Source organism: Oreochromis niloticus, linkage group LG4 (assembly GCF_001858045.2).
Source record: "Oreochromis niloticus isolate F11D_XX linkage group LG4, O_niloticus_UMD_NMBU, whole genome shotgun sequence".
Taxonomy (NCBI): domain Eukaryota; kingdom Metazoa; phylum Chordata; class Actinopteri; order Cichliformes; family Cichlidae; genus Oreochromis; species Oreochromis niloticus.
Window position 1 is genome coordinate 23,533,800 of NC_031969.2, and position 131,516 is coordinate 23,665,315.

Consider the following 131,516-nt stretch of genomic DNA (forward strand, 5'->3'; position numbering starts at 1 on the left):
CATTGCTTAAAATCTGAAGACAGTGGGATGAGTAAATAATAACATCTCAGTAATTTCAAATGTCACAGTTTAACTAAAAAGATATGTGTTAGACTAGGTATTTAATCTTGACTAATAAATACCCAACGTGTCATCCAAAAAAGCTAGATTTAGCATTTGAATTAGCTTGAAATACAAAACTTAATCAAGGAATATACATCAAAGAAAAACCTTGACAAAACTAAATCTAACTGGTTGCTGGACTACAAAGCTGGAAAAATTCAAAAGTTTAAAGTTACCTGTTAGCCTCTCCACACCAGTTCACAGCCAAGCGTCAATACTCCTCAACTCGAAGTCACGAAGTGAGGGGGGAGGGGTGAAAACTGAAGCTCATTGGCTAAAAGTGGTCAGGTGACGAGAGTGCTTACCCTTTCTTTTAAATGGAATTTAAGTGAAATATTTACAGTGAGGAAGGACTGGGTTTTTATTGCATTTGTCATTTTGTTGTTTTTGTTTAATAGGACATTCCTTTAAAAAAAGTATTAGTTATTTATTTGAAGCAAAGGTACATTACAATGGAATACATGTTTCCTCACATACCACCAGCCAAGGGCCACCATTAAAGCAATGGTTTCACACTTAATTTATATTGGCATATGTTTAAAAAATCTGAGATTCAACCAACAACATAGTGGGACATATTTTAGCTTCTTATATTAAACCAGCATGTATCAAGATGTGGCTTTCTTCTGAAAAATGTATTTATTCATATATTTTTGTTCAGATTTTTTGTATGAAGATACAGAAGGTGTATTTACAAACCGATGCATTTATTACTAGCAATTATAGATAGTTTGAGAAACCAAACTTTGTTTTGTTTAGCAGTAGGAACATCAAATAAGTCAGATCATATGATATGACTAAAGAAATCTGAAACTTCTAAATCCTATGGAAACTCTACAGTGTAAAACTGGCTTTGTTTACAATATAGAACTGTACAAAATTATGGCAGCTGGTATATGAAGGCATTAATAGCTCCTCACCTAGTTATTCCCAGAGACTCCCATCTTAATCTCATCTTCAGAAGCATAGTCCACGGTTACAAGCATTACGAACACACAGAAGAATACCTTAAAGAAACTTGCCATTTTCCTACAGTAGTTGTTAGCTATAACAACACACTTGATAGACTAAATGCTAACCAGTGTGGAAATGATAATCCAGTCTTTCTGGGGGCTGGGAGAATTTGTATTGTTGATTGTTAAGGAGAGAATTAGGTAAGTAAATACAGATTGCAGAACTTGACAGCTAAATGCATTTTTAGTAATGGATGAATATGTTATTTGTATTCCAGGATATACTTCTGTCCATATGTTATCAATTATATGAGTTACTATGGGTGGCACAGTGGTATAGTGGTTAGCACTGTTGTCTCACAGCCAGAAGGTTCCTAGTATAAAGACTTGGCTGAGTTTGCATTTTTAACTGTGCATGTGTGTGTTTTCTTCAGGTACTCCAGCTTCCTCCCACAGACCTAAAACATGTATGTTAGGTAGACATGATAATTTGATAGTAGTTATTGAGTGAGTGGTTGTTTGTCTGTGTGTTATAGACAGGGGTGTACATAACTGGTAAGCAGGTACGCATTCGTGACAAAAATTAGGAATGCCTAGTGACACTTGCTTTACCAAGTGCCTTTGCATACATGACGTGTCATTTAACCTTCCATGTGTTTCTTGTCACCAGCTAAATGTCCCCCCCAAAAAACCCAGACATTAAGCAGCTTCTTTGGTGTGCCGCCACCAGCTAAGAAATGCCAACCGGAGCCAGAGCCGAAGAAAATACTTTTTTTCAGAAAAGTGGCTCCAAGATGTGCCATGGCTTGAAGCTAACAATGAGCGCACTGAAATGTGGTGCAAGATTTGCCGCTTTCATCCACATCTAGCAGAAAAATCAGGTGCATTTTTTTAAGGCTAAAAGAATTTTAACCATTCTCCAAAAGTTGAATCTGTTCATCTGGACGTAGCGTTTTGTGGGAGAAACGTTTCGTCACTCATCCAAGTGACTTCTTCAGTCTCAGCTGACTGCAGGTTTCCCCAAACCTTATAAACAGTACAACTTTTGGAGATTTACTTTCCTGGATGATTGAGAATGCATCAAGAAATTTTAACCATTCTTTATTTGACAAACATGAAAAAGTAAGGAGCACATGAATGTGGCACAAGTCATTGCTAATAAACAAGCTAGCCAAAATGAAATGTCCAATCACCCACTTAACATACGGCAAGACAAGCAAAATGAAGAACAGCGGCAAGCACTGTTAAATAATACCACGGTCAGAGGGCTGCCTGATGAGGCTGCTGGTTGACGCTGCAGCCACCTTGCTGTTGAGGTGCCTGTGCAGGCATATGGCCAGGGTAGGGGGGCCCAGAGGTTCTGGGTCTCGCCCTGCCCCAAGACTCCAACTTGGGGCCCTGGAGATCTCCGGCCCCAGTTTGAGTCCTTCGCAGACGGCCATATACAGGTGAGATGCGGAGGACTTGGAGCTAAGACTCAGCTGTCCTCTAGCCGCCCTCCTCCCCCCTGACATCCTTTGAGTTGGGCCTAGTGGCCAGCTCCTGCTGCAGGCTATGTTCCCCTGGCAAATTGCCCGCGGTTCACAGTCGGGCCACGCTGCGTTGACACCTCAGGCAGTGGTTGACAGTTCACCACCCTTTCGGCGATGGCACTCTGTCTAGGAAATTGCCCACATGTCGCGGGTTTACATGGCCGGCAGGGGCCCACTCAGTGAGCTGACACCCCCTGGTGAGTCATGTCCCTGACTCTGCCCTCCACTTCAGCTGCAGGCTGTGTTCCCCTGGCGTGTTGGCCACATTTCTCTGGCTTACGCGCCAGTTGGACCTCGCTGTGGCGAGTGAGCGTTCTCTAGCCTATTTTAGCCAGGTTTCTCTCTGGCATATAGCTGCTGCAGCTGCAGGCTGTGTTCCCCTGTCGTATTGCCTGCATTCACCAGTTTACACGCCAGCTGGCCCTCGCTGTGTCTGATTCCTCAGCCGGCGAGTATGTGTTCTCCAGCCTGCAGCACCGGCTGTGCACAAGTGTCGCTTTCTCTACTTCACTCTTGCTGCTCCCCTTTCTGCGGACAGTGCTAGTGGCCACTCGGCCCTGGGGCAGACCTTCGTGTTAAGTTCTCACTTCGCCTTTCAGCGGGCTAGACCTCCAGCCCCCCCTTCGGGTCGCATCCCTACACATTAGCAGCTGTGCTGCTGCTGCAGGCGGTGCACAGGTTTATGCGCCATTTGGACCTTGCTGGGTCTGATACATCAGCCAGCGAGTCAGTGTTACCGAGCCCACAGCGCTGGCTCTCTGTCTAGTGCATTGCCAATGTGTTGAGCTGAAACTTCCTGACTGTCCACACGTGTCTCGTTGGATCCACTCTTACTAGTCCCCTGTCTGCGGACAGCGCAGAGTGGCTACTATGCCCTGGTGATGGACCTTGGGTCGCCTCCCCACTTGGGCCGCCTCCCCACTTTGGCCCTCCACTCTCCATGGACTAAGCCACCAGCCCCTCCCCTTGTGGGACGGTGCAGGTTGGATGCTCGGCTCCTAGGACAGGCCTTGCGTCACATCCTGCTCGGCCATCCACTGTGCGTCATGGCATTAGCTAGCTGCCGTGCTTGAGTGGCTTAATAGGCTGTGCTCCCCTGGCTTATTGCTCTCATTTGTCAGTTTAAGGGCCAGCTGGACGTTACCTAGTCTGATTCTTCAGCCGGCGAGTGAGTGTTCTCCAGCCTGCAGCGCCGCCTGTGCACGAGTGTCTCTTATGGAGTTCACTCTTGCTGCTCCCCTCTCTGCGGACAGTGCTTAGCGGCCACTCTGCCATGGGGTAAACCTTCGGGTTTAGTCCCCATGTGGCCTTTTGGTGGGATAGGACGCCAGCTCCCCCCGTCCAGACGGGCGTATTGCCCACGGCTCACTGGTTTACACACCAGTTGGACCTCAGCTGTGTGTGATACATCAGCCAGTGAGAGAGTGTTCCTCAGCCTGCAGCGATGGCTCCCTGTCTGGCGTTTTGCCCGCATGTTGAAGGTTTGCACGGCCAGCGGGATTCCCAATCGTCAGCTCAGTGAGCTGTGCTTCTTTCCTCAGTCTGCTCCTGGAATTCCAGGTTCTGGCCCTATGATTCTCAAGCCCCAGCTGGAGATCTTTTGCAGAGTGTGCACACGGGGCTCGTCAGCCAGTGAATGTGAGTCCTCCAGTCTGCATCTCTGGCTCTCTGTCTGTTGCACGCCTGCCTGTCACAGCTTACGCAGCCTCTGTGGGCTGTAACTGAATGTCTTGTTTGCGAGTTTGCTCTTGTTGCTCATCTGCCTGCGGGCAGCACATAGTGGCTGCTCTGTGCTGGGAGTGGACCTTCGGGTCCTCCCAATGCTTAGCCCTCCACTTCTGCAGGCTAGGCTGCCGGCCCCCCTTCCCTGTCTGTCGATGGCACAGGGCGGCTTTGACTCTGGGGATGGACAGGTCACATGCATTCCCCTGGCGTGTTGCCTGCGGTTCGCCGGTTTACGCACCAGTCAGACCTCGCTGTGGCGTGTGTGTTCTCCAGCCTGTGGTGCTGACTCTCTGTCTGACATATTGCCCGCATGTTGTAGATTCGCAGCCAGCAGGTTCCAAACTGGTGCTGCGCTTCCTGCCGTTTGGCCTGGTGGTTCACGGGCTGACTTTGAGTGGCCAAACAATTGCGGTCCTTGCGGTCCTTGCATTTGCAGGGTCATTTCAGGCCAATCTTGCGTCTACTGAAAGATGCCGAAGGCTTGGCCTTCGCGTCTGGTGAAGCTCTAACCAGGGTGGTCTGCTTATGTGTATATTTGTCAGTGGTTCATTGGCACATTCACTCTTGGTTCAGTTACACCGTCTTCTCGCGGGGTGTCTTACAGACTTACCCCGTACATATGGAATATGTAATGGAGTGGAGAGATAGCCTCAATATAATAGAGAACGTACGGTTACGGTGTAACCTTGGTTCTGTGAGTATCTCTCCACCTTAAGGCCGCTCGGAGGCGCGTTCCGATCAAACTATCGCTGGTACAGCTGTTTATACATAAGCTGTGAGGTGTGGCCGGGTGAGCCGGAGTGCCTTAAAGAAGTATCCACATGCCACTATCAATGGGGGGTCGTACCCCATACATATGGAATATGTAACGAACCAAGGTTACACCGTAACCGTACGTTGTTTAGATGCTGTTCTGGCTGTTTTCTTGTGACCTCCTGAATGAGTCGTCAGTGCCCTCTTAGAGTAATTTTAGTAGGCAGGCTGCTCGTGGGAAGGTTCAGCACTGTTTTAAGTATTCTCCATTTTTGGATAATGACTCTCTGCTGTCCCAAAGCCTTGGAAATGTCTCTGTAATGCTTCCCAGACTGATAGATGTCAATGACTTTGTTTCTCATATTTTTTCTTTAGATTGTGAAGTGATGTGTTGCTTTTTGAGATCTTTTAGCCTATCTCAATTTGTCAGACAGGTTCTGTTTTAGTGATTTCTTCATTCAGCAGGTCTGCAATAATCAGGTCTGGGTCTGGCTAGTGAAACTGAACTGAGCTTGAAAAAAACTGTGTTTAATCACAGCTAATTGATGATTTAACAAGAGAGGGCAGTTACTATTTCACACAGGACTGGGTAGGTGTGGATAGCTTATTTCCCTTAATAAATTTTGTATTTACTCAGATTATCTTTGTGTAATATTAAAATTAGTTTGATGATCTGAAACATATGAGTGTGACAAATATGCAAAAAACAAAACAACAACAACAAAAAAAACTAAGAAATTAAGAATGGGGCAAATACTTTTTCACACCACTGCATGTGTTTTTTTACGATCCAGGTGGGAGGGGGCAGTATGCAGAGCTAATGCTATTGCATGATCTGTGAATCTTTTTGGCCCTTCATGTAAACTGAAACGGGTCAAGCAGGCATCAAAGACGTGATGTGAACTTTGACTATATGCTCAAAGCACTTCATAACGATGGAAGTAAGTGCTCTTAGGTGACAGTCGTTGAGACAGCTCACATTAGGTTTCTTCAGGACGGTGGTCCTCTTGAAGCACGAGGGGACTATAAACAAGAGAAAAGTCATCACTTTACCCAGCTGTCTTAACTAATTATAGGCCAATCTCCAACCTTACTTTTATCTCAAAAATTCTTTAAAGAGCACCAGAATGCTGAATCTGTTCATCTGGATATACCATTTTTAGTGGGAGAAATGTTTCATCACCAACTTCTTCAGTCTCAGCAGACTGCAGGTTTCCCCAACCTAAATTGTTGTGACCATTGATCAATGGCCATGAGGGCCTTCAAATCTAGAGACAAGGAGGAGCTGGAAAGGGTGCAGAGAGAGCTGAGTGGACTGATAAGGAAAGGAAGGACAGCTACAGGCAGAAGATGGAGAACCAGCTTCAACAAAACAACATTGGCGAGGTCTGGAGAGGCCTCAGAACCATCTCAGGCCACAAAGATCAGAACTTTCTGCCTGGGGGGGGATGTGAGGTGGGCAAATGAACTGAATCATTTCTTCAACAGATTTGATTCATCCATGAGGCAGTCTTCAACATCAGCTGCAGACTCACCCACCTCCACTGCTGCTGTTCCACCTCTGACACCTCAGATACTTAACACCTCCTCTACTCACCCTGCTCACTCCTCCCCACCCCCAACAACAGCATCCAATACACACTCAACACAAGGCTCCAGCCTGTCTGTCTCAACCACCCACTTTAGAAGGAAACCGAGGAGGATTAAAGCCAGGAAAGCTGCGCGTCCAGATGGCATCAGCTCACGGGTCGTCAGGTCCAGTGCAGACCAACTGTGTGGGGTGATGGAGCACCTCGTCAACCTGAGCCTGAGGCTGGGGAGAGTCCCACAGCTCTGGAAAACCTCCTGTGTCGTACCAGTGCCAAAGACTTCACGCCCCAAGGACCTCAACAGCTATAGTCCGGTGGCTCTGACATCCTGAGGAAGATCCTGGAGCGGCTAGTCCTGGCTCAACTTCGGCACCTGGTGAGTTCATCACTGAACCCGCTTCAGTTTGCATACTAGCCTCGCATTGGAGCGGATGATGCCATCATTCACCTCATGCATCGTTCCCTCTCTCACCTGGAGACCGCTGGGAGCACTGTGAGAATCATGTTCTTTGATTTCTCCAGTGCCTTTAACACCATTCTGCCCACGGTCCTGAAGGACAAGCTGGAGAACTCAGGAGTGGACCATCACCTCACTACCTGGATTTTGGACTACCTCACCGACCGACTACAGTATGTGAGAACTCAGGGCTGTGTGCCGGACAGGGTTGTCTGCAGTGCGGGAGGCCCACAGGGAACGGTTCTGGCACCGTTCATCTTCACCATCTACACTGCAGACTTCTCCCACAACTCCACCCAGTGCTTCCTGCAGAAGTGCTCTGACGACTCTGCAATACTTGGCCTCATCACTGATGTGGACGACATGGAGTACAGAGAACTGACACAAAGCTTTGCAGACTGGTGCCAGCAGAACTACCTCCAGATCAGCACTAGTAAAACCAAGGAACTGGTGGTAGACTTCCGCAGGCACAAACATCCCCCACTGTAACCACTGAACATCCAAGGTATGGACATTGAGACTGTGTACAGCTACAGGTGCCTTGTTGTTCATCTGAACGATAAACTGTACTGGTCTCATAATTCAGGGCAGAGCAGGCTGTACTTGTTGCGGAGACTCAGGTCTTTTGGAGTGAATGGCCCACTCCTGAAGACCTTCTTTGACTCTGTGGTGGCCTCAGCTATCTTTTACGGTGTGGTCTGCTGGGGTGGCAACATCTCTGCCGGGGACAGGAAGGGACTGAACAGGTTGATCAGAAGGGCCAGCTCTGTTCTAGGATGCCCTCTGGACACAGTGTAGGTGGTGAGTGACAGGAGAATGGTGGCTAAGCTGTCATCCCTGTTGGACAACATCTCCCACCTCATGCAGGAGACTCTGACAGCAAAGAGCAGCTCCTTCAGTGGCTGTGGCACCCACGATGTGGGACGGAGAGATTTCACAAGTCTACCCACTGCTGTCAGACTCTACGACAAAGACTTCAACTGATCAAACACACATCCACATATGTGCAATAGCAATAACAGTAAGTGCAATACTCTTTTCTGGCATCGTTGTGTTATTCTCAATTGTATATAGCATTTGTATTCTATTTTATTTGTTGTATATAGTATTTAATTTTATTTTATTCTATTCTATTATGTACAGTATCTTATGGATATATTATTCCAGTGTTTTTTCTCTAATTTTTCTATGCAACTTTGCACTGTCCACTGCTGTAACAAAAGAAATTTCCCACACGTGGGACTAATAAAGGTTATCTTATCTTATCTTATCTTATCTTATGAGTACCATTCACAGAGAGTTGGGGAATGACTGCAATCACAGCATTATAAGATGGTGAAAGAGGTGTGTTATGGGTTACCAATGATACATAAACAGGGTGTACGTTTAAGACCAATTGTGTGGATGGTCAGCTTGGTCACCTATACATTTCTCTCGACATTTCTGTCTTCTGTCCACAACCCATTTGTAAGCAGCTCCAAACACCATATTCAGAACACTTTCTATTTTGTTGAGAAGGTGAGAGATGTCATATAGTCTTTGCACAGACTGCATCTAGGGTCCTGTCTGGTGTGGTAAACACCAGCCTCTACTGGTCTTGCACTCAGAGCCATGATTAGTGCTTCATCCTACAAGGGTTTGTCCTTCCATGATGCTTCCTGCTCCACCTCCTCCTCCTGAGGTTTCAGCTGCTTGAACTATTTACTAAGCACCTAATCACTTGTGTTTATCTTCCTGATGCACTGATGGTGTCAAAAAGCAGCTGATTTCAGGGAGGATAGGACCCAAACGCAAACTCACTAGGGTGAAATGTGAACTTAAAATACAGCTTTATTACTGAGCACGAAAAAAGTCATACAAAACCGAAACTGGGAAAAATAACATGAACTATAATGGGAGCCCTAAATACATGAGGAAGGACACAGGGACACGCACAGAGCCAGGAGGGAGGAAGCAAAACAGGACTGAGGGAGACACTGACCTAAATACACAGAAGGATAAGAAACAAGTGAGAACACACAAGGAACACAGTTGACACAAATAACCATAACGAGACAGGGGGAGCAAAACTGAACAGAATGAACATGGAAACACAGGACCTTCACAATAAAACAGGAAACATGATAAGGGAGTGGCAGATGAGAGGGGGCAAGGGAACACAAAGGAGAGAGCACACATGGGGAAATATGCATAAACATCATTGAATAAAACACACGTAGGGGAAACAAGAACTCACACAACTATATAAACACAGACACACAGAGGGAGACAGAGGGCAAAGACACAAGAAGGGAATCCAATAAACAAAACTAAACAGAATAACCCAGGGACCATAGAATAAACCTTTGGAATAACAGGTGGACGTAACATAATACAGAATGCCAAAAACGCACAAAACCCAAAACATTAGGTCAAAAGACCCAGGTCCATGACAGATAGATCTTTGTACTTACACCATGGATAGTGGCTCCAATGGCTCACTTTCTATTTTCTCTTTCACATGACTGTAATCTCCCATGAGTAAAACAGCGTCAAAAAGCCATAGCATGGGAGGCATTTGAAAAGGTGGCAAGGGAGCACCGGATAGAGGGGCAAATATGTTTCCAGAGCATGAAGAGAGAGGCTGGAAGCTATATGCGGAAGCAAAGAGCATCTAAGTAATCCTAGATACTCATTATTCTACACTTGTGAGAAACTAAGCATGTGGTTGTGAAATACTGCAGTCTAAGAAGACATTCTGGCACCAGAGAGGAGGACGCCAACTCTTAAGAAGTACTCACTGATGAATGGATTAATCACAGGTGCATTGTTTCATGATTTATAAGAATTTAGACTGCCTCTTTAACAAAAGAATGCTCTCCAGAGAGTGGACATAATCAAATAGTACACAAAAACACACAATCATAAAAGCGTTTATAATATAAAGGATTCTAAGAGCAAAATATGAAAAAAGAAATGTTTAAAAATTAACCATCAGACAGTCAAGAGTGAATAAACCATAACTACAATATCTATTAAGTGCTTGATCAAGTAGTTTAGTCATCTTTGTATCACTGAAAGTGGTGTTTTAATTTTAACAGAGGAGTTGTAAGGATTTATCTATGGTCATGTTGTGAAACACAATTTTTTTTTTAACAAAAACTATAAAAAGGGGTACCTTCCAACTGTCAGCCAGTCAGAACACAGAACTTTGCTTTGTAACACACAATCTTTTAAAAAAAACCCACCTTAATTATAGGGACCTTCACCTGGCAGCCAATCAGAACACAGATTTTTTTTATGTAACACACACTATCTGACAAAAGCCGTAATTATAGGGACCTTCCGGCTGTTAGCCAATCAGAAGCCTTAAAAAATACACATTGTGTGAATATTCATGACCAGGTGCAGTACCCAAACCGGTCTACAGGGGCGCTGTGTTGATACACAGATTATACACAAAAGTTGGGTAATTGTGAATAGTAAGGACTTTTTTTTGTTTTCGCTGAAACTTAGAATTTAGGCTTTTGACACCTATATAAGCACCCTCACATCGAGTTTTCATTCCATGAATTGTGAGGACATCGGCTCTGTCCTCATAATTCCAAATGTCCGGACTGTGTGGCGTGTAGTCTTGCAAAATGTCCTTACAAACCATGTTGGCGCACACACACACACACACACACACACACACCAAATTGCCAAATGTATTTTCTTAGGCATCCAAATTAGTTGTTTAATCATTAAGGGGATTCCAAGGGGATTATGATGTGGAGTTAGTTGGGTGGAGTGAAAGAACTCTGTGTGTGTGTCTGTGTGTGTGTGTGTGTGTGTGTGTGTTAAAAATTGAAATAAAGTAAAATTAAAGTATATAACTCTGTTTATGCTTAGAACCCCCCACCCCACCCACCCACCCCCAACACACACACACACACACACACACACACACACACGCACACACACGCATACATATTGGTTTACTGGCTTTAATTACCGGTTTGCTTTTATAGAAATACAACATCATCAACTTTAAATTACTGCATGTTTAATATGGTCATGAGATGTGCTGTGGGGGAGATATCAGATTTTATTTGGATCCAGTATGACTTATTTGATGACTTGTCACATTTTTAGTCGAGGTAAGCTGTACAGCATGATTAAAAATAGAAAGGCACCAGCAAGTGTGGCCTTATGTGTCAGTAAGCATAAACAGATGACGGAGGCTTCTGGAGTACATATAAGGTGGCTCATGTCCCTGTGTGGTTGGCCTATTTAATCAATAACGTGTGGTTTGTGTCTTAACCACATTCACATGCCCAGGTTTACTTTGTGACAGACACAGTGATTCGTGTATCAAATTAATTTAGAATGTGTTACTCATACTGTAAGTGTTTGAAGAAACCTTTGGGAAATGTTTTGCCATGCATGTTTTAGCTTTGTTTCCTTGCTACAGTAAAAAGACAATTTTGTTTCTGTACTGCTCATGTTTGCCAGCTGCTCCGAAATGCTTTGCTTCAATGGAGATAGTAGACAGTATGGCATGCTTAACTTTCCACAGTCAGAGCCTTAGTAGTGATTTAGAGAGAATTAAATGTATAAGAATGTATAAGAAGTTAAATACTTAATAATTATAACAGTATTACATCAAAGATATAGCTTTATGTTCACTTGCAGTTCCTTGAAATTGAACTTTTGGTAAGTGTACTGTAGATTTCCGTTTGTCTTTTTTTTATTGCCTTGCCTTTTTCAACAGTAGCTGGATACCATCCCAGAGCAATGCAACTGTGGGAAACACTATCCAGACAAAAGCATGTGATGGCTTTTTGTTTGTTGTTAAATGTATCCATTAAAGTTTGGTTACAAGATGCATTTGGACATCTTATTATCAACACACACTAGTCTGTATGAAGGAATATTTTTATAACTGAAAATAGTGTGGAAGTAAGAAGCCAAAATAAGGCATCATCAGCTTAATTTGAGTGTGAATACTATAGAGTCTACAATAAGACTAACTAAAGACTTTATTAGGGAGTGTCAGCCCTAGGAGCCATAATCGGCCCAACAATTACTCTAATATGGCCGATGGGACGGGTGTGGAGAAAAACGAAGGACAGCATAAAGTTTGGACGTTTAACTCTATTTTCACAAGTTTTACAATATTCCTAAGGAGGACCACCTTTATTACCATTCATACTACACCATGGTCTGTATATGATAATGTCTGTGTATATAATTACTATGAGCATTCATCACATACAAATAAAATATTTAATTGATGTATGTATGTATAACACCGATAGCCTTTTTAATGGCTATGGAAATAAATGTTGACAAATGTTAACCCAACTATCTCTAATGCCAAAAGCTTTTGGAAACACTCAGCAAAAGGGCTCTCGAGTCCTCATTAACCAGGACAATGTCCTAATTCATAATTATTCTGAGGAAGCTACTGTGTCAAACATTGCATATCAAAATGTGACTTTCATAGAATAGACAGTAAATGATGCTGAATAAATATCATTAAATCATAGTTTAAGATTTTATTGAATTAATACATTATCAGCTGTCGGTTCAACAGGTAGTTCATATTTTATGAACACTGTCAAAAGATTCCAAAAGATGTCTCTTATTCAGCCTTTTCAGCCTGGAAAAAAATATGAAAAACATAATTATTCAACACATATTTAAAACTCTGGTGGTATGTGGTGTTGCACTATTGTCTACACCTTAAATTAAAGGTCTATATACTAGTAAATTAATACTTTGGGATACTATAAAGAACAAAACCAAGAAACAAATGTACGTTTTGTGTAAAATCAAATTACATGAATTACCTTTCCAATATCACGGCTCTTGGCTCTCAGTTTGTTGACCTGGGATTCAGCAATGTCAGCACGCTCCTGAGCTTCCTCCATCTCATGCTGGAGCTTTCTCAGTCGGGACATGTGGGTGTTGGCCTGTTCCTCCTATTCAGTGTTACAGTATGTTGCATTGTTTTAAAAATATCTGATCATACAGCAGGTAAAATTAGTTTTGAACATGTCACCCATTTTCAAAGTAAATATATTTCTAAAAGTGCTATTGACATGAAATTCTCATGAGATGTTGGTCCCTTTTGCATCTCTCTTTCTTTATGTGTTTGATAGTTTCCGCCTGTATCATTTCTCATTGTTACATATAACTTAATTTATGGACATCTATGAATTGATTTATTTGCATTTGTGGGTAGTTACACACATATGGTGAGAATTTCATTTAAATAGCACCTTTAGAAATCTATTTACATAGAAAATTGGTGACATTGTCAGTACTTATTTTTCCTGTTGTATGTATTTCTGTCATTAAGTTGTGCTTCCCATATGTAAAATCAAAAACCATTTTACTCACAGCGTCCTCAGCCTGCCTCTTGTAAGCCTTGACTTTGAGCTGCAACTTATCCACCAGATCCTGAAGTCTGACCAAATTCTTCTTGTCCTCCTCAGTCTGCATAGATAACAAACTGTTACTGCTGGCTAGAGAAGAAAGAGTTTAGGGACTTGAATAAGGTGAATATTTAGGTAAATGTGTAATCACCTGGTAAGTGAGCTCTTTAACTCTCCTCTCATATTTACGGACTCCTTTAACAGCATCAGCTCCACGTCTTTGCTCAGCTTCAACTTCAGCTTCCAGTTCACGGACCTTTAATGCCATGATAAATAATCAGCTTTTAATAAATGTTAGAGTACAGAGAAAAAAATGAGTTCTTATGAGGGAATCAAAGTGTTACACTTAATAATAGCTCGACTTTATATAGAGTACATACCCTGGACTCCAGTTTCTGGAGCTGCTTCTTGCCGCCCTTCATAGCGAGGCTCTCTGCCTCATCCAGACGGTGCTGCAGGTCCTTGACTGTGACCTCCAGGTTCTTCTTCATCCTCTCCAGATGAGCACTGGTGTCCTGCTCCTTCTTCAGCTCCTCAGCCATCATGGCAGCCTGAAAATATGGGTGGTATTGGCATTGTTGATGAAGTATGATTTTGAAAAGAAAAGATGGCAAAGCTTCTAAATTACTAACTTACATCAGTGATAGCCTTTTTGGCCTTCTCCTCAGCATTTCTTGCTTCTTGAACAGCATCATCCACCTCACCCTGAACCTGGACAAAGTCAGCCTCCAGCTTCTTCTTGGTGTTCAAAAGACTGGTGTTCTGAATGAAGCAAGAAAAATATATTTTATTGATGTGACTCTTACTCAATGGAATCACAAAGTTCTTGTAAAGTAATAATATAAACCTGAGAGTGAAGCAGTCCGACACGCTCGCTAGCATCAACCAACTCCTGCTCAGCTACTTTGCGTCCTCTCTCTGTCTGCTCCAGAGCGACTCTCAACTCTTCAATTTCAGCCACCATCAGACCATTTCTGCGCTCCACCATGGCGACCTGCTCCTTCATGTCTTCCTGTCCTCTGAGAGCATCATCCAGGTGCAGTTGGGCATCCTGATTAAATAAATAAATAAATCAATAAATAACCATTTTAATTTTTAACAAATGATCTACCAACTCACCTTGAGCTGTCCTTGGACATTCCTCAGTTGTTTCTGGGCCTCAGCAGCCTGTCTGTTGGCATGGCTCAGCTGAATCTCCATCTCATTCAGGTCTCCCTCCATCTTCTTCTTGATTCTCAGGGCATCATTCCTGCTCCTGACCTCAGCATCAAGAGTGCTCTGCATGGAGTCAATCACCCTCTGGCTGTTCCTCTTGATCTGCTCCATCTCCTCATCCTTCTCTGCCAGCTTCCTGTCAATCTCACCTTTTACCTGGTTGAGCTCAAGCTGAATACGAAGAATCTTGGCCTCCTCATGCTCCAGAGTTCCCTTTAAATGATTTAAACAGCTATGTTAAAAAATCCTTTCAAAATAAGGTGGATAAAAGATTTTTACCCTAATTTCAAAGTCAATTTGTATAAAATACCTCAGCTTCCTCCAGAGCTGTCTGAATTTCAGACTTCTCAGTCTCAACAGTCTTCTTGGCCTTTTCCAGCTCATGGATGGTCTTTCCTGTTTCACCAATCTGCTCAGTCAGATCTGAGATCTCCTCTACAGAATAAGAATAAAAAATAAATAAAAATAAAACAGCACTTTGAAAGTAATATTTGTTCTTAAATTTCAGACCCCACAGCAATTAGAGTTAGAGTCAAAATCTCACAGAATCTTCCGAAATACAGTTTTCAAACAGATAACATTTACATGGGTTCTATAAAGTACATTTATAAAGGTCAGAGAATAACCCTCATGAGATAGAATTTTATTTAAAGTGCGATTGACATACGCTGCAGATTCTTGTTCTCTCTCTTGATGGTCTCAAGATGATCCAGAGCCTCTTCATATGAGTTCTTCATCTTGAACAACTCAGTGCTGAGAGAACGAGCCTCCTTTTGGGCTCCTTCCAGCTCTGCCTGGCTCTCCTCATACTTCTGCTTCCATTCTGCCAGGACCTAGAAATATACCAGTACCAAATATATCCAAGTCCCCATGATTACTTGCTAATATAAATTTTGGCTTCAATAAAATCATTGTGATCTTGTTTTGCTGTTACCTTATCAAAGTTCCTCTGCTTCTTGTCAAGGTTGGCAGCCAGAGCATTAGCTCTCTCCACATCAATCATGAGGTCCTCCACCTCACCCTGCAGCCTCTGCTTGGTCTTTTCCAGTGAGGCACACTTGGAGTTCACAGCCTCAATGGATTCCTCAGCGTCCTGCAGGCGCTGGGCAAGCTTTTTCCTGTTGTTAAAATAATTTTGTATTTGTTTAATGAAAAAACTCTGAAACCCAATTAGGAAAATGAAAGTATTGCGACTTACTTGGCCTCCTCCAGCTCCTCAGTGCGCTGGATGGCATCAGTCTCATATTTGGATCGCCACTGAGCCACCTCACTGTTGGCCTTGGACATTCCTCGCTGCAGCTCACCCTTGGCCTCCTGCTCCTCCTCAAACTGCTCTCTGAGCAGGTCACAGTCATGACGTGCTGACTGAACAGCATGAGCCAGGGCATTCTTGGCCTGTTGAACACACAATCAATGTCAGATGGACAACTTCAATGTTTAAATCAATTTTAAAGTCTAATGCTGAGAGGATGAGAAATTTAAATGATAACAACTAGGAACCAAATTAGAGGACAGTCCAACTGATTTAAAACTTATGTGTTTAAATTAGTAAGTGCTATGATATAAAAGAAGACAGAAAATAATTCAGACCTTCACTTCCTCCTCAACGTGTCTCTTCAGCTCCTCAATCTGCTGAGTGAAGGCCTGCTTGCCCCTTGTGAGCTGAGAAACAAGAGCTTCTTTCTCCTCAAGCTGGCGACTAAACTCACCTGTAATTAACACACATAAATTAAGCCTAGCTTGTTTAATTTTATCCATTGATTGATGGTAGTTTTAGGTCAAGTCAATGTGAATAATTTCCAGAGACAGAACAGTTTTTTTGTTTTATGTCCCCTTACCATTCTCTGTCTGAAGTCTCGCCTTATGGGCATTAATGTCATTCAGCTGACGAACATTCTCATCATTTTTGGCTTTGAGTTCACTTAGTTGATCCTCAAGAGTCCTGCACATTTTCTCCAAGTTGCCCTGTGAAGATTAGCATATGTTATTTATAAAAGAGATTTACTGCAAATCAATTATACATATAACATATAAATATATAACTGTTGACAATAATTTGAAAATTACTTTAAATTTAGAATAAACAACTGTAACTAAAATAATTATGGTTATATTCATGTTAACAGTTCATGAATATCTGCTTTTAAATGCTCAAACAAAATTTGTTCTCTAAAATAAACCCCCACACCTTTGCTTTAGCGACAGCCTCCATGTTGCTGGAGAGGTCATCAATCTCCATCTTGTACTCGCTCTTTTCTTTCTCCAGCTTCTGTTTGACACGCTGGAGGTTGTCGATTTGCTCTCCGAGCTCTGCAACAGTGTCAGCTTGCTTCTTACGGAGAGCTGCTGCAGTAGCTTCATGCTGCAGAGTTGATTCCTCAAGATCACGACGCAGTTTCTGGAACTCAGCCTCTCGCTTCTTGTTCATCTCAATCTGAGCAGCTGTTGCTCCACCAGCTTCCTCGAGCCTCTCGCTGATCTCTTCAAGCTCCCTGGAGAGGTCGGCTCTCTGCTTCTCTACCTTAGCCCGAGATGCCCTCTCAGCCTCAATCTCCTCTTCCAGTTCCTCAATACGAGCCTAGTGCAATGATAATATGAAAAGAACATTACCGAATGAACATGCTTTAGATTCAGTGAATATATTATTGAGTTATAACCATGTTACCTGCAGTTCTTTGATCTTCTTCTGGAGTTGAGCACCTAGGGTTTGTTCATCCTCAATTTTGCTGAGAAGTTGGCTGATTTCAAAGTCCTTCCTGTAACAGGACAAGAAGAGCATATTCAGTATTATAGACTTGAACATAAAGAAAGCTTTTGCTTACCACTTTGATGCTGCTCACAGAAACATAATTAAAACTGAAGTCATTGACTGATGACGTTATTGTTCGGCATTAGAGATTTGTGGACAAAGTAGGGCATAAATGTGTCAGATTTGACAGCACTACATTCAGCTGCTGGTGAGATTTTGTAGTCTACATTTAAGGAGTGGACGATCTAACAGAAAAACTTTGCTAGTAATAAGGGAAAAAAGCCCTACTTCTTGATTTTTTCGTCAGACTGCTGCTTGTCATTCTCCAGATCCATTATGGATTCCTGGGCCAGTTTCAGATCTCCCTCCAGCTTCCTCTTGGCTCTCTCAAGGTCCATGCGGAGCTTCTTCTCTTGCTCCAGTGAACCCTCAAGCTATAAAATCATGTCAGTTGAATAAAGTTTGAAAGACAGTGATTCAATACTCTTTCCATTAAAAAAGCAATATGATTATAGTTTTCTTACATCATCAACTTGCTGTTCCAGCTTTGTCTTGGCCTTGGTCAGAGTGTTGACTTTGTCCTCCTCTGCCTGGAGATCATCCAGTGTTTGCTGATGGGCCTCTTGTAAGGCTTTCTTCTCCTTTGTTAACTTGGCAATGGCCTCATCCTGAGATGCCATCTCCTCTGTCAGGTTTTTCACCTAAGGATTGTACAAAGGATGTATTTAAATATAAGTTAAAAACTATATATCTCAGGAAAGAATTAATATATTTTAATTTAGATGTGTCTTTTTTTAAACACAAAAAAATATAGATAAATTGAACCTTGTTTTCTGTGGCATGTTTCTCCTTCTCCACTTTGGCCAAGGTGAGCTCCAAGTCATCAATGTCCTTCTTTAGCTCAGAGCATTCATCCTCCAGCTTCCTCTTCTTAGCAGTCAGCTCAGCATTGATTTCCTCTTCATCCTCCAGTCTCTCACTTGTCTCTTTGAGTTTGGCCTCGAGCTGGATCTTGCTCTTAATGAGCCCCTCACACCTTTCTTCAGCATCAGAGAGATTGTCAACTTCCTATAATACATGGAACAGACAACAATGTATAATTTAGTGTTGTCATGTCGTGTGTCTTGGCAATTGCTCATTATTCATTTTTAAAAAATCTACACTCTGTTGTGCCACATACACAGTCAGAATCAGCTAACCTGCATACAAGACATTATAGGCATTGTATATTTGTTCTTTTGTTTCCTACTTACTGCAGCCACTTGAAGTTGCAGGTCATTCTTCTCCTGCAGCAGGGCGACCATCTTCTCTTCCAGTTCCTTCTTCTTGGCCAGAGCAGTAGCCAGGTCTGTCTGCATCTTCTCATAGTTCTCCTTCATGTTCTGGAGCTCCTTCTCAGTCTCAGCACTCTTCAGAAGAGGCTTGATCTTGAAGTACAGTTTCAGCCATGGCCAGTTCTTGACATTCATGAAAGAACGGATGTTGTACTGGATGGAGAAGATAGATTCTCTAAAAACCAAACATGAAAGTGTTACTTTTAATATAGTAGGATCTTATAAGGAAAGCAATACAAAAGAGAATACAATAGAGTTTAGTATGATAATGTTACCTCCTCTCCATCATCTTCACAAACTCTTTCCTCATGACGTATCCTCTGCAGAGAGCCTGAGTCATGGTCACCAGCTCAGCCAGTTTATCATCTCTCATCTCCTCAAGAGTGCCCAGCAGACCAGCTTTGAAGAACACCTATTTTGTTATGTAAAAATAATTAAATAATAACAATAAGTGCTGTGCAAATGGACACTCTATTTACACTCATTAAAATAATGAAGTGTACCTTTGTGTGCCCAAACTTGTACTGTGTGTGATCCACATCAATGGAGCCAAGCAGCTTCTCTGAAGCTTTCTTGTTGTCAATGAACTGTCCCTCAGGGATGACACTGGCATTCAACACTTTGTATCTTCAAGAGAGAATCATGTTGTTACCTGGATTTTTCATCCATCATATTCAAGTTTACTCTTTACAACAACAATGAAATAATTTCTGCTGTCTAATACAGTAATGTGCTGTCACCTCTGCTTGAAGTCACCATAGAGGATTCTGCTGGGGAAACCCTTTCTGCAGATTCTGATGCCCTCCAGTACACCGTTACACCTCAGCTGGTGGATGACCAGGAAGTTCTCCATAAGACCTGAGAGTCAGAAATGTATAACATTTCAAAACTTTCTTTATGTCACTGTGTAATGTTTTGTGCAGTTAGTAGGACTTTGGGGTGTTTTACCTGGGGTCTTTGTCTCATTGGGAATCAGACAACGGACAAAGTGAGGATGAGTGCTTCTTAAGTTGGTCATCAGCTTGCCCAGATTCTCCTGTAGATCAGCATCATTAGACAATAGGTTAATAATATTTAAATATGAGTAATTAATTATTTTTCCTACACTATAAATCTATACATACTCTGAAAAGAGCAGACACAGTCTGGAAGGAACCGCCCTTCTTCTTACCACCCTTCTTGCCACCACCAGCCTCTGTTTTCATAAACAGTAAATTTCATTATTGGAACTGAATGAATATTTTTCACAGTGTACATATTAGCCTGCAGTATGTACATTATAGTTATTAGACAGATACATACTATCTGTACTGGACATGGGAGTTTGTGAGCACTTTTGTTTCTTACCTTCACCTCCAGCATGGGCTACATACAGGAGGGCCAACAGTTTGTTTGAAGACTTCTGGTAGAGCTGCACAACTGAGTCATTCAGTGGGTCCTTGTTCTTGTCCAGCCAGCCAGTGATATTGTAGTCCACTGTACCAGCATAGTGAACCAGGGAGAAGTGTGCCTCAGCCTTGCCCTTTGCAGGCTTTGGCTTCTCAAAGCATTTGGTCTTGCCAAGATGCTGATCGTGCAGCTTGTTCTTGAAAGTTGTGTCAGAGGCCTTGGGGAACATGCACTCCTCTTCAAGGATGGAGAAGATGCCCATTGGCTGAGAAAATATTACATAATATATTAATATTTTATGGAGGTAACATATGCACCCACATGTACATTTCTTCCAGGGCAGCTTCTTACCTTCTCAATAAGCTCAATGCAGGCAGCCAAGTCCATACCAAAGTCAATGAACTCCCATTCAATGCCTTCTTTCTTGTACTCCTCTTGCTCCAGGACAAACATGTGGTGGTTGAAAAACTGTTGCAGTTTCTCATTGGTGAAGTTGATGCAGAGTTGCTCCAAACTGTTGAACTGTAATAGTACAAAGGTATTTAATAGCAAAAGAGTGTTTTTCTTCAAAAATACTGAAATATTCCTCAGGCGCTTACATCGAAGATCTCAAATCCAGCGATATCCAGCACTCCAATGAAGAACTGTCTGGGTTGCTTTGTGTCCAGCATCTCATTGATACGCACAACCATCCACAAGAACATTTTCTCATATATGGATTTGCACAGTGCTGAGACAGCATTGTTGACCTGGAATAAGAGAATTTAAATTTGTTTTTCTCAAAAATAAATAAATGAATAGATAAATAGTAATATATGTTCATTTGTCAAAATGCAAATATTTAAAAACTTTTATTCACTTACCTGTGGGACGGTCTGACCTTTGGTCACCATCTCATTGCCAACTTTAACTCTTGGGTAGCACAGAGCTTTCAGCATATCAGCCGAGTTCAGGCCCAATAGGTAGGCGATTTTATCAGCCACTGGTTGATAAATAGAAATTTAATGCTTTAGGTCAACTGGAAAATATTTAGTTAGCCCAAGTTAGACTCTAATCTTCTGTGAATCAGCAGATTTAGTAGATTTTTCTCATTTACCCTCAGTGCCATCAGGTTCAGCCTGCTCCTCCCTCTGCTTCTGCTTGAATTTCATGTTGCCATGATGCATCACAGCACCAGTCAGCTTGTAGATGCCCACTTTTTCCTCAGCAGTGAAGCCCAAGATGTCAATTGCAGTCTGAATTGCACATAAAAGGTAATAATTAACATTGTGATATTTTTGTCATATATACATATACATATATATTTGCAGTCTAAGAAAAGGTATGAACTGAGTCTTTACATCTGTTGCAATGAACTCCTCCACATCATTAATGCTTTTGACAGTCACTTCACCCTGACTGATCATTGGATAGTCAAAGGGATTTGTGGTGATCAGAAGAGCCTCTGAAAGACCAGAAGAAATGCATAAATAAATAAATGCTATGAATCCAAATTAAACTTCACCGTACAAATACCAGTCAGTACCTACCCAGGAGCTCAGGCTTGTGCCCTGTCATTAGCTGATAGAAGATATGGTAGCTCCTCTCAGCAGACAACTGGAAGGTGACACGGGACTTCTCCAGCAGATCTAAGACCAAAAATTCAGTGTGAGACAAAAGTGTGCAGATTTCATAACATCAGACAGCAACAGTGAATAAAATGTAAAAAAAGAAAAATTAAAATAACTTACATGTTTCAATATCAGCTGAAGCCAGTTTGCCAGTGGTTCCAAAATGAATTCTGATAAATTTACCCTAAACGTATCAGATTTAAATTAACAGTTATTTTTGACAGTTTGCTTTCACACCTGGTATTCTTTTCTGTTCCAACACTTACAAAGCGAGAGGAGTTGTCATTCCTAACAGTCTTGGCATTACCATATGCCTCCAGCAGAGGGTTAGCTGCAATGATTTGATCTTCCAGGGAACCCTAGAAAAATTATGTTACACCTTTTTTGGTATACTGTAAAAACTTTACTTACTTTTTCCAAGTAAAAGCAGTTATACCTGCATCTTGCCAGGTGTAGGCTCTGCCTTCTTGGATGCAGTCATTGCAATTATTGCAAAGTACTGGATGACACGCTTAGTGTTGACAGTCTTTCCTGCACCAGATTCTCCGCTGGAGAAAGAAAGAGTTGAATTGAGTTTTATTGTGTGTTTTTTCATATCTGACATTCATTTATTGGTATATTACTCACGTGATGAGGATAGACTGGTTCTCACGATCTAAAAAGAACAAATACTTAAATTGATTGTTAATTTAAAACCACAAATGATCAAAATACTGTGCTGATGAAACATCAGATGTGCTATGCCATGTTTTGTGTTTCATATATATATATATATATTTCATGTATATCCTACATGATATTCTAAATGTATATATATATTTAGTATATCCTCTAAAATAAAACATACCAGTGAGCATGAACTGATAGGCATTATCAGAGATGGAAAAGATGTGCGGTGGAGCCTCAACTCTCTTTTTGCCCCTGTATGCCACAACAACCTGAGCGTCATACACAGGAAGCCACTTGTAGGGATTCACGACGACACAGAAGAGGCCGGAATAAGTCTGGAAAGCAGAGTAAGTTCACAAATGTCATTGTGTCCACACTGGACATCTATATCATTTTAATAACTTCTCCCAGTATAGAAAAGTAGAGAACAGGCAAACACTATTATTAAATGTTTGTTAAACACCTACATAGATCATCCATGATGCAAAACGCTCTTTGAGGTTAAACAGCACGGCAGGCTCATTGAGGTGGGTCATCATGGCCATGTCCTCAATTTTATCAAACTTTGGGGGATTCATGGGGTGGATGTCATCCTCTTTTACAGTGACTGTCTACATAGAAAGAAACAATTTTTAAAAAATTTAATAAGTACATTATGTAACATATAATATTAATCTTATCTGTTTTCGGGAGAAAGTTGAATGGGTGGAATTGTTAAAGTTAGAATCTTTTATGAATATTCACTTACCTTTCCTCCAAGTGTGTCAACAGTGGCTTTACCACCCTCCTTCTTGACAAGTTTGCCCTTGACATACATCTCATCAGGAACAGCCACAAAGTAAGCCGTCTTGGCATCAAATGGAGCAGTCTGGGCCTCAATCCTCTCCCTTTCTGGCTTGCGGAGATAAATGGCCGCAGGGCCATACTGCTCCATCTCTGCGTCTGTGCTCATGGTGGCACTTTAGTGGTAACTGACAAAAGGAGAAGGGATATGAATGAGTTGGAACATGTTAAATTGTGATATAGTTTTACATAATTTGGAAATATTTTTTAATGAACATTATTATAACCATTTGGGAGTTGTGTTATTTAAGACACATCTCACCTCACTTTATCCCTACTGAGTGGCTCTGATCTGTTGTTATCTGAAGATGCATTTAAAGAAAAATATAGATGAAAGAAAACACAAAGTCAACATATTTGCACTGCTATCACCTACAGCAGTCACATTACATAGAATTTTGGTTAAGCAGTCTTCCTTGGCTGCATAGTTGTTGTTTTTTAACAGTTTTCAAACATTCAGTAATCCATACACAACATTTCAAGTGTTTCATTACAACTCTTAATGAAAGATTTAATCTAGTTGAGTAAATCAGTAAATCAATAGCATTTGATATTTCCTTTCCTTCAAGAGTGCTAAAATGAAATTGAAAAAATGGAACAAACAGCTACGATAAATTTGATTAAAAGTTAATTCAGTTTAAAAAAACAAACAAGCACTGACCTGTTGAGGATGCCTTTCAGTTCTCTGAGGAGACTGAAGTAGTTGCTTTTATACAGGCTTAAACAGCTTGGTCAGCAGCAGTCTGCCTCTCGATTTGGTCAAGCATCCCTGTCATTTTAAGACCCCTCTTGTGACATATTATGTTTACTCAGCTTTTTGCGTACCAGATTTTATCTTGCTTAAATAAGAAAATAGTTCCAATACAGGAAAAGGAAAAAAATATTAAATTAATCAGTCAAGCAGGAGAAGAATTTTATAGAAATATAGTAAAATTGAAAATCAAAATAAATAAATAGTCAAATAAAGCAGCTTCAAGTTCCTTTATTGCATGGGACATTGTATGTTCTATGTCATCCTTGTTGAATGATGTGAAAAGATCAAATTATAGCCATTTTGAAAACATAAATAATCTATTACAGGAGTTGTGCTTTGACTTCCATTTTTAAACCCATTACCTCTTTCCCTTTAGAAAGATGCACTGAAATGTCATTAGTATTGAGTGTCAGAGCTTGTCCACATTTCAGATATTTAAAATACTGTAAAATGTAGTATCGTTTACATGACTCAAAAACAAGAAAAGTCAACCCCTCACAAAAAATATGTTAATTTTAAAGAGAATGCAATTTTATGTTAGTAATATTGTGCAATATGTTCTAGATAAACACTGGCAATAGCTTTATTTCAGCTCATAAAAAGAGTAATGTCTAAAGTATGCACTAAAATAGATGCTACTCAATGAACATAATTTTTTAAGCACGAATTTTCACCAATAAATCATTAACTTAGGTAATATTTGAATCTGATTTACTTGAGAAATATTTTTCTATTTTATTTTATAGTGAGAGGTTGTCACTACTTAGCCACACTATTAAACATGTTCTTACGAATGAAAATTAATTTTGGAGAAGCCTCCATGTGTTGCTGGTATACAGTTGCAGTGCATTGGCACATCTATCTGAGTGGGACTTATTATAGGTCTTATCTCAGCCCGGTTGGCAAATGTTCTTCTAGTGCTTATAAGGCAATGTGTAATACCAGTTGAACTTTATGGAAAAGGCCTTACATTCAGTTTTATTAGAGGAATATGAGATGTGCCAATGTTCTGCAACTGTACACCAGCACCTCTTAGGTGCTCCCTCAAAATGAATTCCCATTCCCTGGCTATGAACATGTTTAATAGTGTGGGTAAGTAGAGACAACCTCTGTCAAAGATCTTTATCCTCAAGCTACATTTGATGTTGTTTTTGTTTTTGAAACATGGTGCCCTTGATCAACTGTGTGACTTTCATTTTAAAACATTACTAGCATAGTCCCCAAAGTAGAATAATCTATATAATCTCCCAAATGGTTGACAGCTGCCTGAATGCCACTCAGAGGAATTAAAACAAAATGCAGAATCACAGTTTTAAATATGTCTTTAGGTTGACATAGAACTATATAAATCTAACTGGGTTCATATAACTTAAGGGCTGAGATATTAACCATATTTATTGAGCATCTCGTTGTCCTGCCTATTCATGCATCTGTGCTGAAGCTACAAGACTTGCAAATGACTGCTGTAATTCACTTTCACTGTGCAAAACTTGTTTGCTGAAAAATATGAGCAAGTATGAACAGTTATAATTTGATGACTTCTGTTGGCTAATGATGGTGTAGATAATTATATCAGTCAAAAAGGGGAAACTGGTGTTTTTTGTTAAATGCTATAAAACATTATGACATGTTTACTTTTGTAAAAAATAAAAAAAAAAAGTCCTGCAAAAATAAATAGATTTTTCTCTCCGTTTTCATTAACTGGACTTCTGTTAACTTGTGTATTCACAGACCCCAGAGGTATACCTTTCTGTAATTTCTAAGACGATAATCATAGGTGCAGTGGGCAGGTTTCGTCACACTATGCAATTTTTTATAGCTCCTTGTAAACATTAGATGCTTCATGTGCAACTAGAAAAAAAACTATATTTGAACCAAATTTATTTATTCAGTACATTTATTCTTTGATTTTAACAAAAGGTCAGATTGAGATCAGAACATTTTGCAAGATGGTGTTTTCTTACAGTAGTTTATTCCTGGGGTCCATAGAGACCCAAGTCGGTAATCCTTTTACTACAATGATTTATATGTTGATATAGGATAGCCTACAGTGTGACCTGATGACCTGCTTAAGCACTGTACATATTTTAGAACTATTATTTGCCTTGTGCTGACAGAAAATGTTTTACCAGCAGAGCTTCACCTACCATGACTTAAAGAAAACAGTTACAGAAAATGTTTCAAGACTGAAATTCAGGCATATGGCTCACCTCTTTCTCAGATAGTTAAAACAATGCATATCTGCTAGATTTTAAATGTACCTGTGTCATTGCATTTTTGTATTGGATTTGATTTCCATCAGTTAATAAAGGTTATATTTTCCTTTGCCAATAAGAGACGCACTGTTGCCTAAATTACTTAAAAGAAGACGTTGATATTAAATGTAGATTTTTTTAGACAGAAGAAACTATAAACATATTTTTTCTGGGCTAATGTAAGCGAGAGCTCTTCTGAACTACAAACATCGCGCCGTTTGTAGTTTTTTGTGACTCGGGTTGTGCACTCTGGCACCGGAAGTTCCTGTGAGGGTTACACACGCTTTGAGTAGGCAAGCTAGTATTAGCTTGCTAAAGTTAGCATAGCTTTTATCCGGAACAGCCGCCTTTTCTGTGAAGAAATGAAAACATTAAACGGAAAAACCGATGTCATATTTGTAAGTTACACTACACCGTATATTTCACAGAACATTTGTTAGTGTTTGTTGATTAGAGGTTTTGGGTAGCTAGCATTAACTTTAACTTTATTCTAGCTAATGTGGAAGTTTGATAAAGCTTGAAATCAGAGATAACGTTTTGCCAAATCGACTGTGCTTACACATTTGACACAAAGAAATTATCTTTATTTTTTTTATGAGTTATTAACTGTGAAAAATCGCTACAATAGTAACACCGCTGTTTGATTTCTGGATACTAGGAGGACGACGATCTACCTTATGAAGAGGAGATCATCAGGAATCCATATTCAGTCAAGTGCTGGATGCGTTACATCGAATTCAAACAGAATGGACCAAAATCTACCCTCAATATGATATATGAGCGGGCTCTAAAAGAACTCCCTGGCAGGTAACTAACAAGAGACCGTTACAAAAAAAATTGTGGACATTGTGCTGAGAAGCCAATAGCAACGGATAACTCAAAACCCATAGACTATACATTATTGTACAAGATTCTGTGCAGCAACTATTTCCCAAGTGTCTAACCACCCTTCCCACTCATTTTTGCAGCTATAAGTTGTGGTACAATTATCTGAGAGAGAGGCGAAAACAAGTCAAAGGGAAATGTATCACAGAACCAGCCTATGAAGAAGTCAATAATTGTCATGAAAGGGCACTAGTGTTCATGCACAAGGTAATACCTCCTATAGATCTTGATGCTTAGCCACTTTACTCATAAAAGTAACATTTGGTCTGCAAGAGCTTTGCATAAAACTAACTGTCTTTACTTAAACTAGATGCCTAGAATATGGATGGATTACTGCCAGTTCCTTGTGTCTCAATGCAAGATCACAAGAAGTCGTAGAACATTTGACCGAGCACTTAGAGCTCTTCCTGTAACTCAGCACCCACGCATCTGGCCTCTGTATCTCCGCTTTGTCCGTGACTTGCCATTGCCTGAAACAGCCATCCGAGTGTACCGCAGGTACCTTAAGGTGAGAACATACTGCACAACCTTAAGTCTATACAGCAGCTGTCATTTAAAATGTTAAGGTGATTTCTGATTTAATTTTTGTTTTACAGGTGTCATCTGTCAAAGTGTATTCTGTGGCATAAATGTTGTCCTTAGCCTCTGAAGATTCTTAGCTGTTATCCAAAAGACCTTACATGCATTCAATAACAAGCTTTATGGCTGATTAAGAAAGTTTTAAAAGATAGACAAGTTCCCTAATCTGTTCATGCAGAATACCTGTGAAAATATTTCTTTCTGAATGTTTAATGTCTTACTGTCTTCTCTTGATACCTTGTAGCTTTCTCCAGAAAATGCAGAAGAATACATAGACTACTTGCGGTCTGTTGGCCGCCTCGATGAAGCAGCTGTGCGGCTAGCAGCTGTTGTCAATGATGAAAACTTTGTGTCCAAAGAGGGAAAGTCTAACTATCAAGTAAGATGGGATTCTTCCAGACACTTTTCAACACTCCAGCCTTTTAAGCTACATGAAAAAAATATAAAAAAAAATGTTTTTCTTCTTCTTTTCTTTTTTTGGACAGCTGTGGCATGAACTATGTGACCTGATCTCCCAGAATCCTGACAAGGTGACCTCTCTGAATGTAGGAGCCATCATTCGAGGAGGCCTCACTCGCTTCACAGATCAACTTGGAAAACTTTGGTGCTCCTTAGCTGACTATTACATCAGGAGTGGCCACTTTGAGAAAGTGTGTTTCCTCTGAATAGCATTCATTTTTACCCCTAATATATATAAGTAACTAAAACACATCTCTACTTTACCTTTTATTTTAGGTTGAGTCATTTTGCATTAAAATAATTTGTTATCAGTGAGTTTGTCCAACTGTAGCCAAACATTTTTTTTTTCCTCAGGCACGTGATGTCTATGAAGAGGCCATCCTTACAGTAGTCACTGTAAGGGATTTCACACAAGTGTTTGACAGTTATGCTCAATTTGAGGAGAGCATGATCGCTGCTAAGATGGAGACTACAGCTGAGATGGGGCAGGATGAGAATGGTGAGTATGTGTGCATCAGTTAATCTTGATAACTGTCTTTGTTTTTTGTTTTGTTTTTTTCATGTGTACATTACTCTTTGTTTTTCTCCACTCAGATGACATAGACCTGGAGCTAAGACTTGCCCGCTTTGAGCAGCTCATTGCCCGGCGACCCCTCTTGTTGAACAGTGTACTCTTGAGACAGAACCCCCATAATGTTCATGAGTGGCACAAGCGGGTAAAACTGTATGACGGAAATCCACGACAGGTGGGTTTTAAATATTTTGCGAATGATTGGGACAGTGCACAAGTCACAATATATACATTTCACACACAAAAAAACTACCTTCATGTAGTGAATTACTAATAAATAGCCCTATTTTCTTCAGATCATCAACACATACACGGAGGCAGTCCAGACTATTGATCCAATGAAGGCCACAGGGAAACCTCACTCACTCTGGGTTTTCTTTGCTAAATTCTATGAGGAAAATGAGCAGCTGGACGATGTAAGTCATTATTTAAACTTACGTTTACCTTTTTCAGATCATTCATTATTATTATTATTATTAGTAGTAGTAGTATTAGTATCATTATTATCATTATTATTATTATTGTTATTGTTGTTAGTTCCCTGTATTTACTAACTTTATTTACTAACTCAACTCAGGCGAGGACAATCTTTGAGAAGGCTACCAAGGTGAACTACAAACAGGTGGATGACCTTGCTGCAGTGTGGTGTGAATATGGAGAGATGGAACTTCGTCATGAGAATTACGAACAGGCACTACGAATTCTGAGGGTAACTGATCTGCATCATATACATCATGCACATGATCCTTTTTGGAGCCATATTTAGGAACATCTTGTGGGCATCATATATTGTTTGGGAATGACCAGGTTGTGAAATAAAGAAGACATTTGTTAGACTTGTTATTTAAATGTCTTTTGAAAGTATATTTCAAAATATAATTAACACCTGGTAACTGAAGTTATAGGCTGTAGTTTCACTTGCACCGAGTAAAAATGTTTGCAGTTGTTTACAAAGGCAATTTTAAGCAAAGGGTGTAATATAAGTAGTTGCATCACCTTTTAAACTTATGAAACCATTTACATATTTGTATTTATTTTATTTAGAAAGCAACAGCTATCCCATCCAAGAAAGCAGAGTACTTTGATGCTTCTGAGCCTGTCCAAAACAGAGTCTACAAATCCTTGAAGGTCTGGTCAATGCTGGCAGACTTGGAGGAAAGTCTTGGCACTTTCCAGGTATGTTCAATTATTTTTGTGTGATATGGTTTGAGACCTAAATACACTCATGTATTTGATATTGGTCTAACAATCATTTATGTGTTAAGTCTAAGCTTTTCTCTTTTTCTCCACAGTCTACTAAAGCAGTTTATGACCGGATTATTGATCTCCGGATTGCCACTCCACAGATCATCATCAATTACGCCATGTTCCTTGAAGAGCACAACTACTTTGAGGAAAGCTTTAAAGTAATAATGTGTAGCTAATTAACTAGACCACTACTTATTTTCAAAATACAATTTGTCCTTGTCGACTGTAGCCATCTTTTTAATGGTGTTATTAATATTTCTTTCAGGCATATGAACGTGGTATCGCTCTTTTCAAGTGGCCAAATGTTTACGACATCTGGAACACTTACCTCACCAAGTTTATTGATCGATATGGGGGCAAGAAGTTGGAAAGAGCCAGAGATTTATTTGAACAGGCATTGGATGGCTGCCCAGCCAAATTTGCTAAGAGTGAATATCTTTGGTTGAATTACACTGACAAATTTTGTACATTGCAGTGTCCCCCCCCCCCCCAAATTATAAAATTTACCTAACCACAATGGCTTTCTTTTCAGCTATTTATCTACTGTATGCCAAGTTGGAGGAGGAGTATGGATTGGCACGACACGCTATGGCTGTATATGAAAGAGCAACACAGGCAGTAGAAACTGAGGAGAGACATCTCATGTTTAACATCTACATCAAGAGAGCAGCTGAAATTTATGGAGTTACGTATACCAGAGCAATCTACCAGAAGGCTATTGAGGTACGGTAGCATTGTCCTCTCTCTTAAATACAGCTGCATTATCCTTTTTAATAATTTTTTTTTTTTTTTTTTTTTTAATTCTAAGCTCATAATTACAGGATCCGCCATGATGTGATGCTATAAAGCTTTTTACTGTTCATTTTGCAGAATGTCATTATTCATCAACTTTCTTTTCTGGCCAGAAATTAGACTTTTCACTCATTAATAAAAGTTAATTCACTTTTATGCCACTGTTGGAATATTGTAAATATCCCAAAGGTCATATTGCATTTATAGTTCGCTAGATACGGAATTTCATTAAATCGATGAAAACTATAACCAATGATCATGTTTATTTTAGCCACAATTGATAAGATAATCCATATCAGTTAAAGAGCAAAATTGATTTTATGACTGACCGCATTATTATTTTGCAAATATAATAAATCTAGACAGTAGTCGCCCTCTTTAAAAAAAAATTACATTTTTTTTTTGTAAAGTTGTTCATAATTATGGCATTTTTAATATATGCAAAGATCAGAAGTCATATACTTAATGTAAAAGGAATAACTTTACATTTTGATGGACAAAATACTGGTTACCTTAAATTACTGAACAAAGTTGCATTACAAAATTAAACTTCCCATCACCCCTGTGCTCACGATCTATTGCTCACCAAATACACCAATTTGCATGCCTTGTTTTGGTAAATGGTTCTGTGCAGTGTTCATACCATTTGTGTTTGTCCAGGTCCTTCCTGATGAGCATGCAAGAGACATGTGTCTACGGTTTGCTGACATGGAGAGTAAACTTGGTGAGATTGATCGTGCTAGAGCAATCTACTCCTACTGCTCCCAGATCTGTGACCCAAGGGTACGTGAATTCACCCCGTCTAGTCATTCTGTCTACATTTTCTTCAAAATCTTTGGTTATATCGGCTTAAATTTTTACTTGACGTTTCAGGTGACGGCTAATTTCTGGCAAACCTGGAAAGATTTTGAGATCCGCCATGGAAATGAGGACACGATTAGAGAGATGTTGAGGATCAAACGAAGTGTCCAGGCTACATACAACACACAGGTCAACTTTATGTCCTCTCAGATGCTGAAGGCCACAACAAGCTCCACAGGCACTGGTAGGAGAAGTTGGATTAACCTAAAAGTGTGCCCCATTCAGATGTAGTAACATGAATATCACTGTATGTGTTATATCAGATACTGGCTATTTGATATGTTTCAATTTATATTGATATGGTTGAATGGTCCGTATTTACTCCAAATCTTGAAGGAACTTCCTAGACCTACACAAGAATTAACGTAGGGTCATTTAGGTGTCATTTTTTTATGTATTTATTTATTTGTTGTTGTTTTTTTTTTCAAGTGGTTCTGCATTTGTTTAACCATCTGTTTCTGGTGTTCAGTGTCAGATCTTGCTCCAGGCCAGATGGGAATTGATGATATGAAGATGTTGGAACAGAAAGCACAACAGCTTGCTGCAGAGGCTGAACAGGACAAGCCTAAACCCAAAGAGAAGATTCTCTTTGTCAGGTTTGTTCTTCATTATTTTTTAAGTTTAAAGTATCTGTAGATTTCTTTTTTTTTTTCTTTTTAATATAACAGAACTTCATCGTCCAAAGGAAGCTGAGACACATGAATCCTTTTCACTTTAATTATGCAGGAGTGACACTTCTCGCAGTGAGCTGGCAGAACTTGCCAAACAAGCCAATCCTGATGAAATAGACATCGATGATGATGAGGATGAAGAAGATGAAGACCAAGGACCGGATGGTGCGTGAAAGACAGTACAATTTTTCAGAATGTTTTTTGTAAACATTTTTCAATGGAGATATTTTCATAAATTCCTCTTTTTTCCTCTTGGTTTTACAGAGGTGCAGCTTGAACAGAAGAGCGTCCCTACAGCTGTTTTTGGAGGCCTTAAAGATGACTAGACAATAATTCTCTCAGACTTGTAAATTTGAGTTCTACATTCTCTTGTGATCATTCGACAGAACTATTCATAAATGTGTAGTTTTATTCAGCATTCATTCAGCATTTAATAGAGTTTGACACGTGGGGGGGGGGACAGAATGGCAGCACTGGTGTTTCTGTTTATTTTCCTTGTGGATTTGTGTAGTTTATAATATAAGATATATTAGTTTTGACCACTTGGTGTCAGTATTTCTCAAACTTGGGGCTCAAGATAACCTTTTAGTTGTATGTATTATGAATTATTATTTGCGGTAACACAATGACTGTAATTGAAACCTGATATAGTTTGTCTGTTCTTTTTGGTTGTTTTATAAAATGTAAGAAAGAAACAATGAAAACATTTTTTTAAATCCAATAAATGCAAGGATCTTTCTCTAACAGGAAGTTCTACCCTAGAAAAACATGGGGGAGGAGCATGTCTTTTCAGTCGTTTGAAACTGGAGCTGCGCATTCAAGCCTCACATTGTTGGCTTGAGGCTCACCAGTAGATGGGTGTCTTGTAATGCCAAGAGTTTCTGGAAAGCTTTCCTAACTTGTTGGCAATTGTCACTATCCAAATCTTCTACACTTAAATGTTTTTTTTCCCCAGTGACAAGTCCAGGATTGCTGGGCTAATTGATATTTTTGAAAGTTTTTTGCTAATAATGTTACAAAAATGGTGGTATTTTGGGTGTATTTGAGAAGCATTTTTAATCATATTTCCACACTCTTGGCAGTGCTTTTCAGTTATGTGCAAGCAGCTCTGGCTGTGACAAACTGAATGTCTAAAACTGCCTTTGTAATCGAAGTGATAAATACCTTTAAACCTGCAGTAACATTCTTCTGATTAAAAAGCTGTTTTCTTTTCAAAGTAATCTTTAATTAAAAGAGAAACTGAACTGCTTGATGCATTTGCTGTATAGTCCTCTAGAACTCATGTTCTTTTATTCAGAAATGACTAGAAGCAGAACTGTGTAAGTAGCGTTTGAAGAATCACTTTTGTGATTAAATATATAGAATTATTTAGGCATTTGATAAAAAAGACCTTATGCTTTGCTACCATCTCATCCAAAGAGTTAAACATACTGAGTTGGGGAAAAGGTTGTGACTGGGAATTATTGTTTCTTTTATAATTAGATTAAAATAGCTGAGAGGTAATCCTCTTACAAAGTTACTGCAGTCGAGAACTTGAAGGGCTTTTGGAACGAACATCATATGATGAGGCACTCTTAAGATTTGTTTTCCAGTGTGGATGGCAGCAGAAAACACGGGTTTAAAAACAGATGGAAAAGAAATCCCTCGAGTCTCATTATAAACATCCAACAAAACAATTTTTCCAGAATGAATTATACCTCTTTTTCTTTTAGAAACTTCTTACATAGTCTGCCAGTATCTGTGCCCTGTTCCAGTCTTTGAGTTTTGTGTGCCAGTTGTTTTAAAGAGGTAATAGGGTTAACATCACCATACTGTATCTACTGCTGTAGCTCTTTGTAAGGCAATGGTTATTTAATGAGAACTTAATATAGCTTTTCATGGAGTTTAATATGGTTTTCGTTACTTTCACATGTTAATGGACAATTGAGGGGAACAAGTAAAAGAGTAATACAAATACCTTTACTAATTTAACCTACCTTAGATTCTTTGTTTGCTATATTTGTTTTCTATCTGTCTGCATAATATATAGATATGTATGTTCAGAGCAGATTTAGCAAAACTTATTTTGATTAATTAACAGCTAAAAGTCCATAATGTTCTCTGCATTCTGTCTGCAATAGGCCAAGAGTTGGCCCACTGCAGTGGTGGATATATTGACCAAGATCATACGCGTGATGTAGTTTATGACTAATACAGTCTAATATATACAAGTTAAAACCCCAAATATTTACAGAAATTGTCACATAATCAAGACATTGATGACAATACAGAAACTGAAGGTAGAGTATGGCTCAGAGAGGTCAGAGAGGTGTGTGTGTTTGTGTAGGCTACATTTTTTCTGATACCAGTCGAGTTATGGTACTAATTCAAAATTTAAGACAGTACTTTTAGATTGTATTGTTCACATTTTAAAATATTTTAAATCAATAAGTTATAGTTAATCTACATGTTTTTTCGAAGGTTACTGGTGACTTTCTCGCTCAAAAGGTGTCCTTTCATCCACCCACTTGTGTGCGAGCAGATGCACCTGTAGCAAAAGCGCCGCCACACCTCTACCTGCTGTATCATAAACACTGAGGTCCCGCCTATATTGTTAAAGCTTATTTTCTATTGGACGGTGGAGTGGACGAGCGATTCCACTGTGGAGCACCTGGTAGTCAGTCATCAGCGGGACGAAAGCGTACGTACGTACAGTGAGCTGACAACACGGCAATGCGGACGAAGAAGGGCAAAAACGAGGGGAATAGTCCGGTTTATAATAGCCCAGCCGGTCGGGGCTTTAGTTGGTGTTAAGGCAAAATTAAGCCAGGACTTCGTCTTCGAAACCTCCGACAAAAGGACCCTAGTTTGGTTTGGAAGTAGCTTCGGAGCGGATATTTCCCTGCAAAACCCTGAACCACATCCGTATTCCCAGCCCCGGTCGTATGGAATCGTCTGCTCTAAGAATGATCGCTTGAATATTTTTATACTGTATCCTTTTTTTCCCCCCCATCACCGCTTCCCATTTTTACAGACTCGCTATGGTGGACTCCCCTACCATGAGGAAGACTTTTGTGGTCCCAGACATAAAATCATCGGATTTGTATGATTGTACTAAATCAAAAATATGCGCAAGTGTCGGATGGCTGCTGGCAAAGTCCTACGGCAGCACAGGTAGGTTTTAGTTCACACGGCAGGCCTGAATGTTATGCGTAAAGGCTGTGTTAAGACCATTTGTTGTCCACCAATGTGTTTATATTGTGTTTAACAGTGTAGCGAAAACCGGTATGCATGTAGGGGAACTGCAGTGTGTGTAGTTCAGCGATTTTCAGCACAAAGAGGCGCATATGAGCAGAGGAGCCATGCATCGTATGCATTTTTTGACACTGACACATGTCATTTGTTCTCACTCAATGGGTGGGCACATTTGGAGGTATGTGTGTCACAGAAACGGCCTCCTCCTCTAGGCCTTATCACGCTAGCCCATTTTGTCGCATTTCTAGCCACCAGGCTTCAGTCAGAAATTGCAGGCTAGCTGCTGGGGATGTTTTTAATCCGGTTACACAGACAGGGCACACGGGGCGTATGTTTTTCCAGTATCTTTCTTTCTCCTAGTGATGGTGACAGCCCGCAGTACCCACAGTAAACGCTGGTTACTGCTTCATGTTATTTGGATCAAAAGCAGACCATAGCTCATTGTGCGCTCAGAGAATAGTCTACCAGTGCTCTTGTGCCTTATTATCAGGGGGTTTCTTTCCGTGTCCTTAGTCAGCAAATTTCAAGAAGCAGCCGGGAGAAGCTTTGTAGCACAAAACGCAAACCAAAACATGTTTTCTGTACTTCACACGTAGCCTATCATAAGAATTTGTTTTGTCTTATTTTCTTGAGGCATCTCGTCAGCTTTGACCCTGAGGTGATAGCATGGCTCTTTGTTTGAGCACTCACTGGTGAAGATTAGACCTTATGAAGCAGACATCCGATGAGCCTTGTAAAGAAAAGGCCTTGATTGCTTTATTTTCTCAAAAGTAGCCTACACATAATGCCATAATGTGGTTATAAAAAAAACAAAAGACAAACGTATTACTATACTAATACAAGGATCATACATTCTTGGATCTTTTGATGTTAAAGGGTTTTTTGTTTTGTTTTTTTAAAATACAGGCATTCCTTTTTTTTTAATCCTGAAATAGGTGTGAGCAGAATTTAGTTTAACTTTAGCAACATGAGTTGTTTGTTTCATAATTTCAGGCAGGTCCCAGGTTTAGGACTCTGGGCTGCAGCTTATGTGTACTCTGTTAAGCACCTCAACCACACCCTATGGTCAAAGTCACTCCATGCCAAGCTGCAGGAATGTAAGGACAAACACTGTTATGATGTGGAGGTTTTCTCTTTATCAAGTTCAATAGCCCTGCTGATGGTAATTTTTTTTTTGTGAAGCTGGGTGACATCATCTTGTCCCTTACTAGAAACCTAGCTCATTAGGACAACAGAGCCCAGCAGGAGCCAGACAGTCATCTGGTCATGAGCCTTTTTAGGTCAGTTAGTCTATAGATAACAATGGGTGGCATTTTTAATTCCAGTCTCTGCAAAAATGGAATAATGAATAACAAATATCATGGATAACAAAGTAGTGTTTACATTGCGTTTCATATTTAGTTAGATTATTTGCTAAAAAGCTAATGTTTAACTAATTAAGGAAACCAATAACCACTTATTGAGATAAAATTTAAAAAAAAAATCTAGTATAAAATCAGCATCAGCGGTAGTGATATGGATGGAATGAAATATTTGTGTTTGCATAACAAATGTTTCAAGCATGGCAGTACAATTTCCACAATGAAGTTTCCTACAAGATAGTTTCACTTTTGCCACAAGCAAACCCCTACGGTTAAGTTCACCATCTTCAGTCAAGATTTTTCAAAATTTCAAGACTTCAGTCGTGTAATGTGCAAAACATTGTCTCAGTGGTCACCACTGTTTTTCACTTCCCAGTTAAAATAGTTTTTTAGATGTTGAAATATTGGGCTGCCATGATGATTTCGCTGTCTCCTTTAACCAAGGGAACATGGACCTTACGTTTTAACAGGGAAGGAGCCTGCAGGCTGTAACTCCTCATTCTAGTAATGGACAACTCACAGTAGCTACACAGTATCTTTTCAATACGCTCTGCTGTACTTAGGGACATTTGGCTATCAGCATTAATTTTTTTTAATATCTATCATTACTGGTGATTTGATTAGGTTGCCACTTCTTTACATAGAACTTTCTCCTATTTGATACCAAAATGGACATTTTGTAATACTTGTAGGGAAAAATGCCTGTGAGTGTTGTAAAATATATGTAAAATATAATGTGTATTTTCTGAATCATGTTTAGAATGTGGTTAAAAAGCAATCCAACCAAAATCGTATCTCTAAGTAGTTTGCTTGTGAGGTAAAATGTTATTTTTCTTCCTGTATAGTACACTTTAACTATATCTATATTGTATATATGTATACATGCTTGCATACTAACTATACATATGAGGGTATTTAATGTATGAGAGTCTTGGGATCTTTTTTTTTTTTTAAATGCATTGACTTATTATTTATGTCTAACATTTTCCATGCAGGGTTTAAAAAAAAAAAGTTAGGCATGAATGTAATTAATTATTTACCCTTGAAGTCCTTGAAGTTGTCATGAGAAGTGAGTTTCCAGATCTGAGCATGACTCAAGGTGGAATGGGACAAGAAACTCGATTTACCTGTTGAGGCTTAAGAAATACTTAATCTTATAGTGACAAGTCCAAGGGCATGGCATTTGTGCATTCTGTTATTCAGGTTTCCTTCTAATCATTGCCAACGTGAATTATCTGTGTTTGTTTTCCATATCAGAATAACAGGAAAACAGAGTATGCTCCTGCTTAAATATTGTCTTTTATGTCCAACAATCTCTTGTTGGAGTCATCCTATGTTTTCTTTTCATAGCAATAAAACCAAACCACCTCACACTTTGACCCACTCTTACCATTACAGTAGCATGTTACCTTCACATAGCTACAAAGTTGCTGGACCATACTGAAATCCTGTTTGACTGATTACTCATCCTTTTCCAATCATTGTAACCATGGTGAGTCAGCAAGGGAGAAGGACCTGAGGAGGATGTTGGCTTGCTTTTAATGTTTACTCTAACGGTTGGGATTCCTGTTGACTATATGTTAAACTTTTCGTAGCAAACACATTGACATAGTTAACGAGTGTGTTTCACAATAAAATGATACAACTTGAAAAGTAAATCGCCATGCTACGCAGGGATCTCAAGGGTCCAAGGAAATTTTAGAATAGGACAGACACATTTGGTTCTATTGGGGAAACTTTTCCAAGCGGGACCTAGTCTTTCAGCATTATACTGTTAAATGCCAAAACAGCTCAAATATTATTAAGACTTTCTCTCTTTAAAATGTACTTCTCTGTACACTTGCCGTTTAATGCAGTTTAAGCTTGTGCTATAGCAAAGTGTTGCCCATGTGATAGGATATACAGGCCTGGTAGAGGGAGCTACTGGTGATGATGTGGTGCTTGATGTATAGTGCAGAAAGTATCCTTTTTACAATAGTGATCAAATAGTACAGTATTATTTCAGAAAGGGTTTAGGATTAGATCTCTTTGTTGAAGATGCCAATAATAAATAATACAGCTCAGATAAGGTAGTGGCATTAGCATTTTACACACAACGAGGGGTCACGTGTGGGGTAGAATGCTACCATGGCCCCTCTCACCACTGCTTGATTTTGGGGCAGCAAAACAGTACCTGCTTTGTTCCAAAAATGAGAGCATATAATCGCCTGTTTGATACTTCACCACATGATGAAGATGTTATTGTATAATTTTCAATGAAGGATTTAAAAGTTAAAAACACTTGCATTATTATAACACATATAATGCTGAGTTAAGATACAAGAATTGTAATTTTGATCGGCTTTCATTTACTGTCTAAAGATTACATGGAGAAATTTCATAATTTAAGCTTCCTTCAATCTATAGTCTTCTTTGTGTTGGATCGCTTTTAAATAAATGTCACTTAGAGTTCCAGAAAGGCTCCCATGAGAAACCTGAACATTTACATAGTCATATCCAGCAGGTTGACATTCATTGTGCTAAAGTTTACACACCAGTGTAAAGTGACAATTGGTGGATTGTGGATTTCTTTGCTTGGTTGTACAGTTGTTTTACAGTTGTTGTACAGTTATTTTATTTTCAACTTTAATTTATATATTTTATCTTATTCTTTCCCAGTTAAATTTACCCTTCATTCTAATTTGTTGTTGTACAGTTATTTCATTTTTAACTTAATTTTTATTTTATTCCTTCCTAGTTAAATTTACCCTTTTAATTTTCATATTTATTTCCTATCCTATTCATAGTCTTTCTTTTTTTTTTCTTTAGGTCACGAGCAGTTGTCTAAGCATTTCACTGCATATCGTACTGTGTATGACTGTGTATGTGACAAATAAAATTTGAAATTTGAAATTTGAATTTGGTTCAAATCAGTTTGGATTTCCACCTAGCAAGTGAGGTGGAGAGTTTGTATTGTTCAGTGTGTGATTACTGTAGGACAAGTGCAGCATGGCTGTGAAATGACCAGCATGCTAGCTCAAATAGTCAATGAGGTAGAGGGACATGTGGTTCCTGTTATCAGCAGGCTATCAAACGATACAGGTCAGTACAGATGATATCTAGCACAGCTGAACTGACTTTTAACCACATTAGCAAGTTCTATAAATCTTACTGCATATTTTAATAACTTGGCCAGATTTACCTAAGAAAAAATAAATACTCGTCACTAAAATAGTGCTGTGATCTTTAAGTTTGTAACACTGTTTTCAATGTATTCTGTAGTCCCAGTTTGGAAACTAAGACATTTGGGTTAACAAAAGCACAGGCCTGCTAAAGGATTAAGAATCGCAGCCAAAATCACAAATTGCTTGAATGGCTTTTCCTAACAACCGTTCCTCTAGGTTACCATCTATGATAATGTGTTTAGAAGCTTTGCACACATTTGACTTTTGCCTTCTTACTCAAACCAGTAGATAAGCATTGACCCCATGAACTGTAAAAGTGACAAAGGTAGTTGCTCCTGCTTATGCAAACAAAACAAGCACATGTTTTTAATCTAAATATTCCCCTGGCAGGCACTGATGTTAATATAACTGCGGCATCACAATGCAAGGCTTGGTTACAAGTATTCCAGTTCGTCATGCTTTTTGTTACCTTGTATTACTTTTAGTTTTTAAATCGGGTGTGTGCTTTACTAGGTAATTGTTGCTATTTTTGCTGTGCATGTGCATAGTTTTGGGGACCTGTATAATAATTTGAAGCTGCAGTTTTCTAGCCACTTTGTTTCTGATATGTGTCACACAAAGTGATCATTCATGGACAGACTGTGTCATAGGGAAATCATTCTTTTATCGATCTTTCCTATCTCACTCAGTTGTGGCATTTGCATCCTACTTTGCCTTCTGGGATATTTTTTTTTTCTGGTTTACCTTTTTGTCTTTTACACATTGCAGTGGAATTTTTTTCTTTTACATATACAATGCACCTATGTGACCCAAGATGATTTGTTTTTACAGCACTAAAGTAGGCACTCCAGTTTTGGCACCTGGGAGTATTTACAACAGCATGAACCATGTGGCATGACTGATCATATTGTGTGGCAACTATAGTCATCATAGGGTGAGACAAAGGGAACAGGGCATTGATTAAAGGAGGCGGCTTTTGTTTCGACAGCTGATGTCAATGGATCCATTACATGATTATATAATGATACAGCAGTCTAGTGACACCTCCCTTGTAATAATCCCTTTGTTCTTCTGTTGTGTATAGTCTAAGGCTCTCAAACACACACACAAACACAAGGTTTTGCTTTCTTTTTGCAGACATACTGCTTGCATTTAAGCAAGTCAACTTTTTTGTCCAAGTACCTTTGAAACAGCAAGTCACATGTTTGTTTATGGTTGCACACAGAAACTGGCTGTTAGGTTTGCTGCAGAGAAACCAGTTTCAAAGGGGGTGTGTCAAGTTTGTGTTTTTAGGGTAAACGTAAAAAAGACAGATCATGATAACACACTAATTTGTGCACTAGTGTTGAAGGCTCAGATTTTTGTGTTTTGCTGTTGTCATCATATTTAATATTTATTTTCACATTGGATGAGAGGGTATAGCCGGTGGGTTTTATGGGCGGCACAGTGGTCGTGCAGTTAGCACTGTCGCTTCGTTAAAAAAGATCCCTGGTTTGAACCCTGGTTGGGGCCTTTCTGTGGGGAGTTTACATGTTTGTTCTCCTTGTGCCTGCTTGGGTCTCCTCTGGGTACTCTGGCTTCCTACCAAAATCCAAAGATGTGCATGTTAGGTTAAATGGTTATTCTAAATTGGACTGGGATAAGAGGGAGATAAAGTGTATAGAATAATGGTATTAAATTCAATGCTAATTTTGGTAAGTGAAAAACAAACAGAACAAAATGCTGAAGCTACAGTCGTTGTGAACATCAACATTGACTATACACATACTTTAAACATGTTTATTCCTGGTTTATAGTAGTACAAGGCAAATCGTACTTGTGGACATCTCGCTTTGGACTTTATAGACTGAAAAATAGATGTAGTCAAACCAGTGCAGAAATGCCTCAAACCTGCATTATTTAATATAGTACCATTACTCATGGGGTAACAAATTGAAGTCCGTTCGTAAAGAAGTCTATGAGAGACTTCTTTACCTCCCTTGCTTTTAAACCTCAGTAAACTCGTTCCTGATAAGTTCATAGGCTTAAATGTTAGTGTATGCTTTACTGTGTGACTGACCAGTCACTAGCACACATTGTTCCTTGGTTTCACTGTTAGATCTGTTATGTCTGGTCTGGTATACTTTGTATGCTCTGGCAATATTGTTGCACACATGTCTGTAATAGAACCACTACTAAAACCTTTTTTTTTAACCGTTTGTGTCTTTTCTTTCTTCTCTCTGTAGAAAATGTCCCTGCAGAGCTGCGTGACCCTTTCTACTGTGACCAGTATGAACAGGAGCACCTTAAACCCCCAGTAACACGCCTCCTGCAGTCATCAGAGCTCTACTGTCGCACTTACAGCATATTACTGGGTAGTACTGCAACTGAGGCTCAGCCAAAAGATAATGTCACCCTGCTGCAGCTTCTAACTCAGAGAGGCATAGTTGCCAAAGACCAGGACACAACAGTGACTGATGCTGACCTCCAACATAAACCCATCAAAATGGTAAAATGATGAAACTGTCTGGGTGATGGGGAGGGTGAAATGCTTATGTCTATTATCCCTGGGATTCTTCTTGTTAGACCAGATTCTCTGCTATGCAGAACTCTGTAGAAAAGCAAATGGGTTCAAGTTCACTTGGTTTCTGATATAGGGCCATGTTTATGCTTTGATTCTAGGGATTAAAGGGCATCAAAAAGACCCCCTACTCATTCAGCCCTTCCCCCACTCCCCCTGTGCTGCCCAAGCTCATCCCAGAGGATGAGTGGATCCAGCTGCTAGGACAAGAGCAGTCATGGTCACATGAGGAATAACCACTTTACTTTAAGGGTGTGTGTGTGAGAGAGAGATGATCTAGATACAATAGATGGTTCAGATCAGAATAATAGCTAAACAGTTTTGATGAAACAGTAGCTGTTGTGTGTTAAGAGAATACTCTGGGTTGGCTGTGTGAGTCAAATCAAGAGAAACAGGTTCATCCTCTTGACAATAGATTTCCTTCTCGCTTTCTTTCTTCCTGCTTGCTTAGTTCTTGTTCAAACATAATATAGTCATGTATTCTTCAATGTGCATAAAAAAACTGGAGCTGGCTGATATGTTTTTGCTAAAACTACAGGCTGAAATAAGGGGAAGTCTTTTTATTTAAGGTAATATGCATTTCTTTTCTGCCCCAGCTGGCACAACAACTTTCAAATTTAAAGTAGTCTTCCCTTTTTACAGATTATTATCCTTCTCGTGGAATGGTATACAATGAAAATTCCCCAGCCATCTTGGTTTATGTACACACATGCTGTTTTTGAAAGCTAAGCAGGGACTCTCCAAGGATTAGTAAGGAAAATGGTATCATGTTAGGTGAATGCTGGTTGCTTCACTGTTCTGTTTTCTGGCCAAAGGAGCAGGTACTTCCCTGCTGGTGGCACAGTTGTAATGAGAACCTCAGGTTTTTTGCTTGAAATGGGCTTATGCATTGTTTTGTTTTGTTTTTCTCAGCAATACTGCTGAGAATTTGAGTCCTCATTAAGAGTAGAACCTGATAAAAATCCAAATTTAGATGTCATGTTGTTGAACAGATGCACCTATAAATCTGACCCAATTAATGTGAATGCTGTCTTTTTTTTTTTTGCGAGATAAGTGGTTTTTAAAGATAAAGATAAAAGATACAAAGCAAGATGAATAATGGTAAAAACAGAACCATCCTCTAAAGGGGCTTTGCTAATTTATTTTTACATAGTATTTTTCCTACTTATGCTCTGGTGAAAGCTTTAATGAGATAAAAGAAAGAATAAATAGTGTCACATGCACCTTCACTTGTACCGACTCTGAGATCACATAGTTGTTATATCAGATTAGTGAAGGACTTTCTTTTATAAACATGCTTGCTCTTTGCAGGTTTTCTGACATCACCTGCAACAATACCGGTACCTTGATCTGACATCACACATTCTGATGATTATGATGATAATTTAATGTCAAAAATCTTAAAATTGTATTTTTTTCCACTTGTAATCACTGCAATAATGGCTACGGTTATGATTTCTACTGGGATTATTAGATCCAGTAATAACTGCCTAATGACACATGCCTCTTTCATGTATCACGATGCTGTAGTTTCTGAGCACACAAACGTCTCAGCTTGCCTGCCATGTATCTTAGCTCTGAATGAGGTTTCCAGGTCAGGAAATGGTACCTATTAACTGTAAATCCTAAATTTGTTATTTGGCTGTTACTGTTAATGCTGCATTTGCTGTTTTGCTCCTTTAGTGTATGAGCTTTCCAGTAGCTGTTTGGCTTGTCTTTGGGCTTGTCGCCACTGACTGGCACTGCAGCTACAGTGTGGCAAGCAATGAAAGTGGGTCATGCTGCAGCAATAGAAGGATGGGGCATCATTGTGGGTCTTGGCCAGTAAACGGCTTTGCAGCAGCAATCTGCTGCAGGACTGCTGAATGTTAAAGCTTCACATATTTGAGTCAGACAAGGTAGATGACATGCTACCTGTATTTAAAAGCATGTTGAGTCATGCTTGTAGCTGACTGCACACTGGTGCCTGTTAATCTGCAAAGCCATCAACTGTTAATGACTTTTTACACTGTTATTGGTAAATCACACAACTTCATATTATTGCTGCTGTTTGCTAATCAGTGTGTTTGCTAATCGTGTAAATCCAGCGTTGCAGGTTCATCATAAGTCGTAAGGACACATTGGGTGCTGGCTTGAGTTCATGCATCAGCACTGGAGTAGAATGCCACTGACCTAATCAAAGTAGGGCAAAAAGCTAACAGATGATTAAAGATAAAAGCTAACCTAATGCATACAGAACTGTAAGGTATCAATTATTCTCTCATCCCATTTTAAATCCATAGACATTAATATGGAGTTGGAACCATTTGCAGCTATAATAAGTTTCACTAATCTAGAAAGGTGTCTACAAGATTTTGAGTTGTTTGTGAGAATATTCAGAGGAGCATTTGTGAGCTCAGACACTGTTGTTGGGTGAGGGAGTCTGGTCAATGTTCTAATTCATGCTAAGGGTGTTTGAGGTTGAGGTCTGTACGGCCCAGTCAAGTTATTCAACAACAAACCCATCCGGCCATGCCTTTATGGACTTTGCTTTGTATACTGGCAACAGTCATGCTGGAATATAAAGGGGCCTTTCCCAAACTGTTCTCAAGAAGTTGGAAAAATTGTCCAACATGTTTTGGTAACTGAAGCATTAGATTTCCCTTCACTGCTCCAGAGTCCAGTGGTGAGATAGTATTAATGTGTCTATGCTTGATGGGGGAATTGTAACACAAAAAAACCTACTTAGACTTCCTTGGAATTGGGTTCAAATCCTGCAGCCGCCTCCCCATTACTTTTGTCCTATTTGTAATAAATTATGTGTCCTACTGCTAACTGTTCTTCTGGTCCACTACTTCTGATGGTGGCCCAGCCCCCATCACTCCTCAGATTGGGGATAAAGATCTTTGAAGATTAGAGATAATCTGCCATGCAGACTGAGTGCAATCATCCACTATCGCATGACATGCCAGAGATGACCACTGACTCACCAGGCACCTAACCTACCTCGCAATATGAAACAAATTTAACCAATTTGTTTCTGTAACAATAGATTCTAATTCTAATCTGTATGTAATATTACTATAGATACTGGGTTAAGTGTTGATTCCCACAGTGCTAAAGTAAGTCATGTAGCTATAACGCTGCTAAACCTCTTCCTGGTCTCCTGTTGGTTTTGGATGGCAGTGACACTTTGTCTTAAATCATAGTGCTGTGTTGGCAGGTTTTCTGGTCAAGTGAGCATCATTCAGGAGCTTAACTGAAATTAGATGTGGCAGACTATCTGAAACACTAACCATCATCTTCCACATTTATTCTGCTTTGGGCTTCGGTTGATTGATAACTAATGTGTAGTAATGAAACTTGTTTACAGTATACAAAATGACTTTTTTATGCAGCCTTTCTATATTTGCTTAGGTATACAGTTCATATACATATGGATGTTCATAGTATAACCTCTTTCTAAAATCCCTTTCTGGGCCCCAGCCCTGCCTGATCCCCTATTTTTCCCCATCAGGAGGCACCAAGCAGGGTAGGGAATGGGGTTAAGTCATATTTCAGACGTAATCAGATTTTGCCCTCATCATAATCTCACTTAATGCTTAACAAGATGCCTTTTGCATTCTTTTTTTATCTGAGGTACATACATAGACATGCAAACAGAGTTTCCAAATAATCCCATAAAATTCCATGTTGATGGGGTTAATTTGTGGCCTATTAATTTTTTGTCTGTGTGTCACATTGGTTTAAGGGGCATGGATGTTTGGTTTTTTTGTTTTTTTTTTTGGAGAGAGAGCCAGGACTAAGCCAGGAGCAGAGAGCAGTGCTGCAGTCAGGCTTGTACTGAGATGCATTATGGGTCAGCTGGTTGGTTGTTATGGTGATCTGGCAGGCTCTGTGCTGTGTATTTGAGTTGCTCCTCTCATTAGGGAGACTTGTGATTTAGCTTAGTGAGCTCTCCTGGGTCTGCAATGGGAAATCCACTAGCAGCACCCCCTCCTTTATCTCCTTTCATTCTCCCCCTTTTTGCCATGAATTACCCTCTGAATAATTACTGTAAGCATAACATCGGAGTCAGCCACTCTCACTAGTTCTGTCATGCATTTCTTCGTTTTCTCTCAGTCATCTTCTTTTCACACTGTGGCAATAGCTCCAACCTATGATTACACCCTTTGTGGCTAAAAGCAAAAATGTTATATCATTTTGCTTTCATGGCAGAGCATAGTTACTGGCAAAATTTAGTGGTTGTTAGGAAAATACAAGTGAACCAATGCTTATCAATATTCCAATATTTTATGATTTAAAAAAATGTATAATATGTAATCTTACATGATGATGATGATGATGATGATGATAATAATATAATTGATGTTTAACGCAGTGGACATTTTTGTTTGGCTCACATGGACTCATTCATGCAAAAAAATATTAAATATATAATCAAATTTTTTTTTCCCCAATTCTTACAATGGTGGAATGATCAGTACCAAGTAATTATATTCTGAATCTCTATTCATTTTGCTTTTTGTAGGAATATTTATTGCTTTGATGTTTCAGCCCTACAGTCCCTGTATTAGGCAGGACACACAAAAGCAGTCACACTAGTGCTGGCAACAGTGGTTGGCAAGCAGGTCACTCAGGGCCACACTGCTCACAGAGACAGACTACAGCACATCCAGAGAGCTTTGACCAATATTATCTGGCAAGCTTTTGCTGGCATACCCCACCCAGCATGCCTGCCCAGGCACTGTATGTGTTCAGGTCAGCACTTTACATCAGGGATCAGTAGACGGATATGCACACAGCTGGACTGCCCCTGCCCCCCATCTGGGGCTACACAAGAGTTTAAGAGGAAAAGAATCTCTGAAGTTGTAAGTAGTGAAAGGCGGCAGGCACTGATTTGCACATATTAAGCTCAAAATTGTTGACAAGATTTTGAAGGAATGGCCCCAAAGTATGTTTTCAATCGGCCTTTTCCCTATCTGCTAGCCTGACTTAATTATTGTAACAAGCCTCTTGTTGCAGTTACCTATTAATAGAGAGATTGGAACCCAACTGTACTGTTGAAAGGCAATTTAAAAGGATATAGATAAATAAAAAAGGATCATACATGTTTTGAATTTGTTTACAAGTGTTTAACTTATTGCATATGAGACGCTAGCAGAAAGAGAGTGCTGCTGGCAGTGCATTACTCACTCAGAGTGACAAGAAAGGGCGAGAGAAAGGGGGCCACAGTGGCACATTCTAAAACTGAACAAATTTATTAGCAATTTGTATAAACAAAGTAGAACTAATATTCTGAACAATTATGAATATAGTGTGAATTGCATAAATTTAAAAATTGTTCAACTATTATCATTTGCAGCAGTAACAAGGCTGACTATAGGATAGTGTTGTACTCTTTGCTTTGCTCTGTTTGTACTGTAGGGTACAAACAGAGCACAACGTCTAATAAGTTAACAGGTTTATAGAGTTAAAGGGTTCACTCTAGCTGAGCTGATAATGTTACTGGAACATTTTAACAGGCTTTGCCTATAAGACAGAACACTGTTAATGTGTTTTATCTATTAGCCAGAGCTCTGTAATGGTCTTGTTTAAGCAGGTAACTTAAAACTGTGATTATTAAATACATTTAAGTACATTTTTTTTCTTCTTCTTTTTTTGCTTGATTGTGTTTGAGTGGGGAAAATCAAGGTTTTATAACCATTTTGTGTGGCAAAAATACATTCGGTCACAAGCACCTGTTTCTTAAAGAGAATGGTGTTCTTTGTTACGCTTCCTGGTGATCTAGTTACAACACCTCATTTTGTCCTGCAGTCTCTCACACATGAGTCATACAGAACCATTTCACTGTGCAAAAGAGAAAGGGAAATGGCTCAAAGAAGGCAAATAAAGGGAAAGCAGGTAAGGAATGGCAATCTTGCAGACCATGTGTTCACCTGCTACAGGTCCAGTGCCTCTTTAATGATTTAATGAGGGCATAAACATGAGTCCAAAGGTCACCCACATCTACTGGTGTGTGTGTGCTTACTTGTTGAGAGCTGTTGTTAGTTTCTGCTGACTCATAACTGGCTTCTAGTGACCTCTGGAGGGTGTTTCATGTAAATACTGGCAGTGATGCAGCAATTGTATTTTGCTGTAAGGACCATGCTAGAAAAGGATCCAACATTACCGTCTTAACTGTAATTGATTGATGCTGCCCAGGGTCATTGCCCTTCACTTCCTTTTTTTTTTTTTCTCCCCATGTGATTTGGTGAAGAGTGCTCATCTGGCAGTGATAGATGCCTTGATGGCTGTGGGAGCCATGGAGACGGTGACTGCGGTGAAGACATGTAGTTCTGCTGAGCTCCTGGGAAAAGCAGCCAGCTGGGAAGATGCTCTGCTTCACTGGGTTAATGAGGTAAGCAGCAGGCCAGAGAAAACAATGTCTTTTCAGAAACACACCTATTTTCTTTCAGAAGATGTTCTTGGTTCAACATTTGTATGAGGACTAAGTTAGTAGATTAACTAGTGACTAATGAACTGTAATTCTCTAAACCACTTTGTTTTTTTTAATGCTTATTTCTGATTTTGTGAACACACGGTACAAAAGAATGTGGAAATGATTTTGTCTTGTCAAAATGCTATTAGTTGAACCAGAATCTGAGAGAACGTACTGAAGGAGCCCAGAATGACTTGTCTGAGACCATTACAGACCCCCAACCTGTTCAACCATCAGTGAGTATTGCATTAAATATTCAGTGTATTGTCACTGTTATTGTATTGTTATTTCTATCCAGAAATGCGTGATATTCTTGATGGGATTATGCAATCGGAGCAGGTCTGTTTCGTTTTGTTTTTTAGGGGGGAAACAGGGTGTAGCCAGCCGGTTTTTGCAATTTTAATGACGTCAGTTGCTGTTGAAAATCAGGTGGAGTCAGGTGTAGCTTGGCACAACATTCTAGACTGGTTTTTGTGGCACTAATCCAGAATTATCAGTTGGTGTGGCTCCGCTTCTATAATGAGCAATTACGTGTGCTCTGCTCAAACCTTTAAGTTGCAGTGGGTGAAAGTGAATGGGGGTATCTAAGAAATGGAAGGAAGAACTTTTTTGTTTTACACAAAAAATGCACAACACAAGAAAATGTATATTTGTGACACACAAATGCTGTAAAATCGTAAAATCGTAGAAATAATATATTGCCAGTGTGCAAACATTGTTGGTTACATAATTAAAAAATACATTTTAAATTTTAAAAGATTAAATTCAGTAGTTTGCCTCATCCTCTGCATATTTGATAAGAGTTTTTTGTTCAATAAAAAAAAAAGTTTACATGAAAAATATCATGCTTTGTCCAGTCAGAACAAAACCTTCCAGCTTCCACCTTCTGAATACATTAGTATTCTGAATACATTAGTATTCAGAAACTTTCACCCTGTTTTGGAGACAAAAGAAATATAAATTTTAAAAGAAGCTCGTTTTTGTTTTTGCTTCCTACTCCTACTTCCTTACTATATCAATCCCTACAAATCTTGGTTGATATATTAAAACAAGTACAAGGTGGGCATTGCTTTTTCAAGAAGGCTGTCTTGCTATTTCGAGTAAATAAAGTAGTCACAGCCCTTTCTGTTTTTCTAGTTCTTCCACTCTAGGCTTAATATGTCTCCCTGTACTCCTGTTCTCCATTTCCTCCTATTTCTTGTCTCTCCCCCGCCCCAATCTGACAGTGTCCTACTCGCTGGTACTGGAAACTTGTTCCTGTAAGTTCCCTCCTTTCCTCTGCTTCCTCCCCTTGTCCCTCCATCCTTCCAGTGTCTTCATCAAATTTATCAGCAAATATCTGATGGTCAGGTTTGTTTGTTTCTTCCCCAAATGTGATGTGAGAATGCATTGTGCATCACATCCTAGTAAGCATTAAATTGCACTTAACAGCATAAGTGTGATAGATTTGGGCTGTGACAATAGCTCTAAACACATTGTTTGTGGACACGCGTGGTGCATGAATAACAGTCTTTTTTTTTTCTTCTTTTTTTTTTTGTAACTGATCATCTGAAACTGCCATGTTCAAGTTTTTCTCAAGTGTGTGGCAAAGATGTCTGTATGTGTTTATGAGAGTAACAGAAAGGCTTCTAATCCACTGGTTCATTGCCACAGTGGGGTGTTTTGTCTGTATACTATAGTTGTACCTGAAACATTTTCTCTCTTTCTGAGATCTAATCTCTTTCTTTCATTTTGTCTCCTGAGACCTTCACTTGACCCACTTTTTCTGAAGAAAAAAAACCCCTTTCTTTCTGCTCCAATTCAGTCACTCCCTCTGCATCTTCAATTTGTTCACATTTGCGCTCTCCTTTTCACATCGGTTTAGCATGACCTTCCTTTATTTCATTTGTTGCTTTTCCTTCTGTAATCCCTTTTTATTATTGTGTATCACTGTGTGTCTGCTTAGGAGCATTTACCTATGTTTAATAAACCTGATGGTTGATGGCATGAACTAATATGTGAAATGTATAAAATGACATTCAACATTGTGTGTGATTTTTGTCTTCTTTTCTTTGTCTTTTTTTTTTTTTTTTTTTTTTTTTTTAGCTCCGCTATAGGAAGGATAAAATTCAGTCCAAACTAAAGCCCGTTTTTCCAGTAGTGAATGAAGTTAAAGACCTGTCCAGTGGATGTGCTGTTGCTGCCGTCATACATTACTATTGCCCTGGCCTGCTGAGACTTGAAGGTACCAACAAACATTCTAACAGAATGCTGTAAAATGACCTTTTAGAACCTGAGACATTTGTGACAATTACATTTTTTTTCCTCATCTCTCTGTTAGATGTTTGTATGAAGGATTCCATGTCTGTAGCAGATAACCTGTACAACCTGCAATTCATCCGTGAATTTTGTGACAGCTGTCTAAAGAGCTGCTGTCACTTGGCACTGGAGGACATGCTATATACACCACATGAACTTCAGGTACTTTCACAGTCTGGATCACTGATGAACAAAAAATATATTCACACAAATTCCGTGTTATCTTCTGAGTGCTTGATTTATTTTCTGGGATTTAGATTAACTTGCTGAGCTTCCTGTCAGAACTGCTTAGCTGGTTTGAAGTACAAAGACCAGAATTTGTACAGCCAATAGATACGTTAAGTAAGTCTCACTGATTTGTGGTCCTTTCTAAATATTATTTAACATTAACATATATTTCATATATGTCATACATAATTGATATATTTTAAAAAGTCTGTTTGTGGCTTTTCTTTTGTCAGACGAATCTACACCAGTAACACCAAGCAGCTTGAGTGATAACAGGTACAGAAGCTTTCCCGGGTGTGATTTTGCTGTTGTAGTAGACTAAGGGCAATGCATTATTTAGACAATACACTCGTTTAAGTGAAGTATTTGTGCTTTGCAGTACCTCCCCCTCTATATTCAAGAAGCCTTTCCTCCCGATTTCCTCTTCTGCATCAGGTAAGATGAAGACTATGGTCACCCATCATTATATTTAGCTACATAATCATTTTACAATGTGGTTCACTTATTTCCTTCAATCCATGTTTGTCTTTTAGTTGTGTTTTGTGCTGTTTGATAGTCTTGTTTTCTTATTTGGATAGACATTCGAAACTTTTTGTAAATGTTTTCCCTTTAATTTCTGTGTTCCATTTTTTTGCATCCCGGTGTTGTTTGCATGCCTTTACATGTCTGTGTATGTCCCATTGTACTCAGGATCTTTGACTCAGTCTACCTCAATGTCTCATATAGAAGGAGCTGGAAAGACATGGAGCAAGAAACCTCTGAGGTAGGACTAGCATATTCTGGACTGATTTAAGGGTTTTATTAAATTTGTTTTTAGTGTGCTCATGCTTGCGTTTTCCTTTTTGTTTTGTCTGGGGGTTTTTTGTTTTTTAAGCCGGCCTTTGTCAGCAGTATCCTTCAGCATTCCTTTTGGGCTAGACAGCGACGTAGACATTGTGATGGGCAACCCTGTAATAACCCGCTCTGTGAGCTCAGATCAGCTGAACCCAGCTGGTCAAAATATGGCAAGGGTGCCCTACACCCCTCCCGAAGACCTCAGTCATTTGCTTAGCAAACCTTCTGGACCTAATGGTCCACAGAGAGCATCCTGGGCCACCCAGACTCCCACTGTTCCTAAGTTGGCAGAGGAGAATGACCTTGGGACAAGTGAAACAGGAGAGCTGCCTACAATTGAAGAGGCTCTTCAAATTATTCACAATGAAAGCAAAATGGAGCCTCGTTTACACCCTGATGGTGCTCCTGATGGCTTCTACCTCCACTCTCCTGATGATCCTGCTAGTTCTCGCTATAATGGCAATTTACCACCAATCAGCTCCTCTGCACCAACCCGCTCAGGAATGATGTATCGGCCTACAGGAGAGTCCAGCGAATCCACTCGCACTAGAAACACTTCTGAATGTTCACGAGATGATGACTCGGTTTTGAGAGACGGTAGTGTGGATTCAGATGCATCAGAAGACATGCCTAAAGCCCAGTCCACCCCATCAACACCCGGTGCTGCAGGTGGTGCTGCTATTAGAGGTGGTAAGGAGGTTCCTGACAGTGGTGTGAAGATGACCAGTTTTGCAGAACGGAAAAAGAAACAGATTACTGATTCTCCAAAATCTAGTGATTCTCCTCAGATGACCACATGGGCACAGAAGTCTGAAGAAAGCCCCAGCAAGAGCCCACAGCTGAATAATGAGATGTCGGAGTTGGGGGCTCGGCTTGAAGAAAAGCGCAAAGCCATCGAAGCTCAGAAGAAACGCATTGAGGCCATTTTTGCAAAGCATAGGCAGAGACTAGGAAAGAGTGCCTTTCTGCAGTTAAAGAAAGAGCAACGTGAGGATGAAGGTGAGGGGAGAGGAGAGGATGGCCAGGTCAGTACCTCATTCACAGAAGAAGACCTCTCTCGCTTGACACTTGAAGAGCGGCTAGCACGAATCGAATTGGAAGAGCAACAGGAACAAGATGAAGAGCACCCCACAGTGGAAGATGAGGGTAATGTTAAAAGAGGACTTGCGCTCAACAAGCAGGTCAAAGAAAAGGCAGGTACACCAGGAGAGAAGCACCATGGGACACCTGCTGAGAAAGTGGTTGCTCCTTTAGGGGACTATAACAACGCAGTGTCCAAGCTAACTGCAGCTCTTAGCTCCCTGCAAAGTGACATGCAACGACTGACTGAGCAGCAAAATCAGCTAATGAAGAAAAAAACGTCACCTTCCAATAACAAGTCTTGGGTTATTCCAGCCAGCCCTAAAACCTCCACCTCAGCCCCTCCTCCTGCACGCCTGTCTCGAGAAACCACTCGAGATTTAAATTCTGCCTCCTCTTCTCCGTCTCCATCACGCAAAATCACAAACCACACCGCTTCTCCTAAATCTCCTCATGTGCATCGAAGAGCCCAGTCTGTACCTCCTAAAAGCCCAAAACACAGTCGTCCATCAGACACTAAAGTCCCCTCCCTGTCGAGGGTTCTTACTCCACCTACAAATGTAGACCGCATCCCCCATCTTCGTCGTGTAAATCCCTGGCAATCTCAAGTACAGACTTCATCCTCATTCTCCATTGGTGACTCCGGTAGCCTAGATGAGCTGCGCTCATCAGGACCAACTCCTGTGCCAACAACTACACTGACCCCAATACCAACTTCTACCCCAACTCCAGGTCCTGGTGCAGATGACGGCCTGTCAGAAGTAGGCTCCAATGATGGACAAAGTATATTTAGTATGGACCTTGAGGTCGGGTCCAATCATGGTCCATTGACTAGAAAAGAAGGGGTTGCAGGAGGGGGCTACAGCTCTGGTGCTCCATCCGAATGTTCTTTTGAGAGTGATGCACCTGCAGGGATGTTGAATGGCAAACGCAGTAGCCTGATAGAGATCTCACTGTCTGCCTTGGGAGGAGATGGTGAGGAGGATGACCAAGTGCCTGATGCTCTCTCTGACTCAATGAGTGACCTCACAGAGGCAGAGAATAAAGCAGCAGTTGGTTTCTTTTTCAAGGTTGGTGGCTGACACATATTTTCACAGTATATATCTGCATAGAAAGTTTGCTATAATGGGTGTGCATTCATCCCTTTTTATTATTAGGATGACAAAGATCGACCGGAGGATGAAATGGCTCAGCGAAAAGCAGCTTTTCTTGAAAAACAGCAGAAGAGAACAGAAGAGCTGAAAAGACGAAAACTTGAGCAGGAAAAAGAAAAAGAATCAAAGTGAGACCAGTTTCTGTTTATTAAAAAAAAAAAAAAAAAACTGCATTTATAACAAGTTAAAGAAGGGAAGCACTGAATATCTTTAACTTAATCATTTTTTTTAAATTTTAAGCAGCCAAAGGGTGCTCATAATTTGGATTTAATAATTTATTGTTCTGTGTTTTATGACTTGAATTGTTGCTATTACTAATCCCATAATTCAGTCTTGTTGCATTTCAAAATATTGCGTTACACATTAAAGGTCTTATACTTCATTTTTAGCAAGCCCCAGTGGATGATCATTGAAGGCTGGGGGAATAAAAATGAGGACAGACCACAGACCCCAGGCACTCCTCCCAAAACCCCACCAGCAGAAGGCACTCCTCAACGTAGAGGAGACTTCACTAAGCAGGAATATGAGAGGAGACAGCAATTGAAGATCATGGAAGACTTGGACAAGGTTCTGAAGCAGAAACCCACTACAGTGCGTGGTGTCAAGAAGCAGAGACCTAAGACTATGTTCAGAGATGACTCTGTGCTCTCTCAGAGCCCTGTCAAAGGTTTCATGGGTAAGTAGTTCTGACATTAACCGATAAAATTCCCAGCTTTTGTATTCTCTCTTCCTATGCTCACATGTACAATATTTCCTACTTGTAGGCACTAAGCTCAACAAGGTATACTCCCATTCATCCATGAACCTGTCCTCCATGGCTAATGACTCTGGCGGTATGACTGTCAGGAAGTCGCCCAGGTAACCTGCAAATCGATAATGACTTGATGTATTTTCTTTTTTTAAATGCTTAAAGTGGGAAGCACAGAATTTAGCCTGTGTTTAAAGTCTCCACTCCAAACTATATACCAGTTTTTAAATTGTGTTGATAGGCCAAGTAAAAAAAAAAAAGCAATGGGTTTTTTTTTCTGAATACTACCGTCACATTTAGTGCGAGAAGAAAAACGCAATCGAAAAATAATATTGCAACACGTGACATTAGGTTGTTTAGGAAGAGGAGAAAGTTTTAGGAGTGACGGTGGTGAGTGAGAGCAAGTGATATCGATAGCAAGTTTTGAGAGTTGATAAATTTGTGACGTTTAGCGTGTTTGGAGTGTAGTTAGTGTGTAGTGTGGTCTTTTGTTTTGTTTTGTGTGTCAAAATAATGAGTGCACTGTTGAATGTCACATTTGCTAGCCAAAAAGCCACGAAAGGTAGATTGAAATGTAAACACTGTCTCCAGGTGGAAAACAGGAGGAATGTTGACAGGTCTGCAGGTTTTATCCCTGTGATGCGCTCCTCTCTTTTGTAGTGGATATAAACTTCTTTTTTTTTTTTGAATTTCACAAATAATTTGTGTGGCACCTTATTGTTCTGTAATTTTATTTTTAGAAATAGTTTTAAATGGTTGTACAAAAAAACACCTGAGGCATTGCATGCATTTTTAGGTAAATAGTTGCACATAGCTTTGCTGTTTGTACATAATTTCTGTTTGCATTTCAAGTTATGAAAATGATTTGTTTAACATGTTTGTAGCTTTTCCAGTGAAAACTTTTACCTACTCTGATTTTATTATTTTTGTGTGATTTTTTTTTTTTTTTTTTTTTTTTTGATCATTTGTGTTAATACAGTAAGTCAAAATGAAAAAAAAAAAATGACTGTAGATTTAGACGTGAGGTTGTGCTGAAAAGAATGATATCAAATAAGGCAAGGTTATTAGTTTTTAAAGGTGAAATATTAAGGTAAAAACAAAAGTAGTGAAAAACGGCCAATTTAACCTTGGACCCCAGAGGGTTAAAGTTTAAAATATTTAATAAGTGGATGTTCTTTTATCATTGACACCAACTATAGATGCTGTGTTGTCTGTGTTAACAGGTGCAAATGAACATAAAGCCTCGAGATCTAAAAAATGCTGCTTGTCTTATCTCTCTAGTCGTTCACACTCTCCTGCCCGATCACGGGGAAGGTCCCCAGGACGAATTGGTGTTCAGAATGGAGAGAAGGACTGGGAGACTGGCTCCGCTATTTCCTCCCCTGCTTCTATCCCAGAATATACAGGTCAGTCATAATTTCCACACAAAAAATTGTAAAAATGAATCCTGCAAGCATTGTTTTGTTTGCTTTATAGCATTAGAAATGTTGTGTTTTGCAGGACCAAAGCTGTACAAGGAGCCTAGCTTTAAGTCCAACAAGTTCATCATCCATAATGCTATCACTCGTTGCTGCCTGGCTGGGAAGGTCAATGAACCACAGAAAAACAAGATTGTAGAGGTAAACCATCCCGCTGTGTCAGAGTCCAACAAAAAGATACACCCTAACTAGGTTATGTAACGCACTTAAAGCCAGGTTTATACATTTTTGCGTTTGGGTTGTCCCAGACAAAAGCTGCTCAACACGAAAGAACTATAGTGATTTCTTAACTTCCAACCAAAAGGCTGTCTGGGAAAAATTCTGATAGTATCAGAAATTTAAAATGACCATCTCACAATGTGACTGCTGCCACGACCTATTTGCCAACAATTCAACATACAGTGATGCACAGATCATTTTGTGAAAAAATAAAACAAACTGAAGATGGAGTTAAAACATGCAAAGCAATATGTTTGAGGTGGCAAGTAAAGCTGTGGCGGCAAAACCTTTGTGTAATATGACTACCAGCTGTTGTTATGAATGCCCTAAGGTGAATGTAGCATGTAAAAATAAGTTGGTATTATCATCACACAACCTGCATGCATCAAACCTAATGTCCTCCCCAAGTTGATTAGGTCCATATACTTATTATTTTCTCTATATCTCCCTTTTCAGGAAATGGAGAAAAGCACAGCCAATCACTTTCTTATCCTCTTCAGAGATTCCAGCTGCCAATTCAGAGCGGTTTACACCATGAACCCTGAAACCGATGAGATGGCACGGCTAACTGGCATTGGCCCGCGAGTCATCACACTTGATATGGTTGAGTCCATTTACAAGTACAGCTCAGACCGCAAGCAGTTCACCGTCATCCCGTCCAAAACCATGTCCATGAGTGTTGACGCTTTCACCATCCCTGGCCATTTTTGGCAAAAGCGCCCAGGAACTCCCAAAAAGCTTGGCACCCCCAAATAAAGACTTACCCAATATAGGTATAGGTGCTTTTCAGGGAATCCATTCCCAACTTGACTTTTCATTTCCCTTGATTTTGGCCAGTGTGGCAGTTGAGATTGTTATTCAGTTAGAATAACAGAAAACAGATTGACTGACTTTGGACAGCTATCCACGTGGAGCCCAAGGATAATCCAGTCAACACTACATGCTAAGAGAATGGGCCAAGCACCCACTCAATCAGCCAATGTGCTTAGAATAGTTTATCTCTGGCTTTACCTGGTCTACCTAGATTGTAATATAATGCAACTGATTCAGGATAACAACCCCTCCCCCGCCCGCCCTCCTTCCCTCCTCCCCTCCTCCTTCCCTCCTCCCTCCTCATGCCTTGCCTTACCCTGCCATGCCTGAGTCATTTTTGCGACTCTAAGGTAAGAAAGAAAAAGAGAGAACAACCACACTGCCTTTGCCTGCAAAACAGTACTTAGGGCACGAGTAGTTCCCACCCCTCTCAGTTCTGCTTGCATTTGCCTTTTCTACTTCTAGGGCTCACTCTTTCCACTCTGCTGAAACAAGTGTCTAAGGTCTCAGTTTTGATTGGAGACTTCAGCTGAAAATTGATAGCAGGTAACACTGCTCCCAATGAATGTAGGGCACACACTAACCATTCATTCCATTCAGGGGTGTTTTCACTGTTTGAATCTATTATAGTGAGTGGTCCTTCTGCACTGGTAGTGGCTGCTGTCATTGTCAGTGGACTTCCAGACCTAGGAAATGCTTGTGCCACATAGTTTTTGAACTCCATTCAATCTCTCAGCTGTAGACATCTGGATGTTTTTTTTTGTTTTTTTTTATACCATTTGCCATGTTTTTGCTGGACAAAATTATTCACTCTTTGAGAACTAAAAGAAAAATGAAATTCATGTGACTTTTTCCCTAGTAGCTCGCTTTTTTCATTTTCAACACGTGATGAATTGAAATGTTATCTGAGCTTATCTTGAAAAATAAACCTGGAAACATGAAGGAGGGCTTTATCATGTTTATCTTGGATACAGCTCTTTGTGAGAATGATAATCAATGATAATTTAATATATACTGAATGCTAATTAATTTGATTTTTTTTGACAATGATTTGTAAAAAGTTGACCTTTGTAAGCTATGAATAAGCTAGCCTGCTGCAAAGTATAAGTGAGATGTATGTTTGAGTTGCGAATGAGTGAATGAGAATGAATAGAATTTGAAACAGTTTGTCTTGGGATTAATAAATCCTTTAGGTCACTACGAGTCTTGTTTCCTATTATTTTATTTCCCTGTTTATGTGTCTTGGCATATAAACAGTAGGTTTTCTTGATGAAGGATCATTCCGGACTGTAACAGCCCTCATCTACCCCACACAGTCTCTAGAGACTCCATGTGCAACTGGAGGAATGTAAAATGCCAAACTGCTTTTTTCTTTTTTTGCTTATGTCCACACTTCTAAGACCTTGGAATTGCTTGTTATGAGGTCAATATCACTACAAAAACCTGTGGTGAATTAGCCCTCTATCTTTTTTTTTTAATTTTAATTTTTTTTTTTTTAGCTGTCCCGTCAACAGCTATTGCGGTTCAGCCGTCTCTCTTTTTTTTTTTTTTTCAAACCACTGCCTGGAAGAAATGTGTTTTTGAATGAGATTCCATTACAGATATAAAATAATGTTGAACAGTGATTAGGAAATAAATGATAAAATTGTGTGTGAGGAGTAGTGCAAATGGAATTGGTGGACTTTTGTATTTATGTGTTTGTTAAAATTAGTATGTGGTAGTTAACAGCCTTTTTTTTTTTTCTTGATTCAGTGCAATTTCACCCCTAGAAATCCCCTTATCATTGAGAGGTGTATTTATTTGCTTTAATTTAGATGGTGCATTTGATGTTTAGTTTCAGGTTATCCTTTTTTTTTTTTTTTTTCTAGTTTTTTTTTTTTTTTTTTTTGGTTTAGGTTATAAGTCATGTATTCATTTCATAGAAGTTGTCATAACATTGGTTTTCTTTCCCTTGTTTTTGGATCTGTGCCAGCACACTATAAATGTTCATTTCATAAACTGACTATCCTTGGCAACTTGACCAGATGAATAAAATCCATTTTAAATCATCTACATCTTGTTTTTCATCTGCATGTTTCTTTCCCACATTCATTTTTTTTTTTTTTGTAGTACTTGGAGCAGTAATTATTGAAAAATATGTTACAGGTAAAATCGTCTGGAAAGAGGTTTCCTTGCAGTGAGTAAGAAAATAACACCAATATGTCATAATTTTCTTAAGTACACACTGAGACTTGTGTAAAAATGGAAAACTTTATTGATGCATTTTTCTTTCCTCTTTGGACAGTTAAGCTCTTCCTGATTACTAAAAGCAACATGTTAGTGCTTGGTTCTCACATTTCTCAAGAATACTGTTAAAGAAACTGATGAGCTATTTGGCTATGGTAACACTGCAGGCAATAGACTTGGCCAAAGCATTGCATGGGTACGCAAATACTTCTTTGCACTGATGATCTGTAATAGATAGCGTTTCCCTTACTTTCAACAATCATAAAAAGTAATGGAAAGCTGGATGTGGAAGGCAGAAAAGAACGTACCAACTTTACAGCAGCATACTGTGGCCACTCTGGTACCGCAAGTGATATCATCTTCTCAGCTGTGCTTGGTGTGCAGCATCTCTGTAAGTAGAGAGTTACAGGGCAAATCTCCTTGAAGATGGCGCTGGTACAAATAGTCCTCAATTTGCAAGCTAATGCTGCGAACTTCAGGCAGCCGAAGAAGCAACTGGCCAAACTTGTCACAATGTCCTGGATGATTTCGCTGAGTGTACTCCATCAGCGCCCTGTTGACTCGCTCTTGAGTCTGCTCTACCTGCCTGCGGTTATGCACTGACTTCACATCTAGAGTAGAAAAACCCCCCCCACACAACACAAACATAATTAACGTTGAACAAAAGCTACATTTGATGTGTCTTCGAGAAAAAATGCTCACCAGGGTTAAATAGCACTAGGTATTTGAGACAGACAAACTCATGTCTGTCCAAGTGGAGTGCCTTAAGTTTGGATACTAGGTCTTGGGTCCTTGATACCAGGCTACTCAGTGTCACTCCTGCCTGGGAAATGATGGTTGACACCTCAATCTGCATCAGAATAAGACAAAGAATGTGCTCATTATTACTTTCATTTATTTGAAACATTTCTAAATGTAAGAATGCAGCATTTTAATGTAGAAACCTGTTGTCCTGTGACCAGATATATGCAGCCTTCTTTGCCATAGGTCACTTGTCTACATAAGTGATCTAGTACCAGCAGCTCACTCCAACAGCTCTGCAACAGCACCATTTGGTCTTCCACCTATTGGAAAGATTTTGTGTGTAGTTGCAAATTAAAGGTTATACTGGATGGCCTCCATTAAGGACGCATGCATGTTAAGGAACAAATGGGATAGATCTACTCTAACAGCTAATAATCATTGTAATGCTAGAAAAGTGTTATTAATTTCATGTGTATCCCATGAGTTAATGGTTCCACACCTTGAGCTCCTTAAAGAGGGAACTGTTTCTGGCCCACTCCACTAGGCAAAACAGAGTCTGGTCAGCCATTTTGCACATAATGCTGAATGTATTCAGACGGTCGTGTTTGCCTCGGTTGGCCTGTTCTCTCTGAAGACTGGCCAGAACTTTGGCATTCAGCTGGCTCTCATCCTGTTCCCCTTCCAGCAATTGGCTTAAGAAGTTAGGTGTAAGTGCTGATGATAGAGGGTTGGTTGGTGTTTGAGTGGGAGCCTGGGAGACAGGAGTGGTTAAGCTTTTTGTTGAACAGGGTGATGATTCTAGTGTACTTCTTGGTGTGAATGAGCTGTTTGGGGTTGAATGCACTGTATAGTTTACAGGAACTGGGCTGTAGCCAAAAGGCACTTCCAGTTTCTCCTCAGGGTGTCCAGGGAAGGTGCAGTGGTACAGTCCAGGGTAAGGCAGGGATGGAGGAGTAAGACCTCTATCTGTGTTCACAGTGCAGTCCAGAGACATGGGTTCACTTGACTGCCCCATGCAAGAAGGATACATGTGGGGTTGATTAACAGCTTCAGAAGGTGATGGATGACTGATGCAGCTGGTTACCACCTGAAGGTCATTTAGAGCTTGGGGACCATGTATTTGTCCAGTTTCTACCTTTATCCTGTAGGGATCAGTGTTTGACTGGTGATACACCTTTTGCTGTTTCATTTGTCTGTCCCGGCGGTAGAGGGGCCCAAATTTGTTCCTGCCTCCTCTCATACGATCTGCTCTGACCGCTGATGAGAGAACATCAAACAAATATTTAATTATAAACAAAAATATGTAAAAGATCATCTTAAAAAAACATTACAATCTCACTCCATTTAGAGTTTACAATCATTTACATCATTTACAATCTGGGTCAGTGCAGCACTGCTTTATGAGTTCTTAGATAAGTCTCAAGGGAGGAAAAAAACTTGCATATCAGTGAAAGAAAAAGCCTGTTGCAACTGAATGGTCTACAAATTAGCTGTGAATGAAGTGGTTGCAATTTGGTGTACCTTCTTTCTTCATACCCACAGCTAAACACTTCTGGAAGCGGCAGAATGGGCAACGTTTTCTCTGAGAAAGGTTCATGGGGCACCTCTGTTGCTCTGCACAGGTGTAATGCTTGTTATTTTGCACTGAACGTTTAAAGAAGCCCTGCAAAAAAAGAGAGAGAGGGGGAACCTTTATGCACACCACAAAATCATAGATATCTACATGTACATCATTATTGTCGTAGAACTACGGGACATATGTATCTCTTAATATATCTGTAGTACCAGATTATAGCTATCTGGCGTTTACAGCAAAACCATTGATGTATCATTTATTGTGGACTCATAAATCACTTTGGTTTTGGAGTAAACAAAGCTAAGATGACTTTTGGTGGCATAAGAGAATGCATATTTTGCACTGCCCAAACCTTATCCTTTACCTTGCAGCTCTCACAGGTAAGAAGTCCATAGTGGTATCCTGACACTTTGTCTCCACAGACAGGACAGCTGTCCTCTGAGTCCGGTCTACTCTCTGCCTCTGTCTTTTGCTCCTGAGCTGGGGAATGGTACCAGTAATATTTAATGGCAAGATTTACATTATGACACAAACTTCACCCACTGAGGGTGTTCTTCTGTTTTGTTTCAGTGATATGCAAAGCTACTGCTTAAACTGAATACACTTTTCACATCAAATATGTGATGCATATAATATGTTGGAAATTAGTATACTTGGTAAGGATGCAAGGAATCATGTGTGCCATGCCAAGTATAATATTTCAAGTCATCTAAAACAGGAGGGTAATTAGCAATCAGACATGAGTTAGAATTTTGTAAATCCCGAGTGGCTAAAGAGACTAGAATGCTGTGCTGCTGAAGTGTAAAAGTGTCATCTAACAGGGTTTATTGCCCAGCTGCTGAAAGAACAGTGGGCAGGACCATCGCCTTGCTGCAGACAGTACCTTATCACTGGGCTTGATTTGCTTGACTATGATCACAGATATGACCCTTACATAATATCCAGAACTATTCTCTCTGTCTCCTGTATCACAGAAGGGAATCTTCTGGGAACCACTTTAAAACATTTGTGTTTGTTTTGTTACTGTAAATGTGTTTTTTCAAATGGAAGTGACTACTGTTTTTAATGCAGCACCTCAAATTATACATTTACATACACTGTTAAAACCTTCTTCAACTTTCAAAGTATGAACTTTTTAACACAGGTAGTTTCACACAGCATTTTTAAAATATATCTATTGACACCTACATAAAAGTTCACTATTGGCCCATAGCCACTTTCATCTAGTACTCACATGTTGATGATCCCTCCAAATTTATCAAATCCTCTGGATAGTTACCAGGGTGGTGAACAAGAGGCTGGTCTTGCTGTAGGTGATAACCAGGTAGGTCCATTTTGATAAGTGGGACATGGACTCCACACTCAGCCCAGTTTGAACTTCATTGTAGCAGAGATCAGGAGACCGCAGACACTGCAGGTGGCAGGTGAGCAGGCCCAACCAGCGGCGGTGGACTGATCTTGTTTAAGGCCCACATGTGGACTTCGATCCATAGTGAGTGTCATAAAACCTCTCCTGATTGGCACTCCTACCAGCTAGTCTGTCAGCAAGCAAGCCAATCAACAGCCCATAGGAGAAAGTCAAATAACCACCTGCTGGAATCTTACTGTAGTGAAATCATGTCAGTATCATTAAGCTACTCTGGGCTCAGCTGATAAGAATCAGTTAGTACACATAATCACTTTATTCAAACTACAGACATTCTGATTTTATTTGTCATTCCCTGGATTACACTTGTGATTCGGAGCTGATAGTGTAGTGGTTGGGTGAATAAAGATCTAATGCTTGGCTCAGTGTTATATAATACTGATACTCCATTAAGACTCAAAACAAACTTGCAGTGACATGGAAATATGATTACACAGGTTTTACCAATAGAATGCATTGATAATTGTATGTAAAGATTCTAAATTAAAAGAATAAGGAGGAACTTTTTAAAAAAAAAATTGCCTTGATGAGCAATATTTTTTTTTTAAAAAAAGTATCAACAGAACTATTTGACTTTTGGACAGTTTGATCAGTTGGTTCCCAACCTAATGATCAATCTCTTTCAAAGAGTCATACTGTGGAAAACGAGAAATTTAATATAGTATCATTTCTTTGTATTCTTTTAAAATGTAAATGTTGGTCAATTTAACCTCTTTATTTAGTGTTTTTTTTATTTAAGACTGATCTTAGAGTTGTTTCATTTAATTAGTTTGTAATGCAAAAGTAATTAGCTGACAGACATCTAGAATGACATTCCAGAAAGGTATTGGGGTAAAAGTACAAAGGTGGAGCTACTCATTTGCAGTATTTGAATAAAGTAGTGTGTCCTTTAAGGTATCAGTGGCTCAAGTAGAAAACAATGCATCTCCAAGAACAGGAAGATTATATATTCTTATTATAACACGAGAAAATCCTTTCAGAGAAAGAGAAACCACAGACTGCAATTATAATACCCAAAATGTTAAACTATGCTACAGGTGATAAGAGGCTACAAAGCAGCAAAATGCACTGGACTGACCTTTATTCTAAAGCCAATGGGAGGTGGTCATGGCACCTGCATATTAACTAGTAAACAAATTATGACATTCCAAAGAAAAAGAGGTCTCTTTACTTTTCTAAGTGGCATGTTAAGCTCCCAGCCTTTGTTCAGTGTCCTCCTTCCTTCATTTACATGTAAAGTACTCCTCAGCTAAAATATGCAAAGACTGAAGTCCTGGGAAGCGTTTGGAATTCTGGACGCAGTTGTGCGGTCTAATAGCTCCATCTAGTGGCATTGAGTAGTACTCCAAAACAAGAGTGCGACTGGATAATTGTGGGTTATTTTTTTCATTTAGTATTGTCACTGCAGCTGTTGTAAGATCAGCAGAGGTGGATTGATTAGAAAGAATCAAGAGTCAATGCTAAAGGTTTTATTGAAAGAAGGAAATCACAGACAAGCTGCTGTTAATCCACAGGAGTACGGTGCATTCAACTTATATTTTTGCATGGGTCTTACAATTCACAGTGAGTCAATTAATCTGTTTCCTCACTGCTTTTTCCTTCACACACCGGCTCACCCTCAGCAACAAACCAGACCTCGTTGTGGCGGTTAAACATCCTCATTGGACTGCAAGAAACATGAAAGATCACACAGGGATGCACACAGACACAGATTCACGTTAGAATAATCAAGAAAATAGTTTAAACTGAAGCTGTTTTTGATGCTTTCTTTCACATGTTTTTCTTCTAATGATGGAGATTACTTTACCTGTTGTATCCAACAGCACAGTGGGATCCTTTTTTGTATTTTGCGTTAACTGAATCAAGAGTTTTACTCAGGTCATTAGCATTACTGCTGTCAGAAAAGGTCGTCATCCAGCCTCCGTAGCTTTTCGCATACACTTTCATATCTGGAGTGTCATTGATGTACACCTGCAAATCATGATGAGACTATCTGTCATCAAAGAAATTCCTATCAAATATTTGCTGATATTTGTTTTCGAGTTTAAAAAACATACATCTGTATTAGTAGGTTTGGGAGGATTTTCCTGATGTTCCGTCGGCAGCAGGAAACTCATTGTGTAGATGCCCATTTGCCAAAATCTCTTGTCTGGTATTTTCACAACAACAGGACTGGTCATTTGAATTTTCTTTCCTGAATGCAAACACAAATATTTTTTTTGGAACTGAAACAAACATCACAACGAAAAATGCACACAAAATGAAGAAAAGAATATAAAAACAAGTAGGTTTTCTTACTAAAATATCCAATAAAACCACGAGACTACCACTGCTCCCTGAATATAACTAAATACAGTAATTATGTTTGGTCAAAGGACATTTTAAATTTAGACGTGTCACGTGTTCAAAACTGGCCTAAAACCCCCACAATATGTGTATATCTATATCTATATATGTATATATAGATATATATATATAGTATTTTATGTATTTGTATATTTATGTATTTTATATAGTATTTTATGAAAAGAAACCCCATTTACAAATAGCTGTTAGCTGTGTTCATATACACAGGGTTAATAGAGTGTTAAATGTGAAACATAATTAGATAAACACATACGCACCCATCTCGTTCTCACCACTGATGTATTTGAACAGTCGATTAAATGCTACTGGTAATGCCATTTCCATGAAGAAGGATTTCTCATTAGTTGAGACCCATTTCACAGAGTCATAGTGACGCACCTGAAATACATGAACAAACATATTTTAACTGGTGTTTTTATAACTTTGCTACACCTAAAATATGAAAAAAATATTTTACCTCATAATCCTTGGTCTTACAAATCAAATCGAACAGCAGACACTCTGGTGTCTCAGTGCAGAAGCTTAACTCAGAGGAGTTGCTGTGAAGTTACAGAGGAAAATGCTTTTTAAAGGAGTTTTACAAGTCCATAGCAACAACTACCTGTCATAGGTATAGACTAATAGTGTGCTCCCTTTCTTCAGTTCAAATTCAGGTCTCTTACCCAACTCTAGCTTCAGCTGTTAGAACCAGAAGAAAGCAAACAAGTCCTGAAACAAAAATCCTGAAAGACACATTTAAAGTTACTTTGCTTGTCTATTTGATTTATTTCTTACATTATATAGGATTATTTGCATTAAAGACCTTCTGGGAATTAAAATTGTACTTACATCGTGGCTGACTGTTGTCTGCTTTCAAAAATGGAAAGTCTGCAGTCTTGTCCAGTGCTCTGGTTATAAAGAGCTGGTTATGAAAACTGACCACTCCCTAAAGCTAGAACACAAAACATCCAAAGGAGTAACAGAGGGAATACAAAACAGTAACAAGAGAATCTGGAAGGAATTATGTGCTGCTTAAATGTTATGAAACCTCTTTTACCAATAACATCTATCAAATCCAGATGATTAGGAGATGAAATATTATCTGTACTATTCTGTACCAGAGAGTCAACAGAATTTAAAATAAGCCCTCAGAGTATAGCTAATATTTTTCTAATATTTTTACTTTATGCAACATCAGGTGAGGGTAAATTAGACTAGTGTTAATAGTTTTGTAACACAGAATGACAAGAACATAAAACATAACAAAATAAGCATAAGCAAGTTTCAGATCCAGTGGCCGAACTTTGATATAAGTAAAATTACCTTTGCAATAATGATAAGTATTAAGTGAAGTTAATATTAAGTTCAAACTTGAACAAATTGGATCCCAAGAGTGCCACAACAGTTGGTACAAATTGTGACTGAGCATCATATGAAGCATTAGCTCAAATATTCAAAATGAATAGTTCTCATGCAGTATTATTTACCTTTCACATTGTAAAAAAATGTCTTAGGTTACCCCCTGGCACTGGTATACACACTTAAACAGAGACAAGGAAGTACCTGAGACATAATGATGGACATATTAGTGTTCGTGTCTCAAGAGAATTCACATTGTACCTTTTGTTGGCACAGATCACATGATATGTGTTTTGTACCCTCAGAACACCAAATCCTTCTTGCTTGTCCCCATTCGGTGTCATGCAACCTGAATACAACAGAAACTTGGAGTTAAATATTTCTCTTTTTGTTGTTAAGAAAAAGAACACAAAAAAAGAGAAAATCATTAAAGTCGAGTATTGATTTAGTTGTTGGTCGTGTGGTTGTAATGTTGTAAGTCTGCAGTCCTTGCTGGTTGACTGTTATGTAGCTACTGGGATACTTAATCCAACCCTTGTTCTTTCTAACTGTAAAACATCTAAACATCTGTCATGCAAGAAGTAGTAATCCTAAACTGAACCTTTTTCATCTGAATAGTGCCGTGAGCCCACAGTGCAGTGTGGTATTTCCTTCCTGTTACTAGCCTGAAAGGACCCATCTGGTTCTGTAGATGTGTACAGTACATTTAAAGCAGTTGAGCATGAAGCTTTTTTTTTAATGTGTGCGTGCAAGCTGACTGGTTTCACTTGCCAGTTTCATTTAAATGCTAATCTGAATTCCTGAACTCAGCCCAAACTAAACAGCATATTCAAGTAAATCTGTGGTTTTCCCAAGAGGAAATAGTCATCACTATCATTCAAAGCAGTGTGAACCCTATAAATATTATATGAAAGAATATAATTTTATTCTTTTCAGGACCAATTCAAGGATAGGAATGTGGGGCCTTCATGTAACTTGAAACAAATGTCTCCAGTTCTAAACATGCATGTCCATGTAATTGTCTAGAGTGTTCTTTCACATTCAACTATCAGAGTTACTGCTTATAAATATGAATGTAAACTTTAGGCTGAACCTCATCCCAAATGATCTTTTCCTTTTACAGAAAAATACAAACAGTCTTTAAACTAAACTCTAGGAATGCTTATTTATCATTGTCTTGTTTGTCATTCATGACAAGTTATAACAAAGTTTATCATTCATAGACATTATAGCTTATAAATGTATGCTAAACTGACAGGAATGTTTGAAATAGGCACATTCAGTGAAAAATTATACAGTTGCACTCTGACACATCATAACAGTTTAAAACTTCTCAGCTTCTGAAATGTAACATTGCCTTATAAACATCAATTTTACTTGAATTTGTGAACTTGTTGTAAAGTAACTGTCGGGGGTTGTTAGTAATAACATTGTGATACAACTATAAGATGACAAACAGTGTTTGCTGGCAGAATTAAAAGTGTAAGAAACTTGCAGTAATAATTAATGTCTCAAGCCTTTGTTTTGAAACATGCAAAAGTTGACATTTTTATTGAAGCCAGCAGAAGCACTGTTACAAGACAGGGGCTGTACCGGGTAATGTTCCAAAATGTTCCAGAAGGTGCAACAGAGAGCAGTAAACTATTCCTGTGAGCATGTCAGCTCAGCCAACTTCCAGTGTGTAAATAAAGACTGCCCCTCGCCCCCCACCCCCACCACACACACACACAGAGAGAGAGAGAGAGAGCGAGAGAGAGAGAGAGAGAGCAACTAAACAAACAAAGAAAAAACTCTTTGTAAAACGGTCCCTTTAAATACTTATTATGAGCACATTTCCTATTATTGTGCAACAGCTGAACGGTACAATGTTTTCCCCATGCCAGGCCAGCATATCAGAATATAACACAAATGATTAATTTTACAGCGACATTACTTCACATGACTATCTGTCAATGTATATATGTATATACTCAGAAAGATGTACAATTTCCTCTTTGCCTTGCCTGTGACACTGTGTTTTTGTCTGTGGGTAAACACTTTTTTAAACACAGCCCTTTTAGGCAAATACTCATATCCGTACATTGAATATTCTCAGCATTTGCACCTCAAATATAAACAGACATTAGACGAGATTCAGAAAAACTGCTTCATTGAAAAGAGTGATTTGAAACTAAGGAAAAACACCAAGCATGTTGTGCAACGTCATAGATCCTGTAACATTAACACATTATTACTTCACCAACCCCTTTTTGAGTTAGTCGCTGAACTATATTCAGTAATGTGTACTGTAAATTTCATTATAGCGGTTACCTCTGAAGCCTGTTGATGTAATCTCCAGCCCTGAGTATATCCAGTTCAGGAAAACAAGTGTGACCTGCAGTGGTTACAATGACGAACTGCAACAGCATTTTTAAATAAGGGTATGAATGTGGTATTTTCCATGGACTACAACTAGAGACCTAGATCTCGTTTTACAGTAAACTTTGTTAACCAATCGTCTTTAGAACATTTTTTTTTACATGTATATAATTTATTAACATTTTTAAGGACACAAGGCTGCTACAGCAGCAACAACAACCACGGCGTGGCTGCTGTTTTCAACGGAGTTGTTGTTGGCTGAAAAACTACAACTCCCATGTATTGCTTCGGCCTGACTGACCTTAGATAATCACTGGGCTTATGTAGCCGTGTCCCAGTCTTGCCTCTGCTTTCCGAATGCTGCGTTACGAAGTTGAGTGAGCTACTAGTTTGTTACTGTCTCTTTATTTCCCATATCCACTGTTGTGAAGAAAGCGCTGCTCGCTCCACAGGTTGGTATATTACAATATCAACTACAAACAAAACTACATGCCTCTAGGGTTCGACTTGAATGTGGTTAACTCGTCCTGTAGGCATTTACAGTGTCTGCTGCAGGCTATTCATTCTGCAGTGATAGTTTATGTCGAAGTGTGGACTCACTACAAATTGTATACCAAGTACTTTGCTTTACCACAGTTTACTTTATTAATTAACATTGAAATGTTATAGTGTAATTATACTTAATTGTGTTACGGAAAAAATATTGTAATTTTTTATTTCAATACATTTCTCTTGGGATGCCGTGAGACTTAATATATAACTACAAAGCAATAATATACATATATTTTTTAAAAATCCTAATATTAAGAATTATTAGACACTTGGTCTCTAAACGTGTTATTATATTCTTTTCATAATACGGCTTCTTAAAAATAACTCTTTATAATATGTCCTCATGTGAATATCTGTCGGTTCCATTCTGAATAAAGAGGTGTTGGGCTTTGGTAAGGCAGACAAACATTTCAGCACACATTAAGCAGATTAGCGCCAATGTAATCTTTTAACAAATAACAAAGGCACTCTAGTCTTAATATCCCTTCACATGGACACAGATAGCCTCTCACAATTAGTGACCTATTGTTAAATATTTTTTTAAGTTAATCAGTAAATTGTCAACCAGTGCATTATGTGTCTGATCAGTTTTTGCTGTTATACTTTTTTTTTTAAAAGAAGTATTTAACAGTAACATTAGTGGGGAGAAGTTAGATCAGCACTTTAAAAGATGGAAAAACCTGCTCTGCTTTTATTAAACCATAATTCAGTGGGGCTGCAAGTTTTTACATTTTGATCAGGTCATTGCCATCCATGCACCCATTCATTTACTTCTCTTTATCCAATTCATGGTAAAAAATCTCCAACTGAGCTAGATATATATGCCAATAGAGTAGTTACTACAAAGACTTTACATTGGCTGAAGAATATTGCTTTAATAACATTTCTCTTTTCTCAACATTGCTTGACTGACCAGTCAAGACCCTCCACCTGAACCTTTAGGTCAAAGATCAACGAGCATGGCGACCCGGAGGGTGCTGGTGACTGGGTGCTCTTCTGGCATTGGCTTGGCTGTGGCTGCACGGCTGGCCAAAGATGAGCTTAGGCGGTTTAAAGGTCAGCTGATCAGTCTTTGCATATAGTACAGGTAGGTGGTAGAAGTAACCATCATTGCTGACAGTCAGTGTGTCCCCTCTTTATCTGAGGCAGTGGTGGCTACCATGAGAGATCTTGGGAAACGGGGACCCTTGGAGAAAGCAGCAGGCGATTCCTTAAACAAAACCCTCGAAATCAAAGAGTTGGATGCCTGCTGTGAAACTTCCATCAAAGAATGTATTAACAGCCTGCCCAACAGACGGGTGGATGTTCTTGGTCTGTTTTTCCTCCATCTTGTAGATAAGCTTTAATTGAATTCAACATTTCTTTTTACAAGTATACAGTTTGAAAGCATACTGTATTCTGTTGTTACAGTAAACAATGCTGGCGTTGGCATGATCGGGCCGCTGGAGTGCCAGAGTATCGATGCCATGAAGGAGCTGTTTGACACAAATTTCTTTGGCCTGGTGCGTCTGGTGAAAGAGGTGTTGCCGGACATGAAGCAGCGACAGAGTGGCCACATTGTGGTGATGAGCAGTGTCATGGGAATACAGGGTATGTTTGTTTGTGCTAGTAAAAAACTTCAGAACAAGCATACAATGTAAAGAAAATTAAAAGCTAACATCTTTCATAATATTTCCAACCAGGACTTCTGTTCAACGATGTCTACTCTGCATCCAAATTTGCTGTGGAAGGATTTTGTGAAAGTCTGGCAGTGCAAGCAATGAAGTTTAACATCAAGTGATTACATGTCCTGAAACATACTACAGCATTAAAAATGCAGCCAGCCCACAACTAAAACTTGAGTTATCAGTAAGCCCACATTGGCAAAATATTAAAAACTTAATGAGTGTAAAGGGACAGTGGTCCTAATGCTATGTTTTTTTATATCCTTGTCCTAAGGACAACTCTAGTGGAACCTGGCCCTGTGGTGACGGAGTTTGAAAGGAAAATGTACGAAGGTGCTGAGAAGATGGATCTATCAGGGACGGATGAAGAGACTGCCAGGATATTCAGGGAACTTTACCTCCCATACTCTAAAGAAGTCTTTACTTCTTTAAGTCAGACACCAGAGGAAGTGGCTCAGGCAAGTGGTTAAAATTGTGTTTTTAAAGGTACAGTAAAATAACATGTTTTTCAAGTGAAAACTTAGGTTTAATTTTTTTCCTTTTATTTTTCAGCAAACAGTTAACGTGATCACGGCCAAGGACCCTCCTCTGCGTCACCAGACCAACAAAGTGTACATGCCCATGACTGCACTGAAGCATGCAGATCCAACTGGCCGACTGCCTCTGGACACATTCTACAAGATGATCTTTAAACATGACCGCGTGTTTAGTGCTACGCTGGGGGTTCTGCGCCTTCTGCAGAGGAGGGCAGGAAAGAAATGATTCTATGAATATGAGGATTCTATTGTTGCACAGTTTAGAAGTACTATTCACGTGAAGATAATTCTCGAGAGCGATAGCTATGACTTTATTATATTATATTTTATTATATTATACTATATTACTTTATTTATAACAAATAAAGGCGATATATAGTTTCTTTCTGAGCAAAAGTGTTTATCATTTTATCAGCACAGTAGTAACTGAAAAAGTTGTGTTTATTACTAATTTGTGTAATATTTATGTACTTAACTGTCTACTAAGATTTCTGTCATACTCTTAATTTTAAATAAAACTAGAACTACTACACTGTAATGATGCTAACAAAATCTAAACGCAAAACTATTAAAACGATGTACTTGATTATATAAATGACATGCCTTTGATTTAACCTTTTTGCAGATAGAATACAAGAGTTGAGTCGATCTCAAAATAAATGTTGTGAATGCAAATAATAAAAGAGCAATGATTTAACATTTGAAATTAATGTTTGGGTCTCACCTCCACTGCAATAAGTTCCAGAGAATAGTCCTAATTGTATTTTGAGCAATCCCAAAGGTAAAGTTAGACAACTGATAGACATTATCAGCTGGCCACTTACATACACTGTATAACAGTATTATCATATATATGTTATTTGATATGCATCAACCAGAATTTTTTTCTTTTTAAAAGATCATAATGTGGAAAATGTGTTTGGGGTAATTGAGTAACAGTGCCATCACATAATTTGTCTAGCATAGCAACTCGAGCCGGAGGAATCCAAAACTTTAATGTAAACGGGTGCACATTTGTACATTAACATTATATTTATGTTGACTGTTAACTAATGAGTAAAAAAAAAATCAGTCACAGCCTCAGCTTGAAATAATGCTAAATGAAGTACATTTTATTTTTGTCCTTTTAGTACACAACAATCATTTTAGAAACAAGATTTCTCAAGCAATGATCTACCCAGAACAAACATATTTACAAACAGAACTTGAGATTGAAATGTACAAAACACTTAGTGCGGCCTGGTAGAGAAATTGTAAAACAAGTTATATATAAAAATAAACAAATAAACAGCCAAAAAACTGTTTTCATTGTAAGTAAGATGTGAACTGGACTGTGAACATGTTTCTCAGGTCTGGCAGAACAGTAGCTGATTCTATAATGAACAGAATAAACAATAAATGAAAGATATAATAAGTCTATGACACACTAAAGTGGTGGCCAACTTATTTCTGTTCATGTTGTCACAAAATAAACATGCGAAACTTACTTTCGTAAAATTCTACTATTATTATCTGACTTTATGTTGAAATGCCCACAAAATGTTAAGGATGTCACAATGAAATAAAAGACTTGGTCAACTCTCGGTTAGCTAAATGACAGCGTCATCTCAGAATTTAGCAAAAAAGTTATAGGGAACAACACTACATGGTAGTGTTTTTTTCCTTGGGTCTATTTTAACATTCATCTTAAGATGCAACCACATAGCCCCTGGACTGATACTACTGTAGATGCAGGGGCACTATCCCACTGCATGCCATAAAACACCTCCCTGAGGAGTGACAGGGCATAAGCAGTTACAGCCCAGTAGCCACGCCTTCATGCTGACCACTACATCACCGTAGACAAGGTGAGAGTGCCACCGAGATCTTAACTGCTGCAAATAGTCCATTTAGTCTGATCAGGGACATCACAAGCTTAACAAATTCTGCTAGTCTGTGTTCTGGTCTGTGCTGGATCCCACTGAATGGTGCAGAATCCCGACTCAATAAGACCAGCAACATGGAGGAATGTTTTGCAGGGAAGACTAAAGAAAAATAGCAGCTGATACAAGCAAAGCTTAGGATATCTGAAATGGTGTTTAAAAAAATATACAGAATATAAAGCAAAGTAAAACATAACGGCAGTGAGCGGCTGATTTTATAGGCAAAACAGTTCTGTTTGAAACATATTTCTTTTAAAGTGAATATAAACATGCCTTAAAACTGAAGCTATCAAGGTTGGCAGTACAACTGGCCGTACATATACTTCAGTGTCAGTAAGAAGCTACAAATGGAAGCATTAACTAAAACTTTACTCTGCTGACCTCATTTTGAAAGGTGATAAAGAAAATTACCATGGATTAAATGCCACCCATATATTATAAATATCCATTTTAATCATTTTGTCCCGGACCCACACTTGCCCTTTTGGGCTGGTCGTTTGAAGTGCTTCAGAGACACTTATCTACATTCTTGTTCATAATACTAATATGGAAAACCACAAATCAGCTGAAGATATCACAATTGCAGGGCAATTCTTGAAATGTTTTTTTTTTTCATTTCAATCTGTTTTTCATCTTGGGGTGACACTTTATATGAGAAGCTAGGACAGAGAAAAAGAACTAAAAAGTAGTTTAGATAGATAAAAACAATAAATAAAAATAAATGAATTCCCTTCAGCATTTCACTTTTCCTCTTATCTACTTTTAAATGTTTGTTAGTTTTTAGGAATGTCCCAAGTCTTTGAAATGAAAGACTTGGTTTTCTTCATATACTTTTTTTATAATAAAAAACAAGTCCATCTGTGACAGAATTACTTCATTAAATTGTCTGCTGTTTTTTTCAGACAACACACATATCCCTTTACTTTTTTTCTCTGCAAAATCGACCAGCAGACAATCCTTGTGATAAGCAGTCAATCCAAATCCAATGAAAATCTTGGAAACAGGCTGACACATAAAAACACAGACAGACCCAAGAGCCAGTCCTCAAATTCTTTCACCCTTGGTCCATTTTCAAGAAGAGGCTATATGATCTTCATGCAAAAACTTGCATCTTGCCATTGGCCTCTGGAATTTGAGTAATTTGGGTCTGGGCAGGGACAGCAACTGCTGGGCTGGGTGTGGAATCCGACCAATCGGAGACGCAGTGAGGAGAAGGACTGGACCAGTGCTGCTCAGGAGACTCTGGAGACGGTGTCAGGTAAGGGTGCTCACTTGGCAAACGAGGGTAATGCTTGGGTGTGGCATCCATTGTGGATGAATAGCTGTGCTGGGAGGGAGGGGTAGGGTAATCCTCCTTTCCTGCCATGCTACCACTAGGCTGGGAGGGGAGCGCCTGAGCTGGCTGAGCTGCTGATGTGGCTGCCTGGGGGACCTGAGCAGGAGGCTGTGGCTGGGAGGACTGCTGAGGCATCTGCTGCTGCTGGAAGAAGGCTGGTGGGGCCTGTGATGTCTGGGGTGTTGGTGGGGCGGAAGCCATGCTTTGCTGGTTGGTAATGTTGTGATTCATGAGCTGTTGTTGTGGTTGCTGCTGTTGCTGCTGCTGTTGCTCAGCAATCGAAGGCAGCTTTACAGGGCTTATAGTGGGTGTGGAGGTAACAGGTGTTGGCTGCAGCATGGGATTACGGTAGATCTGCTGTTGGTGCATCAGCATGCCCTGTTGCTGCATGGCTGGACTCTGGGGGTGCATGCCTGCCTGGCTGCTCTGCACAATATTCACTACCTGTTGACCACATTGGGATGAAGGGGGCATGCGATTGTGCCAATCAAAGGGCACGCTGACAGGACTGACCATGCCCATATTTATTCCCATCTGGCTTGAATTCAGCACATAGCCATGGTTGATATCTGACGTCATAGAGACACGTCCCTGCAAGGACATTCCTCCACCTCCTAGATCATTGAGTTGGGCTAGAGACACTGCAAAAGGGCCACCTCCCTCTAACATGCTGCCATGTACCATCGGGGTGTTTGGAACAGACACTGACGGGTGGAAAAGCCCTGGTGACTGCATGGCGACTGGAGACGTGGGGTTGGTGATGTAGCCAGCATTGCTAGCTCCCCCATGAGGTGAGTCCAGTGAGTCAACTGGGGACAGAGTAACTGAGCTCTCCAGTAAGGCACTCTGCATGTCCAGGGTTAGCTTCTTATTGCGGGCCTTCACTGACTCCTTCAGGCTAGCGGCATGCTGGCCTCCCAGGCTAGAGCCTTTGGCCCCAGGCCGACGGTTTTTCTTACCCTGTGGGGTGTTCTTCAGATTAGGTAGAAAAGCGCTGGGAGGGCACATAAGAGGAGACAAGGTGTGTCCCCCAGTGAGGTGGTGACCTGGTCCCCCATGGCCCTGGGGGCTCCTCACCGTGTTATATTCATCAAGAAGCTGTACAATGTCATGATGCATACGCTCTTGAGCAATGTCTCTTGGCAGCCTGTCCATATGGTCTGTGATTTCTCTGTTTGCAAAGTGAGCCAGCAACACCTTCACAGCCTGACAGCTGCCCTCACGGGCTGCAAGAAACAGTGGGGTTTCCTCCTGAAAACAGAAATAAAATTAACAGAGATTGTTAGATAAAAACACGTATAAAGGTGCAGTTGTGAAAAAATGTGTTAAAAACAGTATAGAAGAATGACATACCTTAAGATCTTGCATATCTTTGTTTGCACCATTCTTGAGCAAGGCAATAGTGGCATCCACATTGTTGACGGCAGCAGCCCAGTGCAAGGCAGATTTACCTAAGACACAACAAACAATTCAAATTAAGAGAAATGATTTCAGTATAATGAATGAATTAGGAATGCATGCATTAGGATATGTGTGATAAATGGCACATACTTACCCAACTCATCAACTGCATTAACATCTGCATGGCAAGTGATGAGCTCCTCTACCATGCCCTCTACTGCCAGCCGTGCAGCCAAGATTAGTGCTGTTGATCCGTCGTACATACGTGAGTCAAGATCCGTGGCTCGGTTTCTGATCAGGATCTAGAAGTGTGTGACAGATTCAATTTTAAATTTTAATTTATAAACAATTTAAATGTGCAAGAAACGTGCTACAGTATTCCAATCACATTCCAATGTAGCATATCAAATAACCAGTATGTATTGATTACCTGGAAGACACCCTGTGCATCTGCAGCTACAGCAGCATGTAGTGGGGTGCGTCCCGTGTTGTCCTGAGCATTGGCATCTGCTCCAGCATCCAGCAGCCTCTTGGCAGCATCAGCACGTGCGTAGCGAGCAGCTAGGTGAAGGGCTGTCTCACCAGTGCGGTCTGTTTGGGCTGCAAGGGATGCACCCTGGTAGATTAGGTCAGAGATGATGTTGGCAGAACACTCTTCATTCTCCTCCTCGTCTGCTACCTCAGACTCCAAGCCGCCTCCACAGAATGATGCCAGCATCAGAGGTGTAAAACCATCTGTTAGGAGATGAAAACAGGCGTGCGTGAGTTTATGTCTATTTGGTTACTCAATTATACTGTAAGAGGAAAGTATAAAAGTTATTTGCAAATGACAGTTTCAATTTTAAAACTTTACTTGATATCACTACCAACCTGGGCCTCGGACATTAACATCCATGCAGTCACTTTCAAATTCTCCTTGGGGTGGAGTGAGGGGCATGGTGGGAGGCACACGGATATCTGCAGCTGCAAGGTGATGCTGTGTCCACTGTCTGCAGTCCACTGTATCTTCAGCGTCTGAAAGCATACTTGGCTCCTCAACCTGAAATTACAGGAAAAGATAAAAAAAGACAAAAAACATTTTAAATGCAAGTGGCTTAAAAACATACACACACAGACACACATACACACTCTTGTGCTTCTGTTTATGTAAACTGCAAAACACTTGCAAAACTGACCTTGAGCCTTTTTGGTTCTGGGCAGTCTGTATCTATCCACTGGTCACTATGATCTCCGAGGAGAGATTCTTCCACAGTTTTTGGCATGTGTCTGTTGGCAGATGAATAACAATGTAAATCCAAGAGGGGTAAATATTTAATTAAAAAATGAAAGCAGATCAATTCAATTCAATTTTTATTATATACTCCCAAAATACAACAATAGTTGCCTCAAGGCACTTATCATAACTTACTTCATTCCCAGAGCATCCTGGCCCACAGGTTCTCTGCGGTTTTTGTTGCTGCTGGGCTCCTTCTTGAGGAAGAAGCCTTCAGGGAACCACAGGGTGCTGTGCTCTCTTTTTCTGCGAGCAATCAGCATACCTATGATAAGGATGACTAAAAGAAAAACAGAAGCTATCCCCACCACCATCAGATAGAAGGGGAATCCATCAATGGGGTCAATTGTTACACCTATGGGGAGAAGGAAAGACATAATTACACATTTGTAACTTATTAGTTGTAGTTCATTTGTGCATAATAAGTATCCCTACTCACCACGGACTTCTGTGAGGGGGTAGGGGAACTGGAGCCTTTCTACTGCTGACAGAGCTCCAAGGTAATCTGCAGCACTGTCAGCTGTAGGGAAGCAGTCCTCCGTGCATAAGCGGTTGTCTATTTCTACATAGACTATCGAGCTACAGAAAGAGCAGAGAAGCAAGAGTTTAGTGCAATGTACAATCTACAGGAAAGGCTTAGGCTTTTATTTTACTGTATGCCTGACTGACCCAATGACTTCCAGCTCCCGCTTCATGCGTGCGCTTTCACGGGTGTAGGGTTGGATCATAGCTTTTCCATTGCTGTCTAGCCTGAAACGGACTGAAGTGCGTAGGATAGCACTTAATTTCTGCAGAAAAACTGTCCCGGTGCGAAGAAGCTCCTCTGGAGGCATTAAAACAACCAAAACCAAGACGTTCTTAGCAAGTTTTTCTGGAACTTCCACTGCACAGTCCAGGCCATCCCAACCACACTCTTCTGTGTTGCAGCCCTGGTCACATTTTCCATCAGCATAGTGGTCGATGCAATAGGCTTCATATATTGGACTGGAGATGATATAAACAGAAGATTAAGCACGTTAAACTTTCTCAGTTCTGTAAATACTGGCAAGTATCCTTTAAACAGAAAATGTAAACTCACTTGCAAACTTTCTCCTTAGTTTTGCAGTCAAAGTTGTCATACAGACAGTCGGCGTTGTTACAGGACTTGTCACACTGGCTATTGTTGAAGACACGCCAGCAGTGTGGGTCTCCACATTTAGCCCAGGGGTTCATCGCTAGAGAGCAGTCACCGCCGTCCCAGTGACAAGGCAATGAATTACATTGTTTGTCACAAAAACCATCTTTAGCTTTGGCAACACAGTCTGCCAGAGGGCATAAGGGGACTGGAGGGTCAGTGGTTATGATGTCACATCGTTGGCCCTTCCATCCACTGAGACACTGACAGTTGAAGAATGGGAAGCTGGTCTCTTCAGTGCATCGTCCTCCATTGTGGCAGGGCCTGACTGAGCACCCTTCATTGCTGCGATGCTGACACTGGGGTCCACCATAACCTGGTAGACATGTGCAACGAGCCCCTCTTGGGGTAAGTGAACAGCTACCTCCGTTGTAGCAGGATAGCTCCCGACAGGACATGCTTCTTTCACAATTAGGCCCTGCATAACCCTAAGAGAGACATAATTTTTGGAGGTGGGTATATGAACCTTTAAATCAAGAATGCTGTAATTTAAAAACTAGGAGGCCACATTACAAGCTTTTCATATTTACACTTACAAGTTGGCATGTGCAGGTGTATCCCTGAGAAGAGCTGCTAGTTATTGAACAGGCTCCTCCATTCTGACAAGGCTGAGACTCACACACACTGAACCTGCTCTGACACCTCCGACCTAAAAAACAAGGCATAGATAGTAAAGTTCTACATCTGGTCAACAACAACAACAAAAAAGCATGATGAAGGTTCATGGAGAATGGGAATTGTTCATAGCTGTCTAACCTGTGAAGCCGGGCTTGCAGACACATTGGTAGTCATTGGGTAACTGTATGCAATCAAGACTGTTGGAAGGAATGCAGGGCTGAGAGAGACACTCATTTATGTCTCCTTCACATCTTTCTCCTGTGAAACCAGGGGGACAGTTGCAGCGATATCCACCTACTCTGTCCACACAGGTACCATTGTTCAGGCACTTAGGAGGAGCATTACGCAGCCTTGGGTGTGGAGCACAGTCATCTTCGTTGATCTCACAGAGAACACCTTTAAAAGGACAGGGTAATTATAAACTCTTTGTATACATGAGAAATTTATTTTGTTGTCATGTATGGTTATGTAAGTGTATTGTCGTGGAAGTTTTTAAAATGAACCGCAAACAACTGGTGAGCATTATTTGAAGTGGGTTTAATAACATATTGCAATATGGAGAAACACGCTCCAGTCAAACACCTAAGCAGATGGGCGCGGTTCGCTCATGTCTTATATGCCTTGACTAAACTCACAGACAAAGAAAATTCCTCAACACATCATGTGAGTCTATACCTTCAGTTCATCCTTGAAAACCTTCCCTCTAACATGGGAACTACGACTTTGCTATGTACTCAGCTGCTACCTAGAGATTTACATCCCAAATCTGCTTCCCAAGATAAGGAAAATTACAACCCCTTCAAATGCAGCGCTTGGATGTCTTCTACTTTACAATAGGCCCTCTGTGAAGGTGGAATAAACATGAGGCCCACTTGTGATAACATTCTACATGCATACAACTAAGTGAGAAAGTGATGTTACTATTACCAAAGTGATCAATACATAAGAAAAGAAATCTGCCACCAAAGTATTCACCAGTAAGCACAGGGTTTTGTTTTATATGTGCTTACATACCCAGGGTGCCAGGGGGACAGGAGCAGATATAGTGTCCCACCAAATCAATGCAAGTCCCTCCATTCTGGCAGGGATGAGACTGGCACTCGTTGATTTCTATCTCGCAGTCCTTTCCGGTATAACCTGGCATACACTGTAAAGACACACTAATTAATTTTTGAAAGCAAAAAAGAAACCCTGACTGTTTTGAAATCTGACAATTAAAAGGAAAAGAACATGCTAAAACAAAGCAACTTACATCACACTGGTATCCTCCCACATATCCCCTGCAGGTGGCGCCATTGCGACAAGGTTTGTCTTCACAATGATCCACTTGATTTTCGCAATAACTTCCAGTGTAGTCAGTGGGACATTTGCAATAGTGAGTATTCCCGGTATTAACACAGTGACCACCATGGTGACATAGTTCATCCGTCTGGAGCCCTAATAACATAGATTTGGGAGCAAAGTTTACATCAGTAACTTAGTCACAAACGCAGACAGAGGTTACATCAAATTGTGCCCAACATTAAAATACCTCTTTGGCGAGCAGCTGCTTCACAGGAGACTCTAGGGATGTCACAGTAACGGCCAGACCAGCCATCACTACATTCACAGATGAATGAGGCATCCTTTTGACGACAGCGTCCTCCATTATGACATGGAGATGCGCGCCTGCACCAATCAACTGGTGTCTATGTAAGGAAGAGAGAGGGACTGAATTTAGAATTTATTTGTTTTATTTGTGTATGACCATTAAAGTCCTAAACATGAAATTTCAGGAGTGCGTTTAAATATGTGTACCTGACAACGGTTGCCAGTATAGCCCTTGGGGCAAGAGCAACGGAATGACTCCAGGGCATCCTGACAAATCCCTCCATTGAGGCAGGGCTGGGAGTCACACTCATTGACCTCATACTGGCAGTGGGACCCGGTGAAGCCAGAGCGACAAGTACAGGAATATCCATTGATTTTATCTGTGCATGTCCCCCCATTGAAGCAAGAGCTGTGGACATGTGTGAAAATTTAAGCTTATACTTCATTTGACCTAAAAATTAATTTTATATTCACTTTATGTTGTATCGTATAGCTAGATTATTTTTTGAGTACATGATATAGCTCCAGATACACACCTTTCAGTACAATCAGGGATGTTTGTTTCGCAGTGGATGCCAGTAAACCCAGGCATACAGGTGCAGGTGTAGGAGTTAACATAATCTGTGCAAGTGCCTCCATTTTTGCAAGGGGAACTTAGGCATTCATTGATCTCTACAGAACAATGAGACCCTGTAAAGCCTGGCAGACAGCTACAGTGGAAGGAGTTCACACCATCTGTACAGGAACCTCCACTTAGGCAGGGATCTAAAAGCAAAAGAGAAGAAAATAGCTTTGGGCAAATACAGTACCTGCACATAAATTTGGCATTTTATTTATTAGTAACAGTCATTTAATAATTATATGATAACTGTAAGTGTAAACAGCAACTCACTAGGTGAACAGTCATTGATGTCTGTTTCACAGGTTAGCCCAGTGTATCCTGCTCTGCAAGAGCACACAAACCCTCCGAGCGTGTTAGTGCAGGTCCCACGGTTTTTGCAGGGGTTTGAGATACATTCATTCACATCTCTGTCACACGACTGACCTGTAAAGGAAGAGTTTCACAAGATATAGCTGTAAGCTTCCAATTAGACTATCTATGCTAAGCACTGAGATGACTGAATACAAAATTTGCGAACCTTGCCACCCTGGTGGGCATTTGCATTGATAACCCATGTAATCTGGTGAGTGGATGCAGGCAGCATGATTGGCACAGGGATTAGGAGAGCAAGGAGTAAGGACTTCAGCACAAGTGGGTCCACTGTAAGGAAGCTCACACAGGCAAGTGAAACTTGCCACGCCATCTACACAAGTGCCCTTGTTCAGACAGGGACTGGACTCACATTCATTGATGTTCACCTGGCAGAGGTTACCTGTCAAAGGACAAAGGAGATGAATATATGTATGGATTAGCGTATTTTTATGTACCACTAGGGGGAGGCAGACAATTGCCATAGCCTAAGATGAAAATTCATGGAGAACATCAGATATGTTTAGCTATTTCTTCTCTGCTGCATGTGCTATACATGTTCTTTCTACTGAACATTTCAAGGTTGATGGTGTGTTTGGCTACTTTGTTGCCCTCTCACCTCTGAAGCCTTGGCGACACTTGCAGGTGAAACCATTGAGTTGATCAATGCATGTGCCAGCATTCTGGCAGGGACTTGGCAGACAGTCGTTCCTGTCCAGGTCACAGTTCTTTCCCACCCATCCCGGCTCACAGTCACAGCGGTAACTGGAAATACCAGAGAACAGTTAATAAGCCTTTCAGTTTGTAAGAATGAAATAACATTGACCTGATGCATAAGTTATAGGATTAACCACAGTCTTGGATGGAGCCCATTTCACGATTATGTTTTGTATGTGCCCATCTGAATCATTTTACAGTTTAAAAAAGCTGTTAATGTATATACCCGTTAATGTCGTCCCTGCACGAGCCATGGACGCATGGGCTGCTGCCACACTCATCCACCTGAGAGTAGCAGTAAGGAGGCTTAAAGCCATCAGGACACAGGCAGTGAAATCCATTCTCTTCATCTATACATTTTCCTCCATTCCTGCAGGGGCTAGATGCACACTCATCTATTTCCACATTACATTTAGGACCTGCAGGAGAAATGTTATACATAATTAGAGTTCTTTGTCAACATTTTCAGTGAGGATTTATTCACACTGTTATTTTCATAAGACCTTACCAGTGAAGCCAGGTTTGCAAACACAGTCATAGCGGTTAATGCCATCTTTGCAGATGCCATAGTCACATGGGTTGCTGGCACAGTCATCAAAGTTTATCTCGCAGTTTGTACCTGGGTGCACAAAGAACTTTTATATTAAGACTGTAGACATTTTAACAATTTTAACAATGCAGAAAATCTTTCATTACATTTCAGAACAAAATTCTATAATATTATAATAGTATAATAAAGAGTCTAATTCTATAGCATTTTATATATTTTCACAGCATTATTGTTATGTTGAACAGCAACGGCATTATTAAAGGGAATAAATCAATGGCTTGAGTTAACAAAGTACAAGTACGTGTTATGTTGTGGGATTTTTCTCTTACCCGAGGTTCCATGTTGGCACTGGCAGATGTACTTGTTGACCTGGTCCATACACTTGCCCCCATTCTGACAAGGGTTGCTGTGGCACTCATTTAATTGATTCTCACAGCGATACCCTGTGTAACCAGGTTCACAATTACAGGTGTAGCTGGCAATGCCATCGATGCAGGTACCATGGTGACATGGGTCGGGCTGACAGTTGTTGATGTTACTTTCACAAAGTGTGCCCTCATAACCTATAGAGGAAAAAAAATCATTAAGAATAAATTAATATTCTGAATAAAAAAAGTACATTAAGAATTAAGAATACGAAGTGCTTTTATATATATACATATATGTGAGTGTGTGTGTGTGTGTGTGTGGGTGTGTGCGAATGTTAAATGTTCCTCTTTCTCTTTAGCATAACAGTTTTTTGTTTAACTTTCTCTCTCTTTTTTTCCATGTTTTGTATGCTTGCTTTTTCATAAAAGCTTCTACAGTTGGGCTTTTGACCACTGTGGTTTCCATATCAACGGTGTCTGTGTAACAGACAAGAAACTTGGTGTGTGTGGTATGTGTTTAGAGCAATGCTGAAATGGGCAAAGCACTAAAGAAGGGCCCTACACAGGCCTCCCAGTCTTGCTATTGTTCTCAGAGTTGGAGGGAACAATAGACTGCACCACGTCAAACAGGGCCACTTCACTCAACAGAAGGGGCCCAAAAACACAAGGAACACCAAGCAGCTGGCCACTGAAACAATGACCATGCTCCTCAGTAAGCACAGGTCCAAACAAACATATTAAATATCAACATATAGCTACAGTCAAGCTTTACATACAGACTTTGAGAGAAGCTTTACACGTTGAATGCTTTCTTGTGTAACACAAACATAACTAAATGTTAAAGAATTAAAGTAAAAAATGCAGCATAAGGTGTTGTAAGGGGGTTTAAAGATGAACAGATGTCAGGGTAATGACCAAGCCTCTTTTCTTGGCAACTGCTGGTCCTCAGTGACCCCATGGTCCTGAGAGCCGACGAGGGAAAGAGGGGGATTAGGGGCCTCAAGTCAGTCTGTTTCATCAGCAGACACCCAGAGAAACTCCCCATAACACAGAATGCTTAACAAAGGCCTGAACAACTGGTTAAGGCTCATCTGCTATTTTGTCTTTGGCTCTTCTGCTTAACAATTGTTAAGTAATGAAGCGCTTACCTTCAGCACAGCGGCACTCAAACCCATTGGGCCGATCGTAGCATTTTGCTCCATTCTGACAAGGCGTGCTGGCGCACTCATCTATGTCTATTTGACACATGGTACCCGTAAACCCTGGGACATGCAAACACAGAGGTTAAAGGTCAGAGAGGAGGTCCAGCGAAAGGGTCCATGCTAAGGTCAGAGGGCAGATCTTCTCTCCGAAGAAGGCCAGAGGTCTTTGACTTGGCTAGTAATGTCTGGCTAAGGTAGGGTCTGAGACCTCGACTGGTTAAAGACAAACTATCTATGCACTTGGACCAGGGTAGAGCTGATAAAATGCAATAGAAAGCCTGTGACCTTGAAGATTTTTCAGAGGAGAGACTCATAATCAAATGATAAATCAGTATATTATTATCAAATGGTATGGAATATCAGGGCATGGACAGCATGGATCTTCAGCTCAACTAAATTTTGACACATTTTGTGTATGAAAATGCTTATATATACAGCAAAAGATGATGAACTACAGCGTACATGTAATTAATATTAACACAGTTGACAAAGAGTTTATAAAGACAACAACAACAACAATAACAACGACAATAATAATAATAATAATAATAATAACAATAATAATAATAATAATAATAATAATAATAATAATAATAATAATAATAACTATCTTGAATAGTCTGAGAAACTGGGCAGGCTTGAAATCACTGGGCACAGTGCCCAGACAGGGGTGAATTGGTGCATTGGTAACACACTGCTCAGTTGATTAACAGTGTCAGGACGGTCTGTGTGTTGATGCTTAGGCTGGTAAAGGGGGTGCCGGAGGAGGCAGTGGGATTGTTTTCTCTTTTGGCGAGCACCCCCCTCCCCCCTCCCAGCCCCCTCCGCCCTTCACTGCCTGCATCAGCTCCACCAGCTCAATAGCTAGATGGGGAGCGGAGGGGGGACGTCTGTCCCAGATGTAAATTGCGAACCTGGAAAAGAATCTCATTAGTGGGACTGCTGTCCCTCGCCCCACCACCACCACCATGAGGGCAAGATGAGGGAGGCTGCTGTCCCTTCTACATTCCATAGAGGAGGGAAGCAAGGGTCACAATGGTGCCTTTGTTCAGGCAAGGGGATAGGCAGACTTTTGGGCCTGGCTTTTTATATGAGTGGTGGCTCTAAATACCAGCAGGCAAAAGTAGTGAGGCAGACCCTCCCTCCGCTAGTCCTGGGGACATTTAAACTTTGGCTTTCCGCTTTTACTAATGCTGTCAGTGTATTGCAGGTGTTAACCAACATATTCTCACTCCCAAGCCTTTATCACTGTTCTTTGCAAAGCACGGTAGTGCTCCAGAAAAATCGGCTTGCCAAATAAGAAGTAAATCAAAGTAAAAAAAATATAAATAAAAAATAAAATGTTAGCATTAGAAAGCTGGAAATGAGTCAGTGGTATAATTCATAGGACTTTGACCCAAAATACAATAGTTTGCAATCAGACTTTTAATTTTTTAGTTTTCACATGCTTTTTGGCTTAACTACTTGAGTTGTTTTTGCATATCATAATAATGTTAGTTGCAAATGTGTCTGAAAATAAGCAATTCGAAACAATCTTACCTGGCTGGCATGTGCACGTGAAGCCATTGACCATATCCCGACACATCCCATCATTCACGCATGGGTTACTCTCACAGTCATCCACATCAGTCTCGCAGTATGTGCCCACGTAGCCTGGAAGACAGAAGTGTTCTTCTTTTTAGAACTTTTTTATTGCTTTTGATCCTGATTACCGTTTCTCACTTTGGAGTAAGGGTGTATCAGTTCAAGCCAACATGGTGTGTACATAATTCTGTGTATTGTGTAGGAACCTTTTTACTTGTGATCGTTTTGCACTTGCTTTTGCTAAACCACGGCATCCAATTCCACTGAACTGAAATCGCCACACACTACTGTCCATAGAGCTTTGCTCCTCCTTGGCTCAGTGTCCCATTCAGCAGATGCATGTTATGCTTTTTGCTTTAGGTCCTTCATTGAGGTGAAACAGAATGTGACTCAGAGTCTTGCTCCTGTGGTGAGGCTAGCGTGGAATCAGAAATAATCAGTAGCACCACATGAGCTTTGCCAGGCTGACTGATGATGAGGAGGGTGAGGAGGAAGGCCCTGTCTCTGGAGGGGGGAGGGGGACAGGCTCTGGGAAAGAGCCTCTTTCCCTCTCTGTGTATATGAGGGGTGCAAAGTGGAGCACAGAGGGGCTCTATTGTTCCACTCCATTCCCACCACTCTACCACTCATTAGTATTCACAGCACACTCCTCCCCCTAACTGCTCGCCCTCTCTCACATCCAGTCCTATAGACCCAACTCCCGGCTCTAATTTGTATAGCTCCCAAAACCCCAGCATGCATGTAGAACTGTGCATGAGAGTTTCACTGTGTTTTTTGTCCCAGAGTGTCAAAACTATCACTCAGTCCAAACCAATACTCCATCTGGTGGTACAGTGCACTGAGGATGGCGAGGTGCCTCCATATAGCCAGTGTTTAGGGAAATACATTACATAACATTCTACGCTGGCAGTATGGTGGCACTATATAGTGTTTTTCTTTCAAAGTACAAGTTTTCAAAAGTATGTTTTGGTCAAAAGTGATTCTCTTGGATGATAAATCTGTGTTGTGCCAGAGTTTGAGTTTTAAAAAGCTGTTTTTAAAGTATATTTTAAAAAAATTAAGCTCACCTAAAACCTGAGTGCAAGATGTAAAATTGCAACAATAATTTATGTAAGCATAGTTAGTTTATTAAAAATAAAAAAAGAAGTGATATTTCTCTTTATCATAATGGATTGGCCATGCAAAATGTCTTTGTACCTGGCATGCAGATGCAGGTGAACTCTCCAATCCGGTCAAGACAAGTGGCATCATTCTGGCAGGGCATGGACAAGCATTCATTGATGTCAATCTCACAACGTGGGCCGGCATATCCCCGGCCACACTGACACTGGAAAGACCCCTCTGTGTTCACACATTTTCCAAAATGCTCACATGGGTTTGCACCTGTTGGTAGAAGGCAAAGGATTACTATATGGAACACATTCAAAGAAAGATACATACAACAACACAGCATACACAGCATACAACAACAGGACCGGGATTTGGAAAGAAAAAACAAGCAAAAAAAAGCAGACTTGCCAATTGAACATTCATCCATGTCCTGGTTGCAGGCACCTCCTACAAAGCCAGCAGGACAGGTACAAATGGCACGGCCATTAAGAGGGTTGGTGTCACACACTGCTCCCTCATTGCAAGGGTTGCTTACACATGCATCATCAAGGTGGCATAGCAAACCTGTGGATAAAACACATATATCAACAATTTATCATACAGGATTAAAAGGGCCAAATAGGCAGATAGAAAAACCCACTTACCTGTCTTTCCAACTGGGCACTCACAGAAAAAGGATGCTACACGGTCATGACAGGTGGCACCATTGAAGCAAACAGCTATTGCACAGTCATCAATGTTCTCACTGCAGTCATCTCCAGTCCAGCCATTGACACAGACACAAGTATGGCCACCAATGGTGTTGAAGCAAGTACCCCCATTATGGCATGCATTGGGTTGCATTTGACACTCATTTACATCCTCAGCGCAGTATTGTCCTAGTGGGTAGGTGAAATATCGGTTTAAAAATCATTTTTATGTACATGACATGTATACGTGTATTTAAAGTTAACTTGAAGAGCTATACCTGTCCATTCTGGTGGACACTGGCAGTTGTATGTATTAACTCCATCTACACATATTCCTCCATTCATGCACTTGTGACCTGGGCAGTCATCCACATTGTTCTCACAGTTGTGCCCTTCAAAACCTGAGACAAATTTAGAGACAAAAGCCTTATAGCACGCAGATACAGTAGCAAACACATCCATTTTGCAGACACTGACATTTCTGCTCAGAATCTTAAATCATGTTTTGTATAACAACCCAAGGTGAGAAGCAAGGTGAACAGTAAAAGGGTTCAATGGGTGTTTAATTGTTTACATGTTCCCACATAATGTCAGCAGCAGCACTGACTCTTGCCTGCTTCAGAGGTCAACACCCCCCTCTGTGTTTGCTTGTTTTATAATCTCTCACAGTTTCAATGACTTCCTCTCTGGCAAAAGACATTTCCTGTCAGCTCCCAGTGGGAAACCAGAAAGCCCATAAAATAAATTCCTTCTGCTGTGACGAGAGCAGAGAAGGTTGCAGGCCGCCTGCCTCTAACTCTCCCACCAATCCATCCACCATTAGAAGCTATTAATAGCAGACAGGAAGCTGACATAAGACAGAGGATATAAAACACCAGCAGCAGCACTAACAGCTACGTCATCAGGCTGGGAAAATCTGATGCCCGTAGCAGTGGAACAACTGTTTGTTTGTGTGTGTTCTACTGTTCTGCTAAAGAGAAATTCTACCTGGTAGGCAAGCACACTCATAGGAATGATCGCTGGTCTGTCGACATGTGCCCCCATTAAGGCACTGAGATGGTGCACAGGGCAAGGTGGACACCTCACATGTGCGCCCGCTGTAGCCTGGCTGGCACTGACAGCGGAAGGACCCATGGGTGTTCATGCAGATTCCACCATTGAGGCAAACACCAGGCTTGCGGCACTCGTCAATGTCACTGCGGCAGTTTTTTCCTTGGAAGCCAGGCGGACAGGAACAGTTATAGTGGTTATTCCAATTGACACATCGGGCTCCATTGGCACAGGGACTTGTCGCACAAGCATCAATGAGGGAGCAGTCTTGGCCTGGGAATTAAAAAGTGAACAGAAATCAATTTAATACTTTGAATTTACTTAATGAGATCTGACGTTTCCAGTACATATACATTCTTTTAGACATACCTCTGAACCCTCTCTGGCACACACAAGTGTACTGTGTGACACCATTGAGCACCTCGCTCTTGCACGCTGCTCCATTCTGACATTGTGATCGAAGACATGGATCCAGGTGTTGACAGAGAGGACCAATGAATCCGGGACGACATCTAAAAACACACACCCATACACATAAGGATGTGGCCTATTGGTCAAAGCAGGTCACAAAAATCACAGGCTAGAGCAGTTAACACAAAGCTGCTGAATTACGGCAACTGTAGCTCGTTTTTCATCATGCTCTGGGTTTGGCAATCTGGACCCAGTGACGCTTAGGAAAGCTCTGCTACCTTGAGTAATAGTTCTTGCCCTGGAATGAATTTGTTTTAGGATATTTTTTCTCATAATATATAGCACACATATTAGTAGAGCCACAAAAAACAAAAGAAATAGAATGAAAAGACAGAGTTAGGTCATGTGTGTTATTGACTTTATTAGTCACACACTATTATTTTCAGTTGGAAAACCTAATTTTCTCAGTGTCAGCTAACATTCTCCACTCCTACAGTTTTTCCACACCCCAGTTCTTATTTCTGTTCCCATATATAAAAAAGAACACACCCAGAAACAGTTTGGAAATTAAACAATTGCCAACAAATACTAACATGAGGAAAAACAAGGGCTGCACACAGTGCTCTTTAACAGGATAGGAGAAACAGCTGTGGTGTTTAAATTAAACAACTAACTGTCCTCTTGGTGGCTGTATTCTAAAGCATGAGCACATTACATGTGCTCATTGGTTTCCGTTTTAATAAATATAGCTATCTGTGGTGATATCTGTTTGTTCAAAATATTAATTAATTTTTTGGGTTCCATTACTTTTCATTCTGCAACTACCCTGAAGACTGGAGTCTGAGGGGTGACCTATAATGTGCCTGAATACATCCTGCGCAGACAAAGGTGGAGGACTGAAATCTCCTTTTGCTCTGCAAATGCCTTGTCTCTATTCAAGCTGTGTAGACATTGTTTGAGCTTGACCTAAACATGCAGTACAAAGAAGCTGAGATAAATATAAAAACAGGGTTTCCAATTGCTCTCTACGAAGCTCCTATGGGAGTTCAGGCAAGGTTTGGAGTGCTGGTAACACTACACCCACAGTGAAGCCCTTGACTGAGGACAGGAACCCTCTTCAAAGAGACTGATGCTTATGGCTGTGAGGTGACAGCTGGGTTCTGGCCCACCCTTGGGCACTGTCATCTCTTTCAATGGAGAGAAACCCTGGGCAAGATCAAAAGTGGGTTTTCATCTGTTCTCACTTACAGGATAATGCATTTTTTTATTCTTACTTTTGTATGTGCAGTCCCACTCTAAGAAAAAAAAAGACAAAAAATCATAAAATGCTCTCACTCCTGGCTAGGAGGCTGAGGCTGCTTTAAATTAGGCGGCAGGGAAACCGATCCAGATCTTGATTCTCTGTGAAAAAGGATGCTTTGTTTCTGGCTGGTCTAGATTGGTGGAAAAATAGAAAACTTAAGGTTTCTCGGTTTTGTTTAAGTTTTCTTTTCTCCAGCTTTCCAAAAGCAATTGAAATTGCGGACTATGTATGAAGGCACACAAGACTATCCACAAGAGTGTAAAAAATATATTTCTAAAATAACAGTTTGGTGCTATGTTGAATTTAATTGTTAGAAAGAGAATATAGGGAGCTGACATCTTCCAACAGAACATGAGCCTTCATTGGGAAGTTAAACTGAAGCCGTTTGAATGCCTATGTTGAGAGACAGATTTTGCGCATTTACTACAGCCACTTTTCCTTCTCCTAAACCCCTCCTCCTCTCATGAGGCTGAGAGGTCAGATGTTAGAGGGTCCCCTGTTTGATTGTGATGATAATGTCACTCAGGCTACAGAGTGTGAGGAGGGGATGCTCCACAGGAGAGACTGTCTTTTGAAGGTGCAATTGGTAGAGAGGGAGATCAAGAGGAAACAAGAGTAGTCTGGTCCATCAAGAATGTCATGTCATATTTCCTGTAATCCCTGGTCCTTTGCTCTGAAAACACAGTACTCACTCCTAATGCACTATTCTTGTTGCCATAGTAACCTCACAGATGAACAAGCAAGCTTGACACCCAACCAATCACCCCTACCCCCCAACCATGGTTCCCATGGCTATTTGTCATGGCTTGGCTGGGTTTATTTAGAGGCAAATTAACTATGTCTGGAATCTAGGGTGTCACTAAAAATGAAACACAAATGTTGAACAAAGCAGTCTTTGAAAGGACTGATGAACAAAATTGCTTTAAGAGCTGAAACATACAACGCAGACTGACAGTCAAATTCTTCTGGAGCCATATTTGACTGCTGATGAAAACCAAATAGCCAGAAACTTAGCAGGCGTTGTTCTCCAAAGACCATCATGACTCTATGTGGAAAGAAATCAACAACTCACTCCAGGAAGTAATGTATCACCCAAGTGTATGTTGATATACAGATTTAAATATTCATTTGAAATTAATGTGTTTTCATCTATGAATGTGTTAACACACAGGTATACAAGTGTATCTGTGGGTGGGCTTATAAAAATGACGATAGTAATAACGCCTGATAAATTATTTGTCCTCCCTTTTAAATGTGCAGTGAAGGAAGCAGCCAAAACACACATTCTTTTGTCTAGACCTGACTCCTTGCCAACATGCTACTCCCATAACACACAAATCAGAATGCTATCAGTGTAGAGACTGTGAGAGACATGCAACTTTTGTCCTGGTTCACACTTCATACCACTATGAAAAGTCTGCTTATCAGGCTCTTTATAACCTTATGGATTCCACTGCCCATGGGAACAGAAGGACAGGATCTGTGCCTTTGCGTGAGCCCAACTTTAATTGTGGCGGCTGTGAAAGGCAGGTGCAGTTTGCTGTTGTGCAATGGGCCCCTGAGTCATACTTAGTGAGTGTCAACATCTGACCTTGGAGGAAGAGAGTACAGCAGATGAGGAAGAGGTCTCTGGGTGCAACAGAGAGACGGGCAGAGTGAGTAATCTCTCCTTGTCAGCACATATGAAGGTTTTTGCCAGCTGCAGTACTGACACCATGCATCTGTCCACATCTGTCATAGTACCTCTGGTTGTCTAGCATTTATCTCCGGTGCCAGACTTTAAGCCAAAACAATTGAGCTTCTTTGCCCATGGGACAAACTTTGTAACCAACACACACACAGTCACAAACACAAGGCATTTTAAATATCTCAGAAGGTATGTTCAACCTTAACAAATACATGCATTAACAGTTCCACCTAACAAACACTGTTATGTGGAGGCACCACTGCAACAAAGCAAACACATGCAACAATCACTACACACCCAAACACAAAGAAAAAAAACTTACAAACAGCCTCAGGCTCTGAGGAGCGGTTGTATCATGAATGCATAAAAGAGAAGATCCACTGAGGAAATTATATAAGAAGGAAAAGAGAAATAGCAACCTTGTCAAAAGGTTTAATTGAGAGCTTCAAATACAAATGATTATTAGACATCCAAAAACAAAACGGGATTCAGTCAGTGTGCTTTGATTGCAGAGTTGTTCTGTATCAAGTAACGTGATCTCATGACTAAAACCATTTGATTTATGTAAGTTCTGTCACTTGTTACTTGTGTAACACAATGCCAGTTTTCCTGGTTTCTGGGTCACTGAAGCAGGGTAACCTGAGCTCATCCTCTTCTACAATAGTGGCAACTCAGCCAGAGGTCAAAGGGCGGCTCACCTGTGAACAAAGAGGCTGTAATCTCTGACACGGTTGATACACACAGTCATGCTCCACAAAACAACAACTATAAAGGATTCTTCTTATCTTAGGGGGCAGTTTCTAAGACAAATGGAAAGGAAGAGAAACAACTGAACTATCATGTTTTGACTTTTCAACTTCTTTGTTGCCTGAAAAAAGTCTTACATTTTTTAAAGCTTGAAGTTGGTATAATGACATCATAGAATGAATCTGTTGGAAAAGTCTTAAAACATTTCCTAATACAACTGCCTCATACCCTTCCCCCTCTTTCCACAAGCAAGCAGGAACCAGCTCTTCTCTTTTATGAAGAGTCCATACTGACACCACACTGCCAACGGGAGCCCATCTCCACACCCCCTCCTTCCAGCAACCTCCTCTGCTCTGCTCTCTCCAGCTTGGCTCTCTCCTTTTCAGCAGAGAGCCAGATTGGGGGTTGGGGAATGTTTTGTGGTCCAAATAAAAGAGCTAAAGTAGTCAGAACTTCTTTGAATGAAAGTGTTGGGGGTGGGGGAAGATGGTAGGGGTAGGGGGAGTGGGGGGCAGTGACCCAAACAGCTAGTCTTTCAGGCCTGGGCTGTAGCCTGGCAACAGTAACCCATGGTGAGACAGAGCTAGAGTGAGAAAAAAGGGGGGTGATGGGAGACAGGGTTTCATAAGGACAGTTGGGGCACTTCAGAAGACTGATCCTCCTACATATGCAGGTAGCTCTGAGCGCTGTGCTAAACCAATTCAGACTCATAATTAAGTACAATCATGTCCAAAAGGATGACTGTTTCACAGTCTAAAGGCCAAGGTTTGTTTCAACAATTGTTCCTAGAGACACAATGAAAGCATTGAACAGTCCAGAAGCTTTCCAGAGCCCCCCTAAACATGCATATTAAACATGTGACTAGAAAGACATTTAACTTACTCGAGGAAAAGTGTTAATTAATCTAACTAAAAAGCTGGGAGGACTAAGTGAATCCTTCTTCACTCTGATAGTCCTATCACAGTTCATACTTTAACAGTGAGAGGCTATCGTGTATTATAATAATAGTAATATAAATCCAGAATTCCAAGGAAATACCAGACATTTCCTTGGCAGCGAGGAAAGCACATATCCACTGTACTGAGAGAATAAATACGTCCCGTTGCTAAGTGCTCACTAATACACTTTCCAAAAAAAAGGGGGGCAGAAATCTCACTCACAATTCTTGCTACTTCACACACTATCGAAACAGCTTCTAGTGTCAGTCTGAAAGAATACACCCTCACATTTTTCAAATAGCAATGCATTTGCCCAAAACCACATTGCATGAATCCTAGGGTTGAGGTCTTTCAAAGCATTCTCTATTGAACTCCACCACAAAACCCCACCCAACCACCTAAACTGAACCAGACTTTTGGAAAACTTTGAAAATGAAAGGACCCCATCCCAATGTTGAAGTCAAAGATAAACTACAATGACTTATCCAGTGTTTTGTTTTAATTTTGGATTAAATAGAACTACACCAGCATCACTTAAAATTGTTCACACAAAATATCACATGGATTGACTGAGGTCAGCACAACCTCTCACGTGCTTATTGATGTGAGGCACTGTCAAAAGTCCTCAGTGATAAGCTAAGGAAAATGTTTATGTTGCCTGAAAAAGCACTAAAGATCTTAAAGAAGTGTGGAGTAATAAAATATTCAATAAAACCAACACATGGCAAAAATGCAGCAATCAAGTGCTCTTATGAAGTTGCAAAGTGTTTAAGCCCACAACACCTCTGGAAGTACTTTTAATTAAGAAAAGGTTACGGCTTAGTAAAATGCTGCCTAGCTGGAATCAAAGTGTTTGTGGAAATTATACTTAGTGGAAAAGTGAATGCCTTTTCCTGAATCCTTTAATGATGGACCCATCCCTTCCTCTGCTGACAGGGAGGGAGACACTGGGGAATTTTTCACTGGCAGACCTAAGTTATTCTAATCAGACCTGCCTGAGTGTCTCTTCAGAAGTCATTGTCTCCTGGATAAGAGCAAACAACCAGGCAATGAAACTTCACATCCAGGCTTATCCCTAAATAAGCTTGCAGTTCAGACATACATAGACATCAAAGAGAATAATTTGCAAATTCCAACAGGTTGTTTCAGGGGTAAAACCGACATAAATATTACTTATATGCAATGCATAAGAAAGTGCATATGAATTTAATTTCCACATTCTCAGATAAAAGTTCCAAGTTGCAAAGTATAAAGCAATGTAGAGCAATGTATCCATGTAATGAGAAGTGGTGGGATTAAACACAATGAAGAAAAAGATCAGAAAATGGAGAATTATGGAGGCATGGGTGCAGTAAGTAAGCTGCTTAAGCTTCTCTGATAAGACAGGATGTATGTAGCTGGGAGGTCAGAAGGCACCACTTCCTTTGAGGGAGCCTGGGAACCACAGCTCCCAGTCTCCAGTCATGACCCAGAGAAGTAAGTAACCAATATGTTCCCCCTAATGGTGTAACCTCTTTGTCAGATAGCACTCATCTCCTCATAGATATGAACACTATCCTCTTGAGTCATTAGACTTTTCTGTGCTTTCAATTCTTCTGTAAAATGGCAAGACAATGGCTCCATCTGCCTGGCATGACAGCATGAGAGTTATGACAGTATTTGCCTTCAAAATGGCGCCATAAAAATTGAAAAATCAGACAAATCACTAAGAATTCTTCAATGAGACTGCTGGAATACTCTCAGCACAGTCTCAGACAGTACTGTTTAAGGCATTCCTAAAGGGGGTAGAAGGGTGAATGGATGGGAGGTAGAGACAATAACCTGAAAGCACCAGGGGGAGAGGAGGAATCTTGCTAAGCATTCCTTTCTAATCCACCATAAAGATACCAAAGAAAACACTAGCCCCGAGGTGCCGTGTACTAAGCCAATAATATAATCTGTTTCTTTGCTATGGTCTGTCACTTAATATGTGCTTTGGCATGAGAGAATGCTACCACTTATTATTGAATTGGGTTCCTTTGAAAATGTACTTCTTATCTGCTTGTATGCACTATGAATGTTTAACCCATCCAGAGAAAATCAAGAACTTCCTTATTTTTGCCTTCTATTTTGCCAAAAGTGAAACAATGTAGGCAGATAAACTCCACAGTATCTTGACAGTCTTTTCCCTATCAAAGTCAAAGGTGCCCTCTTTATCATGCTTTAAGGGTCTGGGAGTTGCTACAGGGTCATAACAAAACACTCCCAATTTATATGATAACTCTGCTACTGAAGCCAAGGGCAATCCATTTATAACATGGGTCTCAGATAGAAGAGAGCTTCCATATTTATTTTCATTCAGCTTGGCAGATCAGAGGGGAAAGAGCTGGTTGTAATCTGTGATCTGCCTCTGCACTGATAGACAGAGGATGAGTAGCTAGAGCATGCAGTGAGAGAAAGAGCAGACACAGTTGCTGCTGCACTGTGAGAGAGGCAACATGTGCTAGAGGGACTGTGGGCTACCGGATTCATTCCTCCACAAGCTTGTCTCTCACAGTATGGGGGCGACTGACTGCTCAATGGCAGCACCTGGCCCTATGCTTTCCCTTTGTCAAGATCTGACTTCACTGGATTACCATCACAACATCCACCAGCTGTCCTATATGCAGACCCCCCGCCCACACCCTCACTCCCTCCTAGCCAGCTTCTCTCAACCCATTCCCTACCCCCAGTCCAATCCCTCCAGCTGGATCTCCTCTGAATGACACCCCCTCAATCTGCCTAATTATCTCTCCTCTGTCCATACTGCTGTAGCACTCTTCAAGCAGGGTGGAGCTGAGGGGCCAAAGGCTGTTCAACTAGACTTCCTGACTGCTCACCTAGAAATTACACTTTCGGTGACACTATGAACCCTTCATTGTCAAGTTCAAAACTCTGTGGCATTGTAAGATTGTGAAGAATATTTATCGTGTATCAAAGAGAAAAGCCTTCCAAAAATTTATATTAAACCATTCGTAGATACGCTTTTAAACTTTTAATAACATCAAATTTTACTCAAATAGTTAGAAATAATGGAAAATGGCAGTTGTTACCAAGATCTAGAGCCCCACAGAGACAATTAACCTATTAAAACTAATAACAGTGACTGATTTTTACTGAGTGACAGAAACAACTAAAACTGGCATTACAAAGTTGGTTACCTGAGAAGGAAACCACTATGATCAGAGACATATAAAGAAACAAACACGATTTCATGCACTTTCAAGCTATACTGTGAAAAACAAGACAGAGGATACATTGGTTTTGGAACAGTGTCTGGAACAGTAACAATGGCACCTGTCACAGACACTGTATTACAGTCACTTGAGAATCTTTTTCCCGTAAGAACAACAAATAGCACAGTAGCTGGACAACAAGGAAGGACAAGTGAACTTCTCTACATGAAGTGATGTGTCTGGTTCTGTGGAACAGCATTGCTTTCTATGAAAATGCTTTCTGCTGTTTTTCCAAATTCCTTTCAAATGCCAAAGCACATATCTGCCTCTGCATTTTGTTTCTTTCCATTCCACACTGGCCTCACATTGCCGTGGCCTTTCTTCTCTGCCTTCCTAAACCCTGTTCTAGTTCTGGTGCCAGGTTACAGCCAGGTATCTGGTGGAAGAAAGGATCTTTTCTCCTATTTTGAATCTCCTGTTTCTGTAGGCTCCCAGGGGAAGGGGTGGGGTGGCTCCACTACTCACAGGACTGGTCTGACCACTCTCATGTGGTCATGCTCCACTCCACTGCTCTCCCATATTATCGGACTTTTTCTACATTTGATGTCCCCTTCCACTGGAAAAAAACCCCCAAATATCTCAGCCTTGTCACTCTTAATGATTTTTGGTACTATACCTACTTAGTAAATACACATTCACCGCTCCCACATCACTAACTTATGAACACACACATGTACACAACACAAAGGACCAGAGGAACAAAAAAAAGGCAAACACAATCCCTGTGATGTGATTACACTTAATCTGGAGATTAATACACTTAGACCAAACACTGGGAGTGTTGTGTTGATTTTCACTCATAGTAGACTCATAGTAGCAAAGTGTTACTTCTGAGTTCAAAGTAAATTATGTGGTCATGAAATGAAGTTTAAAAAAAATCTGTCCAAATAAAATTATACATTTACTCAATAAAAACAATCCTGGCTATAGTTAATGATTGAAAAAATGTGGGTAGTGGTTACTGGTTTCACTTGCAGTTAAGTTACACATTGACTAATGTGTAATTACTTCTACTGGGAGTACAAGAACTTTATACAAGTGCAACGTAATGCACAACCATACACACAGTATATACATGTTTGGGGATGTGCTTTTGCCTTGAACAAGTCTATTCAGGGTATTGGATTAACTTAGGCCCATGCAGTAGGGTAAAGTCCTACCATCTCCCATAAAAGAGTAAATTTACTGTTTTGGAAGGATGCAGCTGGCAAACAAGGAGTTTCGTTTTAACAGTATCTCCTCCATCTGACCCCCCTCAGGCATTTTTCCTCAATTATAGGGTTTTTTCTTTCCTTTAAAATGACCCCAGGGCAGGACACTATGGACTATTTAACTTGACTATTGTAATAGGTTCCCACAAAACCCTCCTCATTTGAAAAACAAAAGCTTTGACAAAAGATGCAAAACCTCTAAACTGCAGGAATAGGCAGGACATTAAGACAATTAGTTAAAAAAAAAAAACTATTTAAAATTTTCTAAAGCTATTTAAGGAATTTAAATAAATAGAAATTGCTGTTAAGCTGAGGGGGCAGTGAATAAATCTTAGACTAAAATAATGGTGAAAAAACTGCGCCAAACACAAAGAAACGCTCCTTTGGCAATGTGCAGCAAGATGTTGTGATTTATGACTGAATGAGCTCCTTAACAGGTGCAAGAGATGAGTGTGTCATCCATGCATTTCCAGACTTGTTGATGCTCATCTGTGCAGGTCTAATCAATTTGTTCTATCTTTCACCACTTTTATGTGGGTGTTATTATCTAGACAATAGGTAATAACGGGGGCATTTTTCGCTCCTTGTTTAAGACGGAAAAAAACACCGTTGTTTTAGACCATTGGTAAATGGGAGCTATCGCCCATTTCGCTGGTAGATTTTTAAATATGTTGCACTTACATGCATCGAAAAGGTGAATCTAAGCATGTCCCTCCATTTTCACATGGCCTGTATCGATCCAAGCAACGGAACCCTGTGGAAATCAAAGAAAGATGTTACAAAACCACTTTATTAGCTATCTACAAATCATCATAACCTAATTTACATAACTGATCGAAACTCGCTGATCGTGATTTCTAGACAGCAGTCCTTTGCCACTTGTTGCATCTTGTAGACACCCGCACATGTCTGGGGGTTTATTCCACTAAAAGAAGATACATTTTTGGTTTCCTTGATAGATATGCATGCTAGAGTACCGAGTTGCTTGTGCTTACAAAAGTTTTTGTTTAGGAGAGAACATGTTTTCGTATTCAGTTAAAGTTTAAACCACACATAAAAAAAAAGTTAATCAAATATTCTAAATTCCTTCTGCGCACTCTGGGTTTTGTCGCCCTGCCATCAGACGTTTCCCACAGAGTTAAACTAACTTTCCTGCAGGTTCCGAAATACGTTCTAGAATTTCTATGTTTATCTATACAGCAGTGAGTGGTTTAATCACACGAACACCAGCTATTTTACACATGATGCGCTAACCCGAATCTGCTACCACGACCTGTTGCCGCTGTCGTGCCAAAATGTGATTGTCGGTATTTAAACTGCTGTAAATGACTTATTGACCTATAATCTGTCAAACATGTCTCTCCTGAATAATACTGAATCATTTTGAGGTAGAGTGAATATTTCTGTTAAAGGGTAAAGTCTGGAACCAGTTTTTAGCAAAGTGATTTTTATATATCCTTTATTTGTCCTCGTAAAAAGCCTTATTGAGTTTAAAAATATCTTTTTTCAAAAGAGATTTGGCCAAGTGGGCAACAGAAATTGGAACACTAGTTTGATTATAATGCAGAACACAAAGTGAGTACAACTATTTATAAACAACGATATTAGACATAAAAACCACATAAAAACAACGACATTTTTTGTGAAAGACGAGAAAAACAACTTCGTTCATCATATCTAAAATTCTAAATAACTACCAAATAAATAGACGAACAAAAAGGATAAAAAGAGAAACTTATTAGTACATATTAGTACTCACTGGTAGCCTAGATAATCAAGGATAACCTCATTATTTGGAACTGGACGGTGGCTCGGCTGTCCAGACAAGTCCAGTCTAGCCTACCGGTGGGTATAAATCTAAACTGTGAACTCAGGTATTGAAAGTGCAAAAGGACTTACCTTCACAGACATGCATAAACAATAAAAATGACAAAAGAATCCATGGAATATTCCCTTCCATTTCGGTGGAAAAGTTTCCAGCGTTTGAAGTAATTGTTTTAGTAGAAATACATCCTTTGTTAAGTTCACATGAAAAGCTCCAAAATCGATGGGTTCTTTTTCATAAAGTCAGCCGGAAAACGTAGCGTTAGATCCTAATCCCGTAATATCCTCCGCAGCTCGGCCACGGCTGCTGTGATTCTCCTCTCACCTCCTAAAACTTTTGAAAAAAAGTTTTGCTTCCCGATCTGTCCCAGCGTTTGGGATCACTCCGCCTCCTCGCGCTCTCTCTCTCTCTCTTTCTCTCGCTGTTGCCCCCCTTCCCCTCCACCACCATCTCTCTCTCTGTCTCTCCCCTTCTGTGTCTTTTTCGCTCTCAGCCCGCACACACACACACACACACACACACACACACACACACACACACACACGCTAGTAACTAGTTTCATTATTTATTTATTTATTTTTACATACTAAGCTATTGGAGGCAGTACAACGATGATCAGGACTCCTTGCGGCAGTTTAATGAGGTCTGGACTAAATCTATAAACAGTAGAGAACTTTCCTGGCATGTTTGACATTTTGTACTGATAGGCCTTACACAGTTGCAACTGCAACTGTGCTAGTAATCCCTTCAATTTTGAAATCAACACTATCTTCTGAAAAGTGTTAATCTACAATTTTGTTTCACCGAAAGGTTTTTACAGACACAAGGAGGCTGGTGGACTATACACAGTCTCTATGTTTTCTTTTTCTTTTCTTTCCTTTTTCCTTCTTTGCATCCTGATAATATTCCATAAAACAGGCTGATGCACTTCAGGATTACTTATAGTGCTCTGGTACTATATATAAATGCATAAATGCATTTACTCCAAATGAAATATTTGTTCCACATCCAAATCTTAAACAAACAAAATGTAAAACTCCCACATTATGTGCATTAAGATGGAGTCTCTGTAATATGGCAGCAGACCATAATGTGTCTAATCATGTGAAAACTTACTTGTTTGTTTTTGTGTTTACAGTTGATGAACTGTAGATAAGAGAGTGAATAGTGTTTACATGGTAGCAGACCGATAGACAGTAGGCATTCCTGTTATGCCCTTGGCCAGTGTAATGAACTGAACTCTCACTCTCATTTCAGCTCTCTCAATTTAGCCAGCATCTCTTCAGTCTATGGCAGTGCACTCATTTTCTGCAGCCAGTGTATAGTACCTCAGTTGTTCTTTTGCACAGAGTGGGGCTGGTTGCTTACAGAGACAATAGCCTTGATTTGAATCATAAAAGCAGTCCAGCATTATGACACAGTTTCTCTCTGCAGGGGAGGGTAGCACACTAATATTCAAGCACACTGCCCTACACCACCGTCTCCCCCTCGTCATCACCCTACTCCTGGTTCTGATCTTGAATAAATTACAGGAAGGGGTAGAGCCATGAGTGTAGCATAGTGGTTTGGAGTGAAATTTGTGAGCTGCAGTGTGACGTAATCTATAGGGGGGTCAGTCAAAAGACCTTGTTAAGCCTCACAGACACCTGCTTCATTAGGCAACGACCGTGGGATGAAAGTTTGGCAGTTCAAAGTTTTCAATAGCTGGATTCAGCGTTTTGTACACAATGGCTTAGTCTTATATTCTTAATTAGCACATAGACATTGTTTTAACTGGCTGAAATTCCCCTTTTGAAACTCCCCCAATTATCCAGTATTACAACAGGTAATTTATATTTCTGGCTGAGTCTCCAGCAGCAAGAGCAAACTAGATAGAAAAACAGAGGAAAGTGTAACGGAGTTCATATATTTTTCAAGTGGGTGTAATCACCTGTGTTTTTATGTTTTCATCTGGCTGTGAAATGTTTCTTTCAACCCTACAGTTGTAGTAGACAGACTCCCAACTTCCTATGCCAGGTGTTGACAGTATTTTGACTGGCTTCCAGTTGGAAGAAATCCCAGGGAGAGATTTTTCATTGTGCTCAGGGTCAGGCAGTTGTATTTACAGTTTGCTGCTATCTGTGAACTCAGAGTCTACAAATGCCTCATGTACTTCACTATGCTGAAAAACTGAAGGACTTCTTTCCCGGCTTCTTAATACCTAATAATGCTTTCACTACAAAACATAATGTGGTGAGTTTGTTACCTATCAAAATAATACTTGAATCAAATAAAGCAATGAATAATTACTTAATAGTTTAACATGATCTAAGCTGAAAATAATAATCTTTTTTGTTTCCTTGAAGAACACACGACTAGTTGTAATAACTCTTAACAACACAGACATTTAATTTAATAGAAAAATGTGCAACCATTGTTTTTATTATTCTAATGATTTTCAAGTATTTTGTCTTTAATTGAACTTTAACTGATATGGATTCGGAGTATTTAGACCTGCCTTAGCCAACTTTGAAGGAGAGTTGTGTTAAAATGGTTTGTTTGAGAAGATTATAATAAACACCACTTAAGTTCAGAAAACAAAGACACTCTCTCACTGATCCCATTGATGGAGAAGTGGATGCCCCAGTTCTTCCTTCTGGAAATATGAACGACCATTTATAGTTTTAAAGAAGAAAGAGAAAATGGAACTTTTATTTGAACAATAATTTTAATGAATTCTAGCTCATCCTAGACCCTTCTTCTTGTTGTTTCGGTGTCACACTCCGCCTCTCTACTCAAGCACACACATGCACAAAGGCACTCATAAACAGAACAAACAACTCAGTGTTTTTGTTTGTATTCGGTAGAAATTGTGAGAGTGGAAACCCTGGTGACAAAGTTCTCGCACAGGACTCAGGGGGAATCTCCAATCACACAAACAAAGATGTGACAGGTCAAGATTTATAACTTTGTTCTCTGTTGGTGAAAGAGCGACATTTCTCTTTGAACTGTGTTAGCACTGCTTATAGTTAACAAAGGTAAATCTGAAGAATCAGCAGTAATACATTTAATTAGGAGAAATTAATATACACATTTATTTTAAAACCAACCTTTAGTGGCATATTTCTACTTTTGTATACTCAACTGTGCAAAGTATTGAGTAATTCTTCCCTTTGAGCATTTAAGAACCTTGGATACCTGGAACTATTGTGACACACACTGCCAACAGAGAAGTCTTTATTCAGAATTACACATGAATAATACTGTTCGTTTGCAGTGTCATGTGTGAAAGCTGACCAAATGTAACTAAGTGAAGACCACCTGTACGCAAAAAGCAAAAAGATATGCTCATGTTACCTTTGCTTCTTTCACCATAATTGTCAAATGGTTCCAATCTGTACAAAAATTATCTATTAGTTTGACGTGCAACATGAATATTTATTGAAAAGATTTAAAAAAAAAAAAAAAAAAAGCAAACACACAAAACAGTCTCTTTCATTGTATTTCTTTGTTCTCCAGTAAAAAACTAATTTGGACATGTAAGCTGATACATAATGTCTATGGACAGCTACAGTAATGACATCAATAGAAGTTAACAGCAGTCAGTGAAGAAAGACAGTTTGGAAAAAAGGAGTTCTTGGAAGACTTACGCTCAAGAACCACCGTGCTGCACAACGTTGGAAAGCAACCTGAGGCACAAATGATACGATCAGATGATTTTGCATATTTGCCACACTCCTTTAACATCTCTGTGGATGGTTGCACAGACAACAAAAATATTCCTGTGCTGAAGTTGACCAAAAAACCTTCATTGTTAGGATGAACAGTTTTAAAAGATCAGTTAGCACTACATAAGGCATTAAAAGACAAATGTATACTAACAGGGAGACATGCTAAAGGCTGGCGAGTGACTCAAAGATGAAAAATACATGACAGTAGAAGCAAAGTTAAAAAGACATACTATACTTTCAGCCAAAAAACCAAAAAAAAACCCCAAAATGGAGTGATCAGTCAGTTTAGGCAATCGAATCCAGTAGTAAAGATTGAGGCTAAAAATGAGATAGACAAAGGTAGGCAAAGTCACACACACGAAGATGGTAACACAAGAAGTGCAATGCAGGAATGTTTGAGACATGGTAAAAAAACAATTACAATAGACATAAGTGACACACTGGGGCGGGGCAGGTAATGACAGATAAAGCATGAAGGCAGGAAGTGGAGAATTTTATGTGAGATACTCATTATATACACAAAATAAAATAAAACAGGTAATGAAGTTCTTCTTTTGCTCTTCCCCCTCCCCCAACTAAACAAACAAACAAGTTTTCATCAGTCAACAAAAGCAAGGGTCACTTTTCTTGAGGCTTGTGGGTGTGTCCAGTGAAGGTTTAAATGATCAAATGTTTGTCTGTATTTCTGCTTTGCCTTTCCACAGTTTTTAACGTGGTCAGCTTCCATCATCCTTTCATACTTGGTGGCCATTCATGACAAGCACACTCCATGTGATAGGGGTGCTAACAGGCAGTGTGTGTGGACACAGGGGACGTGATGACTTTACCACCCAGACCAGACTGATTTATGTGGGAAAAGCCCAAAGAGCACCCACAAAGAGTGTGGGGAGGATTAGAAACCCCTCTACAAAACTGGTCACGGCCAATCAGCAGCTGAGACCCCCTACAGACAGACGTCGGAGCCAATTGTAGTACAGGATTCAGGCTTTTGATCTGAATCTTGATTTTATTATTGCTTGATAATTGTATGATATCTTTATCGTTAAGGGTTACTCCGTCTTAAACTTGAGCTGGCTTCTGAAGATTAAAGAGACACTTGAGACTGCTGCAGGCAGTGTTTATGAAGATAGTAATAAAACTCTTGATTTCCTTTACTTTTCCAGGCTTCTGTGCTGCTTGTTTGCTCTGCCATCTTTAATTTGTTGTTTCAGATTTTTAGCACAGGAAGGAATCAGCAAAGTCCTCCCATTCTGTGCTAATGTTTGTATTTACTTTAGATTTGTCCTTGGAATATCATTGGGAGTTATTCTGACTTCTACATTACTTCTAATCTAGTTACATAACAACAGTCATTTAATATTTTTTCTTCTTTTTTATATTGATTGCCATTGTGTTCTCATGTCAAAATGTTTAGCTCTGTCTCCCTCCCTTAATCTAATGTATTTCAAACATTTTTACAACCACTTGGTTTTGTTTTTTGGCTCTCTTCATATACAAGACATCTTGCTTGCTTACATTACACGCCTCTAGTCCACGATTTAATAATTTGTCAACAACCACTCAAAAAAAGAGGTTATTCCCTGTGTCCTCTTTCACCCTGATTCTATTCTTCTTATTCCTTCCACCCACTCTCTGACATACGCACACAGAGTGGCTTAAAGGTTGGAGCTTTTTGCCTAAAGTAAACATACGTCAATGATGGATCTTTCACTGGATTGTGGGAAAAAGTGTTTGACTTTCACACAAGCTCTCTAAACGGCTATTAAATCCCGTATGTGTACACATGTCTTGTTTCTGCAGAGAACAGGACAGACAGAAAGAACGAAGGAGAATTTTTACTTATGGTAGTCTTTTGTTCTCTGAAACACATGTTTCTTTGTAAAATTGTTCTCCCAGAAGGCAGTAGGACAAAACACAGAGAACTTATAGGATTTGTCTGAATAATATCTTCCAAGATCAGGATTCTTTGTCACTAATCATAATAAGAGAGTTTTTGTCCCTTTCCTGTCTCTGTAGGCATTTACATCCACACAGCAGTCTCCAATAGATATTGATGTGGAGGAATGTGTTTCAGACATAGCTGGAGAGTGACCAGCTGGAGGAATTCGGAGCACTATGACTGCGCTTCCGTGTGAAATAGCTACTTAAGACCACTATGAGCAGCTGCTGGACAGTGTCCCCCTTCCCCTTCCTTCTTCCCCCCTCTCTTAACCCCCTCTTCCAGATCCTTTCTCCCTCCATGAGGCTGTAAATCTTAAAGAAGAACGGAGGTGTTGGGGACTTGTTGAAAGGGATCCAGGGATGATCGTGGGGTTTAGTGCAAAAGGTCAGGTCTGTATTAGTGAGCCCTGGTGCTAAGACTTTGGGCTGATACCCACTGATGACCTGACACACACGACCAGAGCACTGTCCACCATGAATCTTCACTCTGTTGTCAGGATTTATTGATCTGGTTTAAGGAAGAGGGCACTGAAGGCCTGCTGCAACAAGTGGGATTATCTTAACGAAAGGCTGAGGGTCATTTCAGCCATTTTACAAAACCATGTTCAAATCCATGTAATCTGACAAGTAAAGCAGAAAATAACCTGAGTTTTTATGCAGAATCGATGTGGTGACAGCCTTGAAAAGTGTTTCGTGTGGCATATGCTGCGACAAATATGTCAAATAAAAGACATATTGAGAAAAATGACTGAATTATAACTGCAACTGATCCCACATTAGCCTCTGAAAACCAGAAGAGAAAGACGTGGAGGGGTCCCCTGGTCTCTGTTCATCCTCTATCCCTCCTGAGTCAATTGTTGGGGAAGCATGGTGTCAACCCTGCGCCATCAATCACCTCCTTTCAGAGGAGGGCAGACAAGGCGGGGACCCGCCCCCCAGGACAGGGGGGTGGAAGTTCTCATGCCCTCCCCGCCTCCTGAAGCCCTGCGCCCCTACAGACAGAACTCCGACAGCTGGTCTGGCCATTAGGAGTAGGCCGAGACCTGAGGGCCCCCGCACAGCAGCAACAGCTGCCAGCCCACTGCCCCCAATCACCCTACCAACACAGCTCTATAAAATCTGTATTAGAAGAGCAATATATATTCATGCCTTTACATCCTTTCACAAAATGGCGACGCCATATGTCATAATCAATATAACTTTATCAATTTCAGAAAAAAAAGAAAAAAGAAAATGTTGGTAATTTTCCTGGGTACATGGTTTTGCTAATTCTATTCATTTAAGGAAACATATTCATTAGTAGTGCAAACATTTCTGCCCTTTGGAAATTTAAAGAGAATGGGGAATGCAACAGTTAATATCACAACATTTTGTAGTAAATTGCCTATTTATTATACATTTATCATTCATATGTTTGATTCCATCTATCCTTTTTCGATGCATTTTTATCATTTGCAGGGATACGGGACACTGGTGTTTGGAGCTGGAGCCTGCCCAAGCTGGCAGTAGGCAGTGATATTACTGACGTGTGCTGTATCATCAACTGCTTCTTGATAGAATGCATTTAAATTCTGTGTGGTATAATTTTCTCCTTTGAAGATACTAAAACCAAGCCAAGCACCAAATTTATTAAACATATTTGTCCAGCCAGTTCATCATGCAGGCTTCATCATCAAAGCTCGATCCTTTTTTCCAACAATGGAATCACTACAAGGTAATATTTACCAGGTTGAGACTTTGTTTATACTACAAATATGTCTGTGTATATGTGATTTCGGAAAGAGCTTTCATTTGAAGATTGCTGTTTGCAAATGCGTGCTGATTGCTCTAAATGGGTGAGTAGACTCAGTCTCCTGAATTAACGTGTGTGTTCCAGGAGTGAGAGAAAGAGAAGAGACTAGAGCGTTAGAAGAGATTACGCCACACTCCCTCAGGATGCTTGTTACTCATGCACTACTGGCAGCCGAGTGGTTCCCACACTTACACACTGAGGTGAAAGAGGCTGCACCCGCAGCCCCACCTGTGCCTTTTCATGTTCCAGCAGAGCCTTCCTGAGCCAGGATCTTCCTTAAGAAAAGAACAGGGAGAAAACACTAAACCTGCCTAGTGCGCAATGAAAACAGCAGCCAGTGAGTAACATTTCTAGTTTGCCACTAACGTATAATTACAACCAGATAGAACTAGAATGAGATAATTAGCCTGTAGCTTCTTACCCTCCTGCCCACTGTCCCCCCCCCCAACCCCATATATCATCTATGCTGCACATGCTGCAGACACAAATGCACAATATAGCCTTAAACAAGTAGTTTTTGCTAAAAAACAAACAAACCCCCAAATCAGAATCCAACAATCTTAATCAGAAAACCTATTGGCATTACTCCCATTCCTATGTTGTTGTCCAAGGTCTTGAAACTGAACTTTACAGTTTTAGTTTTATGAGTTTTCTGAGACCTAGTTTATCATGGTTGCTTCTACAGCATGATGCTGATGCACCAGCAACTGACTTGCTGCCAAAATCAACAGGGCTCTTTGCTTTGTTGGCCAAGCAGTCTCTGATCGCCAGACCATGATGGAAGCCCCTGGCCCTTTTGTCCAAGTCTACTGAAGTGGTGTGAGATTACATATGCGACTATAACTCCCATCATCTTCATCTTTGTCACATTGTGTTGACTGGGGAGCAAAACAAGATCAAATGAAAGATTTCACACTTGCACGCTGCAACAGCTGCTGAACTTTATTAAAAAAGTTCCTGCCTAAGCTCTTGGGTATTCATAGGGAGTGAAAGCAAGCATCGAGTCAAGATAGGGGGTGAATTCTGGAAATGGATTGAAAGGTGCATGGACATTCCTTTCTCACTCTGTGTCTGGCTTGGGGACACTCTTGAATGATAAGAAAGGTAGTACAAAAATAAGACAGGGCAGTGAAGTGTCTGGGGTCAATACAGCGTAAGTGCTGTGAGGGTGAGGGATAGCTATCCTGCTTTAGGAAGATAACTTGCAGACATCTGTTGTGTACTCTGTGGTTTCTTTCAAACACACCATACATAATTGCTGAGATAGAATCATAATAATAATAATCTGTTAAGACCATTGTTGTCACAGCCTTTTTAAGCTTGTGTTATTGAGATAGACTTCTGAAATATACCTGTGAATTAAAACCATGTTATCTTTTTAATAATATTGGGATTTCAATTCAAGTTATTGGTATCATGTTACCTTTATTCTTTTGCTTTCAAGTTTGAAAGAACAAGTAGGCCTTTTCAGAAAAGCTTGGTTGTGTTTCAGTGAAAGGAGTGGTGATAGCAGTAGACATTCCACACCACACCATCTAGGGCCAGAGGAGAGAGAAAAGAGGGCTTGCAGTAATTCCACTTTTATTAAAACATATTGAAGAAAAACAGCATGCCAGCCTGTGGCAGGGGGAGGAGAAAATAAGCATGACAGCTGGATCAAACATCCGTCTCGCTATCTAGAAGCTTGTGCTTGTAAGCTTTTATGAATGTTTCGTCTTTTTGCTCTCAGTGCTGTCATCCCTTTTTTCTTCCTTCCCACTCAGCTTCTTCAACTCCATCCACTGTTCTTCAAATAGCTGTCCAGACACTACTGATCAACCCACTCCTTTAATCTCTCTCCCTTCATTTTGTTTTAACCCACTCATCCTCCACCCACTCAGTCAAGTTCGTTCCGCCAACTCTATTTCCTCTCTTGTGGCCTTTCTATCAATTCCATGACAAATGTTTTGCTGTCTGGAGCCATCTTCTAAAACATTTTTTTTCTTTACCACCTGGTTTTAGGTGGAGGAAGTGTTACTACTTGGATACCAGGCTGTGTAGTGCAAATTTATCCTATCTGGCAACTACATCATTACTGAGGCTGGCTTTATTGTCTGGGCAATTTTACAACTATGCTTCTGGCCACACTAACCCCAATGACCTGGTCACTGTCTCCCCAGCAACAAATGAAGGCAGTGTGATAATGCATGACAGAGGAGGTTTCACCTCAGGCTGACCTGATTACTGGGCCTGGGGCAGACACCATCAGCCTGTCACAAATAACGGACATGTTCAATTCCTCTGTTCATGCTATTTAGTTATCTTCCAGTATTCATTGCCTGCTTATGGTATGCGGCCCCCCAATTTTTCTAAGCCATCTGGCATTTCTAAAGGCGTGCTATGAGGTCAAGAAGATATTATGCATAACTTTGTTGTGCTGGACTATCCAGCATCCTGGCACAAACTTGTAGTCATCTTCCCAGGACTCTTTGGAGGAGAAAGGCAATCTAGACAATCCAGACATTCCAGAGTCTTGTTGTGTTCTCTTCTACTCTCTAATTTAGAAGCAGCTGTTAGGCTCTGCAAACCCTCCACCACCAAAGCTGGGTGGGGAGGTGGGAGTTGGCGTGAATATGGAGAACTAATGGCCACTGTCACACTTTCCTGGGCTGTGGCTCTGGCTGTCATCAAAGCAATTGTAGAAGGTAGGGTGGACAGCAGATTACAGGACAGAGAATGATAACTACAGGCCTCACCAGTGAAAACAGAAGTCACCTAATTGACTCTTCATATTTGTTCCAGAAACAACAATTATTTATTTATTTATCTTACATTTATATTTGGAATGTTTGGCTTTTTTTAAAGATCTAAACTACATTTCAAGATCCTTCTTTTAAGAACTTCTGTCGATGCTGCTCACATGTATATGGTGTAATTATGCGGAGTAATTACACCATCGGCAAAGTAAAGGGTCTTTCTGGCAGTTTGGTGTGACGTGGGCACATGCTGCTATAGTGAAGAAAAGAAGATTTGCAACCACCCGTTGTTTGATAGAAAAAAAGTCCTGTGATGACTGCATCATGTGTCATGAGATCTCATCTCTTGGAGGCTTCTCACCATGCCATGGCATCCTGCCTTCATGGCCATAAAAATAAATTTGTTTCTGTGTGCCAGTGAAATTTTATAAATATGTGAGAAATTTGGAAAAAGATCTAAGAAGTTGAAAATTAAACTCTATAATTAGCTGTAAAATGTGTCATGTAAAATCATGATGTGGTCCTGTATTTGGAGCAGCTTTGTGTCTTTAGGTGTGCTTAGCGGCTGAGGTTCTCACACTCTGGAGAACATGTTGAGACTCGAAGTCCCTGAGGGAGCCCAGATGTGGTCCACACTGCTCTGTACTAACCCCTAATTGCACTATTGGCTCCCTTATGGGACGTAATTACTAGGAAAATGTCTGCGTTTCAAACTGGTGGATGCCAGTTAATTTATTTTCCTTATCCTCGTGCCCAACGCACATGCACTTTGACATTGCACTTTGACAAAAATATGCCTTCAGATGTGCTATGACAGTAAAACAAGCAGTATATAATAAGCGGTATAGAATGTGTTACTCACACATTTCCCAGTGTTTTGTCAGAGATTTTGCTTCACTTGGCCCAGACCACTAAATTCTCTTATATATGCTGCATACGTTTTTGTCATATACTGTGATTGGGCTATGGGTCCATATTGGAATTAAATCTATTTTTAGAATCTTGTGAATATATGGGACACAGACCTCTTCCTGCTGAGCAGTAAACTTTTCAGCTGGATTTCCCACATATACTGTATGAGAAGGGCCATCCTGGGGGTCCTGACTTGTGCTCCCATGAAAGTGCTGTTTCAACAGCTTGTTTTAATTCCCCTGTTTCCTGGAGTACAAACAGGGCGGAGGAAGCACTAAAGCCCCTCACAGTACAATAAGAGCAGCCTCAGGGGCACACGAAGGAAGAGGGTCAACAGAATCACAGTGGGGCTTGAGGCATGGGAGTAAGGGGGTTGCAAATAAGGGCATGGAAGCCTACCCCCTCATGTAGGGAATTTCTGGCCTTTACATGGGATCTTACATAGGATATGTATATATAAGTCGGATCTCATGTAAAGGACAGAAATTCCCTATACATATAAAATCTCCCATTCTTCAGGAGTGATCTTAATAAATCAGCAAGAGTTAAAGAAGTACAGAACAGTGGATCTGTTACAACTTCCTAACAGAAGTAACCACTTTTTATTCACCACAATTAGGCACCATCACCCTTGTGGTTGCAGAAATCAAGGCTGAATGTATGAATGGAAAGCACTATTTAGAAAATGATTGCATTTGACATTTACTACAAAACATCAAAGGGGAACAGAATTTAGCAAATCATTGGGTATCCTTTTATTTATTTGAAACCAGAAAGTATTTCCCATGATTGTACTGAAGAGGCCTAGGTGACTAATGTATGGATTTCCTTGGATTTTCCCTCAGCACAACTCTTGCAAGATAAATTTTCCATCATGTCGTTTCCTGGAGTAGGGCTGAGTGGATGACTGATGGTAAAAGCAAACGACTTTGTAGGGGAAAAAAAGCAACTGACCTTGCATTTGCAATTCTACAAGGGCAAGAACAACTTTCTCTTGCAGAGTGATTGAAATAGTAGAATAAGTTTAACCCTGACTGAGTTGACTGAAACCTTTGGACAGGTGGGACTTTCATTGTTACACAGTCTGGACTTGGCATTATTTGGATGCTTTGTCTTTTCTACACACATGTGTGATTTATATAAGATCCACCCCTGCTTTAACAAGGCTGCGACCTGTTTCATCTGTGTCCTACAGCGAAGTGCGGCCCAAACATCGACTTGTTCAAAGCAACAAGAACTCCTAAAGTGACAGGCACTCAGGACACGCATTCCTCTTGATGACAGAAACACATGCTTTGTTTGTACCAAGGGCTGGTTTTATGGTTTAGTCACTCAGCCTGGCACCCTGCAATGTCTAATATTTTCCACTTTTCAGTCACGTCCAGCTCTTTATATTCATCCTTGTCTATGCCTCTCCTTCCTTTTCCAGATATATCAAAGCTAGGCCACCGCACAGAGGTTTAGCAGCACTGAAGTGAGAGCAAATGACCTCTCAGTGTGCCTTAACTTAAATCTCCTGTTCCACATGCAGATGGCAGGTTGTATGTGTTTGTTTAGGCTGCTGAGTGAAGAGTGTGTGGGAAAAAACTGCTCTCTACTTTTGGATCGATGAGGAGGAGATAAGAGTGCTCAGTGGCCTTCAGTGAACATGCATGAAAATCCTTTTACTTTGTGAGAACTTCGCTCCAGTTTAGAAACTTTTCCATATTATGATTAAAAAAAATCCAACTTGCCCCACCCTTCACCCCAATCCCAGCTTATCCTGGGATTGGGGTGAAGGGGGATACGTGTTAAAGAACATCTCAGATCAGACAGAACATACATACATACATGTTATGAAGTCTGTTATAGGAACATTGAAGTTGTTTGTCAGTATACAGATTTAGGTGCTACTACAGAAAACTTAGGCCAGCAGATACAAAACAATACCATAAAAATACCAGAAACAACTTGAGGAGTTTGCTCTGCGTGGTTCCAAAAGTTCAGTTACAGTTCAATATCCATGTGTTTGGATTTTCACTCTTCCAACAGCATTTCGCGTTTCAGCGTTTCAGAGCACCGTTGTGGAATATCTGTACAGCAATTTACAGAAACCACCACCACTTTACAGAAAAAAACTATAATTTGATATGCACAGACAGATTATTAAAAGTGACTATTATTACTCCCACAAATTCTAGTCCTGCACTAAAATTTCATCGAACATATCAAAGATCAACACAAGAAATAATTATATAGGTGCCAATTTTGTTTTCTCTCTCTCTAAATACATGAGATTAAACACTAACACTGAAAATGAGGATTTTCTCTTCAAAAATCTATCTTTCCTCCCCTTTTAAAATTTTGACAGATTGATGCAGGCCACAAGAATCCTGGAATTTTAGTGTCCCTGGTTTTTGGGTTTTTCCCATCAGTGCTTGTGCTTACCGTGGGACTCAAGGGCAAAGATAGGAGGATGTGGGAGAATACATACTCTCTGCTATTCAAACACATAACATTTAGAGGAAAAACGATAGGGAAGGTGCCCAAAACTCTTCGTCTTCTTCTTCTTTCTGTCCTTCTTTTTTCTCTTCTTCTTCTCCAAAGCTCTATCTTTAATAACAAATCTTCTGTACTGTACATGTGTCAGCCTTCAGTGCCAGTGAAGCTCTGGGAACTCAACGGTTGATAGTAGGATAAGATAGCAACCTGTCTATACATGATTTTCTATCAGCTTATCTTTATTACTCATCATGCTCAGTTTCTTAAAAACACTAATTCATTTTCTTGCATACCACTTACTGCCTGATGCTGTTGTTATACGATTCACCACTTCACCCAGAGTAGAGTAATTCTCCTAGGGACTGGTTTTCAGCCTTGGCTTTGCTCTTCTATCTGTATCGCAGAAATGAAGGTCTTCGCTCTCACCATAATAGCAAATATATATCACCTTTAAAAGGCACACATTCCAGTGCTAGCACCATGGGAAAACACATCACATGAGCAGAACATTTTTGTGAGTGAGTACACTGTAGTTAAATCAAAGAAAAAAGGCTGTGAATTGGTGAAGGGATTGGAGTAAAGAGACTGGACAAAAAAGACTTTGAAGCCTAAAATTATGGACATGTCAAAAGTGAAAAAAATAAATCCTGTCTTGTCTTTTAAATGAATATAGAAAGAAGCTGAGTGAATAAAAAAGTCACACTGACAGCATATGCATAGTGACTATGTCAGTCTCTGTTCTGGTTCTCCTTTGTGGTGCCTGAAGAGGCCCTGTGTGTGGTCTGAGTGGTTCCTGTCTTCGAGGAGTGAACCAGTCTCAGACACTTCAGACTGCAGTCTCACACACACACACACACACACACACACACACACACACACACACACACACACACACACAAGCAGGCATGGACGCACGCACACACACACACATGCACACAGTGATGAGTGCAAAGAGGGAGAGGTCCAATAAACAAGGCCTTTTTGATCCAGCCGCAGCCCAACAGCCTGCCAAGTTGCCTTTGTCTTAGAGAGGACACCACAGCCGTCACACAGACTGCTGTCTACCCACTGCTCTTAGCTGTGGTAAGGGGCATCATTCACATGCTGCTGTGCCAGAACCAGGAATGGAGAGAAAGAGAGAGACACACACACAGAGCAGAAGAAAGACAAATAGAGAAATAAAGTACGGAAAACAGTGTCTATGTCCCACTGATTTATTGCACAACCAGATGTAAATGTCTGCATTTCAGCTGTTTTCATCACCCAGTGTTCTCAAACAGCTGCAGGCTGTTGTGCAACATTAAGGTGATTAGGTGGCAATGATTTTTCAGAGCTGTTGCACATGGTCTTCATCACTCATATGTCAATACAGTCCAGTGATGTGGGGGAGCCACTGGGGGATTCAGATTGCAAGCCCTTGCAGAATATAAAAATGGAAAAGCCAAATCCAAGTAAATTTGATATTGGGAATAAGTGGAACCAGAATACTTGAGCTATTGTTTCTTTGTACAGAATATTTTTAAAAAAAAAATGGAACCCATTCTTGTAATAAGACCCAAATGTTAAAGGGAAAAAAACACTTCTTCGAATGTATAGAGCAGACTGTTTCCTATCACTTGTGAATGTGTTTCTCATTTTTATGTATTCTAAAGGTCCATCTTGAAGAAGGAATTGCAAATTACCCTGGGCTAGAGTAGTAAATTGGTAAATGTGGTATGTGGCATTGTCCCTAAAAAACAGTTCTCATTAATGAAATATTTTGTGACACAATAGGACTAACTTTTTGATGTTTCTCTCTGTTTTCTTTACAACAAAAAGTGGGTGAAATATCACTTTTTGAAGCTGTTTTTGTGAATTTTATGAACTGTGAATTCAGCCTGGCTAGTGAACACACCTTACCTACCTGATCCTGCAGCATTCATACAATGAATCTGGCCTGCTTCTTCAGTTTCACGGAGCAATATAGTCAAAGTGTGATACTGGATACTGGAAAAAATGTTCAGGTAAAAATGTGTTTTATGCTCCCTTGAAGAAGCAGTGAATTGGTAGAGGTGTACTTATGGTAATTAATCATTTTGTAGTGTTGGTCTTCTAATTTAATTTGGGTTTTGTGTGTGTTAGATCATCCTGTTCCTCTTTAGACAAGAGGAAACTCTAAACTGAGCCCTGGATCAGGTGTAACCACCATGCCCATTTCCCACAGTTGAGGCCCAGGCTGCAACAGCCAGATATCTGACACTAATCACCCATTAAAAGTATAATGCAGTTCTACGCCAGACTGGACAGAGCGACACTGGCAGCTGCAGCTACTACATCCAACTAATTCTAGAGCATAGCAAAGGCTTGTCAAGTAGACTGGACAATTTCTTTGTTTTTTTCTTATTCAAAACCTGTAATGGAAATTTGCTAAATAAGAATTTGAGTGAGTCAGACTGAAAGCACTAAAGGCTATATGAACAGAGAAAACAGAGGTGGTTGTGAGATTATCAGTGGAATAGAATAATTGGAATTTAAAGTACAAGTTAATAGACCAGAATAAGGATGATCATTTGCTCTTTGCCATACCATCAATTTTCTTCAATTTTCAGTCAAATGTTGACTTCGGCCCCTCTGTGGACTCATCTTCTTGCCTTTAGTGACTGTCTAGAGGCCTGACCTTATGCTGGATTTTGCTTTGGTCACAGATTGGGATTGGATTTAATAGCAAGCTAAAGAAAGTGCCTTTCCATCGGCGTCTGCAAGAGGGGATCAACATTTAGATAGGGGTTTCAAGACAGTTATAACACAGCACCTGTTAGGGCTCAGCTCAGGCCAGGATTCTGTACGACCCTGCCTGTGCAGCTGTGGGTCCAATCTGAACCTCAGCCAGGAACGCAGACCAGGACCGGCTCTGTCTCCTCCCACTGGCTTCTGATCTGACACCACACATAACAATGAAGCTCCTCTGTGAGTGCTTTGACCTCAGCAGGTCTGTAATCTAATGATATGGAATATGTTTGTGGTGATCTAGTAGACCCTGGAATGTAACTTGCACAATAAGGCCTGGTTTTAAATCTTTCTTATGGAGTTGCAGTATGAGGCAGCACAATTGTGTAATAGGCACAATTTGTTTCAAAATATTCTGATGTTACAAGCTTTCCTTCTCAGTGGAAATAGAGAGGAAGACTATGGGGAAAAACGAGGAATAAAAAAAAAAGCAAATTAGAACTCTGACCAGGCCTCTGGGGACTACATGTTTTGGACAGTTTAAATTACTATTGTAAATATCTCAAGTTAAACATACACTGAAAACATACTGGTGAATTTTTTCCCACTCTCTTGAATGGAAAAATCTGTGCCCCCCACCACCTCTCTCTCGGAATTCTGGTCTCTTGAGATAGGCAATATTAAAGAGGCTAATGTGACTAGAGGGCTCTGGGCTGTCCTTCTAGGGCTGCCTGCTTTGAATGTCCATTTATAACCAGATTGGTCCAAATAAGCAGAGGAAGCAAGAGCTGCACTTTCCCACAGTACTGCGAGGGGACAACATGACTACTCTTTTATAGTTCATGACTGCATGGAAACTGCACTCCCACTAAGAGCTCAGAATGGGTGGACTGGTGGACCGTAGCAGCCCAGATAACACAGCTTGACCACCACAGAATCTGATTTGCTAACTTGAAACCAACCATGCACACTGATAGCAACAGTGCTGGACAGATTCATGCGAAGAGCCATTGCTTCGAGCATAAGATTAGTTTTCCATTCCACGAAAATCTTTTTTAGTTCTATGCAAAAAATAAAAAATACAATTTTACAACATTGCTATGGTTTCAGGTATGCAGACGACTGTTTCAAATGTGTTTTGTAATTAGTGTGAGTACATATAGACTGAAGAAATTGTTAAGGAGAATATTTTTTAACATTTACATTGAGTTCAGTCACTTTTTAAAAATTTTGTTAAATGCTGACAATTATACCCAGCTGCCTTTAAAATCACGATAGCTTTCTGGTCCAGGTAACAAAATCTGCTCACCACCTGCCACGACCCAATTGTGGCCAGATTTGCTCTCTAAGACAAAGCCTGGGTGACCTCCACATCAGTACATCTTATGTTCCCTTACTCAACATGACTCCAATGAGATGCCTCATCTGCATGCCTGTGTCTTTGAACCCCCTTTTGTGCTTTTTCTGCAGCAGGTCCATTTTGTGGGTATCTGATTTCTTATGCTACAGCTTGAGACCTGTGGCTGGACTGTGACATTTTCGTTCTGGTTTTTAAAACTTCTGTAGCCATACACTCTGGAGGTTGTGACCTCTGTATGTGTGTGAGTGACAGGAAGGAACAGAGTCTTTTAAGAGGATTTACTGTGAATTAGCACGCTGATTTGATGCTCTTTTTCATTGTGCGCTGTTCTGACGAGGACAGACTGGCCTGGCCCCTTTACAGATGGGCAGATTGCATTTCACTGACTTTTTAAAAGCCATGCACTCAACTGATATTTTTTGGCAATGTCACTGGTCAGCTGTCACATCTGTCAAATTCATTTTTTTGAAGGATCATTTTAGGAATATGGAAATTCAAAAACTTGCATCATTTTTTCCAAATTTATCTTCTGTGTTTACCGACACATGGTACACTAACTTCACAGACATCAGTCATTCACAAGGATGGATTGTCTGGTCACATTTGATATCCCAAACATACAAAAGACAGTGAAAAGCTGCACCAAAGCAACCTTTCTTGCGCTTTCAAATTTTCACCAAGCTCAGACTGAACAAAGGAGCACAATGGTTGCTCAATGGTGAAGTGAGCCAGCTCTCTCTAATCAGTTTGGAGGGCAGCTGTCTAGCAAAGACTTGACAGTTACCATCCAGCTGGCTCAGACTCTGGGAACCAGTGAGAAAGGCTAAGATGCACTTTACACCATTAAAAGCGTACATGGTCTCTGTCTCAGTTGTTTTATTATTATTATTATTTTTAACTTTCTTACTCTTCTCACTATCTCTTTCTCTTTTCCCTCGAACACACAAAAAAGTAGCAAGATCACACAAACGTTTTTGACTTTTACCCCCTGGTTAAACTATAATCTGTGGTTTTGTTCCAGGCCTTCTTCCAGTATTTACAGCGTCATGTGGTTCAAGTTTCCCACATTATAGGGAACTGCATGTGGTGTGGGCTGCATGTGCAGTTTCCTGCAGATTAACTTTGTATGCCTCCCTCGTTACTGTGACAGACTGAATCAGGCTAATGTAAATAAGCATTCCTAACTTTCAACAAACCTATGGCCCCCTGAAAACCAAAAGCCCCTCTTGGTTGAAAGTGAGAGAATTCCACCAGGAGATCTAAACTTCCCTCTCTCCCAGATCTCAGGCTTGCCTTCCCACAGACGCCCTAGGCTCAATGACTCTGACTTCCCACATTTAAGAGTGACTAAAAAAAGCATCTTCAAATTGCAACCATAAGTTGTGTCTCTTACCCTCCTCCCACACACATGTTCTTACAATCTTGATGAGGGTCTTAAACACAAGGGAAATTCTGATCTCCAGTGAAAAGTGTATTTCCTATATCACCTATCATTTTCTTCATTCACAACACAGCAATCACTACTGTTGATCTGTGGGATGCATGCAAGAAAACAAGGAAGTGAAGAAGAAAGAAAAGGTGAGCTTAGACAGGAAGCCTTCTGTCTTACTTCACCAAGATGGCAGTGGTCTGTTTCTCAAGAATCTAAGAGTTTTACTCCTCCACATAATGAACTCACTTCCTGTCATTATTTACCGGGTGTCAAAAACTTGACCAACCGCGTCACACAGCATAAGAAATGAAAAAGAAACTGAACTTTGTATATGTAGCTTGTTAAAAAGATTGAATATATATTTTTCAAAGTTTAGCTGTCATTGTGTAAGCAATTAATCTTACTGTGAAAATTTTCTAACTCTTTGTAAATGTATCTACTCTGCAAGCTTTATCTTGCTCTGTGAGTTTTTCTTAGGCATGATAGTGTAGTTTGGAACTTGATCTCTGTGAGATAGCCTGACAGTTTCTCCTTCACACTCATCCCTTCAGAGATAGAGGGAGAATGTTGTAGGTGTGTTATTGTTGCACTTTCAGCAAAACTATGCAGGCTCATTCACGGGGCCTGTATGATAAAGCTGGCATAAAACAGATTATACCACAACCAAAGTCTTATCATGCATACCATGGAGTAGGCCCACATCAGGGTTCATGAAAGCATCTACAAGCCTTCATAGTTATCACCAGCAGAAAGTAAAGAGCTGAGGTTGGAGATTTCATGGTCAACAGCAAGGGCAATGTGCACCTGGAGAGGTTGCAGTAACAGACTCAGCATGGAATGCATAAGCACATTTAGTCATGTGCTGCACTAAAGGACATATTCAAGAAGTTTACTTGAATAGTTTTTCTTTTTACGTCTACTTTACAACTGCTTAAGATTTCTATTCTCTTACAATTTACAGAGAAACATTGAGCTTTTTATTTAGCTGCATTTACCTGACAGCGTTCAATTCTACAATAGAAGAAATGATGATGTATTGAAATTAGCTACACCATGACAAGCTGCAACAATCTGTTAGCCTGCAACAGGCCGGTGACCTGTTCAGCATGTACCCGCCTCTTCCCCTATGACAGCTGGGATAGCACCCCCACACCCACCCACCTCCCACCCCAGCCCTCACATCCCTCTCACCCTCACCCTGAAGTAGATAAGAGAAAGAACGTGGAGCGATAGATTGATGGTAATAAGATATAAATATAGATAAATTACATTTTTCCAAAATTGATATTATGTTGTTATTGTTGTTATGTTATGTACTGAATGTGAATTTGTGAACTTTTAGATGCAAAATTCATCTAAGAGCTTATTTTCTCAATCGCTATCAGATGTTAAATCGAAGCATTGATTAATACGTTATCTGGCTCTGTTGTTTATAGATTGTTTTCCCCCTTGAAATAAGATAAAAAGAAGTTATCAGTGACTTTGTTGTGGGTGAAACAGTAAGCACTTTGATGGATATTTAAATCTACTAGTCCTGTGAGAACTTAGTTTGTGGTCAGAGCAAAACTGTCACCAGTCAAGCATTATGTCACACATCACTGCTGCTGAAAGCCCCTGTCTCATCTCACAGACTGCTTTCAGAAACATACAACTCTATGAGGGTCTTAGCCAAACAGAAATATTTAATAAAGTCTGTCATGGTCCATGATTCACAATCCAAATGGCCCATATTGACCCTTTTATCTTTCCCACTCAAGTCATACATTGACACACACTTTAAAATAATGACCAATCCATGAGAGCTAGAGAACTAATTAGGTGTAAATGTTCCCAGTCTTTTCTACATCTTGATTGCTTAATGAACATTATTATCGCCAATCAGTCTGGGGAAAGCAAATAAGTATGTTGATAAATTCTATATGATCTCACTGAAAGAATATTAGTGTATTCTATACAACTGTCATTATAAAACTTGTAGGATAACAAAACTATCATCGCTGAAGTGTAGGGCCACATACAATTACAGTCAAAAATGATAGATAGATTGAGTCTGTACTCTTCCTAGCCCTCGTATTGCCAAACTTGCATTTGTATACTAATTTCTGGGTCACCCCCTCAGACAAAGAAAAAGAAAATATGAACACAAATATGGGCAATAACCTCAGAGTCTTGGCCCTTTTTAGAAGATATGTGAGAGAAAAACTTCCCCAGGGTCTCTCCCATGCCATTATCCCATTTCCCCTCTCCCCTTGCTGAATAGGACAATAACTATAAATGGCAGCTACATCAAACTTGCACCAGTACAGAAGTTCAATCGGCTACAGTGAAAGGGTTAGTCAGACCCCTTTTTTGCAATAGGTCACAGATATGGAAGTTTAGTCATGGCCACAATGATGGTTTAGTGTATGGTTTTCAAATCCTGATGCAATGAATATTCAGAGTACAGTCACACACTCAGGCATGCAGACAAGCTCACACCCCTCCTTCTCAGTTCCCCGACATAAAGGCCAAAAACAACTATACACGTCCTCTCTAGGGTTTCATTAGATGGAAAAACATAAAAGATAAATAAATGAACTAACCCCAAAATTGTTGTGCTTGCGTGGGAGACTTCAAAATGCTCCAAAATAGTGTTCCGTAAGGCCAGAAGAATGAGGGTCTGCAAGTTTTCACCATACATGGCCTTGTTCTCAGTTCTCAATTCTCTGTCGAAACCATCCACCACAGTCACCGCGGTGACCAGGCTCCTGCCACAGACTGCTGGGGATTGTGCACGTTTTTTTGTGGGTTTTTTTTTTTTATCTTCTGAAGTTCTCTTTTGTGTTTAAAAAACACTTTGTACACATTGAGCCACATTTGAGCACATGTGTAAGCTTTCTTTGACTCTCTTAAATAACATGATTGTCACTGTGTCTGTTCCTGGGGTTCTACTGACTGAAGTGGCTCCTGATAGACTAGCTGTGATGAGGCATGGTCATGTTTCTTTTGTAGGACTGATAGACGGACAGACAGATAGATAGACACACACACACACACACACACACACACACACAAGGAAAAGGGAAGCAGTGATATGAAAAGACAAACAGCAGCAGGTTCCACATGCATCAGTTTCTTGATAACGGGAGTAAATGTTTAAGGAGTAACTTGAGGAGTCATTTATGGGAGGCTGAGAGACTCCCACAAGTCAGACCTTTTAGACGCTAGAATGACTCACACACACACATACACACGCACACATAGACCCACACACAATGATCAAGTTCAGACACAGCTGTTTTCATCACCTCAGACTTGCTGTGGTGTCATCGTACGTCCTGTATAATCCACTTTTTTCTGTCTGTTTGAATTTATGTGCATGCAATGCATGTATTTCTTTGCGTGTGCATACATGACAATACATGCAAATCAGTGCTTTTGCAATCACAATTAACCCTCTTTGAAAGCTGTGTTTATCCTTCAATAAGCAACAGATGAATCCAAGTGACACAAAAGTATATAGTGCCAAAGCCAGCTAAAATACATGTCCTGCTCAAGAGAATCAGTAGTGATAATCCTGTATTCGGGGACCTTCTGACCTCCAGACTTTTAGTAGTGTTGGCACGTAGCAGTAACTGTCAGCCCAGCATCTATGGGAGATCTGTGTTTAATTTGCAAAAGCCAGCCTTGCCAGAGCACAGAGAGAGAGAGAATGAAGGAGAATGAAGGAGACAGAAGGAGCTGGGGAAATAAAGCCAGTACTTTTGTCTGTGTATTTAAATGTTGAGAGAACATTTCTGAATGTGTTTTTGAACACTGAAAAGGGTGAGTCGGGAAATCTCTGCAATATGCGCATGAGATGCATAGAGGCACTTTGAGACTTTTAGTGGTTGTGGTGTTAAAAAGAAATGTACAAGTGGCTGTTTCAGTATGTGTGAAAGAAAGACGGGGAGTTACTGCAAAACTGCATAATTAATAGTCTGTGTTTGTCTGCCGATTACATTGGCACAGGTCTGTGCCCACAAGCCTGGGAGAATCCTTTGCTATCCAAGATTACTCAATTGCAAGCGCAACCTATTACAAACAGACATCGTAGCAATCATCTGGAGCTGCTTGTAGCAAAACCATGCATAGACAGAACAACTTAACCTCACGGAAGGTTTTTTATGTTGAAATTATTGTTTTACTCTCAGTTCCTTGGATTATGTGTACAGACTTGTGCAAGTGGGTGTGTAGAACTGGAAACTGTGGATGAAACTGACAGATAACGGTGATTTCTGTCAAGTTTTTCTGGTTCTGCTCAGTCACTGGGACTGTCAAGCTGAGGCATGCCCTTTTCCTTCCACCCTGGGAACCAAAACACTGAAGCTCGCTTGCCTAAGTGCCTGGCTGCTCTTACTGGGAGCTGTTCCCATCCTACTCATCTGTTTATTATTTTCCTGTGAGGGCTTGTGTTGTAAGAGGAGCAAGAAAGGGGGAGGTAGGGATCATGTTGGAGGGAATATTCACTCATGTTTCATTGAGAATACCTCTAGAGATCGAGATGACGGATTTTTGAATATGAACAAGCCATAAAAATATCAGGAACCTGGGAAACATGTTCTGTCCAAAAGATTTGGTTAATAACTCTGATCGTGTAATAGTGAGCATTCCTTTTACTAGGTTTGGATTTAATGGAAAGTGGTTTTGTGAGGTAGTCCGCTAGTTGGCTATGAGCAAGAAAAGGAGAACCCCTAACCTCAAGAACCAAGACAATGAAAACATACAGGAATGTCCCTGTTTGTACTATGTCCTCCTCCCCCGTTTCCAAGATTTGGCTGCAAGTTTCAACACCTAGTATTTCTACATGACCGATGAACATTGCTCATTCGTCACACTTGAGGTCACATTGACAGTTAGGTTACGTGTGCAAAACCCACAACAGCCAGGCAGTCGCAAACACAGATGCATTTGTGTATTCGTATGATCAGCGTAAGTAGAATTGAGTTGTTAGCTGTGCAATGAGCTGTTTCCAGTCCTGCCCCGAGGGCTCCTGGATGGAGTTTCACCATCAGCTGTGGGTTTTGTGTGCTGCAGTGAGTGGGCACTGGGTACATCAAACCTCTGACCTCCCCCCAGCCTCAGGAGAAGAGGGCTTTTTCCTGAGAAAGGGAAGACCCTCTTTCTGGTCCCACACTGTCCACTCAAAGTGACATTCCAAGGGATGCTTTTCCCACCATGAACCAAACACGTTACTCTGTTCGTTTTTGAAAAAATGCCAAGGGAGTGGGCGATCACTTGAGTGGGGTCCTGCCCAGTACTCATGGCAGACTTGACCTTTGGCAAATACCACAGTTAGGCCATTCTCCACAGGTCAGGGAAAATATGGAGAGGGCCCTGATCTAGGAGAAAGGTCTGGTCCTTCTAATTTGATATAGAAACATTTAATTATAATCTGATTGAAGACCTTTGAGTCTTCTGGGATTTTCATGACCAAATTCCTGTACAGGACCTAAGCACAAATGAACACTAACAATAGAGATCCACAGTGAAAAGTATTTGTGCCCTTCTAGATTTTTTTTAACAAACATTTGTCATATTTGTCACACACGTTTCAGATGATCAAACAAATTTAAATATTAGACAAAGATAAACCGAGTAAATGCAAAATGCAGTTTTTGAAATATGATTTCCTTTATTAAAGCCTAACAACCTGATGTGGCACCCTTGGCAGGAAGAACTGCAATCAAGCATTTGCAGTAACTGCCGATGAGTCTTTCACATCTCTGTAGAGGAATTCTGGCTCACTCTTCTTTGCAGAAATATTTTAATTCAGCCACATTGGTGGGGTTTCGAGCATAAACAGCCAGTTTAAGGTCATGTCAGATAATCTCAGTCGGATTCAATCCAGACTAGGCCAATCAAAACTTTCATTTTGTTTTGAGATTTTTTTTTATGTGTCTCTGATCATTGCCCTGCTACATAGCCCAAGCGTGCTTGAGATTTGCTGCACAAACTGATGGTTGGTCATTCATCAGGGTTTTCTGGTAGAGAGCAGAATTCCTGGTTCATCAGTTCCAGCAAGTCATCCAGGTCCTGAAGCAGCAAAGGAGCCACTGACCAGATCACACTAATACTAACACAATTTGACTGTTGGTATAAGTTCGTTTTATGAAATGCTGTGTTAGTTTCGCATCAGATGTAATCGGTGCAAGCCTTTCAAAAAGTTCAACTTTTGTCTCATCAGTCCTCAGAATATTTTCCTAAAAGTTGTGGGGCTCTTCAAGCTGTTCGGTAGGCCAGTGACTCCTGATAAGGTTCCCCACTGTTCCAAGTTTGAGCTGTTTTTTACTTTTTTTTCCCTTACATGGCCATGTAGGCAGTGTTGGGTCTACCATAATCCCATTACCATAATCCCATTACATTTGTCTTTATTGCAATAATGTAACTCATTACTGTACTAAATTCAGTAATCACATTACAGTTACAATTATGCCATCACTTGTGTTACAAGTTCTCCAGTTACCTGCTTCTTGGCTCTTGTGCTACATTCCGTTGTTTTCAGCTTCAGCTCTTTGCAAGCATCTGTACAGACAGCATGCTAATTCAAAGCTAGCCAAGAACCCAGAATGATGATAAATCTGAGTGAACTGCCAACCTCAGCACAACAGCCACACCCTGAACTTCAACAGGTAACAAAAGCAATGATGAGCAGTCAGGCTGCAGCCTCAATTTCTAGCTGTGCATGTTTCTAGAGTGGAATCAGTTTGGCTAGTTTTGTGCTCATATGTAAATCCTATGTGTGTCCTCATTAGCACAGGGGTTTGCATTGGGGTGTGGGACCATAGCCTCAGGCTTATATTATTAACTGGTAATTATGAGACAGTGTGTTTCAGGTCATTACATTTCTTTTTTGTTTTTCAACTAATGAATCAAATCATAATTTAAACAACTATATTTTTATTTACTTGGGTTATTCAGAAGAAACAGAAATACTCCACACAGCTTTCTCAAGTTAGTTTTAACTCAAGCCCTAAATATATACAGTATACAAAATATAAACAAATGCAAAGGATATAGGGAAAGTTATTCAAATTTAGTAATTTATTAATATCTGTCAAAGGTACAGCATTTGTTATATGCTGCTATTATGTTCCAGTAACAAATATAGCAGTGCAGGATGAGTGACTGTCTTTGAATAGCACTTTTGTAGCATACAGAAAGGCTTAGAAATTTAACATAGTCTACATTCAGCCAATGCCAACTATCTCCCATGCAATTTAGTGAATTTCAAGTATTTACCAGCGTGGAGGTCTCTTTACCCTTGGCTTAGCTCTCACAAGCAGCTGTCTGTCTATACATCAATTTTTAACAGCTTATCCAGTTCAGGGGATCATTTTCCAGTATAAAAATTTACACCCACACCTATGAGCAATTTAGAATCATTAATTAAGAAGACATGCAGATTCTAACCCAGAACTTTCTTAAGGACACCATACTAACATCTCCACCACAGTACTGCCCATCTATCTAATTTATTCATGCAACTAATGTCACTGCACTATTAAGTTTGCAAAGTCAGTTAACACACATTGAACTACGCTGAGCTTCACAGCAGTGTCTGTTCTGTAATAAATAAGTTATTACATCCAATTAAGCTAACCTCTTTGTTCCCTACCCTCACCTAATTTAGTCCATGATAAATAGCGGAATTTATAGTTCAGCAGGGAGAGTGCATTCCCAGTCTGTTGGCAGTCCAGCTAGCTGTAGAGAGCTGCGCTCCTTTTGTGGTTTTGCCATTCCCAGTGAACTCCGTTGTTGCTCATTTACTTATTACAGCCCAGTAAGCACTTGGCACGTGTCTACATAATCTGCTTCTAGCATTATACAATCACGATTATGAAAATAGAAATATCAACTGTGAAAGAAATATTTTAAGTTTAGTCTGGCACAAAGCTGAGAAGAGAAGTTTTTTTTTATACCTGTGATATTTAAAATTAACACGTGTTTTATTTTCATTATCAAAAGATTTTTTTCACAACACATCTACACTATCAACATTTTGACCACGTCCTTCTGCCTGAAGGCTTGAAGATTGCAGGGAGAGCAGTTCCTGTCACAGATATTTTACTTGCTTTGAAATACGAGGGCCTTCCCAATAACCAAAAGATTTTACATATTTAATATTGAAAACTGTGAACTAGTTATTTCTGAAAGTGACATTTGAAAATCTAAATTGCATGTAAAAGAAAAAAACGTGCTAGCTTTACACATACAAATTTATGTTGTATACACATTTTAGATTTTAGTGATACTGCCTTAAATGTTGTGTAAATTTGTAATTTTCCTTGTCCAGAGCATTTCTGAGGAGCAGGTTCTATTAAAGGCATTTTGTTCTGATTCTTGCTCGTGTAACTACGTTTACCTGCACTATAAGCTTCAACAAGAATACTTCTCCCTCAGGGGTGCCCTTGACAGTGCAACACTTCCCCCCAGCAACCGCAACCAGGCTTTTCGCACACAAGCGAAGTTAATGTGTGTGAGGTCTCTCTGTTAGTGCCTCAGGGAGATACACACCATCTAGTAGATTAGACAGATGGAAGAAAACAAATCAGAGAGAAGCAGAGAGCAGTGGTGTGATTTTCTTTGCTTAGAGTTAGGATGAGAAATAATTTCAAATCCAAAAATGAGGAAGCAGAGGAAGCAGAAGAAAATCATTGAAAGTATCTGTTAATAACAGACACACTGAGAGAGAGACAGAAATGGAGGGTGAGAGGGAGTCCGGCCAAATGACAGAGGCGTGTTTGTATTCTGATTAGACTGAGCCAAATGGAGGCGGCTACACCAGTGGAGATAACAACAAAGACATCTCTTCACTCGGCACAAAGCTATGAACATCTTTTCATGGTCAATCGGAGGAGGCATTCTTTTGTTTTGATAAAATAAATTAATAAATCAAATCGGGGGTTGTGGGGTGGGGGGTGCACGGTGAGGAGAATCAGTCTTGTTGGAGCCATAAATGCCACACAAAGAAGACTCTTCATCTGATCTTGAATGAAGGAGATGATCACATGCCTATTGGTTCTGCAGTCTGTGAGCATGTTCCATATGCATAAGTGAGGGACTTTTTAAAACTATGTTATAATTAGGTTCTTATGAACTTGGATTTTGAATGTCTATTCACTCTCACCGTTGCTGCCAAAATGTGATGCACTCAAGCTGAATAAACAATGATCTGGGCTCTTTGGGTTAAGACAGGCTTCCTGGCATGGGTGTGCCTGCACCCTTTTAGGTTTCTCATCTTTGGCGACAGTAAATAGATCATACCCATGGCAGGGCTGATCAGAGAGACTGGGATACAGCCAGGGTTGCCAGGCAAGGGAAAACTTCAATACCAATAGATCCTCTGATGAGGTAACTGTGTATCACACAGAGACTAAGGACTAAGGGCTATCTATGCAGTCCTCTTTCCATCTGACTCATCCATGCATGCACATGAACATCCACTAAACTCTGGCTGCCAGAGGCATAAGGGAAAACACAACCATCCTCGAGAAACAAATTAAAAGCATCCAATGGTTGGAAATATTCCCTCCTCTGTGTTGGTTGAACCAGAAAGCAAAGCCTGTTGTTATTTTTCTGTAAATTAAAAATATAAATGCTTCACAGCAATTCCCAGACACTAAATTACAACACAGAGTAAGAGAAACAGGAAGATGCAGTGAGAGATTATAATTTAGAGGAAGAAACAGTAGTTGTCTAAAAAGTGTGAAAAGGGAGATTTGTTAATCTAACTGTTCATACTGGTGATTGTGCTTTTGTTCATTTCTTTTTGGACTCATGCTTCTTGCCTTGTCTTGCCCTCTCAAACAGGAGTTTCTGGTTTTGAGTAAGATTTGTGCAATGACGCCAGTGGCTTTGCTGTCAGGCTTATCTTATGGAATATTACACCAGGCTGACCTCACTGTCCCAAAAAAAACAAAAAACAAAAACCTGATCATGTTACCCCAGCTCAGATTACATCATCTTTAAGCCCAGCACAATCAACCACCATCCCCTTATTTAAGATGTATAATGCCTGTACACAGATTGAACCCTCTAATCACAGGACGGCAGTCTGTCAAACTGGTAATTTTGAGAATATGAACAAAGCAGAACAATACGATTTGGTAGTAGGCAAACTGAGTCTTGGTCTGGAAATTCCTGACAGAGTGTTTATGTTCTGGAAGAGCTGTGGCGAAAGTGGACAACACTAATGTTGTAATGACTGTGTCAATAGGAGTTCTGTGTCTGTAAAACAATGTGTACGGCGAGGGCCAAGATTTTTTTATTCTAAATAATCCTGAATGACCTTGAAAACAAGCTCTACTCAGAATGTGAGATAATGACGCCCTCTCCAAGTGACCCATGTTGAGTCTGTAAAAGGTCATTGCACAGTGGAGCTATGGAGAAGGACAGCGGAAAGGGAAGCCAGACAGTGTGGCTCAGATATAACGAACAGGAAAGAGAAAAGGAATGTCAGAAATCAAGAAGTGACAGAAAACAAGGGAGATGGAGAAGAGGTTGTGTTTTTTGTTTCTCTCTGTGGATTGTGCTGCCCTAATGAACCCAGCTACCAAAAGTCAGCCACAGGGCAACTAGGGCTTCTCCTGTTTTTATTATATGAAGACAGATAGTTCCCCTCAGACCTCACTTCAACTTTAAGGATAGTAATGTGCCTCATGTGGCTACATCTCCATTCACAC

General features: G+C 40.2%; 7 protein-coding genes across 9 annotated transcripts; 3 read left to right on the forward strand and 4 right to left on the reverse strand.

Moving 5' to 3' along the window:
- Positions 1-12,610: 12,610 nt before the first annotated feature.
- On the reverse strand, positions 12,611-24,092 carry LOC100707599 (myosin heavy chain, fast skeletal muscle). Its single transcript, XM_019357831.2, has 41 exons — positions 23,983-24,092; positions 23,584-23,623; positions 23,227-23,449; positions 22,946-23,089; positions 22,657-22,813; positions 22,437-22,464; positions 22,246-22,357; positions 22,076-22,168; positions 21,930-21,993; positions 21,729-21,827; positions 21,540-21,643; positions 21,296-21,434; positions 21,063-21,181; positions 20,799-20,948; positions 20,551-20,721; positions 20,158-20,464; positions 19,935-20,005; positions 19,759-19,846; positions 19,551-19,668; positions 19,314-19,437; positions 19,086-19,222; positions 18,730-18,985; positions 18,302-18,544; positions 18,001-18,177; positions 17,765-17,910; positions 17,393-17,483; positions 16,916-17,305; positions 16,566-16,692; positions 16,318-16,436; positions 15,926-16,122; positions 15,662-15,845; positions 15,395-15,560; positions 15,038-15,162; positions 14,632-14,940; positions 14,360-14,563; positions 14,149-14,274; positions 13,893-14,063; positions 13,664-13,768; positions 13,478-13,573; positions 12,925-13,056; positions 12,611-12,734 (listed from the first exon to the last, which is right to left on the reverse strand). The coding sequence occupies exons 3-41, from the start codon at positions 23,428-23,430 to the stop codon at positions 12,717-12,719; spliced, it is 5,811 nt and encodes a 1,936-aa protein (XP_019213376.1). The 5' UTR covers positions 23,431-23,449; positions 23,584-23,623; positions 23,983-24,092; the 3' UTR covers positions 12,611-12,716.
- Positions 24,093-26,568: 2,476 nt separating this feature from the next.
- On the forward strand, positions 26,569-33,217 carry xab2 (XPA binding protein 2). Its single transcript, XM_003442092.5, has 19 exons — positions 26,569-26,728; positions 26,989-27,137; positions 27,299-27,422; positions 27,526-27,723; positions 28,039-28,173; positions 28,280-28,444; positions 28,608-28,752; positions 28,848-28,999; positions 29,121-29,240; positions 29,402-29,533; positions 29,869-30,000; positions 30,117-30,230; positions 30,338-30,500; positions 30,605-30,795; positions 31,525-31,647; positions 31,738-31,909; positions 32,195-32,321; positions 32,452-32,561; positions 32,661-33,217. Exons 1-19 carry the CDS (start codon positions 26,693-26,695, stop codon positions 32,720-32,722), a joined length of 2,550 nt encoding a protein of 849 aa, XP_003442140.1. The 5' UTR covers positions 26,569-26,692; the 3' UTR covers positions 32,723-33,217.
- A 1,809-nt stretch (positions 33,218-35,026) lies between these two features.
- On the forward strand, positions 35,027-60,695 carry camsap3 (calmodulin regulated spectrin-associated protein family, member 3). 3 transcript variants are annotated; one of them, XM_005468720.4, is made up of 18 exons: positions 35,027-35,549; positions 42,381-42,643; positions 48,954-49,094; positions 49,325-49,411; positions 50,402-50,434; positions 51,261-51,399; positions 51,496-51,635; positions 51,731-51,815; positions 51,935-51,977; positions 52,081-52,136; positions 52,392-52,464; positions 52,576-54,685; positions 54,773-54,897; positions 55,159-55,445; positions 55,534-55,627; positions 56,799-56,923; positions 57,018-57,136; positions 57,671-60,695. In XM_005468720.4, the coding sequence occupies exons 1-18, from the start codon at positions 35,417-35,419 to the stop codon at positions 57,968-57,970; spliced, it is 4,353 nt and encodes a 1,450-aa protein (XP_005468777.1). In that variant the 5' UTR covers positions 35,027-35,416; the 3' UTR covers positions 57,971-60,695. The 3 variants fall into 3 exon arrangements, with proteins under 3 accessions (XP_005468777.1, XP_005468779.1, XP_005468778.1); XM_005468722.4 differs by having other exon boundaries at positions 52,428-52,464; XM_005468721.4 differs by lacking the exon at positions 50,402-50,434.
- nr5a5 (nuclear receptor subfamily 5, group A, member 5) lies at positions 60,358-64,100 on the reverse strand. Its single transcript, XM_003442217.5, has 7 exons — positions 63,808-64,100; positions 62,938-63,053; positions 62,519-62,660; positions 61,497-62,254; positions 61,198-61,317; positions 60,956-61,103; positions 60,358-60,864 (listed from the first exon to the last, which is right to left on the reverse strand). The coding sequence occupies exons 1-7, from the start codon at positions 63,905-63,907 to the stop codon at positions 60,617-60,619; spliced, it is 1,632 nt and encodes a 543-aa protein (XP_003442265.1). The 5' UTR covers positions 63,908-64,100; the 3' UTR covers positions 60,358-60,616.
- Positions 64,101-65,453: 1,353 nt separating this feature from the next.
- soul5 (heme-binding protein soul5) lies at positions 65,454-70,101 on the reverse strand. The gene is made up of 9 exons (XM_003442091.5): positions 70,015-70,101; positions 67,966-68,053; positions 67,195-67,297; positions 67,029-67,088; positions 66,824-66,905; positions 66,624-66,744; positions 66,057-66,193; positions 65,807-65,970; positions 65,454-65,665 (listed from the first exon to the last, which is right to left on the reverse strand). Coding segments are annotated over exons 3-9 (660 nt in total). The 5' UTR covers positions 67,197-67,297; positions 67,966-68,053; positions 70,015-70,101; the 3' UTR covers positions 65,454-65,571.
- A 143-nt stretch (positions 70,102-70,244) lies between these two features.
- On the forward strand, positions 70,245-73,520 carry LOC100696339 (retinol dehydrogenase 8). The gene is made up of 7 exons (XM_003442216.4): positions 70,245-70,514; positions 71,531-71,670; positions 71,764-71,925; positions 72,025-72,204; positions 72,297-72,390; positions 72,553-72,736; positions 72,831-73,520. Exons 2-7 carry the CDS (start codon positions 71,574-71,576, stop codon positions 73,038-73,040), a joined length of 927 nt encoding a protein of 308 aa, XP_003442264.1. The 5' UTR covers positions 70,245-70,514; positions 71,531-71,573; the 3' UTR covers positions 73,041-73,520.
- Positions 73,521-73,899: 379 nt separating this feature from the next.
- Positions 73,900-102,142, reverse strand: notch3 (notch receptor 3). The gene is made up of 33 exons (XM_005468723.4): positions 101,819-102,142; positions 100,601-100,673; positions 90,738-90,880; positions 90,306-90,641; positions 89,597-89,719; positions 89,274-89,507; positions 89,038-89,193; positions 88,717-88,902; positions 87,475-87,588; positions 85,882-85,995; positions 84,695-84,928; positions 84,324-84,434; positions 84,042-84,234; positions 83,718-83,863; positions 83,268-83,501; positions 83,021-83,173; positions 82,665-82,893; positions 82,336-82,537; positions 82,070-82,226; positions 81,791-81,975; positions 81,553-81,685; positions 80,677-80,934; positions 80,457-80,569; positions 79,825-80,348; positions 79,416-79,730; positions 79,186-79,325; positions 78,882-79,101; positions 78,649-78,739; positions 78,344-78,512; positions 77,904-78,208; positions 77,628-77,775; positions 77,426-77,523; positions 73,900-77,323 (listed from the first exon to the last, which is right to left on the reverse strand). The coding sequence occupies exons 1-33, from the start codon at positions 101,877-101,879 to the stop codon at positions 75,830-75,832; spliced, it is 7,392 nt and encodes a 2,463-aa protein (XP_005468780.1). The 5' UTR covers positions 101,880-102,142; the 3' UTR covers positions 73,900-75,829.
- Positions 102,143-131,516: the final 29,374 nt, after the last annotated feature.

Excerpts from the sequence above, each read along its gene's own strand:
- LOC100707599 (XM_019357831.2), bottom strand. The coding sequence starts at position 23,430 with ATGAGCACAGACGCAGAGATGGAGCAGTATGGCCCTGCGGCCATTTAT. Across the intron at positions 19,847-19,934 it reads CTGTGTCTGCTCTTTTCAGA|GAGAATCTGGGCAAGCTGAT; the intron begins GTATGTATAGAT and ends GCTGATCTACAG. Across the intron at positions 19,669-19,758 it reads CAATGAGACAAAGACCCCAG|GTCTTATGGAGAACTTCCTG; the intron begins GTAAAACACCCC and ends TCTGACTCTCAG.
- xab2 (XM_003442092.5), top strand. The coding sequence starts at position 26,693 with ATGAAAACATTAAACGGAAAAACCGATGTCATATTT. Across the intron at positions 28,174-28,279 it reads AGGGAAAGTCTAACTATCAA|CTGTGGCATGAACTATGTGA; the intron begins GTAAGATGGGAT and ends TTTTTTGGACAG. Across the intron at positions 32,562-32,660 it reads TGAAGACCAAGGACCGGATG|AGGTGCAGCTTGAACAGAAG; the intron begins GTGCGTGAAAGA and ends TTGGTTTTACAG.
- camsap3 (XM_005468720.4), top strand. The coding sequence starts at position 35,417 with ATGGTGGACTCCCCTACCATGAGGAAGACTTTTGTGGTCCCAGACATA. Across the intron at positions 35,550-42,380 it reads AAAGTCCTACGGCAGCACAG|AAAATGTCCCTGCAGAGCTG; the intron begins GTAGGTTTTAGT and ends TTCTCTCTGTAG. Across the intron at positions 52,465-52,575 it reads TGGAGCAAGAAACCTCTGAG|CCGGCCTTTGTCAGCAGTAT; the intron begins GTAGGACTAGCA and ends TTGTTTTTTAAG.
- nr5a5 (XM_003442217.5), bottom strand. The coding sequence starts at position 63,907 with ATGGACCTACCTGGTTATCACCTACAGCAAGACCAGCCTCTTGTTCAC. Across the intron at positions 62,661-62,937 it reads TTACCTGTGAGAGCTGCAAG|GGCTTCTTTAAACGTTCAGT; the intron begins GTAAAGGATAAG and ends CTTTTTTTGCAG. Across the intron at positions 61,104-61,197 it reads ATCTGGTCACAGGACAACAG|ATTGAGGTGTCAACCATCAT; the intron begins GTTTCTACATTA and ends ATTCTGATGCAG.
- soul5 (XM_003442091.5), bottom strand. Across the intron at positions 66,745-66,823 it reads GTAAGACCAAGGATTATGAG|GTGCGTCACTATGACTCTGT; the intron begins GTAAAATATTTT and ends CATGTATTTCAG. Across the intron at positions 65,971-66,056 it reads CCAAACCTACTAATACAGAT|GTGTACATCAATGACACTCC; the intron begins GTATGTTTTTTA and ends CATGATTTGCAG.
- LOC100696339 (XM_003442216.4), top strand. The coding sequence starts at position 71,574 with ATGGCGACCCGGAGGGTGCTGGTGACTGGGTGCTCTTCTGGCATTGGC. Across the intron at positions 71,926-72,024 it reads CAGACGGGTGGATGTTCTTG|TAAACAATGCTGGCGTTGGC; the intron begins GTCTGTTTTTCC and ends CTGTTGTTACAG. Across the intron at positions 72,205-72,296 it reads CAGTGTCATGGGAATACAGG|GACTTCTGTTCAACGATGTC; the intron begins GTATGTTTGTTT and ends ATTTCCAACCAG.
- notch3 (XM_005468723.4), bottom strand. The coding sequence starts at position 101,879 with ATGGAAGGGAATATTCCATGGATTCTTTTGTCATTTTTATTGTTTATG. Across the intron at positions 84,235-84,323 it reads TTGCAAACCTGGCTTCACTG|GTCCTAAATGTAATGTGGAA; the intron begins GTAAGGTCTTAT and ends TTTCTCCTGCAG. Across the intron at positions 78,740-78,881 it reads CAGGATGCTCTGGGAATGAA|ACACATGCCAAAAACTGTGG; the intron begins GTAAGTTATGAT and ends ATCTGCCAACAG.